This window comes from Cricetulus griseus, chromosome 3 (genome assembly GCF_003668045.3).
Source record: "Cricetulus griseus strain 17A/GY chromosome 3, alternate assembly CriGri-PICRH-1.0, whole genome shotgun sequence".
NCBI classification, from domain to species: domain Eukaryota; kingdom Metazoa; phylum Chordata; class Mammalia; order Rodentia; family Cricetidae; genus Cricetulus; species Cricetulus griseus.
This window is the reverse complement of record NC_048596.1, coordinates 1,340,140-1,484,318: the sequence shown is the minus strand read 5'-3', so window position 1 is coordinate 1,484,318 and position 144,179 is coordinate 1,340,140. Positions and strand designations below refer to the sequence as shown.

The following is a 144,179-nucleotide window of genomic DNA, read 5'->3' as shown; positions in this document are numbered from 1 at the left end:
CATCTCCTGAATACTTACAGTGATCCATCTCCATCTTTCTGTTAGCAACCAGTGGTCACAGAATCCAGAGTGCCTTTAGTACTATTCCTACTCCAGACAGTCCTCAATTTCATAAGTATTACCTGTGTTTCTGGCATACACAATCTGCTAGAAGATGCCCAGTGGGAAAAGATGAGCTTCTGGCTAAATACCCTGTGAGCTCCCTCTCGTTCTTCCTGGATGCGCAGCTCTGAGCATTGTAACTTTCTCTTTTTTCAACACTTATCCACTTGTACTGGGTTTAGTAGATTTTATTTCTCAGTCTTATGTCTTCTTCGTCTTCTTCACACTTTTATTATAGTTGGTCCCTCCAGTAAGCTATCCAGAGTTGCACAATTCTCCCTCACCTTCTGTCTCCAGAATTCTACATCATTTTTGTTTTGTTTTACGAGACAGAGTTTCTCTGTGTAGCTTTGGAGTCTATCCTGGTGTTAGACCCCCGGAACACTCAGGCCTCCGGGGTCTCAGCCCAGGACCTCGGTCACTCCAATCACCAGGTGGATTCGAAAGCTTGCTGCAAACTGCATGAGGCTTTATTATAGTTGTTTAATGAACTAACCCCATGTTAGCTTGGGTCTTTCACCCACCCGCCATGGCGGATGGCTAGCAAAGACAGCTCAAAGGGGCTGCATAGAGATCTTGTAGGGCAGCATAAGGGGAGTGTCTAGGGGTACGCACAGGCTCAGGATTGGTGTGCCTCCAGGCTTGGAGGGTTTGCCCTGTGTTGATTGGCCAACTGGTTGTTATGGCCCATAGGCCCTCCCAGGGTAGTTGCTATGCTCTGCGCGTCATTGCTGTGTGCTTGTCTGTAAAGCACACCCAGAGACGTAAAGCATACCACACCAGCTAACTTCTGATTGGTTCCTTGCCACGAGGCAGGCACCTAACCTCTAGTGACCAAGGCAAGGTCAGAAAAGCACGTGTTACTGTCATGGCTGCCGAAAGGGGCAGGCAATCTGACCTTAGTGACTAAGACAAGGTCAGACAAATACGTGTTCGCCTGTTATGGCTGCCGAAATGGGAGCTGGTCCCTTAACTGGCACTAGCTCTGGAGACCAGGCTGGCCTTGAACTCACAGAGATCCCCCTGCTTCTGCCTCCCGAGTGCTGGGATTAAAGGCATGCGCCACCAACGCCCAGCTCCTGTCTCCAGAATTCTACATCTTAACAAGAGCAACTATGATGGCCAAGCTTTCCAACTTGATATGATTTAGAACTACTGTGAAAACAAAGATCTAGACCTGTATATGAGGAATTGACTAGATTAGGTTAACTGAGGTGGGGAGATCCAACATAATGTGGGCAGTACTACCCCATAGGAAACTTTGAGCCAGGTACAAGCATTGGAGTATCTGGCCCCTCTTTCCTAACTGTGGATACAATGTGACTGTCCACTCCTGCCACCATACTTCCTCTGCCAGCTACGAGAACAACACCCTGAGCCCAAGCTCTTCAAACATGGACCTGTGGGGACGAACTATACCCAAACCACAATAGTCACCTCACAGGAGAAACCCACAATGCACACATCTTTCACTCTCTGTCCCACTACTCCACTCTATTTCACCTCTTGGCATGATCACATTTTCATGTGTTCACTTCTCTCTTTCCCACTAGGTTGCCAGGAGGAATAGTGTCTCCCTGGCTCACTACTGTTTGCAAGCCTAGATCCTACATGGGAGGCTTGAATACGTTTTAAGTTACTCATTATGTCTCACTTGACACTGTGTATCAAGTAGTATGTGACAAGCTGTAGTGATTTAATAAAGACTGCCTGAAGTATCAGAAAGCAAAGCTAGCCATACTAGTTAGCTGTAGAAGCTAGGCAGTGGTGGCACACACCTGCAATCCCAGGACTCAGGAGACAGGCAGTTGGATCTCTCTGAGTTCAAGGCCACGCTGGCCTATACAAGAGTAAAGAATAATAGAGCTCATGCCATTAATCCCCGCTCTAGGGAGGTGGAGACAAGAGCCATGTGGCTGGGCAGAGAAAGGAATGTGAGGAGGAGGAGGAGACGGGAATTCAGAGCTTTTGCCTCTGAGGAGTCCTGGAGACAGGATTGCCATTTCAGCTTGGTAAAGGTAAGATCTACTGGCTTGACTGCTTTGCTTCTCTGGTCTTCAGCTTGAAGTTTGAACCCCAATATCAGTCTCTGGGTCTTTTGTTATTTGTCCTACAACAAGCAATTACTGTAATATTAAAACTAATTTGAAGGCTGAAGAGACGCTTAGTCAGTAAAGAGCTTGCCTTGCAAGCATCAAGTTATACTCTGCTTAAAAAAATAAAAGACTGTATATGGTGCAGCCCTGTAACCCCAGCACTGTGGAGATGGAGACATGTCAGAGTCAGCCTTGCATAATGGGTGTGTTCCTGGTCAGTGAGAGACCTTGTCTCAAAAATAAGCTGGACAGTACTGAAGGATGTCCTCTGGCCTCTTCCATATACAAGAACATGTTTACTTGCACACATTAACACATACAAACACATGCCTGCAGGACATGTACCAAAAATAAAATAATTTGAAAATCATAGTAATATAAAAATATTGGGTATATACTGTACACACTAGACACTGCTCTTAGCTCAGCTTTTAGTCTGGGTTAGTGTTTATCTCAATCACTCTAGAGGATAGGTTCTATGTTCTTGTTGTTGTTGTTTTGTTATTGTTGTCTGCTTTAGTGTTGCTCTACCGCTGAACCTGTACCCACCCCTCCTCACTCTACTCTGGGTAGGTATATCTATTCACTTAAGAAAAGTGAGGCACAGAGAGATTAATATACAAAGGTTAACACTGTGGGTAAATAATTGGTGCAGGTGTCTATAAACAGTGTTTCCTTGTGACACAATTCTTAGTCTCACTGTTCAATGAGCTACCCAGATAGTAATTACCCCTATTAGTAGTTCTTAGCAATGCTAGATTACACAAAAACTCACTGGAAACATCAATAAATACCACACTGGGACTTGAGAAAATGTTTTAAACAGAATGATTATATATCCTGTGGGCTGGTGGGAAGGCTCAGTGTCAAGGCACTTGCTACCAAACCTGGTGACCTGAGTTCTATGCTGGGAGCCCACAGGGTGGAAAGAGAAGTGACTCTCACGAGTTGTCCTCTGACCTCCACACATACACCATGATGGGGGGTTAAATGTACACAAAAGTGTGCATGTGCACACAATAAATAAATAGGTAAGTAAATGTAGTAAAACCCTTTTTAAAAGATTATGTAACTTAGTTGCTTACTTAACCCTCAGAAGGGTTAAAAAGCCACTGGTTTTCAAAAAGGAAACTTCTGTTTCCTAATTTATGCCTATCTATCTCTTGACTGTCAGCAGGAATGCAGAAGGTCAGTCCAAGCTGCTCCAATAGGTGTTTCATAAGCTAAATGGTGATAAAGAATTAGATCCGCCCCAAAGCCAAGGCAGAAATAGAAGTGAATACATGCTTGCAGCAAGCCAGTCCTTGCAGGACATAAATTATAGCCCCTGGAAGACAGAGGAGGCCTTCACTCAAGTCTCTCTGTGGGTTTTCAGAGCCTTTGACTATTGTGTTTGAAGTAAAAGTTAATAAAAGTCCAGAACCAAGTTTGAAAAGGCATGGGCACCAAGAGATCAATTCAAGAGTTTTTTTTGACAAAGTGCCCTCCATCATGAGGGACTGTGGAATGAGGGGAACCTGGCCCCACATGTGGTCACAGGAATGCCCTAACCCGAGTCCCAGCCACAAGCCTTGAGGCCTGTCACTCCCAACCTCCACCCTGGACCTCAGAAGAGGAAAACCTGAGTGATTATTGGTTCCCAGGGGCAGATAAACCCAGCTTTGTGTCTCTTATACCACCACAAGGCGAAGCTCTGTGGCCGGCAACCCATCTGGAAAACCTATTTCTCAAACTCAATCAGGCCCACAGGGGAAAGAGGCAGAAAGCAACTGTTTTGACCTTCCAAGCCTTAAGAATATCAGCATGTTTCATCAACAGAGACCAATTGCCCTGAGGATTTGAAGTGATTGTCAAGACAGACCAAGCCAAAGGCAACACACACTTCTCTCAGCTCTGACCAGCACTCCCTCCCGCCCTCCCTGCTTGGGAAGAAATGTTGACCCAAATAACTCACACCACCTAAGTCAATTGACCACAGCAGCGACTCTAGAGGGAACCAGCCTCAGGGAGTCAGAGTTCAAGGCCCTGCAGATTGCAAGAGTTTTACACTGAGTGCTTGAGATGAGACTCGGTGGAGGTGTCTGAGACCCCACAGGGACCGTCGCTGCGCAGGAAGGTGACATTAAAATTGAATCAGCCTGGAAGAATCACATTAGGCCCCAGAGCTAGGCAGGTAACCCCTACTAACAAATGTGAGGCAGGACCTCAGCAATTTTCACCTCACTCTTTTCCAAGACAAAGCAAATAAGTCAGCATAAAATGACATTTAGACCTAATCCAATAGGAGCGCAGCACAAAGGCAGAATAGCAAGTGTTTTTCAAAGAGGGTGCCCAAAAGGTTAAGTTCAGAGCCTGCACACAGCTACTGAGCTGCAAACAGAAGCCACTGAGCTGCAGGCAGAAGCGCTGGGCAGTGGTCCCTGAGGCCCATCTTGCTAGACCCACAGCTGGTGATTATTCGCCTTCGAGGTCCTTAATTAAGGCCCAACAGGCAATCAGTGAAGTCCTGTGGATGTCAACCACAATACCGTGAAGCCAAAGACAGAACTTGGGATGGCTCTAAGTCCAACGTCTAGTATGGAATTCTGAAATGACTGCATTTGAATTCAGATGGTGTGTTGATGAGGGAGATTTGCTAGCTGGCTTTCCATCCATGCCTGTGATGATACTGAAGCCCTCTGCAGTTCCTGAGTTCAGAGGGGAGCTCAACATAACAGGTCTTCAGGAGAAACCTTGTCACTATTGTTATTTATTTATTTATTTATTTATTTATTTATTTATTTATTTATTTTGCAGTCTACATGTTACAATGGCAACTGGAGTGGACACTTACATCCTCAGGCAGGGCCTCATGCTAAGATCACCACATAGGCCACCCATGCACATCCCTGAAGCATGAAGGATTCGGTTACCCTGAGCAACCCTCAGGAGAGAGGGGATTGTGGATTTATATTCCAACTGTTTCCATCTGATTCCAAGAAAATCCTCTGGAGATCCTGAATGCTTCATGACCCTCAAGAGGGATTCCCAGAATCCAGCCTCAGTTGCTCACAGCAGTGTTCAGCAGTTCCTTTGGTGCATGGGGCGTGTTTCCCTTCTCTGCCCACCTCCCTCTGTCCCCTGTCTGCTTTCTGCTGTCTCCTAACAATTAATAAACAATTATATCCAGAGCCTTGCCAAGGTTCTGCATCAAGAAAATTTAAATAGCAAGGCAACCAAAAATGTAAAGGGGCAAGAAAATCACACACACACACACACACACACACACACACACACACACACACACACACACACACGCAGGCATACCTACATGCACACACAGGACACACCTGAAGCCATGGGCCCAGGAACATCCATATTTCAGCTTCCTGTCATTTGAGCTAAGAAATCTCTTCCCTGTTTTTAGTTTTACTTAAGGCACAAATCATAGAAATTTTATCACCTGCTGCTGGAGAAGCCCCCAATAAGACAAGCACTCAGACATTTCAACTGGTTACAGTGATGTTCAGGTCTCTTTAGTTGGTAGTAACTCCTGATCCTAGAGCTTAGTCCGAATGCCCCATAACACATGAGCAGAAAACAACACGCTGAAGTAAATGGAGTGCATGTTGTCTAAAGAGATTTATGTGTGTGTAGGGCAGGGAGTGTACAAGCACACGAGTGCAGGTGCCTGCACAAGCCACAAGACTCAGGTTTGGAGATGCATGTAGCTGTAGGCTACCTGATATGGATACTGGGAACTGAACTCACAAGTCTTGTGCAAGAGCAGCATGAGCTCTTAACCCGTGAGCCATTTCTCTAGCCCCTAATCTCATTATTGATCAGAGGATGAGGGCTCATATTTCCATGCTCATACTAGCTTTGCTGAACCCTATCCCAAGTGTTCCTAGCACCCTTAACTCCCAGCATGTGTGTACAAGAGTACACACACACACACACACATACACACACACACACGCGCGCGCGCAACTAATGTTTAAAAGAGAGAGAACGCAGAGAGCTCTCACCCTGTGCACACACAACCATGCACCCCACTTTATAGTTCAATGCCAGCTTATGCAGCACTTGACCCAGCAGGTGCCTGCAGAGCAGCATATGCCCTGATTGGTCAGTTCTGGCCTGAACCACTGTGTATTCAGAGCATCACCCCTGCATCAGGCCTGGTATTTTCCTTCATGGTGTTCTTTTAAAATTAATCCCCACAAATCCCCGAAGTAACGTAACATAAAATGCTTCTTCCTCCAGATCCACCATGCTGCTAAAAATGCAGAGGAAACAGCCTTCTGGACAGTCTCTGCATGAATATTAATACCAGTGCAATACATCTGCAGATGTAACTCAGGCTTCTCATCTGGCCACACGATGCACCAAGAAACCAACTGATCGGAAAAACTTTTCCCTCCTTCCTTCATGCAGCTCTGCCTGTGAATGGCAATGTGTGGTTCTTTCAAATTTTCTTTGCCCCCAGCTGGTGCTACTCAGTGGGTTTTTCTCTTCCTTCCTTCCATCCATCCTTCTTTCCTTCCTTCTGTCCTTCCTTCCTTCCTTCCTTTTTTCTTTCCTTCTTCCCCTCCCTCCCCCTCCTTCCTTCCTTCCTTTCTTTGCCATAAGATGGACTCCCATCTGTGTCCCAAGACCAAAATAATTAAGAGGTTTCTGATATTGCTTTTCCATGCTCTAGAGCAGTGGGTTCTCAACCTTCCTCATGCTGTGACCCTTTCATACAGTTCCTCATGTTGTGGTTGTTGTTATTTTGCTTAAATTAGAAGTCACGAGATGGAGATGGAACATGAACCATAGAGAGCACATTAACTAGTTTATTACAGGGAGGGGAGGGAGAGCGAGACGGGGAGAAAGAGAAATGGAAGAACAGAGCAGGGCAGAGAATAAGAGAGAAGAATTAGTGGTCGACCACCAGAAAGAGAGAAGAGGAGACAAAGAGGAGGGAGACAGGTACGAACTTTAATGGGAAAGCCGAGCATGCCCACTGAGGCTTCACGCATGCACAAAGTCCTCGTGCAGGTCCGTAGTGCATAATGAGTGACATGGTGATGATGGGGCATGTCACTCTGTGTGTGCCCCACCTGTTGTCAGGGGGCGGGGCCTGTCTCTTAAATAGGTAGAGCAGTATTAATGCCTGAACCTTTCAGTGGTGGCCCCAACTATAAAATTACCTTGTTTTCACTACATAACTAATTTTGCTACTGTTATGAATTATAATGTGAGGATCTGATATGCAGGATGTCTGAGGGGATGGGTTGAGAGCCACTCCTTCCTCTAGAGGGTATTATTCAGCCCACTACAGGCCCTATAAGAGAAACTGTGGGTTTCTCCACTTGTAGCCCCAGACTTTCCATTTCTATCATTCTCTCCGTGTCAACATGTTCTCTGCAAGGGTACTGTCTCTCAGCTGTTTCCAGATTGAGCCAGAGCATGAGGATTTTTGACATTTTACATGTGGCCTTCAGACAAAGCCAGCTAGGACTTGGAAGAAAATACCCCTTCTTGGGCTGGAGAGATGGCCCATTGGTTAAAAGCACTGGCTGCTCATCCAGAGGACATAGGTTCAACTCCCAGCACCCACACAGCAGTTCACACCTGTCTGTAACTCCAGTTCTAGGGAATCTTACACCTTCACACCAATGCACATAAAATAATAAAGTTAAAAACCAAAAGAGAGAGAACACTTCTCCCTTGTTCCTGGGTGGGATGACAATGGTGTCAGGAGTAGGAGCACCCCACGCCCCAAGGTTCACAGAGGAAGAGGGAAACCTGCCTCCACGAGCTGCCAGTTGCTGTGAGCCACAAGCCGTGACAGTGACCGCACAGCTCTCAGAGCTGATGGTAAACGTACCTTGGCCATCTAGGAAAGCCACCACTTTAATTTTGGCAGTGTTGTTTAACAGATAAAAGACTGCATGGCCATAAAAAGGTAAAGATTTACAGTAAAGACAGATTCAGATGAAGAAAAACCTCTAAAAGTTTACAGTGTGTTTAAAAATATATGTAGTCTTGTGAGAGAAAAAGAGGAAAATAAAAATAGAGTAGCTGGGTGGTGGTGGCCCATGCCTTTAATCCCAGCACTCCAAAAGCAGAGGCAGGATGTTTTCCACAGAAAAACCCTGTCTCAGGAAAAAAGAAACAAAAGGAAATAAAAATAGAATAATAGAAAAGCCACGTAAAGATGGAAAACGCACACAGAGTCTGGATACTATATGCCATATTGTTGTTTTTAAATTGTTTGATTGCTGAGGAAAGAGTTACAGCTGCTAAAATACATTTGATTATAAATGCTGCTAAATTAATCCAATTTATACATTTTTAAAATGCTTTGACTTCAGAATTTAAGTCTAAGGACAGACTGCTTGGGAAAAGATTTCTTGCTTGTGTTTCTACAGAAAATGAAAAGCTGTGGATTCCTTCCACACTAATATGGTTTGATCAAGCAAGACCCCCTGACGCAGTGGCCCAACTGATCCTATGTCCAAAGCAGCTGAGATGATGCTGCCATAGATGACTACAGCCACATTTCTGGGTTTTCTCAAGCTCCCCATGACATCGCCCTCAACCAGCAGGAAGCAGTTTGGAATGAATGATGCCCAAATTCCCAAATACTGTTTATAAATGTTTGTTTTCATTTAAATGGGGTTGGTTATAAATGGTAATGATCACAGTCAATCTCTTTTTAAAAGAAAAAAATGGGAATAGGATATAAGAATGAATATTTGACATTGGTATGGATTTTCATTTATTGATACAACTTTAAGGTCAATTTTGTGATATGTATATGTCTTCTCTTGTTTAGGTATTGTGTTTATAGAGATCTTTTAAAATGATATGCATAATTAAATACAGTCACCTATAAGAGTCAAAAATTATAATTAGGTTAGTTAAGTTTTCTAGATATACAGAGATGTATTTGAGATGGATAGATATTCTTCAAACCTTCCAAAGATCTACAGAATGTATGGCATTTAAATGGTTTAGGGTTTATCTTGACACTGAGACACAACTGCTCCTGGCACACCAATTATGTCAGAAAGGAGGATGGGCATCGAAGAAACTCATTATGGAGCTTGCTTTCAACATGGTAAGATTAGCCATTTGGGCAAGAAACTGCTCTTGCCTGGACTGTTTGTTGCTATATAAGCTGGACATGCAGCACCCACAAGAAAGTGACTGCTGAACTTATAAAACAAGATGAACAGTCCTAAAGGGTTCCTGCTTCATGAGAAGTGTTCCAGACACACTGTGGCCTATGGGCTGACGATGGATGCCCCAAGGTTACAGAGGAACTTTGGGTGATTGTCCAGGTAGCGAGATATCTCTGTCAATTCTAGAGTTTATATCTTATCCTTCTGTGGTCTTTGATGGAGTTGAAGACAGATGGTTATGGTTATAGTTTTCTTCAGTTATTATAAAAGATAAGTTACCCTTCCTTTTATTTAGACAGAAAAGAGGAGATGATGGGGGAAGTGCTTCTGTGTATGTGTTTGTCTTATTGGATGATATATAAAGTACTGTTTGGCCAATGAGGCAGCAAGTTAGGTAGGACTAGGAGTCAAGGAGGATTCTGGGAAATGTAGTAGAGATCTAGGCAGAAAGTGACATAGCAGTCAGACTCATATATAAGCAAGGACAAGAAGGAAGTCGTTCTCTCTCTCTTCCTTCTGCTCTCTGCTCTGGAGTCACCATGTGAGCCCAGGAAGACAGGATGCCTTCCTCCAGTGTCCTCCATAAGATAAGTCTTGTGATTATGGTTGATAGTTAAGACTGAGCTAGCAGATGAGAAATCCTAGTCTTTGGCCAAGAGCATTTGTACCTGATATAAGTCTCTGTGTGTTACTTGGGACCTTAACATGGTGGCAGGCAGAACTCGGGAGGCTTTGGCAGAAAGACTTACCATAACAGATGACCCTAAAGCATACCCCAATGTCTTGGGATTCTCTATTAAACCTGAGCTGTAACCACCTGCTTACTGACGTATTTCCAGGCTTTCTTTCCTTACCTGGCTCAGCCCCCTGGCCCTGGCCTGGCTTCCTCGAGTCCCCTCCTCCCACACTAACTGCTTGCAGCTACATTTTTGCCTTAGGGTGAAAGACCCCCGAAGAGGTACTTTCGTAGAAGGAGACCCGCACCCAGGAATCAGCGAGGCCACGAACTTGGATGCAAAAGCAAGAGGCTTTATTGGAGATGCGGGTACCCGGGACGACTTAGCTTCTGTATGGCTAAGCGCCCCGAGCCAAGGGAAAGGGGTCCTTATATAGGGAAAAAGGCGCAAGCTAGGAGCAGGGATTCTATTGGATAATTCTAATGAGGCATTGTACAGAGCTATTCCCATTGGTCAATGTATATGAGGCACTATACAGGGTTATTCAAATGAGGCGAAGTACAGAGTTATTCAAATGAGGTGAAACATAGAGTCTTTCAAATGAGGCGAAATACAGAATCATTTCTATTGGATGGTTCAAATGAGACACAGAGCCATTCCAGATCAGCATATTCTCAAGGTCTGGTGTCTGGTACAACAGACTCAATTCCCCCTCCCTCCACGTCCTGATGGCTGACCTTGGGGGCGGAGACCTTGGGACAGAGTGTTTCTCATCCAGCGGGGGCTCAGGGGCAGGGCTCCAGGCCGGCTCACTTGGTGTTTGTTCTCGTGCCGACCCACCTGGTGCTCGCCCTCGTGCCGGCCCACCCGGTGCTCGTTCTCGGGCCGGCCCACCTAGTGCTTGTTCTCGTGCCGAGCGTGCGGCGGGTGGCGGGGGAAGGCCGCCGGGGGTGGGGATCGGGGAAGCCGCCGACAGGAGGAAGAGGAGACAAACTTGAGAAAGAAAGGGCTAAGGGGCAGGGGTCTTTCATTGGTCCATTTATGGAGCAAACAAAGCTCCAGACAGAATTTACCTTCATTTTCAACACCATTTCCCCGAAGGGTAGGACCCCTTGAAAATGTAAGAATCACATCGATTTCCCGTTCTACAGCCAGGGCCCACTGAAGCTAAAGAAAGGGAGCCACCATTTTTAGAAAGTGTAACTCTGAGAACCACATGGTCTAGGGCCCTGAAGTCACATGACTTAGTTCCTGAAAGGCATATGGGGGCCCTAGGCAGGGACTGAGGATCAAGTTCTTTGCCAGCAAGATCTCAAAAAAAGGGAATTGTCATATTAATAATTGGGGCTCTTTTCCCAAATTTCTTTCATGTGGGAGGATTTTAGTGTTCTGTCTGAATGCAGACTATGATAGTGTTAATCTCATATAAATAGAAACCAGCCCCAAAATGTATAATAATTGCACGTACTAACTCCTTTTGTCGACTTTTTGATTTAGTGAGACTTGCTGTGGAGCTGGGCTTTATTGCATTACGATTCGACAGTAATCTTTTCTGGGGCTTTTACTTTATTTTGTTACATTTATCTTGCATGCCAGATTCACACTCCCACAGTAACCATATGTGGAAAAACCACAAAAGCTGTTAAGTACATTTAATTACTGTTTTGATGAGCTCATTTTTTAATTATGTTTATTGATTCTGTCTATATTGAAATAGTTTTAGCATTTCCAGAAAAAAAGCAGAATCAATATGCAGCAATTACTGAACATTTGATGATTGTGTGTGTAATTAAAACTTTCATAAACTATTTTTGAAGAATGTATCCCCGCTAATCCTAGAGCAATGATTAACTGAGTTTCTTACCATGCTTAGGTAAGCTTTGGTTTTTCTTCTGTGTAGAAGGAAAAGAGGGTTCAGTGGAAAATATGTTTACAGTCAAATATTTCTGACTTTAAATGTCTCTTTTCCAAAACAGAAGAAAAGCACATATTGTACCTTGCACGATTTGCTAAAACACCGCTAACAATGACTAAACACAAATTTAAACTTCCTAACAGCCCCACATTGCCAACTCTAAGATGATTCCAACTGTCAGCCATACATATGTTGCCACTAACTGACAGATTAGAAGGAAAGACACTCAACTTTTTAGAGCCTGCTTCCTCTGCTCATGTCCTTGACTTCTTTTCTTTCTTGTAATTCTTAAGGAATTTTTACTTAAAAAAACGAAACAACAAAACTGCACAAGATCTCACGGGGTACAGAGAATTAAATTAGAGCCATTTTCATCCTTGACAATTCATTATGCTCAGTCTGGCCATGGGGGAAGCAGGAAAAACAAACAAGGAGACAAAAGCAGGGAGTCATGTCTTTGACAGGTGATGCCAGTCCATCTGCTCTGGGATGATGTTTGTAGACCCTCCAATCCACCTGGCTATGTTTCTAGAAGCACCTTGCTTCCCCGCCTCCATAGGCAGCATCACATCACCTGGCACTTTTGGAAACCTGTATCATCTTGGCTACCCACCCCAGGCCTTTTGAGAGAGAGCCCTGGGAATCTGAATTGCAAATCCTACTTCCAGGCAACAATCAGGGTGGGACCAATTCTCTCACCATTTGCCAGCACCTTCTCATTCTGCAGTGAGCTCTGACTCTGCTCAGGAAGCTACCCGCAGGAAGACTGCTCTCTAAGGCCAGGGTGGGCATTTTCGTTGCCCCAAAAGGAGCCCAGTCCACATTTCCTCTCTTCTCCAGCAATGGATGCCCCTTTTGCAAATGCATAGAGCACTTGCTTTCTAGAGACTCACGAGATCCAACTTTGTTCAAAGAGGATCATGGTGAATGTATTTGTTTCCTGAGACTACTACAACAATAACCACAAGCTGGCTTTATCTGTCTGTCTGTCTGTCTGTCTGTCTGTCTGTCTGTCTGTCTGTCTGTAGCCATCACTCTTAACTCTTCCCTGCAGTTTAGCATCCTCAGATCAGCTTCTCTGAGTATGTGTTGGGGGTCAGTTAGCTCCCTCATAAGTTTGGGTCCATCCTAATCCAGTACGATCATGTATTGGTCAGGATCCCTTCGGAAAAATAAACCAATATGACACACACACACAAAACTTAAGCTGAAGTCCCTGGAGAGCAGAGTATAGGCTCTTGTCTGAGCCTGAAGGATCAGGTCCAAGGACCCTGATCTACAAGTCCTGATCCAAGAGGGGAGCAAGCCAGCTCAACTGCAACAGCCAGACCAAGAAGAAGAATTCAAACTCCCTCTGCCATGTTCTATATGGGCACCAGTGGGCTGGCTGCTGTCCTCAAATGTTGAGGTGGGCCACTGGCTTTACTTATTTTTCCAATTCAGATGCTAATCTCTTACAGAAATACTTCCACTTAGAAATAATTTTTAGTTACTTATCTTGGCATTCCACAGCCTGAACAACTAGACACATAAAATTAACTATCACAAGCCTCTTCTTGATTATACCAGCCAGGATCTTAGCTCCAAGCACCATCACAGTCACATTCTTAGGTTTTAGGAATTTGAGTTTCAACAACAGGCAGGCTGATGGAGGGTAGCTCTTCCTTCTGGAGTCTCCAATGATCTGTTTTGTGTTTTTAAATGACATCCAGACCATAAAAAAAGCTGCCTCATCTCACAGAACGCTTTCCTGAGATGCCTCTGGTCAGTTCTTAATAGCCCTCTCCAAGGACACTCAAGTACAGGGGTGTGACTAGAGGGTTAACTCACACATCGGCAGCTGTGCTTAAACTTCCCCAATGACAGGTGTGAGAGGACATTTCCCCCAAAACGCTGGTGGAGAAATCTGACCGCTAAGGGCCCTGTGCACCATACCATGGCCCCGGGGCACTCCTTGGGATAAATTCTATCAAACCCTTCCCGGTTGAGGAACTGATGTGCTTATTCTTCCTCAACACTGACCATATCTCCTCTTTCTATTTGACTCTGGAAATACTAATTAGTGTAACATGGTGAGCAGGTAATAAAATGCACAGTGGGTAGGGTGAAGAAGGAAGGACAGGTAGAAAGTAGATATATGTCACTAGAAAACACATTAATTCACTCACCCAATTCTTAAAAATATGCTCATTATGGGAATTTTAACATCCACTTAAACATAAAGAGGTATAATGAACCTTGTCTATAAAAACTATCAATATTTGCTAATCTTAATCATCTATCACACAATTGCTTTTTTCTCATCCATCTTAAAATAAACCTCTTGCAGCTTCCCCTGTATGTATGCCCTTGTGATTTTTAACAGTATCTTGATATCATTTAACACTTGACATCATTAATACAATCCATGTTTAATTTTTCCAAATGTAAGCTAAAGTTGGCTCTACAGTTGGACAAACAAAGCCCCTAAGCTGTATTGATAATTGTGGCTCTCAATGTGTTTTTGTTGTCTAAACCACTGATTCATGAGGCAACTTCAAACACTTCTTAAGATACCAAACTTTGTTGAATTTGTCTTGACAACTGACCCTCTGCAATTTTAGGTCTCAGCTATGAACCCTCAGTTTATGCTCTAGGTTTGAATTCCTGTTTTAAATTTCATTTCTCACTGACTTCAATTTAAAAACATTTTTAGTTACCACTCTTTTATATTTTAATTCCCCCCCTCCCTCTCCCCCCCCCCCGTGTGTGTGTGTGTGTGTGTGTGTGTGTGTGTGTGTGTGTGTGTGTGTGTGTGCTCATGGGCTTGTGTGCATGCATGTGCAGGAGGCCAGAGAATAACCTCAGGTGCCATCTTTAGGAATATCATCCACCTCCCTTGAGGCAGGTCTCCATTTGCCTAGAGCTGACCAATCAGGTCAGACTAAGTGGCCAGTGAGTCCCAGAGATCCTTGGGTTTTCATTTGCAACTCTGGAATTGCAAATGGGCACCACTACATCGGGTTTCTCATGTGGGTTCCGTGGATTAAACTCTGGTTCTATGCTTACAGAGCAGGCAGTACACCGACTGAGCTAAAGCACCAGCCCTTCGTAATTTACCATAAACTCCCTAAACTTTAGCAGCACAATTTGGAGTTCAGGTAATTTGAATTGCAGCAACAAACAGTCGTTTGGAATGACAATGATGTCCAGAAAGAACCCCATAGTCTAAACATTATCGGCAGTGTGGAATCCATAGGGTCACAAAGTGCTGCTCAGCTCTGGGTGACAGCTTGCTTAGAACAGCCTCTAGCACGTGTTAGGGCCATCAGAAATCTGGTATACTCCAAGTTGGGGAAGCTGAGGCACCAGAGTGTGTCTTTCGTTTTCTGTAATATGATTGGGAAAATCGAACCCATCAGGCATAGAGGTGTGATTCTAATGTTTAACATGTAGGCATTAATTCATCAGTGTTTGTTTTAAAGTTTCAGTAAAACCAACAAAATTGGAGAATGAGCCAAAAAATCTCGCTGAATTTCCATGGCATTTACTGAAGATCTTTGTGTAATACTAAGCAGAAAAATACAATAATTGAAAATGGCAAACATGATTTTTTCAGAAAATCTTGTTTCTTATTTGCAAGGACTGGGGGATTTCCAAGCCATCTTTAGGACAGATTGCCTAAAGGATTTACACTGATGAATGGAAAGGAGGAAATTGTATTTATAAAGAGATTTATAAGGGCATTTCCCCTCAAGAATTAGATGTAAGGCATATGTATGACAACAGTTTAGGTTTAGTTTAAAAGGAAAGAACAATGAACACATGTTGCTTTGACAAATGTCCATTGGCCCCCTGCTATGTGTGTGACCTTCGTCTAGGTCTTGTGGGGAGTGTGAACCTCAAGAGTCTGTCTATGCTATGACAGAACTGAGAATTCTGAGTGAGGCTGTGAACTGGCATAGGACCACCAGGTCCTGGAGGATGAGATAACAATTAATGCTAAAGAGACCCCCAAGAGACTCACTACACTAATCCACCCACTCTCAGTCCTCATTCCTCAGTTTACCCACAACAGGCTCATCATAAATGAAGGGCCTCTCCACCCTGTAAACCTGTGTACTCTTTCCTCCGGTTATCATAAATGAAGGGCCTCTCCGTCCTAGTAAACCTGTGTATTCTTTCCTCCGGTTAGTCACCTCCTTCAGATGGGAAATGAGACTCTCCCACGTGACTCTGACTCCCAAGTGCTTCATCAAATTGGACATCTTTCCAATGTCCCACCAACAGTGTTAAACTGGACATCTCTCCAGTGTTCCTCCAACAGTGTTTAATTTGACTTTTGCCCAGGTATGGACTGTATGATATTGAATAATTGATTTGGACCCCTCGGTTTACTTATCTAAATAATGAGGGTAACAACAGTCCACGCCCATAGGTGATGAGACATACCCAAAGTATCTACTATGTGGCTCCTTGGGCCCTCCATTCAGTAGCCCATTAACTGCTTCTGTCTGACTTTGTTGATCTTCCTCCCTGCCTGTACCAAGACTGAAAAGCAGAACCCCAGATAAGAACACCAGGAGCAATCCACCATTGAGGAAACGAAACAGATGACTAACCTGGGGACTCAGGGAACAAGATGGAGGCTGACACCTGGGCCGATGCCAAGGTCACAATGTGGGTGACTGAGCTAAGGCCCCAGAGTATGGTCCCTACTTCCATGGTCTGTTCCTAACCCCGTCTTCTTCCTTCTTTTCATTTTCTCCTTCTTCTCCCCCTTCTTCCTCTCTCTCCTCCTCTTCCAACACCATTACATATGGGGGTCATGTAAGGCTTCTAAAAACAGTAAACTCTGCTCATTCAGGTCTTGACTCAGGCTGTTGACAGCCACTGACGTGGCCACTTGACTCTAGCCCTTTTAGAGCTCATTCCATAACAGTTATGCGGTCCCAGCGGCATCTGAAAGGCACAGCTACATGAGTGTGATCAGGCCCAGACCAGCACAGTGTGCGCAGACGCACTCTGCTCCAGTGCTTCCACCCCTCCCTGGTACTAAGAGTCTGCAGGTTAAAGACATCAAGGCTGAAGGTTTTGCAGGCTGAACAAAGGTTAGCAATGGCAGCGATGCCACCAAGAAAGTGGATACCTGCTGAATGGCTTCTGTGCTCAGAGACTATGTATGTCCTCTTCCCTTTCTTCAAATCCAGCTCTGGTCCCAGACCATCACCACGTACCCCATGAAAAACAATCAGACACCAAAACGTTCTGGGCAGCTTTTCCCTGGGGTCTGACTTCTCACCCTCCTTCTATGGGAATGGCCAACACACACTCAGAGTCACAGACTCTTCTGCCGGTACAGCAAAGGCCACAAACAACTGAACCCCAGAGAGCAGTGGCACCGGCCTCTAGTTGGATAAAATGCCTGAATTTGGATTGTCAACGAGAGGAATTGATGTGAACCCCCTCCCCTTTCCCTTCCTCTCTCTCTGTCTGTCTGTCTGTCTCTCTCTACTTCTCTCTTTCTCTCTCTCCCTCCCTTTCCATCCCTCTCTTTTCCTCTCTCTCCCTCTCTCTCATCATCTTTCTTCCTCCCCCTCTCTGCTTCTCTCTCTCTCTCTCCTCTCTCTCTCTCTCTCTCTCTCTCTCTCTCTCTCTCTCTCTCTGTGTTAATGTTCTATGGGGGTGCGTGTAAGAGATCAGAGGTCAATCTCAGGTGTTCTTCAGGCACTTTCCATCTACCTTTTGTTTGAGACGGGCTCTGTCATTGGCCTGATGCCTCACTGAGTGAGCTAGACCAGCTGGGCAGCAAGATCTAGAGATCTACCTACCTCTGCCTTCCATCTCAGCATCTCTAGAAGTGCAAGTGTTCCCCACTGCACCCAGCTTTTTATGTGGGTTCCTGGGCTCAAGCTGAGGTCCTTATTCTTGCTCTCCAGCCCTAAGAGGATTTTTGTTTTAGAAAGGCCACAGACATCTGTGGACTCAGTCTTCCTGCTCCTTTTTGAAGTTATTTTCATCTCACAAGGAGTCTAGTCACTATGCTGACATTACACGAGCAGAGTAGATTTTATTCAGTGGCCAGCATCCTTTATTTTTATCTAGTCTGTTTTCAACAAGGTCCCTGGTGTCAGAGGCTACATTCCTCTCAATATTAAGTGTTTTCCTACAGTGAACACAATAGCTGCCATTTTCAAGCATCTAACATATGTCATGCCTTGAAATAAGAACTTTAAATCATGGCATTTAGGGTCAAGGGCAGGGTAATTAGTTATATTAATGTATTATATTAGGATGATATTAATAGTTACTATATTGATACTAATATAATATACCTAGTTAATGGGTATACAGAACACCCAGACAGGAGAAGGAGTGGAGAACACTAATCACACTTTTAGTTCCCTTGACGGATTTATTCTGAGAACACTTATTCTCTTGCAAAACACACAAAGCTTGTTTTCCCCAGCCCGGCACTTTCACAACTATTAAGTGCCCATTAATATGACATTGAAGATTTATAGCTCATCTGGCCATGGCCCTCCATTTCAACATTTTGTTATGTAAAATAATGTATCTACGGTTATGAGGATTCAAAGGTGGTGGTGTCTTTGGAACACAGCTGTAAGACTGCCCATGACAGTGAGATTAGACTTGCTCACATAACTTCTTAAGCCAGTTTTTTTTTTTTTTTTAAGAAACCTCCAAATTACAAATTCCTGAATGTGTCTCTTGAATTGGTGTCTATGCCTCAATGTTCCATAGGCCTGGCAGTCTCACTCCAATTTAGGGAATGAAGACACACACACACACACACACACACACACACACACACACACACACACACACACACGAGTCACTGGCATGTGACTTATGCATAGAGAGTATCAAGTCAGGGTGGGTCCCAGAATATGTGTCCTGGATAAATGAAAGCAGCTGTTGGAAAGGACCCCGGGATTGATTCCAGAACCAATTCTGGGTCCTCTCCTTGGAAGGACAGTGAGGCAGAATGTTTTCTTGATGCTCTAGGGCCTTCTACATACCTCCCTCTGGTGTCTGTCATGTGCCCATCTTCTATTCTCTCACTGCTTCTCCTTCTACTTGCCTGCTGCAGTGGAACAGAGCCTTGGGGTTCTGTCTCCATCCTCCTCCTCTTGTCTTTCATTCCCCAGTGCCTTTTGGGTCTCATTGATGGCCATAGATTTTGGTACCAGTCTCTGGATTTATTCCTTGCATTCTTTGTTTGCAGAACCCCTTCTGGGATTCAAACTACTCCTCAGTTCAGGTGCTTGAATCATTTGTGACATGATCCCTCTATAATTGTGATGTGCCTGGGCTTGCATTTTCTGTATGACCTCAGCAGCACAGACCTGTTCCAAATTTTATAAGATGCCTGGGAGTTCCATGCTATTCAAGGGGAAGACATAAATAGGAATTGTTCATTTAAAAGTCATCCCAGGTGTTGCAAAGCAATCACCCAATAACACCAAGGTACGGTATTAACATTTTTGCCAGAAAGGCTCTATTTCTACTTACAGAGTTTCAGAGCTCATGCTTTATAAGGCTGGATGGAAATCTTTATCCATCCATCAACACTTATCTTTCAAACAGCCTTCTGGATCTGGATCAGTGGAAAATTAATTTCATAATAGAACCACAGCTTTCTTCTTGGGAATCTGAGATGTTTGTCCATTGCCAAGAGCAAGTGACTATAAAAGCTACTCCTTCAGTATAGCAGATCCTAATTCATAAATGTGAGATTTGGGTAATCCTTTGGAATACCGGTAGACACTTCCAAAGTGATAAGGCTAAGAGCTACCATGTTCTTTTCTTAGGTGTTTGTATGGGCACCTTAGTAATGACCCACCCAATATCTATCGACATTTGACCCTATCTGCCATTAGATCAATTGGTAGGTTATTTCTTTCAATATATTAAAGACCTACCATGTGTACAAGGTGCTCAAGCAACTGGCCAACAGTGGCTTTTGCTCCAGAATGTGATGGTGTTCCCCTCACCAACCTCCTACCTTGTCTTCTTGACTGGAAGCTTCAGTTTCTCTTTTAAGTCCAACCTTCCAGCTGCCACTGAAGCGATCTTCTCAAGCCCTTGGAAGCTACAGTCATCTTAATTTCTGTTTTCCAAACAGTCTCTCTGATAACATCTAAACTCCTAACATTAGGATCTAGGCAGAGCATAGAGTATGTACTTTCTCTATTCACATAGCTTGTGTGTGACTGGGCTTGTGAGATTCAGATCAAGCAGGGATGTAACCACTGTGCTACACTACCTCACATATTGGAAAGGTACAAAAGGTATCTCAATGCTGGACTAATGAATGGTTTCCTCTTTGATACTTCCTATAGTTGAGGGCCTTGTATGACAGGGTCACTGCAGCCCCATCTATCAGGTTCCTCCTTTGAATCCCACCAAAAGAACAAGAATGTGAAAGGCCTCAAAGCATGGTGTTATTAGGCTTCTGAGAGCCTGTGTGCATATATAGCAAACGGGTTGATTTCTAATATGAACCTCATTGAAGCCATTACCAGCTATTAAGTTGCACTTTGAGAATGAAACCTAATGACTAGAGAAAACAATAAAGCATTTATATTGAGCGGAAGGCACTTCTTAAACACAACACTGTGTAATACACATCCCCAATCAGACCTGTTGAAAGCAGTCTTATAGTCATCGAGTGAACTGCCTCACCAAGCAGACTGTCAACTTCAAAATTTCTCTTACAAATCATAGTTAACATTAAAGCAGGCCTAAATTATCATAATTTATAGGGGTGAGTTAGTATGGAAGCCTGTGACAAGAATCAGTTTGAACCACCTTTCTATTAGCCACTGCATAAGGTACCTAGGGGAAACAGTGACTGGCGTGACTGGAGACACGGTGCTCTGACATTTCTGAGCCACACCAAGCTCAGAGGCAGGCAAGTCTGCAGGTCATTGGTCTGGGTCAGGATCCTAATCACGGCATGCTTCTCTGTGATGCCTCAGGACTAACCTGAGGAGTCAGCTAAATCCTTTTTCTCCAAGACCAAGAGATTACAACCATTCTTCCTGGCTCTCCTCAGATACTTTTGCACATTCCTCTCTTCTAACACCCTACTGCTATACTGTTATTGCCTATAACAACACTAAAACAATAGTTTTCATGAACTGAGCCAAGTAGAGTCCTTTGACGATGTTACCCAACTCCCACCCAAGTGACTTGTCAGAAAGGGAAGGAAGGAAGATGCAGGAATGTACTATAACCTGCTCAAAGGTGGCACAGTCCATCAGTGGCCACAGACACAACTACAAAGCCATGCTCTCCCCATGTCACCACTCAGAAGTGACTTTGAAATCTTCAGCAAAGTGCCATCACGCCAGCAGCCCATGATTCCGAAAGAGGGACTGAATGTGTTTGTTCCCTTCCTTCTGATTCTTTGTTTCATTTCAAACAAGAAGGAGAGTATAGGGAGAAAATGATTAGGTTACAAGGTTGGCACTCCCAGGGATGGGATTAATGCCCAGAAGGCAGGTGAGATGGGAAAGGCATTTGCTGTTAAGTCTGATGACCTAAGTTTGATTTCAGGGATCCACATGATGGAAAGAGAACTGACTCCTACAGGTTGTTCTCTGATGTCCACGTGTGCTGAGGCACATACAACCACACACACACACACACACACACACATACACACACACACACACACACACACACACACACACACGCACGCACGCACACACACGTAACTAACTTTTAAAAAAGAGAGACCACAGAGAGTTCTCTCACCCTCTTTCAGCCATGTCAGCCACCTGAAATCTGGAAGAGAGCCCTCACAAGAACCTATCCATTCCCAACCATGACGTTAGGCTCTTGAGGTAAAGATGTGTGAGACGTTTCTGTTGTAAGCCACCAAGACTCTTGAGCTTTGCTATAGTGACCTAAAATGACAAAGACAACAGGAGATGTTCCCAGGTAGGTAACAAGTCCATGGATAAACCTGCTGAGGAGTGGAAACTGAGAAACTTGGCACAAGTGTCTATTGAGGTTAGAAGGCAGAGAAGATGGGAGGGGGTCACAGAAGGGGTCCTCTCCTAACATATACAAAGCATCCCAGGGATAGGGGATAACATGACTGGGGCTCCTCCTTCATCCAACTATCTTTGAAATCAAAGACCAGGAACCCATGGGGTAACCGGGGAATAAACAAAGTCTGGGTTAATGAAAGCACTGGGGGATTGAGGGCAGCTTTATAGGAAACACGGAGGTTGTGAGCGAGTCTGTTGGTTCTCTGGTTACAGACTCAGCCTTCTCCACAATGCCTCATGTGCTGCAATGGTTCATTAAATGAGCAAAGGAAGGACAAGTCCAAGAAGTTCCCTGAACAGTGAGAGCAAGGAACTTCTTTCCCATCTTCCAGGGGAAGAGGCACCAGCACACTGTGGAGAACCCAGAGCTGTAAAGTGAGGTCCAGGGCATGGGGCAGAGGGTCCATGCTTTCTGGCTTCTGTGCTGTGAACCTCCCTCCAGTCTCTCAGCATGGAATGGTGGACATGCTTGCCTCAGAGTTCATGAGCTAGGGATCCCAGGAAAAGCTTCGAGCTTTCAGCTTCCTGCCCAACTCACCCAATGAACAAAACACAGAGTTACAGTGACCCTGTGCCCAGCTCTATTGGGCTAAGCTAAACAAGGCAGGGAACAGCTTCTACAGTTCGTTTTTTTAGGCTTGTGACTGTGGGCTGCCCTGGAAGGGACAACATGGTCTATCAGGAAACCATAACGTGACACCTCAGTTTCCAGGCAGAGGTAAGGAAAGCAAGAAAGCATCAGAGATTAAAACATGGAAGGCAAGTCACTTCAAAGGTAGGAGAGAAAGGGAAGGTGACAATGTCCTAAATTTTAGAGTTCCTAAGACTCCTATAATGATGAGAAGGAGGAAGGATACCCGGGTCCAATCCTAATTTGACTCTTACTCAAGCAGTGACCTTTAACCTAGGTCAGCGGGGGGGGGGGAGTGATGTGGTTAGATTAGACAGAGTGAAGGCCCTTTCAGGTTTGTTGACGTGTGGCACTGACATCTTCCAAGGTACACCACATTTGAAGCTGATAACCCCTTCTTTGCTTAGATACACTGGAGTATTTTCTTGAAACTAGAAGCTAGGATTTTTTGTTTTGTTTTGTTTTGTTTTAGAGACAGGGTTTTTCTGTGTAGCCCTGACTGTCCTGGAAATCACTTTGTAGTAGACCAGGCTGACCTTTTCTTTTTTTATGTTTTGAGATTATTATGTAATTACAACAATTCTTCCTTTCCTTTCCTCCCTCCAAACTCTGCCATATACCTTCCCCCACTCTCCTTCAAATTCTTAGCCTTTTTTTCACTAATTGTTATTGCCTGTGCATATAAACATATATACATATATATACATATATATACATATATATACATATATATATACATACATATATATATATATATATATATATATATATATATATACCTAAATATAACTTTGTCAGTCCACATAATGTTTCTTGTATGTATGACTCTTGGATCTGATACAGGACAACCAATTAGTTTGCTCTTCCTTGGAGAAGACAACCTCTCCTGCTCTCAGCTTTTCTCAGTTGCCAATAGCTCTTTGTGTTGGGGGATATTCAACCACACTGTGAACCTTGAGTTTGTATTTGCATTAATTACATAAAATTAACCTTGAGTCAGGAGGCCGAGTTAGCAACTAGTTGACAGAGGGTATCAACAAGAGATAGACAAACTGGAAATAGTAGGGAGGGGTTTTGAGTGGCACAGCTATTTTGTTTTTGCAAAGCAGGATGATGGGACTTTTGAGAGACACCAACAAGGAGAGAAGGAGAGCTAGGTACTAGTGAGCCTTTCTGAGCTAGCAGGTTTTCACTCCAGCCTTTGAGTCTTGAGTTAGTTAAAGCTACCTTTAGCAGCAGCAGCAGCAGAGCCAGTGCCTGCAGGAAAAGAATTCCCACCAGGCTGCAGCGTGAGTGGCCATTGGCAGAGAAGCAGGACAGTAACAGTGGAATCTCAAATGCTGGCTGAAATAGCAGTAGATTAAGGTGTGGCCACTGTGGTAAGAATAAAACAACATCCTTGTATAGGACTGAGACCCCATGGATTTCTTTGTCCACTTTGGTATATCCATTGGTGTCAACCTTGTTCAGCTCATGTTTGAGCAGTCATGTTATAAGACATTATGGGTGTAGCTTCTGCTCTTACTAGGAGACACAGTATCACATCAAACTCCCCAATTCTCTGGATTTTACAGTCTTTTTGCTTCATCTTAAACTCTTAAGCATTTTTTAAAACAAACCAATGACACAGAACTAACTTTACAATAGACTTCAAATTCTCTGCCCCTTTTTAAAAAGTTAAACATTTATTTCTGTGTATGTACTGGTATGGGTATGATGGGGGATGTCCTTCTGTATGTACGTTTCTTTTATTGGTTGACGAATAAGACACTGATTGGTCAGTAGCCAGGCAGGAAGTATAGGCGGGGCTAGGAGACCAGGAGAATACTGGGGAGAGGAAGCAGAGTGAAGCTGCCAGGGAGACGCCATGTAGCATCTGAAGGAGTAGCATGCTGGAGCATTCTCCAATAAGCCAAGACCCCATGGAAATACTTGGATTAATAGAAATGGGTTAATAATTAAGGGAGAGCTAGCCAATAAGAAGCCTGAGTCACTGGCCAATCAGTTTATAATTAATGTAAGTTTCTGTGTATTAATTTGGGGCTAAACGGCTGTGGGACCAGGTGGGACAGAAACTTCAGTTTACATGGGTATGTAGGGTTGTTTATGTCCATGTGCGTGTGGGTGCCCAAGGAGGCCAGGAGAGTGTGGCAAATCCCTTAGAGCTGAGATTGTGGGTGACTGTGAGCTGCCTGCCATGGGTACTGGGAACCAAGTTCTGGTCTGCTGCAAGAGCATCAAGTGCTTTGAACTGCCAAGCTATCCAACCCTTCTACCTTTTCCTTTTGTTTAGAATAAAACAAAGAATCAACAGAATAGGAACCAACAAACCTGGGTTGCTCCCGAAAATTATGTACTAGAGGTTAATGGATAATGAAGGCTTGTTGAGGTTTTCCAGGTCACTTTCAGATGACCACACTCACTAGGGTACATCGTCTCACCCATAGAAAAGAGTGAGCTGTGTCACTCTGAACAGGTCAATGAAAGTTGCCAACTCCCTTTCTTCCCTTGCTGACAAGTTGGGCTGTCATGAGATAAGGGTTAATACAGGCAAAATGTCCAGTACTGTGTTGGCTAATGGGAATTGCTTAATTCATAAATTATTTTATTTTAGTATTGATATGAACAAGAAAGCAACATCATATACTGTTTTTTTAAAGTATCACTTGGGTAAAACATAGATTTTGAGTCAAGTGTGGTGCTGCATATATTTAATTATAGCACTTGGGAGGCAGAGGCAGGCAGATGTCTGTGAGTTCAAGGACAGCCTGGTCTACAAAGCAAGTTTTACAGGACAGCCAGAGCTTCACAGGAGACTGTGTCCCAAAAACCCGTAATTTTTGTTGTTGTTGTTATAGATATTTTTATTTACCAAGAAAACAACTCTAAAGCTAAAATAAAATATGGTTACAAACCAGGTATCTGTGCAGGGTTTAAGCAAGCAGATAGATAGCATGTGTTGTCTAATGTCATCTCTCCTCAGTTTAGGTAGATGTTTCTCAAAGAACTGCTCGGTGCTTTTACTTATCAGGATGAGCAAAGAAGGCCACATGCATTTAGCTGTCTTGGACACGTGCACATGTGTATGTATGTTCAGACAGACGTGTCCCTGTGCCTGTGTGTGTATCTGTGTGTTTTTCTTGCCCTCCACTTACACATTATGAGCAGAGCTGAGTTCATTCTACCTGGCAGTCAATTTTTCCTCTCAAGAAACTTGGAGTGGTGACTGAAGGAAGGGCAGTAAGAACCTCCGGGATGGTGGAGAGGAACCAGGAGGATATACACGGTTTCACTTCACTTCAGATTAGTCTCAATTAAGGAGCTTGGCCTAGGGAGGGGTCTGGGCTTGTGTGTGTGGGGGAAACCTGATACCAGAGCTAGGATCTCAGTCTATCGATGTACTAAATTGCTGGCAATGAAAAGGATCCTCCATAGACACAAAAGTACACTTGTTTTCAGATTAATGGTACCCTGAATGTAAGCTTTTCAGGCCTGCTCTGAAGGAGTTAACGCGTGCCTGCTCCAGGGCAGCCCCAGAGCCTGGTGGTATTACTTTGTGAAGTATTCACTTGCAGGCGTGACCTGGCCACTTGCTCATGAATACACTGAAGGGTTGTTCTTGCCTAACATCTCATGATGCACGCTCACAGGGACACTAAAGGGTTTGTTTAAATCGCTGGCGACAGAGGGACAACCCAGAATGCGTGCTGGGTGGACCTTACATGCTTCCCCAGGCCAAGTCCAAGGCACATCCACAGAGACCCATTTCCTCCTTCACTGGCAGTGGGCATCTCAATTACCTGCTGTTAAGCATCTTGGCCTTATCTTCGTGTAACCAATGCCTGTTTCCCCTTTCAAAAATGACTTAACAGGAATTCAGGGTATTGTGTTGAATTTTAATGGCTTATTTTGTCTCTCATGTGCTGCTTTCTAAGGACCCCATAGTGGCTCACTCTCTCCTCCTGCTCCTTTAAAAATAAGGACAGGAATCCCCGGGTTTGATGATGGCATGAGTTGGGATCGTCTTAACAGCTAGAGAGGCTCAGTGGTTTAAGACTCTGGGCTAAAATCATATTGGAATCAGTACTTTAGACTCTTTGAAGTTTTGATCTGGAATTTACTTGTTAGGAGGTTGGCAAGGAACCATTGGGTACTTCTAATTAAAGCAGGCTCCAAGTCTGAGAATGCTAGTAGAAGACAGATATAGTTTATAGACATTCAGGAGCCGGGTACCTCCCTCCCCCTTCCTTTCCTCCCCTTTCTGTTTTCTTTCCTTCCTTCCCTCCTCTATCCCTCTCTTTCCTTTTCCCTTTTTTCTTTCTCCCTCTCTCCTTTGTCCCCTTCTGTCCCTTGTTTTTCTAACAAGATAAATCCACTCATTTGCCTTAACATTTCAGTAATCACTTGTATTTTGTGTCAAGATAAAAATTCTGTACTTGGCGCCCTTGGCTTAGATGGGACCTCCTTAGGGCATGCCAATGTGTTCGTGTTCTGATGGATAACTGTCTCCTTACTCCCAGAAGGGATTATGATCTTTACAGAACACACCACACACCTTCTCTCTCCACAGAAATTGGTCTTGTCTCTAAACAGGCTTCTCCAAGTTTTAGAGGCACACTTCTAAGCCAGGGGCAATAGAATTGACCCTTCTCTCGATGCTCTTAGAGGCTTTGCAGCAGTTGGCACATACCAACTTTGTGGTGGGTCCATTAGTTTTTATAAGAAAGAATTTGTTACTTTTTTCTGTTGCTGTGATAAAATACACTATGACCAAAGGCAACTTATGGGATAGAGAGTGCATTTGGGAGTATGGTTCCAGAGGCAAAGTCCATCAAGGCAGGGGAGCCATGCAGCAAGAGATGGCAGAAGGAAGCTGAGAAATCAGAACTTCAAGTGTAAAACAATAACAAACAGTGTAAAAAGAGGCTACGAATTCGAAGGAAAATGGGGTAGGGTTTGGGGTACATGGAGGGTTTGGGGGAGGAAGGGAAGGGAATCATGTTATAATTACATTATAAACGCAAAAAATATAAGAAGAAAGGATTCTTATCCCTAGATTCTAGTGTCTAATGGAGAGAGGCTATAAGGTTCCAAAGACCACCCCAGTGCCAAGCTTCTCCCAGGGAGGATGCACCTCCCCAAACAGCGCCACCAAATCAGGACAGAGTGTGCAAATCCCAAGCCTTGGGGAGAAACTCTCATTCCAGCTACTAAAAATGGTTGCATATAAGCTGCCTTTTCTCTTTCCCATTGTGTGTGCATGGGGGTGTCAAGTGGGCACATGTATGTGTGTATGTAGAGGTTAGAGGACAACCTCAAGTATTCTTCAGGAGTGTTCCATGTTTTGACACAACATCGTTCATTGGCCTGGAATTTATCCACACAGGCTATGCTAGCCTAGCTGGCTGGAAAGCCTTCAGGAATCTGCCTGTCCCTGCCTTCCATGTCATCATCACTAGGATTACAAGCGTGTGCCACCAGGACTGGCTTTTTACATGGGTTCTAGGGACCAGACTCACTTGGTAGCACCCTGCTGACTGAGCCTTCTCTCCATTTCTCAAAAGTGCTTGATCTTAAAAGCATTGCTTCTTCACTTGAGCCAAGAAGGTCACTGAGAGCAGGATGAAAGCCTAGCAGCTCTGCCTTCATTCTGTGGCTGCCTCCTTTACTTTGAGTGAGAGCACTGCTTGAGGCAGGTTGTCACGTAAGGAGTGCTGGTCTACCTGACTTATCCCTCATTGCGACCAAAGATAAGAATAACTTAGGCATCTTATGGACAACTTATTACAATGTCCTCTTTTGGACAACCCTACCATAGGCAACCATTGTTCTAAACCTGCAGAATTCCAGTAACAGTGAAGTCATGCAGGGAAGACCACCATCCAAGCAAGGGTAGTTATCTGTGACTTCAAGGCAGCATGGTGAAGCAGAAGTAACCATCTCCTGAGACCCAGATCACCTCTCAAGCAATAAGGACTTCTGACCAGCTTACGCAACCAACATGATAAGAACTACTTAAGATGTATATATATATATATATATATATATATATATATATATATATATACCTCCTCCCACTCATGTCCTGATTGTTTCTCTAGTTAAACTCGTGTCAGTACCTTGATGACAAACTTGAAGCTGCTGGACCCTTTCATCCTTCCTTTTAATTGAGGTATGAGTACATTTCCCTCTCGGCATATAGGGATGAGTGGCTAACCCTACCCTGTTGGGATTGAGATTCTTTCCCTAACCTATGGCTACATTATTGCATTACTTGTAAGATGTTTGAACTTTTGTGTTTGTCTATAAGTCTTCCAAACATGCGGCATTGCCACTTAACTTACACACGCTTCTTTTCCTATTGTTCCAAACCTTGTGTGGACAAGGACTTCGGAAAAATATTAGTATATTTTAAGAAACACTTTTTATTCATCAGCTTAGGATTGGGAGTATTATGTCTCCAAGCCCTGTCTATGATTCTTTGTCTTCTCCACAAAATTGTACCAAGTCTGTGTCCAACATGAGAAGAAGGTTGCTCACCTGGGCAATTCTAGATCCTCTTCTTGAGCCTTGTCAGCTCCACTTGCCAAGTAGAAAGCCTGACTGGATTCATTTTCTGGTCAAAAATAGTCACTTGATTTAATCTATCCCTAGAAAATTAACTACAGCCTTTACAATTTGGAAAAAAAAAAAAAACAACCCTTTTCACTACATACTTTCTGTCTTTGGGACTGGACTGTTATTCATGCTTTAGACAAGCCTTGTACTTCTTTGTATCTGGTTCTACTATACAATGTTTTTTTTTTCCATCAAAGGTTTTGTCTCTGAGTCTCTCTCTCTCTCTCTCTCTCTCTCTCTCTCTCTCTCTCTCTGTCTCTCTCTCTGATTTTGTTTTCTGGAATCCTCCTACCTATTCTTCACATTCCACTAGACCATCAGAACTTGCTAGTTCTTCAAATAGATGCCACCTTTCCCCCACTTTATCTCTTCAGTGATCCCACAATGGGTACAAATCCCACTGATCCCAGCCATTGTCACGGTTGTGGTACAAATGGATGAGAGAACTGATGGGGATCATCTAGCCTGGGGTATGGCACACAGTAGGAACTCTGAAGACTCATAGGTCTCCCTTCCTCCCTCCTGCTACTTCACACCAGCACCTGACCCCAGTACCATGCTGTAACGCCCAATTGGATAAAACGGACAGTCATTTATCAAGCATGTGGAGATTTTCTATGAATCAGGCACATTATTAAGCTGCAAAACTTCTCCTTAAATGCCAGCATTCTCAGACTAGATCAAACCTTTACATACTATGTCACTTTTGTAGACAAATATTGGGCTCCATACCTGTCACATGACCTACTCCACAAAGCAATAGAGAGCATGGGCTGTTTCTATCAGTTGTTCTTGCTCTTGCTAATCCATCATGATTCACCATAACATGAACAATGATGACTTTTAACATGGGAATAAAAGCATGTTATAAATTCTAATATCTAGGATACTAGGAATTTATTTCTTTCTATGAGTTATAATTCAGTGAACTTTTCACTCAAGTATCTCTCTTCTTTTCTTAGTCTGATGTTTAATAAAAGGTTTATGTTTCTGTTTTTCCTTAGTTGGGAGACCGGGATAAGACTAAAATTACCAACCTGGTCTACAAGAGATAGTTCCAGGACAGCCTCCAAAGCTGCAGAGAAACCCTGCCTCGAAAAACCAAAAAAAAAAAAAAAAAAAAAAAAAAGACTAAAATTACAATGTTTCCATAATCCACTGTGTCATATGTGAATAGCTTAAAAACATGATGATGTAACATGCTTAATAAGCAATATCTTCCCATTGCTCTGTGTTATGGTTTGAATCTAAAATGCCCCACATAGGCTGATGTTTTGAATACTTGTTCCTCAATGGGGCTATTTCAGTGGGGGTAACTATTGTGAGAGCCTGTAGGTTTAAGATATCTTTATTCAGATAAATACCAGCCAATCGCAAGCCAGAGTGTGCCCAGGGCAGCCAGGCAGCGAGGCCAGAGAGAAGGGGCTCGCTGTCCCTTAAGAGCCCATCACGCATCATCATGACCCTCACCTTGACCACGCCTTGATGGCATGGTCAGGCGCACCTGTAGCCAGCCTCTAACAGGTGTGGCTTACTGTCCCCTACATTCCCCTTTTAGTCTAAAAGAGGAGTAAAAAACAGTGTAAAGTATCCAAAATTAACAATCATAAAGGTGAAATATAAGAAATCTGCTATTGCACATTCTAACCATGTCTATTTCAGCTAAACCCTAAAGTCATCTGAAAGAGGTGTCCAAACCTGAACACCTCCTTCTAATCCCAACCCTAAACAATCGGAAAGTACCCTTACAGTACCCTAATAGACAATAATGGGGTACGGGGGCATAGCATCCTCCAACTTACTTCCTGTTGAAATAGGACGAAGGTAGCCTTGTGGGGTCCTGTGGGAAGAAAATGTTAGTATAGTGAAAGTCTCTAACGGATTATATTCAGTCCAGGTTAGATGGGATTTGCTTGATTGAAGACCTAGGCTGATCTTCAACTTGTTTGAAGTCAGTACTCAAAGCTCTGGTTGGAGTGTCAGTTGAAATGGAGTAAGTTGGATCCAGTGCAGTCGAGGAGGTATGGCCCAATTTCTTTCCAGAGCATCCAGGGATTGCTGTCAGGCAGGTCTTCATTGGCTGTGTGGGACTCAAACATAAGTGTTAGCAGAGAAATGTTTGCTTGTATATGTATGTATGCTAGAAAAGGCAATCGTGGAAAATAATGATTATGAGACAGTGTATACCTCGAAGGAAAGAGCCAAGAAAAGACAAAGACAGTCCCCAAATTCCTCTTTCGTCCTGTATTACATCAATTGTCTTCTTGATACAATACAGAAACTCTAAAGTTTAGTTAAACAACATGCTTAGATTTTAGGGGAGGAAAGCCAAATCCACCTCTAAATCCAGCATTGGTTTAATTGAATAGGGACTAGGAAATGAAGAGAAATAGAGTTATTTGAGAGACAGCTGTAAAGTTTACCGTATGGCATGTTCTTAAGCATCTACCCATGCAGTGTTCTTGGATTTCTGGAAATGAGTTTTCCTGTGAAGATAGAAGCAAAACACTTCCCTTTCCTTTAGGAGGTTTCTATTTAGTTTATGAGATATACCTCAGTAAATAAGGCACTTGCTGTCCATGCATCAGGACTCAGTTCAGATCCCTGGCAAGCACACAAAAACTGTGATCCCAGGACTTCAGAAACAGGCAAACAAAAAATTCCCTGTGGTAAATCAGGGAAGATGATGGAGGGAAAAACAGGAACGGGGAGGGGAGGGTGTGCTTGAACCTGATGTCCAGAGATCTACACGGTTGACCTCAACTAACAACCTAAGCAATAGTTGAGAGGCTACCTTATATGCCCTTCTCTGATAATGAGATTGATGACTACCTTATATGCCATCCTAGAACCTTCATCCAGTAGCTGATGAAAGTAGAAGCAGACACCCACAGCTAAACACTGAACTAAACTGGAGTCCAGTTGCAGAGAGGGAGGAGTGATGAGCAAAGGGGTCAATACCAGTCTGGAGAAACCCACAGAAACAGCTGCCTGAACAAGGGGGAGCTCATGGACCCCAGACTGATAGCTGGTAAACCAGCATAGAACTGTTTCAGACCCCCTGAAGGAGGATGTCAGTTTGGAAGTCTGGTTAATCTACAGGGCCTCTGGTAGTGAATCAGTATTTATCCCAAGTTCACGAATGGACTTTGGGAGCCCATTCCACATAGACGGATACACTCTCAGCCTAGACACATGGGGGAGGGTCTAGGCCCTACTCCAAATGATATGACAGACGTTGAAGATCCCCATGGAAGGCCTCACTCTCCCTGGGGAGCAGAAAGGGCTTGGGATGGGGGGGGGCCGGGGGGAAGGGGAGGGAGAAGGAACTGGGATTGACGTGTGAAAGGAGCTTGTTTCTAACTTAAATACAGAAATATAAAAAATAATAAAAGATGACTTTTTAAATGGCAAAATGAGGATTGGAATAAGAAATTTATGTATAGTTTATTTGATAGAAGACTCATAACAATCAGACTATCTCAAGAACATTCCAGATTCAATATCCAATAATCAGACAACCCAGGTAAAAACCTAGTAAGAAGTTTTTACTTATTTATTATGTATTTAGTGTGTGTGTAAGAGAAGAGGGTGGTGGGGACATGTGGGTGGAGAGACCGAGAACAGTTTGATGGAGCTGGTTCTCTCCTTCCACCTCTAAATGATTTCTAGGGATGTAACTAAGTTTTCCAGGCTTGTGGGACAAGTGCCTTGACCCACTGGTCCATCCTACTAGCCTCGGAAAGCTGGCAAGATTTGAGCATACATTTTACCAAAAAAAGAAGGGAGGGAGGAAGGAAGGAAGGAAGGAAGGAAGGAAGGAAGGAAGGAAGGAAGGAAGGAAGGAAGGAAGAAAGAGCATGGGAAATCATCCAGCATTGTCAGGCATTAAGGGAATGCAAATCAAATGTGTAGATATTACTGTGCTTTTTGAGAAACAATTCACAGGTTCAAGTTCTGAGTCTCCCCCATATGGATGATGAGAAGGGAGAGTGTTGCAGGCATGCCACAGAGCAGTTGGGGGTTCTTCTAAGTACACACAGCATAACCTAGCAATTACACTTAGTGTCTATCTAAGAAAAAATACACGTTCACTTAAAACCTGTATGTGGATACTTGAGACCTGCATTTGTAGTAGATCCAAACTGAGGGAAAAAAAAAAACAAAAAAACAACTGTTCGCCAATAGTGAATGATAAGTGCTAGGATCCATCCATCCAGAGAATACTGCTGAGACATAAAAGGAAACACATTATTGATTCCCACAAACAACTTGGGTGAATCCTATGGAAATGGTACTGAGCTTACAAGCCACAGGTGGGGTGACACTTTATGGTTTTGCATTCCCAAAGTCACCACTTTATAACCATGGAGAGCTGAACAGCAGTTTCCAGGGTAAGGGCTGAGGAGGGAGAAACTATGAAGGCCTAGCATAGGGGAAGCCCCTTTGAGGAAGGAATGGTTCTGTACCCCACTTGGGATGATAGTTACCAGACTCCAAAAAACAATATGCACATACATTTATGTAAACTGTTAGGATTTCAGTATTTTTTTTTACTTGAATAAATAGTAACATACCAATATTTGGGTGTAGGTACATGTGTCTCTGTGAGCATTGGTATTGGTACATATGTGCTCATGTACACATGGAGGCCAAAAGACCTTGGCTGTCATTCATCAGTACATATTCACCATGGAATGTTGCCGAGATAGTGTGTCTCACTGGCCTGGAACTCACCCAGCATGGCCAAAGATTCCCGTGGATACACCCATCCCCACCTCCCCGGCGCCAGTATTATAATCCCTCAAGGATTTTTTTTCCATAAGTTCTGGGGATCAAACTCAGATTCTCATACTTGTGTGTAAGCCAAGCACTTTATAGACTGGGGTATCTCCCTGATACCTGTGCCAGTGTTTTGACATCATACTGTGGTTGTGTCTGTTGGAGCACACTGAGTGAAGGCCACACATGCTTCTGAGTTCTAATGTTCTCGTGAGTCTTAACTCTTCCCGGAGGTTACAGTAGAAATAGTACAGGGATACACATAAAGTTACACTCCTGTTTGATTCCATGGGAGAGATATGTGAGCTGCCAAAGCTTTGACAGAGGGATTGACCTGGTCATAAAAGTCACAAAGGATAGAAAAGGACTTGCGGTCTGAGGAGAAGGGGATGGTTAATGAGGTGAAGGGAGCTGGAGGTCAACAGCAATCCTTGGACGCAGAAAAAGCTCAGTAAAGCAGTAAAATGAACCCTTAAGCATCCAGAACTGGACACTCATGGAGATTCAAACAAGCTAGGGTGGCCTTATTGAAGGTGAGCTTCAGCCAAGGGATGCCAGGGTCTGGGAAACCTTAAGCCGCTGAGTAAATGAGAAGGGCAGAGGAATGGGAAGAGAAAGGGTGAAGGACATCTCTGTAGGCCCAGCCAGGAGTCCTTGGAGCTAGAACAGGAATCACTGCGAGGCTACCAGGTTACATGACTCAAAGTCCCCAGCCACTTGGAAGGAAGCCTTCCCCATACACAAGTGTTTGTGTCGGCAGAACAGGGCCATGTGGGGCACCCTAAGACCTTGTCCTGACTCTGTAAGGTATTACTAGGGAAAGAAGTCAGACTCTTTCTCTTCATCATACATTTCTCTCTCCAGTATTCTTGCCTTCCTGTAGCCTAGCCATCCACCGAGGGGTCTCAGGAGCCAGATAAGACCCAGGCTCCTGATCTTTCTTTCAGAGAGTAACTTGACATCCTGGGATTTAGATCAAATGATCTTGCAGCTTCTTCAGCTGCTGGTGTGCAGATTCTGCCCTTTTAGAGACCATACTCAACACTTCCATTTTTGCATCCAAGCTCTCTAACCCACCCATCTGTTTCAGAGAACTTTCCTTTAATGCTGCCATTCTCAACCTGTGGGTCATGACCCTTTGGGGGGGTCAAATGACCCTTTTATAGGGGTTGCCTAAAACTATCAGAAAACACAGATATTTATATTACAATTCATAACAGTAGCAAAACTACAGTTATGAAGCAGCAACAAAAATAATTTTGTGACTGGGGTTGCCACACCGGAACTGTATTAAAGGGTCACAGCATTAGGAAGGTGCTTTTATGGCACCTTGGGCTCCAGTGATGATCTTAGAAGTGACATTCTTAGGTCATGTACGAAAAAGTGGTTTAGCTCACTAACTCACTAACTTGAAATTGAAAAGAAGAATTGTGTGGCCTTCCAACTGAAGAACTTAAATTTTCTCTTAATCATGGCTTGACTGAGCTAATGTTTGTACATTTAATGCAAATTTCAGCATTTTAGTTAAAGTGTTCTTTTTACAATAGTAGAACGATTGAAATCATAGTCATTAGTCATGTGTGCACACTAGAGTACATACAAATGAGAGGCCAAAACATACGTGCTTAAGAAAAAAACATAGAAACAAAAAGCAGACAAGAATAAAAAGGGTTCCTTCTCCTCCCCCTCCTCTCCTCCTGACCCCCTCCTCTCTCCTTCCCTCCCTCTTCCATTTCCTTTTATCTTTTTCTCTTCCTTTTTCTCACATTCTTTCTTTCTGAAGCCTCTCATTTTTCCACTGACCTTCCTTCCAAGGGCAACACTATTCCTTACCTTTCCATCTAGTCTATTAAAACAAATCACAAATATTCTGAATTCCTCCACTGAAAGACGGACTTAGAGCATCCCTTGCTCACAATGTCCAGGTCTAGGAGTGCAGGGCTGTGTTGTATGCTTCCATTTTTAACTCTCAACCAACCAAATCATGAGTGTTTATCTTTAGGCCTTGGCTGGAGCATCTGACTGATCCCACTTGGAAGACAGACTGCAAATAATGGGACCATTCTATTTTGACTGAGACACAATTGCCTTGAACTTGTCAGGAGTTCAGGTGTGGGGATCCAGCTACCTGGGGGCAGTTGCTGGAATGTGATGGTCTGTGCCCTCCTGATCATGCATCTGCCAGGCTACAGCCCTTGTTGGGCCCGGCTCTATTTCACGGGAATAACTCACCTATTCATGAACAATGAGGGTCAGATTGTACTTTTCCTTAACACAACATTAACTCTCAAAGAGCTGGAAACCCAGCCCCTGGTCCTGTGAGCTTAGACTCCAAATCAGTCACTGAGAACATTATATGAGCAGTAATCCCATTAAATATATCATCTTGCAAATATCTAAATCCAGTTAATTAACTTGTATTGCAAAAAAGCTCAGAGATAGAGTTTTCAGAGCACAACCACACATTTTAGGTCCCTAATTATACTTAAAAACAAATATGGAGCTCTACTTTTTTACACAAAAGTAGGAGGTAAACTGCCCTTCTTGGGGAATAAATGATTGTGGGGGCTGAGTTTATGAGACTTGAACAGAAGATAAGATATTCAAACATCTTGAAAATGAACTGATTTCTTACGTAAACTTTTTTACTTGCATCCTAGGGAGATTTTTTTAATAAAAGGGATTAAACAAAGTCTTCTATTTTAATTAAAATTCATAGCAATACAATGTCATCTTTAACAATGGTCACAGGAAGTAACCAGCTCCTGGATTTAGCTACCTTCCAAGTTGAGACTCAAGTGACTTTAGCATGATCCACCTGCATCTCCCCATATGTGGATTGTAAATTAATCATAGGAAGGGTTTAAAAATAAAATAATGATTCTACTCAATAAAAATTCCCCATTGCTAGATTAGAAATGTTGCATAATGGTTTTATTGGGGGCTGTATAACCTTATCTTTGTCTAGGATGTAGGCATGTGAGTATTTTAGAGAGAGGGAGACAGAAAGAGAGAGACAGACAGACAGAGGGACAGGCAGGCAGGCAAACAGACAGACAGACAGAGACACACTGAGCAGACAACGCTCCAGCTGTGCTTCCTCAGTCTGGCTGCACCCCACAGCCACAATGGATCTTCATCCCTGTTTGTCAGCAGTATCAACCCCCGAAATACAATCTTTTCATTATGCTTCATGAAAAATCCACATCCTTGAAGTGTGAAATTCGAGACTGATTTATTTTACAATAGTTGAAATCGTGGCTTCTCTGGGCTATTGTTCAACACAGACAGAGAAGAATCGCCATAAAGTATAAGAATAGTTTAAATATAAATAGTGCTATTCTTCCAAATAGTTCACATTCTTCTCCTACATGTAAATCCATTTATGTGTATAAAGAATATGTGAAATAAAATCTTTTTTTGAAATCTCAGTGCCAACTGAAATCTGGGGCAGATACAGTTTTTAAAAGATGTCAACAGGATTGGATTTATTCTCACTGAAATCCATGACCCCATTTGGGGCATCATAGTGCATTGTCCTGAAGAAAATATTCAGGGATTCTCTCTAGCATTATCATCCTCACTCTCCAAATGTCACCAACACAAAGCATACCACTCTTATTAAAAAAATCTGTCTTATTGGGTATTTATACCAACACAGTTTTGAGGAGTTTGTACTCGAGGCTGTCAGGACGGCTGGGAGAATAAAGAATTCCACTGATTTCCCAACCTTCTTTAGATACATGTTATCTAGAGTCCACAGAAACAATAAATATCTAACCCCAGACATGCAGCTTTGGTCAGGAGGTTCTGAATAACATAGGCTGTGCGTCTAGTAATTTCAGAAATTGCTATGCGTCTAGTAATTTCAGGAATGTGTACACTCACCTTAAGGAGTCTTCAGCCTGGCGTTGAGGGGATGGCTCAGTGAGTAAAGTGCTTACTATGCAGGCTTGAGGACTTGAGTTTGGAATCCCCAACTCCTATGTAAAGGCCAGGCAGACATAGCAGTCTGCTGATACAGGGGCTCTGGAAATGAAGATGAGATCCCTAGGACAATCTGGCTAGCTGGACTAGCTCCATCAGCCAGCTCTGAGTTCAAATGAAACCCTGCTTCAATATATAAGGTGGACTGAGATGAGGGAAATTCCCAATGCCAAACCTAAAGGCCTCCATACACAAATGCCCACCCACATATGTGTAATATGCATGTTCATGCAGAAGACCCAGTAACTGCATCCTCAGCCGTTTTCCAGAAGTTTGCTGTGTACTTTGTGATATTTAGCACTAAGAATGAATCAGAAAACATCCCCTTTGCCTACTAACAACTCTGTGAACTCAGAAATAACTATATTTTTTGCTTTATTGGGAGCAGGGGAGCAATTGTTTGTTTGAGACAGTCTTCTTTGTAGCCTTGGGTGTCCTGGAACTCACTATGGAGACCGCCCTGGCCTCAAACTCAGAGAGAACCACTTACTTTTGCCTCCCAAGCGCTGTGATTAAAAGCCTGCACCACTATGCCCAGGCAAAAAGGCCTGCACCACCATACCTGGCCAATAGTTTCTTCCACTTAACAGATGAGGACTGCCAAGCTTCTGGTTCCTCCTTTTTGAGAAACCCTCGTGGATTCCTTAAACTGTCCGCTCAGAGCCACAGATCTAATGAGTTACAAGGCTGGGATTCAGACCCAGGCCATCAGCCTCCCAAAGCCAGTCTTTTGGTCAAGCAGCTACACTGTTTTGTGTACACATCACCCTATAGCCTATGCCTTAGCAGTTCCCAATATTGCTCATATATGCTCACACTGGAATCAGGAATACTGAAGTCCTGCTGGTTGGTCACAGGTCTCCTACCTGACACACCCCAAGAAAACAGCATGCCCATTAGTGCTGAACCTATAACTATAAACGTGAAAGCTACAAATGACTCTTCCAGGTGATGCACCGACTTCTAGCAGATGACTGAGGGTGCACCAACAGTTTGCCAGTAGTAAATGACTGAGTTAAGCTTGGGGCACTTGGGTTGGGCTGAGTCTGGTGAAAGGGTTAACCATCTCCCAGGCCTCCCCTCTTCCCTCTCCTGGGTCATGTTGTCTAAAAGCTAGGCTCCCTGCACCACTGCTAACCCAGGACGTATCCTAATGACAGTATAATTAGAAGTATCATTGTGGTAATGATTCTTTTCATCTGGAACACAGGCTCACAAAAGGGGGCTCTCATTCAGCTAATCCCCCCCTTCCTCTCTCCATCCTCAGCTCTTCCTCTACTGAAGGTCAGCAGCACAGGGTTAATACCAGGTGTTTGACAAGTCCTCAGACTCAGGGCTAATCAAACTAATTAAAGAGAAACACATCCAAATTCTAGCGAATTATTTTACTTTTAAAATGCTTCCCATTCATCAGGCCTGGTGGGTTTGCTTAATGAGATGACAATGAGCCTCTTGTTCCTGCAACCTGTAGCCACTTGGTTCGGGTTCAGTGGGCCCAGAGAGAGGCATCCAGGCCTTAATCTGGTCTTTCTTTCCTACTTAAAAATCCAAAGGGTAGTGAAGTTTCTGATTTTTATCAGCCCCAGCAAGGCAGGAAAGGAAAGACAAAAACCATCTCCATGCACTGACTTGATACAGCTAGGATCTGTTTGTTTGACTTAAATGCCTCTTGGAAGATTTCCATTGTTCATTTGCCACATGTGGAATAATACAAGACATTAGGGAAGCATTAGAGCCACCAATACACTTTCCAATCCCTACAACCAAGAAACCCTGTCCTTTAGAAAAACCTCTGCAGTACCCAGCAGCTCAAGACTCTCCCAGGGTGTCCCTATTTCAGCTCCTCTCCCAATAGCGCCCTAGGAAATGAAGGAGGATATTGAAAATATCAGGGACAGATGTGAAAGAGAAAATGGATTTTGGCTTCTTAACAGGAGCAAGTATTCTTTTAAATCAAAGGACTTTTCATTCTCATAGTCACCAAGGATTTCTCAGACAGAGCCACTCTCCACATGAACAAAATAATACCTCTGTATAAATAACTAGGTAAAGGGTTTAGAGGTAAATTTGAGCATTTAGAATAAATTTAGATTAAAATGCATGTGCTCCACCATGTTAAAAAGGAAATTTATCAGACAACTGTACTAATAAATTTAGTGTATTTAACAAGGCACAGATATTTAAGGTGTGGCTTTTAATAATGTTAACCAAATTCGTCGTGAGATTGTTTTTAAAACTCATAAGCCACAAATAAACATCACCACCAAGATTCAAAACCTTAAAATCCAAATTATCCAATGAAATATCTTCTCATTTGGTACAAAGATATTGACATCTTAATCCTAACTAAATAATTATCTAGCATTTGAATACCACATTGAAAAACTGCCACTGATCATTAGAAACTAAAATTTAAATGAGCTACTTTCTTTCAGCAGGTTTTTTCTTAAACCTTTAAAATTATGTTTATGAGATTAAAGTGTTATTGCTTTTAACTTTCACGGGAAACACCTTTTCCCTCCTCTTTGCAGGCTGAATGCAGTTCAGATCTGGTCAGCACCACCTCACTAGTTCCGACTAATCATAAAGTTTATTTTATGTCTGAGAAATGAATTTGCACCTGTGACAGTTCATTGTTTCCAGGCTGAAAGTCATTAGATTTCATAAGACAGTCCATATTCAAATGGTTCCCTTGTTTCTCTGAACAGAAAAGAAGCTGAACAGATAGCTAACTGGGGTCACTCTGGGCACTGCTTCCTTTGGCGTTTTGAGACATCCCAGTTCCATAATGTGTTAGCAGGAATTACGACAAAAAGTATGAGATTATTGGCTTTAACCCATTGTTACAAACATTTAAGAAACACATTATAACTGAAAGAGGAAACAGCTGTCAAACAAGCTGGCTAACCTCTAGGTAAATAAAGCTGGGCAGTTTTCTACACTACAGACCTCTTTTAGATGTCTAGCTGCTGCCTTTGTCTAAGAGAATAGACAAATGCACCCTGTTTCAAACTGATTTGCAGCATCTTTCATTTTTTCAGGGTCCTAATGTTTGTGAAAAACAGGTTTATGACAAACTTAGTGCATTTCATTTCTATGTGGGTTCTGCCCACCCCCTCATCTGTGCCAAACAAGAAAGATGTTTTGGAAAAAAAAAATCACGATTTCCAAATTCATCAAAATGCTCATGGCTCTAAGTATAAAACCGAGAGCAGTGTCTGGAGGCAGAGTCTCTTGCAGTTTAGCTTCCTTGACCAATGTGCAAAAGCTGTTTTGAAACCCAGGTAGATTTGAAACTGAAAAGAAAATAACCCAAATGATTAAAGGTCTTTTTTTTTTTTTTAAATCCTGCTACAACCTTAAAGAAGGTGAAATGCAGCAGTTAGACCTTTCTAGTGTAATGTGACCACCAAAGGGGACCTGACCTGAGTGGCTGCAGCTTCACCCAGAGTTACTCTGAAATCTTTGCTTATTTCATGATCAACAGAATGGACCCAAGTCATGAGAAATGTCAAGTCCTGGAGGGCTGCATTTTCCTCCTTATTTTTAAGGTTAAGAACTGGCCTTAACGCATAGGCTTTCAGATGGTAATATTGAAATCAAATTCATTTGTCAGCTGTGTTTAAGACACAATAGGAAAACCATTATGAAAATGCAGCCATAAGCCTTAAAAAAAAGGTTTCTTTGTTTCCTCTTATACCTACAGTTCCAAGCACGCACAAATTCCCTGCCTCCAATAGCTCTTACAGAAACTACTAATAAATTAAATTATAATCTCTTATCTTTCTCTCTCATTTCCATCCCAAAATAAGTCCCCCCAACACACTCTTTCAGAGTCTTTTTTTTTTAATCACCTAGGGAATTAAATCCCAGCTATGGATTCAAAATGACAGATTTTGTGGGTTTTACTTCTCAGCGATGATGTCATTTGCGGGGAATTGTTGGGTAAACCATACACTCTTTTCAGAAACCTGCAATTACCTCTCTGAATAAAGAGATCAATGTCATGTTTCTAGAAATAATGGCTAATGATACGTCTCCCAAAAGGAAGTGGCGTTATTAATTACCTCATTGTGCACACACAGTTTATAGACAGCTCAGAGGGCCACTCGCCCAATTAAGTATAATGACCATAGCTTCAGTTAGCCCAACTGCATCTGGATTAACAAGCCCACAGCTTTACAGGCAAGGGAGGCAGACATGCGCAGTTAAGCGTGCTCCCAGGCCATACACTGGAAGACATAGCAACAAGAAGGGAAAATTCCCAACTATTTTGCAATCATCCCCTTTGTTTCTATGTCAGCTGCCTCAGTATTGACCTCACCCCCCAAAGCCATTTTAACTGTATAATTTACATTATATGTTTAACTATATACTTATATATGAAAATATTTTAAATGAGTTTAAAGATATAAATTTTTAATATTGTATTTAAAATTATATTTGAAGTGTATTCATTTCTGTACATACTCATAAAATGCATAAGATTTATATAATAATATATGTAAGTTGTATGGGTAATTACAGAACTATATATTTATATATAAAATGCAGTAGAGATATATTAATAATAATATAAAAAATGACAAAGAACAATGAACCATGATCCAAGGGACAGCAGATACCAACTAGAATTTAACCTCTGTCAAGAATAAAGCCCTAATGTTGGATGTGATGCCACTGTAATACCAGTACTCTGGAGATGAGTCACAGTGTCAAAAACTAAAACAAAAAGAATGAAGAAAAAGTATCTGTGTGTTGTTTCTCTGTGCCTCTGTTTCTCTCCTTATGCACACACATGCACATACACACAAATGCACAACACTCCAACACACAATGCGCCCGCACACACACGTGTGCACATACACACATGCACACACACGCACACATATGCATGCACACACATGAACACACACACATACACACATGTGCGCACACACACACACACACACATGAACACACACATGCACACACACTTTTATGGTGGTTAAACGTTCAAATTCTTTTACGTCACAGAAGAGGCTGGCTGGAGAGCTTTGCACACAGACCCAAGTGTTAAGATCAGTTATCTTTTAGATGACGTCCTCCTGCTTTCTCTCAGTGGGTTACCCCAGCAGTCCTGGGCTGTTTGTTTCATTGAATTTTCTAATTGTCAAGGAGGCTACATGTTGAGCTCTGGGTAGTGACATGAGACATTTAACTGTGTTCTGTTGGTCTCATTAACAAAGATTAGTCAAAGGATTGTATCACTGACATGTCCCACTCCCCAACTCTGGCCACGCTGGGCTCTCCTTGGCTCCAACACAAACCAGAGGGGATGCCCCTCCTGTGAGGATGTCACTGGTATCACAGAGGAGGAACTAGTGATGCTGAGTGTCCACATGCCAACCATGTTGTCCATCTGAACAAAGACATCAGGGAGTTCATGAAAGTCTCCACTGGCCACTTAAAATTACTCCCATATTGCCTGCAACAGACCATGCAGAATTAGAGAAGCTGGAGCAGGTCTAATTTCACTGGCATGTGGGTGCCAGGAGCACAAACAAGATGTTCACAACAGTGGCATTTGAGACTAAAAACTATAAACAATGGGAATCTAAACAGAACACTGTGCATGGAGGAAGAGCAATAATGTGTATATATGTAAGTGGTTAAAGCATGAGTGGAGAGACGCCGGGCACAAAGTCCAGGAGAGCAGCTCGTCTGAAGAGTGAGGCCAAGATCAAGAGTCAGGGAGGCCACAGGAGGCAGAAGTCCTCTGCAAGAATAGAGGGCCAGTGGGTTCACAAGTTCCATCTTCACACCCACCCTTTATCCAAACAGATGTCTTCATTTAAGAGCATGAGTAGTCTATACCTCATATAAAATATTTTAATGCTCTCCATTATATCTGCCCTCTGGAAGCCACGTTTCCCAGGAGAACAACACGTATGAGAATGTTCCCAGCAACGCCATTCATAGGAAAGGAAAAATACAAGCAGTAGCCAGATATTGTATGTGGCTACTCTGCCAATGATTAAGTCCATGATGTTAGGATCATTATCCAGAAAATGCCCCTGGCTACTGGCTTATAAGAAGAGAAAGTTAGAGGCCTGCAGGGCTGAATAGTGTGAACTCAGAAGGTGGGATTCCTTTAGCTTTCTGCACTATTTGATCAGATAATCACTGGGACTTGAGTTTCACCTTGCCCTCTAGCTACACGCGCACAAGGCAAGTAGCAGTAGTTTCACATTTTCTATAAATATGACTTGAAATTAAAAAATGGTGTGTGTGGGGAGGGCTGTATGTGGTGTGTATGCACTTATGAGCGTTGGTGTCCATGTGTGGATGTGTGTGTAGGGCCAGAGGCAAATGCTGGGTGTCTCCCTCAATAACTCTTCCACCTTATTAGATATAGTTTTGATAAAAGTCTGTCAATGAAGCCGGAGCCCCTGAAGTCAGCTCGGTTGGTTGGCCAGAGCTCCAAGGAACTGCCTGTGCCCCGTCTCTCTCAGCACTGGGATTGCAGGGCTCTCTGCTTCAAGCCCTCCATGCTTGCACCCTAAGCACTTTCCCAACTGGGCTGTATCGCCAGGAAATAAAAGAGAGTTTTTAAAAGGATTTCTTGAAAAATGTAGGAAAGAACTACTAGGGTTTGAATCAAATGTCTTGAGCAAAGAAGATGGCAGCTAATTTTCCAACCAAGACAAGGTGGCCAGGAACCCCAGAGGCACTAGGGCAGAGTCACATCTGTGAAGAGCACACCCTTGTCCTCTACCCCAGAACCGCCTTGGGGACTCGGCCATGCGGTGTGGACCCAGGGCCTGGTCCTGTCACAGCCAGGCATTCAGGTGACTATTGAGGCTGAGACAGAAGCTCTTCCATGAAGGCCCTCTCCATTCTGACACTCTCTGGTTCGGCCAAGGTCATCAATGCCTTTCTGCCAGCTGCTCAGCTCAGTTTTCGAATTCCTTCTCTCTCTCATCGCATCTGGAAGGTACACTGGAATAAATTGGACAATAGTCACTCATAGCCAGCAGGCCTGAATGAGCAAGCCTCCTGTCTCCACATGTCCTTCTATCTAGCATACATAGCAACCCCCGAAAGGCTCTCTGTACTGTTTTAGCTGGGAGAACATCTAATAAAGGTAGACATTACCTGAGCAGGAATCACGCCCAGGGTTGTCCTCTATCCTTCACACATTTGTGTGCACACCTGCACACACCTGTGTGTGTGACCCTCACATGCAGGCACACACAGGCAACCCAGTAGGAGCCAGATTGTGAATCTTGCTATTCATCTGAGGATTAGATAACTCTAGGAAAGCTGAGCTGTGAAGGGATCAGTCTGCCCCTCCCGGAAGATGGAAAAAGTAACAGCTGTGCAGCCATACTAGACAGTTCTGGTCTGTGGTCTGTGTACAAACTGCAGCAGGCATCTGTAATGACGTGAACACAGGCTGGCAGTTCTGATGAGGAAACAATGAAGATAAACACGAGAAGTTCCATTTTCTGAGATGCCATTCTCTTCCCTATGCACACATAGAAGACGATGCTGTGAGATAAAGTGTAGGAGAAACTTTTAAACCACCTGTAATTCAATGCCCCAGCACAAATATTTCTTGTGTATATAGTTTCTTCTAGTTTTGCCTGTGATTTTACATAGTTCTTGTCATATATGTGTATATTTACTGGTTTTTAAATTTTATATCATCAACACCTTTCCCTATTCTTCCTAGCCTTTGTGGCCAATACTTTAATCTAGATATTATTAAGCCACCAATCTAATAATATACTGTAATTTATCTAGGCAATTCCTTTCTTTGGGGCATTTAGATGATTATATTATTCTACTATTATGGAGAAATCTATAATTGATACTTTTATGCATAACCTTTTTCCCTCACAGTTTTCTCATGAGCTTGATACTAGTCATTGGATTTGTTACTAATCTCACTGATATGGCCAAAATACAATTAACAATATTGCCTAACAAGCAACTTAAGGAAGAAAATGTTTCTTTTGACTTACGGTGGAAGGGTTAGGGTCCACCATGAAGGAGAAGGAAGCAGATGTCACCCTGTACCCCCTATCAGGAAGCAGAGAGAGGAATGTTGCTGCTCTGCTCAGTTTCTTTTTTCTTTTTTCTTTCCTTCCTTTTTTCTTTTTGCCTCAGTCTAAGGCCCCAGCTGGTGGGATTGTATCACCCACATTCAAGGTGTGTCTTACCAAATGGTTTGAAGCATTCTGGATAATCTTCAAACACATGCCAGACACGTGTCTCCTAGGTGATTCTAAAGCCAGTCAATCAACAATGAAAACTGACCACCACAGTCATTTAAACACATTTCCTCATGGCTATATTTTCGTCTGTTCTTTCCCTCTATCCAGTACTTTTCTTTCTGTCACTTCTGAACATCTGAGATGCCCCGTGCCTAACCCCAGGGAAGACACCCTAGGCAAAGGTTCTATCCAGATCCAATTCTTGCAACAATCTCTCTCTCTCTCTCTCTCTCTCTCTCTCTCTCTCTCTCTCTCTCTCTCTCTCTCTCTCTCTCTCTCTTCGTGTGTGTGTGTGTGTGTTGTGTGTGTGTGTGTGTGTGTTGTGTGTGTGTGTGTGTCTGTCTGTCTGTCTGTCTGTCTGTCTGTCTGTCTCTCTCCTGCCTCTTCTCCATATGCAGTTGTATAGAAGGGAAACATGAAACAGCACTCTTGAGGGGGCGGTGGAGAGGAGTTTCCTTAAACAATATATCTAGAAAGGGCATAGTGAGGAGTGGTTTAACATACAGGCCAGAAGTCCCTTCAGCAAGCCTTGTGTAGTAAGTAGTCTTGTGTCTCAGTCCTGTTTGGGTGGGTATAACAAAATACCATAAACTGGATAGTTTATAAACAAAAGAAATTTGATTCTTATAGTTATGGAGGCTGAAATTTAAGATCAAGGTCAAGGCACAGTGACTGGCAGGGGTACACTTTCTGGCTTATGAGCAGCACCCTCTTGCTGTGTCTTCACATAGTGGAGTAACTAGGAATCTCACTTGACCTCTTTTAGAGACACTAATGCCATCTATGTAGGTTCTCCCGTCATCACTTCCCCAGAGCCCTTGCTCCCATGTCACTCCTGGAGGAGACCTAACATTAAGACTTCATATTTTCTCCTTCTTGCTATGTTAGATGGGTCCCCATGTGGAGTCAGACAGTGGGGTAAAATCTTTAGATCTGCATCTGACTATTCTTAGTTCGAGTCAACAAGGACAACAAAGAGTCTCTTCTTTGTGGGATCCAAAAGAGACAATTTTCCCTCTTTGTTTCTTTAGGAATAAAGTTTTAAAAGGGGGTGCAGAGGTGGTTCAAGGGCAGAAAGCACTGTCCTGAAAACTCTCACTTTGACAATTTCATTTAGATAGCCTATCCCAGGTTCTAGCTCTCCTAGGCACAATCCCTAAGACTTTCCAGCTGTGGTTACTGATCAATCTGAAGAACGACGTTTCTGAGAAGGACTTTTATCAATCCAGCCATCACCATCAATGGAGAATTCATGTGACTATGAAATAAGAAATGCCAAGGAATTTACCTCGTTGCTGTTGGATTGAGATTTGATGGAAGAAACAGCCAGGCAATTAATTCTATTTAGGAACCATGCATCTCAGCTTTGAAGTGAAATGGATTTCCCTGTGGCTTTATATTGGTTACAGCTTTTATTAAATTCAATTACTTTTCCCTCTGGTCTGCTCCATAAAGGTACGTTCAGAGAGTAGGATGGCTCTTAACAGAACTATTTCCACTGGAAAAGATGGTGACTGGGTTGGTTTGGCCACTAAAAAGGCTGTTTCTTCATAAGCAAAATAACAGATGAGAGGGTGTGTTTGTGTGGTGGTCTTCAAGTCTTGCCACATTCTCATCAGCTAGCAAAGAAGCAAGAATGAATCTCATTATCCATTTGCTTCGTTCTTGTCCCTATTCCCATTCAATGCCTTTGTCCCATCACTACACAAACCAGTGAAACCATGGGTCTAGGGGACTCTTCTCTGGAGACTTTTGGAGGTTGAGATTGTTGGCATGGGTAAATCCCAGAATAAATTATCTATATAGAGCATTGGGAAGCAGGCTCACCAGCTCTAGACCTCGTTCTATCTCTAGCCATAGATTGATCATATCTGCTCATTAACCTTGTCTTCATAAGGCAAGCCTGATGATGCTGAGTCTCCTTGACCTGTCTGACTGTCATAAGACTCAAACAGGAGAGTGAGACAATGAGCAAGTTATCATAGCAAGACCTGAGGGGTGGGAGATGTTCATTTGTAATTTATGAACTAGTAGATTGCTGTTTAAATGTAATTTCATGTAAACCATGGTTTGAATAATTTTCATTTTCCAAATGTGCTAGGATGTATCTTACCATGTGGAAAGAATGACCTTCCCTCCCTGAAATGCCTACTCAGAGATATTTTTAAAATCTAATATTATTTGGCTAGAAAGCGACTAACCCTGCATCACCATCCAATCAGATGGCAGCTCCCAATGAGGGCATTTTCTGACTTCAAGTCTAATGTATTTCTCTAATAAAATGAACAATTTTACAAGTCCCGGGCATTGCTTTAAAATGGTTGCATTAGGATCAAAAGCTCTGGTGCCACCTGGGACCAATAAGTGGTCTGTTTCTTCCAGAAACATCACCTACTTCAGCCCCAATCCTGGTTTCATGAAATTAAGAAGCATGCAAAGCATCAGGCAGGGCTCAAAGAGCTCGTTGAAGAATTATGTAGGTAAAATTCAATATTATGAGCTGGTAATTTTCCTCCAGGTTTGTCATTGAAAGGAGCCAAGTCTACATGGCAATCAACATGCCTTCCGCCAGTAAAACACTTCCCAAACAAGATTCAAACTCAGCGACTAAGTCTGCAACAAGTGGCCTAAGTGCAGCTGAACTTGATTGTTTAATATCTACATTGCCCTCCCTCACTTTTCTTTGTGGAGCTGTAACAGTCGTGAGCTCCAGGCAGAGTCCATTTCAGCTGACATGAGAGAGCATTGACACAAAAGGTCTTCATTAGCCACATCAGGCTTCACAGTGGAAGGATCCTGTTCTGACACTTGGGGTATACTCTGTTTGGCAATCCAGTTGCCTAATCCTTATGTGTTGATATTAAATCACTGACGTGTGTATACTGATTTAGACAATGGCGTTGATGTGGGGGCGTAGGATGTGGTTCTGAGCTCAATGGGCTCTGAATGTAGTTTGACTAACATGAAGAGACAGTGGTGTAGAGTCAATATTATTTATCAAATGACCATATTGATTGTCTATTATGTGAGAGGGGTTTGTCTAGGATCTCAGAGAAGGGCACAATACATCTTCTCAGAGCAATGAACGTCTCTCTTACACAAGCTGCTGGAACAACTAGATACCCACACGGTTTAATATATATATATTAATATATTAATATATTTATTAATATATTAATTAATATATTAATATATCAATATATTAATATATGTATACATATATATATTTAATGGAGACCTAGATTTTTCATTAAAACTTAACTCTAAATGTACCCTAAACTAAAATTTGTAACAAAACCTTTTAAATTCTTAAAGATAAAGGAGGAAAAATTAGATAATTATGGCTATAGGGATGGCTTACAAATCATTGCAAAGGTGATGTCTATGAGAGAAATAACTGATATGCTGAATTTCACTAAAAATAAAAAAAACATGCTTTGCAAAAGACAATATAAATAGGATAATGAATGTTATCAGGACAACAAGAAAAATACAAAAAAAGACATGAAGTTGGGTGGATCTGGGGAGGATTAGAGAGGACAATGTGGGGTGGAAATAGCCGTATTTCACTGTATACATGCATTGAATTCTCGAAGAATCAATAAAAAGAATAAGATTAGGAGAAATGTTTACAAAAGATACATCTTGCAAATAAATATATATTTGCCCCAATTATACAAAACACTCTTAAAACTCATCAATAAGAAAGTTAATGCCTTAATTAAAAGTAGCTGTTAAAACATGGCAAAAGAGGGTTGGGAGATGGCTCAGTCAGTGAAGCAACCACTGAAAACATAGGGATCTAAGTCTATAGATCCCCAACATCCAAGTAAAGAGTCAAGGGTTAGTGGTGAGCGCTTGTAATTGCAGCACTGGGGAGGTGGGACTGCCTGATCCCTGCAACTCATTAGCCAGCTATACCAGATTCAGTGGGAGACCCTGTCTCAAAAAATAGAGAACGATTGAGACAGAAACATCAACCTCAGTAAATATACCTGGGAAGAAGCCACTGGGTGTGTGATTGCCCCACCTGCTGCTTAGGCTCAGTATCTACTTCTCGGGGTGTCCTGCCTGAACGGAGACCCAGCCTTTACCTTGGCAAACACATGTGTAGAAAACAATGGAACCCTCCCTGTGAGCCATTCTGATGGGAAGTTGGTGTCATCTCTGCCTTTCTTACTACGGCATTGCTTGCTTTCTATGTTGGGTCAATGCCATTCTTTAAAGTCCTTCTGAATTTCATATCAAATTCAGGTCACATAACATCAGTGACTGTTTATCATACTCAGTCACCAGTAATTTTATGTGAGAATGTGTAATCTTGCACAATTCCTCATTTTGGAATGTGTGGGAAATCATTCAAAGACAGTTGGTCAAGCTAACACAATTGCACTTGAGAGAAATAATTTTCCAGATATTTAGAAGAAAGAGGGGTGATTATTAAAAAAAAAAAAAAACTATGATAGCAGAGTTTCAGACGGGCAAAGGACCAGATGATGTAATCAATCATATTCTCATGCTTCAAGAATTTGGAAGATTATATTATTGTATTGTAATGATGAGTCAGAACAGAGATATGCATGCCATCTAACAAGGCCCTCCTACGTCTCTATTATTGGGCTGCAACCTTACTGAATCTATTGATGTTCATGAATTATGAGCCAATCAAAACAAAGTTGGGGAGCCCAAACATCAGGGTCAAAGCCCAAGGCAAAAGTCTTCAGGTCTTCCTCCGATGTCTCTAGCTCTCTCCTTTAGACACACGGTAAAGTTGCGTTTTCTGATCCTCTTTCTTTTATATGGAGCTGTTTCACTAGTACTAGTCAGTAACTTGCAATCAGAGATAATTTCCACTTCTCAGTGGATGACTTAACTTGGTTCTCCTCAGAGATATCTTTCTCAATACCAACAAGATTCTGAAGAATATCAGCTCTATTCCTTCAGGCACTAGGGACATCTCAGAGAAGAACCTCACCCTTCCCCTAGCCCCAGGCAAGCTGCAGTAAACATGCAGCATGAGAAGTAAGTCTTTGCTATTCCAAGCTACTGAGATTTAGGGGATAGTTATTGTTGAAGCATAACCTTGCTGAACCCTGATGGATACAGCCCCCATCTCCCTGGGACAGAGAGTTTTCCAGCCTGAAAACTTAAAGATATCTAAATGAGGGGGCTGGAGAAAAAATGGCTCCTTGCTTAAGAATCCTTTCAGATCTTGTAGAGGACCAGAGTTCTGGCACTCACATTGGGTGGTTTACAACTGCCTGTAACTCCAGCTTCAAGGGATATACATCCCTGTTTAGGCCTCCACAAGCAACCACACAGAAAGAATAAAATAATTTAGAAAATATACCTGTGGTGGTTTGAATAGGAGTGGCCCCCATAGACTCATGTGTTTGAATACTTGGTCCATAGGGAGTGGCACTATTAGGAGGTGTGGTCTTGTTCGAGGGTGTGTGTCACTAGGGTGTGGGTCTCAGAAGTTGAAGCTAGTTCTCTTCCTACTGCCTGCTGAAAATTCTCTGTTTAGATTTGTGCCCCACTTTTTAATTGGATTATTTGGGTTTTTATGTCTAGTTTCTAGAGTTCTTTATATATTTTGGATATTAGCCTTCTGTCAAATGTAGAAGTAAAAATCTTTTCCCATTCTTTAGGCTGCCATTTTTATCCTATTGATGGTGTCCTTTGCCTTACAGAAGCTTTTCAGTTTCATGAGGTCCCATTTATTAATTGTTGAGCTTAGTGCCTGTGCTATTGGTGTTCAGTTCAGGAAGTTGTCTCCTGTGCCAATACATTCAAGGCTATTCCACACTTTCTCTTCTATCAGATTCAGTTTATCTTGTTTTATGTTAAGGTATTCCATCCACCTGGACTTGAGTTTTGTGCATGGTGATAGAAATGGATCTATTTGCATTCTTCTACATGAAGACATCAGATTATGCCAACATCAGTTTTGAAGATGCTTCCTTTTATCCATTGTATATTTCTGTCTTCTTTATCAAAACTCAGATGTCCATAGGGGTGTTGATTTATGTCTGGGTCTTTGATTCAGTTGATTCCATTTTGCATAAATGTGTCTGGTATTTTTTATGCCAATATCATGTGGTTTTTATTACTATAGCTTAGTAGTATAGTTTGAAATCAAGGATGGTAATACCTCCAAATTTTTTATTGTATAAGATTGTTTCAGCTATTCTGGGTTTTTTGTTTTTCTATATGAAGCTGTTTTTCTGTTTTGTTTTCCTATATGTTTTTCTAATTTTGTTGGTCTTTCAAAATTTGTAAAGATGTGTTGGAATTTTGAAGGGGGTTGAGCTGAATCTGTAGATTGCTTTTGGTAGGATGGTCATTTTTACTATGTTAATCCTACTGATCCATGAGCATGGGAGATCTTTCCATCTTCTGATATATTTTTCAATTTCCTTCTTCAAAGACTTGAAGTTTTTATCATACAGGTCTTTCACTTTCTTGGTTAGAGTCACTCTAAGATGCTTTATATTATTTTTGGTTATTGTAAATGGTGCTGTTTCCCTGATTTCTTTCTCAATCCATTTGTTATTTGTATATAGGAGAGCTACTGTTTTTTTGTTTTGTTGTTGTTGTTTACTTAACCTTGTATTCAGTCACTTCATGAAGATATTTATGAGCTATAAGAGTTCCCTGGTAGAATTTTGGTTGCTTATATATACTATCAGATCATCAGCAAATAGTGATACTTTTATTTCTTACTAGCCAGTTTGTATACCCTTGATCTCCTTCAGATGTCTTATTGTTCTAGCTATAACTTCAAGTACTATATTGAATACATATGGAGAGAATGGACAGCCTTGAGGAATATCAAATGGCTGAGAATCCTAAGCCATTAAGGAAATCCAAAGCAAAATGACCCTGAGATTCCATGTTACACCTGTCAGAATGGCTAAGATAAAAATCACAAGTGACAGCTCATGCTGGTAAGAATGTGGAGCAAGGAGAACATTTCTCCACTGTTGTTGGGAGTGCAAACATGTACAGCTGTTTGGAAATCAATATGGCAGTTTCTCAGAAAATTGGGAATTTGTCTATCTCAAGACCAGTTATACCACTCCTAGGCATATAGGCAAAGGAGGCTCCATCCTACCACAAGGACACTTCCTCAACTATGTTCATAGCAGGTTAATTCATAATAGCCAGAAATTTGAAACAACCTATGTCCTTAAACTGAAGAATGGATAAATAAAATGTGGTACATTTATACCATGGAGTATTACTTAGATATTAAAAAAATGACATCATGAAATTTTCAGGTAAACTGATGAAACTAGAAAATAAAATAATCCTGAATGAGGTAACCAAGACACAGAAAGACAAAAATGCTATGTACTCACTTGCAAGTAGATATTAGCTGCAAAGTAAAAGATGATCATGCTACAATCCACAGACCCAGAGAGACTAAGTAACAAGGAGGGCTTAAGCGAGTATGCCAGGATTTCCCTGAGAAGGGGAAACAGAATAGATTTCATGGGTGATCTGGGAGTGGGTGGGGTGGGAACAGCAGGGATCAGGCTAGAGGGGGAGAGAAAACACTGTGAGAAATGACTGGATTGGGGAGGTGAGGTGGACACCTAGTATAATGGAAACTCCATGGATCAATGACTCCTAGTAATGGGGCCACAGAGCCTGAAGCAGCCATCTTCTGTAACCAGGTAAGGTCCCAAGTGGAGGGTCTGGGACATCTACCATCCCCCAAACCTTCCACCAGAGCCCAGCAGAACTGTCATCAAAGAGAACAGAGAGACTATCCAGCAGCTGATGGGAGCAGATGCAGTCACACAGTCCGACAGGTGGAGCTCAGTGAGTCCATTGGAGGAGGTGGAGGAAGGATCAGAGAAACCAGAGGGGTCAGGGACACCACAAGAACAGGGCTCACAGAATAAACTGACCAGGACTCATGGGGCTCACAGAGATCAAGGATCCTGTAGGGCTCTGACCTAGGTCCTCTGCATAAATGTTATGGCTGAGGAGCTCGGTGCTCTTGTTGGAGTCCTAACAGTGGGAGCATGGGCTGTCTCTGATTCTTTTGCCTACTTATGGGACCCTTTTCCTCCTACTGTGTTGCATCCATGCAGCCTTAGATATTAAAAGGCTTTAATATCTGATGTGATGGTTTGCACCCAGTCTTACTGTAATTTGTTATCCCATGTTTGCTTGATGTCCCCGGGAGGCCTGCTCTTTTCTGAAGGGAGGTGAATCTGGGGTGGGGGGAGGGGAGGTGGGGGAGACTGGGGGAAGGAGAAGGGGGGACTGTGGTCAGGATGTAACATATAAGAGAATATTTTTTAAAAAAGGATGTAGAACTCTCAGCTCTTTCTCCAATACCATGTCTGCCAGCACACCACCATGCTTCCTGCCATGATGATAATGAACTGAAGCTCTCAACTGTCAGCCAGCCCCAATTAAATGTTTTTCTTTATAAGAGATGCTGTGGTCATGGTGTCTCTTCATAGTAACAGAAACCCTAACTAAGACAATATCTAAATGCTACTGAACATCCAACTCATACAAGTAATTCCCATAGCTCTGATCTTAGATACATCAAATTCACTAACATTCTATTGTTCCAACTTAACTTCCATTTTCTCTGCCTATTACTACATCCATCCTGCAGCCAGTGAACACTGATGAAGCTTACTGCATGTCACCCACTCTTGAACATTATGTAAGAATTTGCCCTGGAAAAAGATGCCAGAGTTTATGAGGCTTTCTAGGGCGAGATGGATTTGCTCTCAGGAAATATTAGCTCTCTAAATCTAGAAGAAGCAAAATAAAGGAAGAAAAAATAAAACAACTGACTAAAAGTGGCTTAAACAATAAAGGGATTTATTGTTCCCATAACTGAAATAGTTCAGTATATATATATATATATATATATATATATATATATATGTATATATGTTATAGATATCTACAGTTTCATCAGTTTAAGAATAATGTTTTGAAAGACTTCCAGGACTGGTGAGATGGTTCAGCTGCTAAAGATGCTTGTTGCCAGAGCAAGTCTGACAAGCCTACTTCTATCCCTAGTACCCTGTAAAGGTAGAAAGAGAGAACTGATTCCAGAAAGTTGTCTTCTGACAACCACATGTGTGTAATGGTACACACACACACACACAGACACACACACACACACACACATACATATGGTTATGTTTGCTTCTCTACTGTCTGTGTTATTACCTAGACTTCAAACTTCTCAAAGCAAGGTCTAGATATATTTTAGTAATCAACATGTATTCAATAATCAGCATGCAATGAGAAGTATATACCAGGATATTATATACTTACATACTTAGTATACTTATATGCATATATATATACACTCATATACTTAGTATATACTAGGAGTTCAATAAACATTCAATGAATGAATAAATAGTATGATTTTGGCTGAAGAGATAGCATCCCTTTTCCTTGTCCCAATTTGTTCCTAGGTAATGTGGGATGTTTTACCTTACTGGAAAGACATTTCACAAGACCAAAGCAGTTACACATATAGTCATAATCCATTTAGCTCTGTAATTAGACCTTAATGTGGCTGAATTCAGTAGATGGTACATGGAGGAGACTAGGTGTTGAGCGGTATTAATGATACTTTGACACCTTTCCCAAAGAGAGAACCACTGGGAAAGAAAATAGGAGGAAGATGAGATACGTGGATGCCACATATAGGAAAGTTCAGGTCAGCAGTTCAGAGCACAGAGAATACTCATGTCAGTAAAGGAGAGACAGAGGAATCTAGTGGAGGCAATGTTACAAAAGAAGCTTCAAACACCAGATCAGAACAGATTACAGAGATGCCTTGGAAAATCCCAGGTCAGTAAGAAAACAAAAAGGGAGAATGTAAGTTACCTGATGTCCTCACAAATGCATTTGTCAAGATGTCAGTGAGGACTTCAACGAGTGATGATACCAGAGGACCTTTCGTTTTCAGGACCTGGTTTGCTTAGCACATTACAGCACAGATAACCAATGCCACCAATTTCTCATGGTACCAGTTTGTGTAACTCACCAGTAAAGAAAGGGCCAGTGAGATGGCTCAGCAGGTAAACAGTACTGCCTAGCCTGAGGACCCAAGTTTGGTCCATGGGACCCAGAGTGTCAAAGGAGACAACTGCTTCCCACATTCTCTCTGTATGTGTCTGTCTCTCTGTCTCTGTCTCTCTTTCTCTCTTTCTCTCTCTCTCACACACACACAGAGGGGAAAGAGGTGTGGAGGGATAGATGGAGAGAGAAAGAGAGAGACTGAAATTTATGGTGGCTTTCAAGGCAGGACAAACATTACCTCATGGAAGCAAGGAGGCTACGGCTTCTTACCAAATCTTGTGAAATTCACTTTGGAAATACTATTCTTAACACTTGCTGGTAGGTGGGAGTTGTTTTGGAGATACTGAGACCATTTGCTGAAAGCTGTGAGGAATACAGCCATTGTCTGTCCATGCTACTCATCTCTAGGACAGAGTTCTCAGAAGTCTTCTGGATTGGTTCTTGTAAGGACAATGCTGTCTCAGTTTTCTGCCATCTCTAGGTATTTGTCACCTTTAACTCTCCTTTCCTCATTAGTTCTTTGCTTTCCTAAAACAGTACTGTGGTGTTGCCTGATGAGCATCTAGAAGTTTGAACATGAGTGTGTTCCATAAGAAGCTGTGGGGCCAAATTAGTGTAATCCATACCTGTCCTGCCTGTCTTGAGGGGCTGTCCACCTGCCATCCAATTAGGATGAAGATCAGACAGGACTCTGACAAAGGCAAAACCAGGGGATGATGGGGTAAGTGGAGGAAATCCATCTCATCTATTCCATTTATTTGGAAGGTGCCTGAGTATTCACCTGACCTGCTGAACAAAAACTCTGGGTCGTCATCTCATCTTAAATGTGTTTATTATGAGTTTTCATCAGATAGTATCAATCTCTCTGATCCCCTCTTAAGTATCAAGGGGAAAAGATTTGCAAACTCGTGTGTGTGTGTGTGTGTGTGTGTGTGTGTGTGTGTGTGTGTGTGTGTGTGTGTGCGCGCGCGCGCGCGTGCATGAGAAAGAGGAGGGAGGGGCAGAGAAACAGAGACAGAGAAACTTAGGGAAGGGTTATATTTGAATACAGAAATTTGAATTTTCTGTCTGGTTTCTGACACACTATTATTGTTCCATGCAAGGCTTCTTTTCATGTTCTCAAACTGCATGTTCATCTACCCTCTGGTATTCTCACTTTTGCCTACACTTGTTCACTCTGATCCTATGTAACCACTGTGGCTGGTCTGGCTAATCTTTAAATGTGTGTGTGTTCTAGGAAAATACCAAGTTTTGTTCAATATTATTGTTCACGTACACACACATTGCTGTTACGTAGATGCTATTCTGTTCCATGCTGGGAAAGAGTCATACTCATGTCTCCTCACCAGTCCATCTTACTATATGTCTATCTATACTGTGACTCTCCAGTAGGGCAACCATTTACGATGCATGCACTTTGAATTTCATCCACCCTTGTGAAAACCTCTGTTGAAGTGAACTCTGCTGTAGCAGCCTTCTTGGAAACTGAGAGAATCCCCATGGATATATCTTGGAAGGCACAGTTGTCAAGCCCTAAGGTATTTCACTATACTGATCACTGTGCATTCAAATGCCCAGGTTCCCAGTGCTCAAGAATGTGCCTAGGCTCCTACCCAACCAACATTGGGCATCACCTAGTTTTTACTCTACAAACCAAACCTAGTACCTCCTGGATTATCACAATCATTTTTCTTGGGAACCTCAGATTTTAAGAATGTTCTGTGTTCATCCTCAGATCTTTGAAGCGTCAAGTGTCTCCTCCCTGCATAAATGACTTGTTACATCAAAAGGCAGAGTCAAATCTGCTCCTTCCCAGTGGTGCTTGGAGAGATCACACCACTAAATCTTCTGGCTTCCACCTACAGACTGGTGAGGAGAGAAGGAGGGGCCTGCCTCTCTTTTCACTCTAGTCCTTTATTTATTCAACTGACCATTCTTAAGCATTAGAATACAGCACCTGGTGGGGATAGAAGACATGGTTTTAGCAGGGTATTTTGTCAAGTGCAGAAATGAAAGCCACATAAAGAGAAGTGTAAAGCATAGTTCACAGAGTCAAGTTTTCCAAGTTTTCTTTTCCTCTCCCTCCCTCTCCCCTCTGTGTGTGTGTGTGTGTGTGTGTGTGTGTGTGTGTGTGTGTATGTGTGTCTCTCTGTGTGTGTGTGTGTGTGTGTGTCTCGTCTCTGTGTGTGTGTGTGTGGTTTAAGCATGTGTATATAACATATGCATGTCTCTCTGTGTGTGTGTATATGTGTCTCTGTCTCTGTCTCTGTTTCTGTCTCTCTGTCTCTCTGTCTCTGTCTCTCTCTCTCTTTCTCCTCTGTGTGTGTGTGTGTATGTGTGGTTTAAGAATGTGTATATATATGATCATATGCATGTCTCTCTCGTGTGTGTGGTTTAAGCATGTGCATATGATCATATGCGTGTCTGTGTGTGTGTGTGTGTGTGTGTGTGTGTGTGTGTGGTTTAAGCATGTGCATATGATCATATGCATGTCTCTCTCGTGTGTGTGGTTTAAGCATGTGCATATGATCATATGCATCTCTCTCTCTCTCGTGTGTGTGTGTGTGTGTGTGTGTGTGTGTGTGTGTGTGTGTGTGTGTGGTTTAAGCATATGCATATATGATCGTCTGCATGTAGGACTGTGGAAGCCACAAGCTGCCTTCTCTATGTCTCCCTCAATCCGTCTGCCCATTATTTTTTTGAAATAGCGTGTAGGGAGAGACTCTGGATACCTGTATTGCTGGCCATGCCCATTTGGGTAGGATAAAGAGTGAGGAGGAGAGGTGCTTGCCCTCTCTGGGGATTCAGGCTGGGTCTCAAAGGCATCTGGGACTGGGCTTTTTGGAGTGCCAATCTGGTTATTGGCTCTCGTGTGAGTTTTCCTTCTTAATAAATATACCAGTTAATAACCTATTCCACGTTCAATCTTGTTCCTTTTCAATAGTATCTCTTCACTGGGCCTGCAACTTGCCACTTTGGCTAGGCTGACAAAGGCATCAAGTTCAAGAGATGACCCTGCCTCTGTCTCCTCAAAGCTGGGGTTAGAGATACCCGCAGCCATGCTTATCTTTCTGCATGGGTGTTAGAGACCTGAACTCAAGCATTCTACCTACGGAGACATCTCTCTAACCAATGTTGTTGTTGTTTTGTTTCTGTTGTTTTTTAAGAAAACACCACCACTCCAGTTTGAGACAAAGAACATCAAGGACACAGGCAAGTTACTCTAATTTATTAAGAGTATAAATAGGATTATCTGGACCAGAGTCTTGACAAACATTGCCCCGTCACCCCAAAAGTTCTTTCTTCCTTTCAGCACACCATAATTAATCCTCCAATACTTAGGTACTTAAAAAATTTTCTCCCTGAAGCAGCAGGAGTGATTATCGTGAATGATAAGTAAATTTGTCAGCATTAGTGCACTAAAGTAACTCCCATCAATCTACACAGAGACATGCCTGGGGCTGGGAGGGCATAACTGCCACTCTGAAGAATGGCCTGGGTGGGTGTCATCCTTTTTTCCCTGCTGACATTACAAGTGTATTATGTGTAATCTAATATTTGCCAAAGCATGGAGAACTGCTTTTGATTGAATGAATTTACTGAGAAGCTTCATAGATGTAAATGGTCTTCCGACTCATTGGTGAGAAAAGACGGAGCTCCATAATAGGATCCAGCTGGAACTTGCCTTGAGCGTGGTCCAAATTCTTTAGGGGAACCTTTGGCTTTTTTTTCTCAGTGTAGTTGAAAATGATATGCTATAGGTCTATGTTTTGGTGGGGGAAAACTTGTTTAAACACATCCAAAATGCTGCTCCTGTTTTTATTGAAGCTAATCCTCCTGTTTCCCTTGTTAAGAAAGCTTAAATATAAACACAATCAAATTTGTTCTGTTTGAGCTGGTAAAGCCCACTGCCTGACAGTAATACAAAGTGGACTAAAATAGCTTCCCCCAAACATATACCAGAGAGGTAGTGCTATTTATTTGTAAGGCATAATAATGCTGAAGACGTCAAAGAATCCTGTGCACAATTAAAATTAATAACATTAATTGCAGTTGACTGCATTGCATGTTTCCAGGACAGAGACCTAATGGTACCTTTTTCCACAGATGGTATCCTTTTGAAGGAATTGAATGAACAGGGCTTCCTAATGATTATTATGAAACGTTTGTAGCCACATTTGATAGCATCCCATTTCATCCTACCCTGGGAGGGATGCAGGATCCACTGGGTTGAAGCAAGATGTCTGTTTTATTAAAGACAAAACTAAATGAGTGGGTATTGACAATTTGTGCATTGGAAGTAGGCTTCTGCATTCTTCACCCTAAGTTAGATGCAACTGGACTGGCCCCCCAGTCATCTACAGGTCTATCCAACTAGCAAAGCCCTTACACAAGTAGAGCTTACCCACTGCACTAACACTGCCACCAAAACATGCCAGAATGCAGAGATACTCCCACTAGAGAGGACCAAGTGCGTCAGAGATAAGGTTCCCATCCTATCAATCCAGAGAGCCACAACCCCTGAGGCTGGGCAGAGCTGGACTGTCCCCAGGGCTTTCTCTCCTGGAAAATGGAGAGCAAACTAATGCCCTCCTATGGAAATAAACAGCCATGGAATTAAAAATGTCAGAGAATGATGTGTTTTCCGTGTCTTACTATTGTATTTGTGTCTCATAGGGGTTATAATTCTCAAATTTATTCTTGGTGTGGTAACCAGAGGGAAAAAAAAAAAAACTAAGGGTAAATACACTTCTAACTAATGTTGGTATTCATCACACGGAGTAGCACCAGGTCTCAAGTGTGCCTTCTATGTAAACTGTTATTGTTCAAGTAATTGCTGGCTTGTACTTTTTATGTGTGTGTTTCGTTCTATTCACAATGATCTGATGTGCCTTCTTGGCAAACTGTTGCTGGGGAGACTCCTTCATTCTCTGCTGGGGCAGCTATTTAAATTGGGAAACTTCTTGAATGACCTTAATTGGCCTGAGAGAGAAATCCCTCTCGTAATGTGCCTCCTCTTCTGTGTTGGCTTCAGGATCACCGGGCGGATGTGTGACAAACATTAAACAAACCTTCACTTAGATTTGGTGATCCAGACTCACATCAAAGGTATCATCATCAAACACCTCTGTTGAAGAGGTGACCGAAGCCCAATGTGACTGTGTAGTGCAGAGGGCAGGCAGCAGGCAGGGGTCCTGGGGTGTTGGCACAAGGCTCCTCAGAAGGCAGGCAGCAGGCAGGGGTCCTGGGGTGTTGGCACAAGGCTCCTCAGAGAGGTGATGGGAGGGGTGGGAATTCTGGATCCTGCTGCTCTGCAGGTGTCCTGCCAGCTACTGCTCTTTGATTTTCACCAAGCTCTTTTGACACTTAGTGGAGTTTTGGGTTCAGCTCAGCTTTCACAGCTCAAAACCAAGCTGCTAGAATTGTGAAACATGGAAACACCTGTTTTTAAAATTGATGATTTTGATTTATTTTGAGGCAGCAGGGTATCATGATCCTGATGGTTTCTATCTAGTTATATAGTTGAGAATGACCTCGAACTTCTGAACTTCTTGCCTCACCACCACACTGGGTAACATGGAGGGAGAGATTTTACTAGGTACCTGTGGTGCTGACCACGCCCATTTGGGCATGACCACAGATGTGGGATATAGGCCTGGGGGGAGGAAGTGCGGGTCTCTCTTGGGGTTCCAGTTGGGTCGGTCAGACTGAATGCTCAGAGTGCTGATCCTGGGTTATCGGTTTCTCATGTAAGTGATTTCTCCCAAATAAAAGAACCCACGGCATCCCTACCCCGTGTATGGTAGTCTTCACCCTACATCTACAGGCACATGCAATGCTGGGGACTAAACAGGACTTCATGCATCCTAGGCAAATACTCTGCCAAGTAAGCTACATCTCCAGCACCCAAAAGGCATTTTTTTCAATGCAGGTGAACAGTATAAAACCATAGGCCAATGCACTTTGTAATTGTGGTGTTTTAGGGCTGTGGGAGACTTTAGATCATCAACTCTTACAGCCCCAACACTTCCTCTTCCTATCCAATGAGGAAATAGGTGCAAAAAAAAAGTTTAGTAACTGAATAAACTTACATATGTAGTCCTCTATCTTTATTCGTCTCTGCTTCCCAAACTCTGTAAAAGTACAGAGAACTCCCAAGATTAAAGAGAGGAGGGTAGCGGGAATGTCACCTAGCGGCCTGACTGGGGAGGGGCCGTGTTCTGTAACCAGCTGTAGACACGCAGTCCCTCACCTTCCCCGCTTCTGCTTCATGAAGTCAACCAACTTTGGACTGAAAATTTCCTTTATCTGTACTGAGCATGTCTAGGTGTCTTTTTCTCATCTTTATTCCTTAGATATGGTGGACAGCAACCATATATACAACAGTTGCAGCTGGCCTGACAAGTGCTCTGAGGTGATTTCAATGAGCAATGTCTGGAGATTGTGCATGCAAACTGCTACAGTGTTGGATGCCAGGGACATAAGTGTCTGCGCATTTTGATACACTGGGGGATTTCTGGCATTGGTTTCCTAGAGACATCAAGGGACAACTGTACCATGCAGCAGAAGAAAATTAGAGTGTTAGGGTACTTTTCCTTTGCCAGATAGCTCTCTTCTTAATATATTTGAGATCAGAGTCACTAGTCTCCAATTCAGTTTCACTGGGCAGGTCAAAGTTTCTATCTGGGAAAGCTAGGCAAGAACCAATTCCCAGTCTTTTCTTTCCTACTTGATTGAACAGAGAACAAAAATCGCATGCTCCATAGTAACAAACTGTGTGGGTTGTTTGGCAGGTCCTGAGGTTCAAGAGGAATGACAGGTGTTGGCTTTGACATCAACTCTCAAGTGAGACTATAAAGAGTCAAAGAAAGGTTGGGAATGGGTGGGGTGGGAAGAGCTCAACCCCCCACTTCTGGCATTCAGGCCGTGCAAGAGAGTAGCCTAAGCAGAGAGGGTCAGAGAGGATCCAACTATCTGTCAGGGCATTTGTGAAGAGCCAGCGCCTGGAGGAGCAGGGGCCTTCTCAGAGAGGTCTTACTCCTTGCTTCAAGGGCCATCAGCCACTGCAGTGACAGCTGAATCCTGGACACCTGGGAACCCACAGGCACCTTCAGAGAAAGGAGGGCAGGCGAGGGCAGAGTTACTGACAAGAAACCCATGAAAGGAGACCAAGAGAACCAAGAAGGAAGGAAAAGGCCAGGTGGCACCACTTAGGTTTAATTAGGTGGGGGAGGAAGCCTTGAAGCCTGAGAGCAGAGACACCTGTGGAGTGAAAGTTTGAGGCTAGGGTCAAAGGTTGAGCAAAACAAGTCATCTGGGACCCCTGATGGCAGCAGTCCCTGGGGGAACTTGTGAAAGAGCAAGATGGGGAGGCAGAGAGGGTTACGGCAGATGAAGAGTAAAAATGGAAGTTGGGAGGGAGGGAAGGATCTGTGGGTGCTGACAGAATCTCAAGGCCTAGGGAACACTGAAAGGATGAGCCTGTTGCCTGGATATAATATGGGGGTATATGCCAAGCCAGTTGCGATAGTAAAAAGGACTGGTGCCCAGCCTAATAAGTCTTTCTCTTCTTTGATACTAGTGTTTCTTTACTAATGGTGAGACCCTTTAATACAGTTCCTCATGTTGGGGTGACCTCCCATCCATAAAATTATTATCATTGCTACTCTATAACTGTAATTTTGCTAGTTATAAATCATAAATATCTGATATGTAGGGTGTCTGGTAATGTAACCGCTGTAAAAGTGTTGTTTGACCTCAAGGGGTCACAACTAACAGATTGAGAACCAGTGTTTTATATTTTGTTTGCCTTAAGCATCCGTTGAATAACCTTATGACTCTTGAAGACCAAATTATATTTTCTCGTCTCTCCTTTCTTCATTTTGCAAATGTTAAACTTACAGAAGAATTAGAACAAAAATACCCTCTGACCTCATGAATTCTCTTCACCATGATTGCAAAGGGAGGCCATTTTGCTTTTTTTTGAGCTTCATGTTTATTTTTAGATCCATTTGAATATCAATTGCACACATCATAACAGTTTTCACTGATGAATACTGTGATACACCCTGTTTCTAAGAACTGCATTACATAAATATGAGCATACCTGGGTAAATTTTCATTCATTTCACTTACTAAGTAGTTTGTATTCAACTCTCAGCTATCCACCAAAACTCTCTATTACCTCTTCAAATCCCAAATCCAGAGATACCTGCACAATGAATTTATGTGTACCTCTGTGGCCTATTTTAATTTGAAACACTTTATTAATAATTTATTGTTTGCCTCCCTTCACACTTTCTTGAAGATGGGATCCACCTTACTCTGGTTTTGTTTGTAATTTGAAAATTTTCTCTTGACATGTCAAAATTAAGTATTTCTGGTAAAACTAAATTACCTGGGAGATACTGACATTTCAGATGAAAGCTACACTTCAGGCCTCCACAGCTGTCTCTGAATGCATGAATTTTATTTATTTGCTTTTAAAATTTATACTCATGTCTTGGTTTCAACTTACAAATTATTTGGTTCTAAGCAGATAGGTAAAATAGTTAACAGCCATCCAGTCACACTTGTCATTAAATTTGATGCTAAGATTCAAGGCAAGAAAAACAATCTGGTAAAGAAAGTAAATTCTAGAATGTTGCTGCCTAATACATAGAGAAAATTGAAGAAGAAATTCCTGTCCTGAATTCCATTCATCTGAGAACCCTGGGGGACAGGACTCTTCCCTGTGGTCCTCCCAAAGAGATGGTATCGACATAAGTCTCTATAAAGCACAGAGCATTTCATGCCTTGGCCAGAGGTTCCAAGTTTTGGATGCTACGTGACAGCAAAGAAACCCCCCTCCTGCTTCCGTTGTCCTTTTCCTTGTTTGCTCATTCTGAGTTGGGGGTCTTATGTAGCCCAGGCTGTCCTCTACCTCCAAAGTACTGGAAAGGCAACCCAGTGCTACTACACCATTCTGGACTCAAGATTCTTGGCCACATGTGGTTTTTTTTCTTTTATGGCATGGTGGTCTTTCATATAGATTCTGCACTGCATACAGAGCACACATATATACTTCTGAGGCTGGGTACTACAGACCCCACATTATACAGAATGGGGATATGAGGGTTAAAAGCAGTTCAGGGATAAGGCTCTGGGGTTAAGATCACTTGTTCTTGTAGAGGACCTAGATTCTGTTCACAGAACCCATATGGTTTCTCACAGTCATCCATAACTCCAATTCTAGATCCTATGCCCTCTGCTAGCCTCCATGGCATTGCATACATGTGGTTGACATACATGAATGTGGGCAAAACACTCATACATAAAATAACTTAGAAAGGAATGCAGGAAGGCAGTGCTAAGGGAGATTCTGTAATAGAAAACTGCATCCTCTAGTTCTTGTGGTTTAGTGGAGTCCAAACTGGACTCATGCATGTACCATTCTGTCTCTATTCTGGAAGAAGTTGTCCTGATAGGTTACAGCTCATCAAGTTGCACTAAGGAGCCCATGTGGGTGGGGCAGGGCTTCTTGGAACTATTCCTACTGGAAAGGGTGAATCCAGGTGTCTCTCATGGCTAGAAAATTTCAATTTCCAGGGTTGGGCAGATAGCTCAGTTGGTAGCATGCTTGTCACACAAGCCTGAGCTCAATTCCCAGTCACCATATCAAAAAGCTTAGTGCGGGGTTTGTGTCTACAATCCCAACTGTTGTGGAATATTATTTTAAGACGTGTTACATTTGTTTATGCTGTGGAACATTTGTTTAATGATGCAAAGATGTGTTGCATTCTTTTATGTTGCATTTGTTTAACTCTGTGAAGCTGTGTTACTGTGGCTGCCTAAAACACCTGGTTGATCTAATAAAGAGCTGAACGGTCAATATCAAGGCAGGAGAAAGGATAGGTGGAGCTGGCAGGCAGAGAAGAAATTTGAGAGAAGATCAAAGTGCAAGAAAAGGAGAAAGAGAGGAGGACATCAGGGGACAACCCCAGCAATGGAATAAGAAGAAAGAAGCTCAGAGGCAAAAGATAGATGGGATAATTTTAAGTTAAGAAAATCTGGCTAGAAATAAGCCAACCTATGGCTGGGCATTTTTAAGTACAAAAAAAAAAAATCTCCTGGGAGCAAGTGGAGGGCCACAAAGAATAGAAAGCCAAAAGAGTTTGTTAAAAAAAAAAAAAAAAGTTACTTCACCTAACACTGAGGCAGTGGAGACAGGAAGATCTCTGAGACAAGCCAGTCAAGTGGTATAGCTGAACTGGTGAGCTCCGGGATCACCGAGAGACCATGTCTCAAAATATAAAGGGAACTGGGGAAGACTCCTAATGTCAACCTCTAGCCTTGACCCACTCACCTATGGACATGGATACACATGTGGACATTCAGAGAGAAAGAGCAGTATTAGTTTTTCACGATATTATTCTGTGAACTCAACCACAGTGTTAATTTTGCTTGATTTTCTCTTAGTTTAAAGGAAAGACATAAACTCATAGTGACTGTTTGCAACAGGACTAAAGTACCATTGAGGCCCATGATCCCACAGTGAGTCATAGTACTCAGATCAGCATTTTCAAGACCACAAAGGACACATGGTGCTTTGTCCCCAAGGATGACTCCAGGGCATTCACAGTGAACCCTCATCATAGCCTCCCTCTTGGCTTCATAGCACAGTGACTTCTTGTGGTCACCATGGGAATGAAGACCATTCTGAAACCTATCACCGAAGCACAAACTCTTAGAAGCACAATTCTAGTTCATATTAATGCCAATATTTTTACTTCAATTCAGATAAGTTAAGTGGCATTTTCATACTTGTGTGCACAGTTATACTCTCCCATGTACGTGCAAGAGTCCAGAGGACACTGTGTCCTTCTTTATCACATTTACACCTCTTTCCAGAGAGGCAGGGCTTCTCGTAGAGTGAGACTAGTTGCCAGCAAGCTCCAGCAATCCTTCTGTCTCCTCCCATAGCACAGGCCTGTGCATGGCCATACATCAGCACTGGGGATTTGAACTCATGTTCTCATGCTTGTACATCAAACACATTTTCCTACTGAGCCATCTCCCCAGCTCCTAAAATGTCATTTGATACCTGCCTGATGTTAGAAAAGGGCTTTGTTTTGGAAAGCCTCCTTGTCAAGTTTCAAATCACACTGTTTTCAAAATTAAAATACATGGTTGTCTCCATCACAAACATGGCCTGCACATTGTATGTTTTGTGCCTCATTTGCTGTGCACCATGGTCTTCAAATGTTCCTAACAGATGGTCTCAAGTGCTACATATTATATAGCATTAAGTGGATGGCTTTGTAAACAAATGCATCACAGATTAAAATATTTTACAGCTTTTAAATCATGAAAGATGTTAAATAGCAGTACATTAATAAAAATGTTTAATGCAAACATAAAAGCTTTAATGACACAACTACTCATGAAGTGAATTATCTCTTTAAAGATCTGCCTTCTGGTAGGGTTCCCCAGAATATAACCTTAATTAATACAAAGCAGACAATCAATTTTACCTTGAGTTGGGGCCACTGTTTCTCCATCCAACTCCCAGGACTTTATCTGCCATCTTCACAAGGCCTCCTTCATAACTAGCAAGTTTTTGTAATAAACTGGACACAAGCCCACTGTGTTCTCTTAATATTATCTTGACAGAGCCACAGGTCCTAAGGGAACTTTCTGAATTACTTACACTCTCTAGTCTAGCCCCTTAAAATTAGGTTTCCATGAGAGATGAACCTAAAGAGGACACCAAAGTCATCATGTAAGGTTTAGCCTAACTGATGTAAACACAGGAGGTCTCTCAGTATATTCACACTGTAGACACAGACATTATTATGACAAAAGATGAAGACACTCTCCTATCAGATGTGGCTTTAATTACTTGAATGACCATCTTTTCTTCTGCTGAGAACGACACACTTCATTCTATATTTCTACTAAATTTAACTGAGTTTTAACTTTTTATTTATTGATTTGTATGGGTATGGGCATGCATACCACAGCACAAGTGTGCAGGCCAGGGGACAGCCTCAGGAGCCACGCTCTCTCCTCCTCCTTGTACATTCTGGAGACTGAACTTCAGTCATCAGACCTGGCGGCAAGTACTTTTACCTGCTGAGTCATCTCTCTGGCCCATAACTCAGTTTTGATTATGAAAAGGATAGATGTTTTTTTATGAACAGGTTGGGATAGATGTTTTTCATGGACAGATTGCTTAACAAAATTTTATATATATATATATATATATATATATATATATATATATATATATATTGAGTGTGTGTGTGTGGTATATATGCAACACATTCTCTTACTGCACAGAACATGGACTGTGTACCCTTTTCTTGTTCTATGCTTAGTATCTTTGACTTCACTTATGACCTTTTTGAGGCTAGAGAAGGGCCTGAGAATTGAAATCATTAAGTTTCTAGATGCTGCCGTAGGACAAGGTTGGGAACAACAACGGCTCAATCCAGACGTATTTGCTCACCTGGGTAGACCCAAAAGTAGGGTAGAATTTTAAATAGCTAATGTATAAAATATAAAAATTCTTCAAAAAGTATTAAATGGAGAAATGGCTCAACTCTTAAGTGGAGGATCTGAGTTCTCCCACCTGTGTCAGGAGGCTCACAACCACCTGTTAATTCCATCCCCAAAGGATCTGATACCTCTGGCTTCTAATACCTCCAGACCTGTGTCCAGGAACTGAACAGTTTCAAAACAGGGCTTCTAGTTTCACTGTTCCCATGATAGCTATTTTCTCACGCTTGCCTTGTCATGTATCATAACGTTACAGCCCTAATATGTGTGGGTGTGGTCACTGTACCAGTCATAGTACCAGTGAGGATGTTTGCTGAGTGAGCCTGAAGTCTCCTGCTCGTCTGCTTTTAAAAAGGATACGGCAGAATTCGAGTGACATGGCAGCTTTAATCTTTAACTATGTTCATTTCCTTTTATAAAAAAATCACCAACTTTGGTATTAATAGTATTAATCAGACATTATCTTGAATTTTACCCCTACACAGCAGAGTTGTGTTGAAAACCCCTAAGAAATTTACAATCTTGTTTTCTGCCATGGATCCTGGCATATGGTGGGACTACCAAGTGATAAAAATGACTGAACATTTAAGCATGAGACTTTAGTGTATAGGAAATATGAGACTATGAAGCGCTTTGGGTTCAAACAGTTAATTGTCAGCAACTGTATATCCACAGAAAGATAAAAGTGTGAAAAATTTGTTATGCAAGCTTATTTGAGGAAAGCATAAAATGTGAGGCATTTGGATCATAAGCCCATCTGAAAGTATCATGTCTGACAGGAACTGGGACAAAAAACTACCCTGAAAAATGACTTCATGCGGCTGGCTTTCAGCTTCTACACTGCCCTCAAATGCCTTTGTCTCTGCAGACCGAGAGACTAGGCTAGGGCTAGCTAGTAGAGAAACAGACAAGGGAAAACACACCATGGAAAAGGAGCGGCAGGTTAAAGACCCTGCGAATGTCAGGGACTACCAGAGAGTAAGAAGATAGCCAGTTTGCAAAGAAAGCTCTTGCTCTCTAGAGAGACCCGACTGACATCTAGGAATATACACGATCCACATCTCACAATCTAGACTCTAGATTACAGCCACACAAGTGCTGGCTGCACTGCAATCTACATGTTCAGACACGTGTGTGCATTTGCAGATGTAAGAGCCAGTTTCTCTCGGATGGAACCTCAGATGAACAGGTATGCATTTATGACGGCCATTGTGATGGCTGTGTGGTCTCAGCCATAAGTGGAAGATAAGTAGTTAGAAAAACCATGTGTTTGCCAATCCAATTTACTCTTCCTTGACTACAACTTCCTCCAGAACCCTGTGTCTTCTTTCCCTGGGTTGTGAAGAATAAATCAAGTGACAAAAGAAGAGAGCTGTTGCCATGGGCCTCAGCCTAAACGCCAGCACACATGGGGCAATCCCCAGACAGCAGAGCGTGTGTCTCTCCACGTGCGCTGAAGAAAGCTCACTCCTTAAGTTCTTAGAAACTTTTCTGGGGCTAGTAGATGGCTCAGGGATAAGGGGATTGCTACAAGAGCCTGGCGGCCTAAGGTCGATCCCCAGATTCCATATAAAAGCTGGTTACAGTAGTACAAGTGTTTGTATTCTCAATGCGCCCCTAAGGAGACACAGGAAGGACCTACACAATATTCTCCCTGCCCCTCTTTCTCTCTCTCTCTAGACACACACACACACACACACGTACATAAACACACAGACACACGTACATAAACACACAGACACACGTACATAAACACACAGACACACGTACATACACACACAGACACACATACATACACACTCAGACACACATACATATACACACACGTACACACACGCTCGCACACACACAGACACACACACACACACACACACACACACACACACACACACACACTAAGTTAAAAGGTACTTGACTTCCACATGACCATTCAGAGCCAGATTCCCTACAAGACAGGTCTGGAGGCTGTATTGATCATTTGCCCCAACACAACCTGTCTCATTATCCAGAGACAATGAAGAAGCCTATAGAAATGCGTAATAGGAACAGCTTTACAATAGAAATTCTGATAACTGGATTAAGTTTAAACACTTTAATCAACTATAACAAATCAATTATCATATATAAAAATTCTGACTCATGCATCAGATTACATAAATTATACAACTGTCACATTATACAATGTTTATATACTTTTGTACCTGCAAAAATGTATATGAGTTGCTAAGCATTTACTTAAGAAGGAAGGGTAATACTTTTCAATTATAAACAATGCTTACATCATTCCAACACTTGCTAAGAACATACATTTCTAGATCTGCAGCATTTTTTTTAAATTCATCACAGTACATACAATCTAGAAGTTCCATAAATTAAAAAAGGTCCAAATGTACCATTAGGGGACAGATTTCAATTCCATTGTAAGGGTTGATTTTTTTTTTTTGACAGAGAAAAGTAAATGAAATAAAACGTCAACTTTAGTTTAATGCTTGAAGAGCTTCTACACATCTTATTAAATATATCAGGAAGCCCTTCATATGCAGATTAATTAGTGAAGGTGCTACCTATTGCATATTAAATACTTCCAAGGACAGCATCTGGATTATTAAAGTTATAAATCTGTGAAAACGGGGGCTTTCGGTGCATGCTGACAGACCCTCTGTATACCACCACCAGCTTGCAGCACAGTCCTTCCCTCTGCTGAAAAGAGATCAAATGACTGGGCATGCTCACATCACACACACACACACACACACACAGGAGTGACATCCACTGCACCTTTAGGAAAGATGAGTACACAGAAGGCAAAGAGTTTTCGCCTGCTTTCCCAATCCAAGGTAAGCTGCTTTTATTGGGGTGGTGGGTGGGGGATAAAGCTATCCAGGAAAACAAAGCTTTAGTTTATCAGTTACAAAAGATACTTAGCAATAGCAAGTCTTCCTTTTTACATTTTGTTTAAGATTCTCCTTGTTCAGGAATAAGCACTCACATGGGGGTGGGGAGATGGTAACGGGGACATGGAAGAGCAGGTCTGTCACTAATGAGCTTATTTACTTAGGTTTCCACTCGTGAAACCCTTTTAAATACAAGGTGACATTTTCACAGCTGGAAAATTACAACTAGATCTTGATTTACTGCCAAAAGCAATACACGCACTTATGTATAATCTATGAATAATACTACATTCATGGGAGGAGGGCAAAACTAGGGTGGATGCAGAACACAGCAGCAAAAGGCAATGCTTCCAACACTTACCATTAATGGGCTACACTGCATCTTATATACAAGTCTAAGCAATGACCTTGGTGCTCGAGGAATGACACAAGTCCCAGTAGCTGGGTGACGTGGCAATACTGTCAAGCTGAGTTTAGAACTGGGAAGAGACAGGTTGTAAAATACTGTTGTTGTTTTAAGAAGTAGTTTAATTATGTAACAGAAGTGTGTTAGCTTAAATCAGGCTTGAGAGAAGTGTTGATTCTGTGATTTAAAAAAAAAAATCTTGTCAGTAGAAGTGGTTTTAAGCATGTATTTTTAGGCTAAAAGTAGAAATAAAACATCCTTTAAAAATCTATTATGCATGCACTGTTTACTGAAACATACATTTTACTTCCTCTTCTAAGTTAATACAAAAAATAAACCACTAGAATATTCCATGTGACATTTGGAAAATGAACCAATCATGTTGGCCTTCTTTCTATAGTGCCTGGTGGGTACAGTCACATGCTATATTCACTTGTTTTATATCTAAGTTTGTTATGTTTACTATGATAAAAACATTAAGCTCACGAGTGAACACAACATTTTACAGAGTGTAAATGGATACTTTTTATTTGTCTTAGACTTTTGTTTATAATCTGGGTATAATAACTGTGCCTCAGATAAACCTCACTGCCTACAAGACTGCCACTGGACAAAGCTTCATTTTAGATTCTGAAGAGGCAAATACTTGTCAGCCTAGCCAGTCACCAAGGGCAGATGAGTCCATAGATATGGATTCTTGTGGAGGTAACAACTGTGGCTTATAACTTGCTTCTCATAAAAGGGGGCGGCAGCATTTGAACCACGCTTTTCAGATGAGATTTATGGAAAACTTATTCCCAGGATAAAACAGACAGCTTGAGTTCACTCTAGAAAGGACATATTTGGCTGATGCATGTCACTGCACCTGCAGGTATCTGTCACAACACTGAAAACACAGATCTGGGTGCTTTAGAAAGTTTAAGAGTCTCAGCAATGCTATGGTGAAAATATGCTAAGAATTTTAAGAATTTGGTAACATCTAACAAATGTTAATTTTAAATGGCACCATTTAAAAGTAATATTTACCAAGATCTCACATGGGAAAATCAAATCTATAACTAGTCTTTGAAGTTTATTATAGAATCACTTCAATTACAAGTGGAAGAAAATTTGATTTTAAAAAGCCATTTTTCCTTCTCTATTTGAATTTTAGAAAAGTATCTAAGTTTGCATTTGGGAAAAACTCACTTCAAAACCCATGTTTTCTAGAAAAACCACAGAAACTTAGAAAATATAGATAACAAGCGGTTTTGTGACCAAAAATATGAAAATCAGCAAAACTATCATCTTTGCTTTCATTTAACTTTCAGTGAAAATGCAATTCACTACAGGGCTGGGGATGCACTCGAGTTGGTCTCTGTAGGCAGTCTTTTCATTTCCAATCCAGAAAGACAGTCTGCTTCAGAGCATTTAGATCTCAAAGGCTGAAATACCAGGAGAAGATCAGCAATATTCTTACCTCATAACTTTTCACTTTAAATTTTAGGATAATTTTTTTACAAATACATAAGGCAGATCCACACAGGAACTACCATTCTAGGGAGGCGGGCTCAAACAAAGACCCCATATTTTGGTGACATATCAACCCCTCAAGGGTGGACGTGGGGTGCCCCACGCTGTGACTGTGAGGCTGGTGAAGGGACGGGCTGCTCTCAGCACTCACTGCTGCAGTCAATCTCTGGATCGGGGCTCACAGGCAACCATCTGTTCTACTGCTGATGAAACTGAAGCCAAGCCCTTCATTCCTACAACTTGCTGTTGCCTTGGGTTATCCGGCAACAGCCAGCCAGCCCCTCAGACGCCAGCTCATTTTCAGATGTATCTTTGCTGTTGTCTTTGCTCATAATCCAAAGTACAACCAACTGTACTAGCCTATCTCCTGCCTACACTCCCCATAAACTCAAATAGCAGGAGAAAACCAGCTGAAGAAATCCATGCTTCAATGGGAAAAATAAAGAGCCCTAATTTTGTCATTCCTTGAAAAGAGATCATCACGTTTTGGGGCACAGGGCTTTCGGGGTGGGGGTGGGAGGTGGGGGGCTGAGTTGGATGTAGTGAATCCCTTCAAATTCAGGGTTCAGAGAATCAGAAGAGGATTGAAGCAGCTTCTCCATTGAGATGGGGTGGTCCTAGTGACAAGCAGTCATGGTGGATACTGCAAAAGCGAATTTTAGACTATGAGATTCGAATCCTAACCTTAGAGGCAACCACTTGTTTTTAAATGTCTTAAAAGCTCACGTGTATATGAGGTATATGCATGTATATATACACAGAGACACTTGAACATACATAGTCATAGATATATGAGGAACTTGCTATTTTTTAGTAGTGTTTATAACGAGCAGTGTTCCTGACGTTAAGTGCGTCTAGACTGACTTCTAATAATCCAACAACAGTATCAGCTCTGCTTCACAGAATCTATTCCTGAGGAATAACTCATGGGCTGTTAAAGATATTTCCAGGCCTATGGCAGACAGGGGTCCAGAACTAGCATCCAAGTGATGCCACAGAACTGCTCATTCATCAAGGCATGGCCTGTTTTCAAGTGTCAGAGTGTAGAGTGCTTTACTCACTCCAAAGTCACTCTAGACAATACCTGCGAATATGTACAAGACCAACGTATTTCCCAGTGATGGAGGGGAGGAGGTGAAACCTGACAGTGTGGGCTCTTCCAGTAACACACTCCCTTCCTCCCTTCCTTCTTTCTTATTCCCTCTAGCCCTCTCTTCTCAACTATAAACACAGTCCTGTTGGCTCCACTAGCTGTTGGTGAACTTGCCAGCTTTCCTGGATGGCTCATAGGGCACTCGCAGGATGCTGGGCGTCTCCTCCATCACCCTGACAAGGAGGTTGTCAATGTAGTCCTCTAGCTCTCGGATGTGGGTGTCTTTCCTCCGAAGAAGTTCTTTGTGCTTCACCAGCTCCTGTAGCACCTCTTCATAGGTCAGACTCCGGTACCCAGCCGTGGCATCAAAAGGATTGTTGTCCTGGAATGAAATACAGACCTGCTTTAGCAAGCAGGACACAGTGACAGACATTAAGAGTCAGAATTTCATCTTCTGGTTTTTCTGAGGCTGATGAAGTTTCTCTCCAGCCATAGTTAGAAACAGGGTTCCAGTTCCCAGGTGCAGCTAGTGCCAAGCAGGAAGGAAGGAAGACAGGTTAAAAGCCTCACCTGAAATTCATTCTTATACTGGGAACAACTTCTTAGTCCCAGAGACTGCCCATACTAGTGTGGCCTTAACTACAACATGAGTGTTGAGGGTGTGGCTCTGTGGCAGAGCACTTGCTTGGCATGCAGAGGTCCCTAGGTTCCATCTCCAGCATGCTAGAGGGAGTGGATAGGATATGCTCTATAATTTCAAACTATAGTTAGCCAATGTAATGAAAACAGGTTAAAAGTAGACATCTAGCCAAAGTACTGTCAAGAAGCTAGAGAAACTTCACAAATAGACACCACACATATAGACACTGTACACATAGACATTGTACATATAGACACCATACATACAGACATCACATATACAAAGTACACAGACACCACACACATATACACACTGTGCATATAGACACTGTACATATAGACACCACACATAGACACTGCACATATAAACATAGACAACATAGAAACTGTACATATAGACACTGTACACATAGACATTGTACATATAGACACCATACATATAGACATCACACATACAATGTACACAGACACCACACATATACACACTGTGTGTATAGACACCAAACACATAGACATTGTACATATAGACACCATACATATAGACATCACACATACAATGTACACAGACACCACACATATACACACTGTGCATTAGACACTGTACATATAGACACCACACATATAGACATCACATATACAATGTACATAGATACCACACATATAGACACTGTGCATATAGACACCAAACATATGGACACCACACATAGACACTGCACATATAAACATAGACAACATAGAAACTGTACATATAGACACTGTACACATAGACATTGTACATATAGACACCATACACATAGACATCACACATACAATGTACACAGACACCAAACATATAGACACTGTGCATATAGACACCAAACATATAGACACTGTACATACAGACACCACATAAAGACACTGTATATATAAACATAGACACCAAACATATAGACACTGTACATACAAATACCACACATATAGACACCACACATATGGATCCCCCAAATGCAGACACTATACATATCAACATACACACCACACATATAGACACTCTACAGGCACCACACATATAGGCACCGTACATATAGACACCAAACATACAGACACTGTAACACAGACACTGTGCTCACAGAATCACTCCACTAAATTCAGATTCACACTTCTGCCTGGGGTTTTTATTGATGACAGCTATGAGAAACAGAAATACCAGTCTGCTTCTCTAATTTATTGAAAAATGACAGAGGCACCTGGAACTAAACCAATGACCATGATCCACGGTTATAACTTCTGTCTTAGCTGACCAGCACGGTGAGATTCTCTCCCTAAGTAACAGATGCTTCCAGTTCCCATAAACAACAGTTGGATACTGTTTCTATTTTCCGCCCTGTTGTCAGGAAGCTTGGAGCTCAGCTACAGCCATATGAATACAGTCAAGACAGCTATGTGCCCTCTCATCTCACTCATTTACTTAGCTAATGATATCCTAGTGTCCAAAAGTAAAATCTAGCAAAAGCATAGATACAACCATAAGAGTGTCTTGCCTTAACTTTTTTTATTCTAACAGTGTTGTGACACCAAAATCTAAAGAAAACAACTTGTGAGGGTGAAGATGGGCCCTGTAACACTCCCTTGATAGCAATGCCCTGGAATTTAGATCTCCACCATGTAATGTCGAGATACAAACAGCAGATTCGATGCCTTGAAAACACAGTTCTGCTCATAAACTCAACAATTTGGGATGATCTGTATCACTGTTAGTCAAAACACTTCCATTTGCTTTAAGAAAATAACTAAAATACTAAGGAAACTAGTTTTCTGTTCCGAAGGCAGGACTCAAGAGTCTGTCCAGTGGAGGATGGGTGAGGCCTGGGGAATATGGAAAGACTTTTGTTCCCACAGAAATTACATGTCTCTCCCACCTTCAGTACCCTCCCTCTTTCACTGTGATGCGTCTGGGACTTTTCCATTAACGCCAAGGCCAGTTCTTCACCATATGCTCCCCCTTCTAACCCCTAGGCAGAAGCTGGAGTAACATCCAGTCACTCCATTGTGCCCCTTCTTCCTGGACATACACACATTAGGCTGAGACTCAGGACTGGGGTGGTGACAGCTTTCAACAGGCTTCACACTCTCCATGCAGAATTGGACGGTGAGACGAGCATGGACAATGAGTAAACAGGGATCAAGGTCCAGTGGCCTGCCACAGACCAGAGAGACGCAACCAGAAAACAGGTGAGACAGAGGATCTGGTGACACCCACCGCCCCATCGAGCATGGACAATGTCATCCTTGATGGTCTGCAGCATTTTCCTAAGGGAAATAAAAACTATTGAAGGCTTCTAAGCAGAAATGGCTCACTTCTCAGCTCTTCTGCTATGATCAACGATAAACAGAAATATCTTGGAAACAAAGTTCTAGGAAACTAACATGGCAACTATGGTTAGACTGGGGGAGCAGAGGCTGCTTCCAGAGCTATTAAAATACTGAAAGCATGAATTTGGATGCTATAAAAACCTTAACAGTCTCTATAATGCCATGATAAAATATGCAAAGATTTTTTTAACATTTAATAAATGTTAACTTAAAAAATTCTTACCAAGACCTCAGTCATGAAAGTCAAATCCTTTACAAGATACTGAAGTTTATTATAAACTTACTTTACTCATAATAAATGTAATATTTAAGAAAAGTGAGTATGAATTCTGAAATATATACTTTAAACAACTCATTTTCTTTATTGAAACTTTCTGAATTAAATTACTTGTGCCCCAACATTTCTAATGTTGCTCTTAAGCCCTATAAGGATAATTTGGGGCTAAGTGCTGGCTGCCACCTTCCCTCTTGGGTCAATTAAATCTATAACAATGTATTGGTCACTGGTTGTTCAGAGGTATACTATAAATTTATTAATTATATTCTCATAAAATATATATAGTATTTTGCATTTTTCTATAATAAAGACAAGATAAATTATAGTGACTTTTTTGATTTGTCAGAAATAAGCTAACCTTTGTATTTGAGCACAAGTAATAATGTATAAAAATGAGATGGGAATCAGGCTGGGTCTCATACCCCTTATCTGATGAGGCATCTCCAACCCCTTTCCGATCCAGAATTCTGTAATCTATTGACTATTTTTTTTCTGAACTGCATTTTAAAATAATAAAGTCCAACTACTATGATTTTTACTTTCCTAACAAAATATTTACTGGAAAATCTGAGAACCATGGGGGGTCATGAAATTAAACTGTAACAGGCTATGTTACTTATACGTTGCCAGCTTTATGTCATTGCTACTTAATGCATTTAACATAATGGCATCTGTTAAGGCTCTCTAATTTTAATCAAATTATATATAAATACAATGATTTTTCAAATTACAAGTGATGGCATACATATAAAAATCATTCACATAGTTATACTTAACAACACTACACCAATAATACTGGTTAATGGAGTTAATATTGTAACATTTATCTTAAAATAAGGAAGATAAATGAGATGGCAAAATTTTCCATTATGACGAAAGTGGTTTAAATGCCATGACAGGAATCATCTTAGCCTCACAAGATTACCTAGTATTTCAGAGTCCTATTCAATATGTTATAGCCAGAATGAACATTATAAGCACATATTCTTTATCTCCTTCACTCCAGCCTACTTCCTAGAAATGAATTTCTGTCCTTAGTAAAGTTCTCCTGTCTTCTTTTCAGATGGACATTTTTTACCCAAAATTCAGCATTAGGTTTCTGAACAGGAAAACATCTTAGAGACACATGTACCATAAACTACACTCTGGGAAAGAATAGAAATAACTGATATAGCTCAGCCTTGGCTCCAGATTTTACTCAGTGTTTGAGAACCACGCAAATTTTCTAGTTTTAGGCATACAATTCTTAAACTGACATATTACTACACACACAACAGACACACACACACACAAAACACACACATTTATAACTTCAAAGGAAATAATAAAGATTATTATTAACTAATATAAACAATGTTGAAATGTTTCCTGGTTATAAAAAATAGTTTGCTTAAAGAGGAATACTCTCAAGCAAATACAAACATTGTTTTTCAAAGGTATGTTTATTAACATCTAGGAAAAACTGAAAACTCCATCCAGCCGTAGAACTGGGAGAGAGCAAATGCAGCCTGCAACAGGACGGCCATGAATTCAGTATTGTGCCCCACACTTTATAAGCAGCACACATTTTTAAGACATTTTCCTATTTTGAAATTTAATATAAAATTTTCCTTGTCTCTTTTCTTTCACAACTAGTCCTTTCTCTTCTCTACTTCACATCTGCTAAAAGTCCCTTATACAGACACAAAGACAGAGGACTGGGCAAGGAAGGAACAGTCCTCTATGAAGTTTTTAATCAGAATTTTAAATTATAAGACTCAAGTGGAAGATTCTCAGGATTATTAGCTATTTTTACCTTACACACAATCTAGTCTTCCAAACTAGGAAATATATATATGTAAATTTTACAATATTTAAATCTAGACAAAAGCAAATTATCATGACTCAAAATAACTGAAGATTTAAAGAAAGGTTGTCCTGGTAACCAAATATTGGTGGGGTACTAACTGACATCCATGGGGACTGGAGGAGAGCGAGGAGATGCAGGCCTGGCGTTCTCGGATCATCTCATTATTGTATAATGAGGAGCTCTGCTCTGGGAACATCAGCTCAGCTACGTTCACATCTCTTGTCCTCCTCTCTTCATCTCCCTTTCAGTTCTTAATTAGGCCTTAAAGAGCTCACACTGCCCTTTCAACTGGCTACTGCTCCTGCCTAAACACCGAGCCTCCACAGACAGGTGTTGGCATCAGCATAGCCGACATACAAACCTAATTACACAATACTCCGTCCAGAAGGAGAAAAAATAACTTGGTGGACGGCTATTACCGGAGAACTTCATGTAAATTACTTCAAACATCTTATAATCTTCAACATAAAAATTGTTCAAATACTTCTCCTGAAAACTAGTCTGTAAGGGCACTTTCTCCTCTTAATTGTATCTTGCAGTACATTAGCAACACCTAGTAATCCTTTAACTGTCATTTAGAATAGTTAGATTCCAGAGAAAAATAATCACACATCAAGGATTCTTTTATCACCTTTAAATCCTTGAACTAAAACAATTTTCACATTTTATTTCTTTAAAGATTTCTGAGGATGTTTTAACAGCAATAAATTATAAGATTTAGAAAAGTACATCTACAAGCACACAGAAATTGTAATTAAGGTTACCTAATAAACAATAGCTACATATTAAATCGATTTTTGATGTTGCATTTTGTTTGAGATTAAATAACAGCCCAGTAGAATTCTTTTCACTATCTGATCAAAGGCTGACTTCATATAATCTGACAATGCTTCAAGACTGCCATATTATAAAAGACCTAAGTATTTATGAAACATCAAAACTTAAAAATCATTTACATAAAACAGCAAAAGCATAATCTAAAGTCCTGTGCATCCACAGTGTCTTCTTTACACACACATCTTCACTTAAAATGGTTTATAAAATAAACTTTACCCTACCTTGACTTATTTTAGGAAAACCATATACTAGAAATTTTGATGTGCAATTACTAGAAAAAATTTTAATACATCTGGATCACACACATTAAGGGCAGATGGTTTGAAACAGCGGCCATGGGTATCTTTCTGTTACTTGGTAGGAATGTAGTTTTATCCAAAGAACATCTGCCTATATTTTTATAAAGTGATTTTTCTCCAGGTCAACATCTTAGGAGACTAAGAAGTAACTGATCTCTCCTATACAATCCTGAACTTCAGATAACAATAAAACAAAGTTAAGTTATCTCAACAGTCCCTGCAAACGACACACATTCATTTAACTAACTGCCACCAATTCTGGGATAGCTCTGCTTTGGGTCTGATTTGGAAGGTAAGTATCCTGAGGTATCTGTCTTTCCTAAGCCTTGCCTGGTAAACCCCAGTCTCTTACCATGCTGCTTTCCTATTGTGTGTTAGCAAGCAGCTTTGCTTTGTATTCAATCCCTGCACAAACCACAAATGTCAGTCTACTTTCACAACTATAATGTGGACTCTGATATACAGCTTTCACGTCAAGGTCACAGGTTACAAACAAGCATGTATACATTAGATAGATGCCGACTGTAACTGCAGCAGCTTCAACTGTCTCTGAGCACATTCAGACGCCACAATCACTTGTATAATAAAGGCAAAGTCTCAATTTCACTGTCTTCTTTCTCCCTAAACCACCACACTGATCAACAATACTACTGCCACCAAGGCAGAAAACAGAGGGGCTTGGGGAATGCGTGCTATAGTGAAGCTAGGCTTGTTCTCTGTTCATCTTGCAACCCCTTGTCAACTTACCGGGATTTTCCTGAGGTCTTCACTGCTTGTTGGATTCATATGAAAACTAAGTAATAAAGCATAAAATAAAGGTTAATTATGGCACAGTCTATATGGTAAGAAACAGAAAAACAGAAAAATTTTAATCCACACTGTAACATGTCTGTCTAAAGTCCTAACTTAGGTAAGTGAAATTCAATTCAAAATGTAGAAAGCAAAACAGTCTTTACTCAACATCCTTAAAACATTTTCAGGTTTAAACCCTGAAACAAAGTCCTCCAGTTACCATAATCAAAGAACCATCAATTTCAAATACATAGTTTCTAAATATTCTTAAGCATAGTGGCTTTGCCAGAAAGATACTTCATAAAAGGAGTTCTTATAATATATTCCTCATCTCATATAGACATAGCTCAACCTTTTTGATATATTACTGTGGAAAGCTGAGTAAATTTAGCTTTAGAAAGCTTATAAAATAAAAGGGCTCAAGCACCCTTTGTCTAAAATGTCAACTATATTGGAAAAAATAACTTTCAAATCTTACCTTGTCAATGAGAATGAGTCCACAGTGGCAAACTATTTCTGTCATTAATGTGATTCCTAAGAAGCTAGCTTCCAAAATTTTGTCAGAAAGAGACCAAAACAAAACAGATCTTGTTCATTTGGAGACATCACAGCAGAATGCCACAGCTACTTTTTCCTTTGATACGAGCCCATTAGGAAAGAGGCTACAACCACCCCAGAGAAGCTCAACTTCAAAGCCATCTGATGAGAAACTATTTCATCGGTGCTCTTCCACTTTAAATTGTACCCAGTATTTAAACACTTATCCCCAGAACATCTACAAAGCGTATTAATGTCCTAGGAGTCTTTTTTATTACACATACACACATTAAAAAGAAGACTTAACTATAAGACATATTTTTCCCCATTATCTGCATGCTACATTTAAAAAATAGTCTCCACTGAAGACTTAGGGAATTCACTTTTAAAATCTTGACTGTGTGACAGAAAGTGTGAACACTGAAAGTCTTGTCTGGAACACATCCCTAATTACAGGTGTATGTCATGTTCCATACTGCAAACCCTAAAAGGCATGACGCTTGTAGGACCATAGCAAGAGAATTCCCTATGTAGCCAGGGTACACTTGTTATGAGTCAGGTGTGCACAGCCTGATTACAAGAACTGGGTGTGGACCTTTCCCAGGAAGAGAGCCCACAGAAGCACTTCAGCACTGCAGTGGGGCCGGGTGACTGGGCAGACAACCATGAGACACGTGCTGGGACCGGCACTGCACACTGACAGGCTTATGTGGCCACCACACTTCCCCATCCCTGTATGTCCCCGTCTGCACTGTGTTCTGCAAGGGTCATAGAATCACCCATGCCTCAAAACCCTCACAAATGAAAGGATGAGAACAAAGTCCCTGTGCCTACAGTTCTGTACTGTGGCAGCAACTGCTGATGGGTAGTTTCTGCTTTCTCTCGTTCTCAGTCTAAGCTAGGGGAATGAAGGGGCCTGTGAGACGCGTGTCCCCTTGCTCCATGACCTCACACATGCTTCCTGATAAGCCCATGGCACTAAACCCATATCCACTGGTGGACAGTCCCATGGGTATCATGGTTACATGCAGGGATGCCACAACACCAAAGTGCTCATGAGCGGAGAAGGGGCCAAGGGCCCTGGAGCTGAGGCTCTATCCATCAGCCTGCTGCTTTTGACCTTAAACAAGTTACTATATCTTGGCTCCTTCACCTGTAAAACCATGATGGCAAAAATGTCTCTCAAACAAGACTGCTGCTCTGGCTAAAGAACACGAATGGACTAGCGTGGAAAACAAATAGCAGAAAGAGCATGCTCCTTGTATGATTTCATCAACATCTGAGGTGCTTTATATGGACTCTTAAACTCTTTATCAAAATTAACTGCTACTTTCATGCCAGTTAAGAGGGCCATAGGTAGAAAATGTTCTACCTTCCATAACTTCATTTTTAAAAAACAAGGGATATTAGACAACTAGTGTGAGACCTTCCACTGCTGACTGGTAGAATTTGACGCCAATATCTGTCCTAACGGGGACACCAGCCCCACGCCTGTTTCCCGTTGACAGGTTGTTGTGAGTGCTGACTGTAAAGCTGAAATCCCAACACAGGCATTTTGGATTAAAAGGCCAGCCTCACTTCATTCACAGGATGAAGGGGGTAGGGTACCCTAAAATTCCCAGGGCAAGCCTGGGAGAGTCCTGTTCTCTCACAGCACTCATTGAAGAAGACCTATTTCATGGGAAAAGCAGCATTTGAGACTCCATGAAAGACAGAGAGGCTTGGCTGTCTACAAGAGGGCTCGGGACACATGGGGAAAGAGCAATGAGTGCTAGGCAGTGCCATCACCACAGGACTCTGGCGCACAAACTGCAGGGGCAGGGTGCTCCTGACGGGTTCTTAAGGCCAAACTCAAGGACCTCAGACCTTCTCCATGAAGCAGCCAGCATGTTTCCCAACAATATTAGTCTCCTCTCAATAAGATATCAACGTACCACATCTGAGGTACTGAGCTACTCTGTTCTACCCCAAGAATAAAAGCCGTGACTGCATCTGCTCAATGTCTGTCTCCAGGAGGAATTATTGACCTGAGAAATAACAAGGATTATCAGGGAACACATTTAGATCAGATTCTTATCAAAATCACAAAACAACATGAAGTGTTGAGTAATTTTTGCTCAGGAAGCTAAAATGAAACTCAGGAATCCGAGAAAGAGCTGAAGATTCACTTGTGGTGTTGGCATGGTAAGGGAGGGAGGGGGGGTATTCAGGGCAGCAGCCCAGGCCCTGCCCTCTGTACCTGCGCATGCATGCACATGGGTCTGAGCTTGCCTGTGAGCTGAGGTTCGCCACTCTGCACCATGTGCTGAGTGAGGCTCCCACACTGGTATTGTCTGAAATCCAAAGGCTGAGCCCTCCATTGTGGTCTGCTTTGTATACATACACTGACGTGTCAAACACATGACTAACTCAGTCATTCATGGCTGCCTTTTTTTTAATCTGTCCTTACATGGGGGAAAAAAGAGTTAACTGAACTGGATTGAATTAGTGTGGTGCAAAATAAAATGTCTCTATTATTGAAGTGTGGCACCAATTTGTGTTATCTCTTTCTTTGGGCTGGTGTCCTCATGTCAGACAAGATATTGAATAATACCATTTGACTGCTCAACTGAGCAGCTGACAAGTTAGGGGGCTGCGTTTTCACTCAGGTAGAAAATAACCCCAGATATACTCATGGTGAAGGGGTAGTCTGTATGACCTAAACCCCAGAACTTAGGTTTAAGTTTAGAAAAAGACCTGAGGAAGTTTGAAGGAGCCACAGAATTTCTAAACCGATAAAAAGTATTTAACTCAGATGCATAAACATATTTTAAATGGATAAAATGTCTTAGCCTTAACATACTCAACTTTTTAAATAAAAGCATCTGATATTTTTTATCTGCAAATTCATTTTAAAATTCTGAAAAATGTTTACAAGTAAACTATACAATTTGAAATATAAACTATTGTGCTTCTTAAATATTATTTTATAGAAATTATCAGCTTTCCTATAATATTTAATTTATCTTAGAGTAAGGAGCAGATAAAAACTGAGTAGAAATTGAAGTCTGTGTTATACCAGTCCTCCAGCCATAGGCACTAAAAATAGACCAGGGTCTATGAAATGATGGACTTGCTTGCTACACTAGTGACCCTGGCTTCTGGTGGCATTCAAAATGTTTGCTTCCTAAAAGCAGACACATTCTTTAAAGCAGGAAGCTCTAAGAAATTGAAGAACTATTCAGAACTATTTAACAAGCATGAAACACTTGCAAAGACAACAACACCTGAGAACAAAGGCCTAGTACAAGCAGATACAACTATGTAACCCCAGGCTTCAGAAGGCTATCAAGTATGAGGCTACCGTGGCATGGACTGCTCTTTCCAAAGCTTAGGAAACATCTCATTCTTCCTATTTCTCTTTCTAAACACCATCACTGCTCAAATGACAAAGTCTATTTTGGCCTGCAGCTTTCTGCATTTTCCATTTAATTTGTGAATACAAATTACTGACAACCCCAGAGATGTGCCACCTGGCAGGGAGAGGGGGCAGTTTCTTCAGACACTGGTCAGTACCTTACTGTGTGAAGGAAGCAAGTGTAACTCTAAACCACCAAAGGAGAGCTCCTGACAGTAATTGCTTTCCAAGGTCAGCATCCCATTGATCCTTTGTAAGGGAGAAGAGTCTAGGGACAGGTTAACATGTACGAGAATATGAGAGAAACACGCTCTGCAGCACTGGGCTGGTATATACTGGAGAGCAGAACACAGACCCAGTCCTCACAGCAAAAGGAATTGCTCTTCTACACTGCAATCCCCACACCCCCAACACTGATTCTTTGATGACGAAGTTCTTTTACCAGGGCAATTGGCTCACTTTCCAGCCTCGCCTTCCATTTCACCAAAGGCTAGTCTTTCTTTTTGAGACCTTTTTTCTGTTCAGAATGCCAACCTAAGTTTCTTGCCGCCTTCCCAATGTCCCCTTCATTGCCACCTTCCTCCTTTTATCCTTATGTGGGGAATACCAGCTATTTCCTAGGAAAGTGGCCAGACCTCTCTCTACCCCACCTTGATGGCTTCACTTCTCCTGCTGCTTTAGTGGCTACCACATTATGGGTGAACGACTGAGATCTTCTCTCTACAAATGAAACTTCTTTACCCTCTAGAATACTGAGCTCACTGCAGATTCAGAGGAATAATCCTACCTGCACCTCAAGGTGGATGCGCCCACACTGACTACCCCTTTGCCTTTTCCATCAACTGTCTCCTGGGCACCCAAAGTGAAGCCATCAGTCTTTCCCTGCAAAGTCCCAAAGATCCAGTCTCCCTGGGACCCAGCCTAGATCCGTCCTCCTTGCTGCTCACGTGTGTGCTGCCTTTCTGATCATAGGAACACGATCACACCTCTATTCACCCCATCTTAGCCAATCTATTCAAGGCTCTGTTGGCAATGGTGTTATCTCAGACGCAAGCATAACCTCATGATTTAGCTGTCAAAAACTGGATGTTCTGCTTGATAATAGAAGTTCTTTAGCCAAGTTTTCAATCCTTCCACATTTTAATCAGGTATCTTTCCAGCATTCAGTGCCCAAGTACAAGTCATCTAACTGTTCAAAATTTCATATTTTTAACTTTCAAAGAATTAACATTAGAAGACCATTAAAAGAAATTAGCACAACAATCTTTTATACAGCAAATTGTTGCTCAACAGCTGCCTTTTCTAAATCTAGTCTCACCCCAGGGCTTCTCATGCCTCTTTGCTGGAAGCCACTTGAAGGAATCCTATCTCATTAACCTCTCCAGCCTTACCTCTGCCATGGTGTCGAGAGCATGGCAGGAACATGAAACATGGATTCTGAATGACTTTTTCTTAACCATTTGCAAGAGCCAGGATAGTAGGCTGAGTAAGTCAATAAAGTGTCTGCCAACAAGACAGCAAGTCGCCAGGGAACAGAGAAAATACTTTTCCTAAATAACCAAAGTTACTGATATTCATATCTAAGAGTATAAGAGAAGATTGTTTTCAGTTCTTTTTAAGGGAAGAAATATTCTGGTATTTACAGCTATGCCCTGGTTGGCTTTTGCCAACTTCATACTAGCTAGAGTTATCTAAGAACAGGGAACCTCTACTGAGAAAATGCCCCATAAGACTGCCCTGTAGGCAAGCCTTTGGGGCATCTTCTTGATTAATGATCCACCGTGTTGGGAGGGACCTGCTCACATAGGTGGTGCTGCCTTCTGGGCAGGTGATCCTGGGATATATAAAACAGCAGGCTGAGTAAGCTACAGGGAGCAAGTCAGTAAGCAGCATCCCTCCATGGCTTCTGCATCATTTCCTACCTTCAGGTTCCTGCTTTGTGTTCCTGCCCAGCCTTCCCTTCATGAGGGACTATGAGCTGTAAGCTAATAAACCCTTTCTTCCCCAAAATGCTTTTGGTTATGGTCTCTGTCACAGCAACAGAAAAAGCAAACCAAGACAAACTGCCAATAAGAAACTGAGTAAGTTTCAAATTAATGGACTTTCAATAAAATTAACTCAACTGGTTGGCTTTTGACCACACAACCTGCCAGCACTTTAGCTATTTGAACATAATACAAATTAACTGAAGAACACCCTGGAAAATTCTAAAAAGTTACACCTGTGCTTATTTCATGTTCCAGAGTGGTTTCACACTAAAGGAGTTCTAAAAAAAATGTTGATAATCCTCTTTCCAAAGCTCAAGCAACTTTTAATTGAAGTAGCCAAAGAGATTCTTTAGTAAATGAACTTTAATTATAATTATGTCTGTTACACAGGCAAATAAAGCTAAGGAGACAAGATGAAACAGTATTTTTCTTTCTTTTTAGGAAAAAAAACACAAGAAATGTAGGACTAAGTCAAGTTAATGACAGAACAGCACTAGGAACTTCATACTCTCTCCTGAGACTGGGCACACCAAACACTCCAGTAACAAAGCAGAATGAATGCAGAACTGTCTGTGGGGATTAACAGCAATTTGCTTATTAATATTCTCGAGAGAGATCTTTTAGGAGATCTCAGAGGCAAGACAATTAAAAACCATGGTCAGTAACACCAAAGGTCACAGACAGCAAATCTAGACCGGCAGCTTTTCTACAATGAATACTAGCTGCTGCTGGAGACAGGCCTAGAACATGAGGACTTGCAGATAGCAAAAGAAAGGCAGGCTTCGAGAACTTAATAGTCAATAATGTTTATTGCCTAATTATTTCCTCCTGCTGAAGAAAAGGAATAGGAATTATTTTAAAGACAGTCAGTACAGCAATTCCTGACTGCCACATATGAGCCCTGAGGAAGACAAACCCATCCCTTTAAGCCCCTCAATCTTTTTTTTTTTTCTCTTAAGTACCCTTAATAGATGAGAAGAATAAATCCAGCAGCATGTACACAGCTTCCCTGACATGTCAAGACGAACCTCAAAATTTCAGGCACTTTAGTCCACAATTCCATCATGTCTCTCTTGGTGTACAAAGACTCTTCTGTCACTGAGGACACTGCATTGCTTATCTGTGCTCTGAGGAGACCTTGGCCTGCCACCGCCTGTGCCACACACCCATGACTAGTAGTGGCTGTGGGAGGGAAAGTAGCCCCTTTTATTTTAGAAGAAAAACAGAGAATTAGGATGGAGTAATAAAAGCAAGCTCCTCACTGGACTGGTACACTGTCTCCATCTGCCTATGACATCAAGGGCAACCCAGCCTCCCGAAGCTGCCTGATCCTCTGGAGAGGTCTGAAGACAATTTGAACTCCTGAGGAGAAGGAAGCATCCTGCCATCCTTTAAACCCGCTTAAAAAGGCTAGAGGATTCCACACCACTCCTGGCCAAGACACAAACTTGCTGTCTGTGACTGAGACAAGTCGTATCTGAAGAGAAGCTATGGTACCCCTGGTTTCCAGAAAGGCTTCAGGTGTTCAAGATCAGCATGCAGGGATGGTGTTGGCCCATAGCACTCAAGGCTCCATTCATCTCTGCAAAGCTTTCAAGAAGCAGTGAATTCTCAGAGCCCCTTCCTTGGTGACAAAATCATGGGCTCCTCTGCTACCTTTGCAGAAACATAGCTGTGGGAGCAACAGAGTTCCACATGCTCAGGCCCCAGGCTGAGAAGCCCAGCCCAAAGGAATGCACAGTGACCAAATCTGCCTCAGCACCATTGTAGACTCCATATCTGCCTGAAAATACAGAGTTTCTTGTATGGAAAAACTCTTTGCCCCTACAGACATACGAATAATCTCACTAGAAATTATAGATTATTCTGCCCTACTCAGATTTTTCTAAATGTCTTTTCATTTAGAAAGCAGTTAAAACACTGGTTCCCACCAGTTTAAAGACTGCAGCTATAACCAGTGTTGACATTCAAAGTCTCTTATGCTACAACTTTCCCACTGCTAGGCTGCTCTATGTTATATAATGAAAATTACACCACACAATGTGGAGGGCTGTCTGCTTTTTTTCAGAATCTAGCACTGCACTTGAAATGTGGCCTCGCTGACACTGTTTAGTTCCTGTGTCTCTTCCTACTCAGGTCCAGGTGGCAATTTCCTGAGTTTTCCTAAACAGGATATGGTCACCTCACGCTCATGCTGAAGAATCCTTGCTCTCTAGAAAACAAGGTGTTAAAGTCAAACCATGACATGTCTGTAAGCCAGGCTCATTCCACCACTACCTCCAACCACTGGCGGTTTAGATACACTGGGTCCCTGAGAGCCTTTAAAGCCTTCTCCCTTCATCAGAGCCCTGTCCCCAGATCTTCTCATGCACCTGTCCTATGAGACTTTCCATTATCCCCAGACTGACGAACTCTGCTCACTTACACTTCTGCTCTCTTTGTTGTTGGTTTGATACAAGGTCTTGCTATGCAGCCCACACTACCTTGAACTAAGGAGTCCCCCCTCTTCTGTCTCCTGAATGTTGGGATGAGACATGCATAGCACCTGTAGTTTTTATTCCCAATAGCATTTCCCAACTGTACCATTCATTAGGACAACTACACACTCTGAATCTACCTGCCTATAGCCTTGCAGACAGACTTTGCCTTATGCAGCCTTTGCCTCTCAGTAGCAATGGAATTCCTGTATGAGGAGAGAAAACCACCATAATCAAGTAAAGGCACTGACCTTCCTTCACCAAGTGTGAAAACAAGAATCTTTATTTTGGAATTGTGGCAGTCTAATGGTACAGGCCCAAGGGGATAACATTTTAAGGTCGTACTGATTCTTGTAAAATGTCTACAATATAAGATAGCTAACATTCAAATTCTCATTTTATGTTTTCTTTCCATTAAGAAATGCTTATCATTTCTAAAAGGACCACAATAACAGAGCATACAGAATACAATCACCACTACACTAGCCAGATGAAGGAATTTTGAATCCTGGAACTCTGTGAGTAGATTTCCTAAGGCAGGGCTCTTCCCAAAAGGGATCCGAAATGATGCAAATTCTCAATAAATGTCCCTTATCCTTCTTATTATTAAAGAAAGCTGGAGCCGCTTTCTTTAATAAATTCTAATATTTCTTTCAAGTGGAGCATACACTCTACTTGAGTGTCTCCATCTAATCTAGTTAGCCCAACCGTTAAGTGTTCTGTAGATGCTGTGCAGTGAGGTCACAGCCAGAGTGTACCATGTTAATCTCTTCTCCATCAAGGTACCCTATTTCACAGTGAAAGGCTAATGTACAAGACACTACAGCTTTTCACCAAAGATGCAAACCCTAACCTGACTTACAATTCTGAACTTGTACCTATCCCATACTCCCTTCAAAGTATTCCATTTTCATAGTACATTGTGAAATCCTTTGCTGAAGAATCAAATATAACCCTGAATCAAAATGTAAATCACATTCAGTGTAGTTTTCATTTTTCATAGCTTTAGACAATTCATTTCTTTGAAGATTAAAAAAATGATATGAAGAACCATGTTTGTGAGTCTCTGATAAACAAAATACCTGACTGGCTGGACACCTCTTCCTCTACCAAGCTCCCTAACCAAGTGTCCCTGGAGCTTAAAGCTGGGCTGCTGCACCTGTTAAGAGGGGCACTAGGAGCCTGCAATAGCAATGGCACTTCCTGGGGAACCAACCACCAGGCAGAGAATGACAGACATGGGATACAGCTCCCTAACTCTAGCTAGAGAAGAAATGGTGAGATTGCTCAGCTTTTAATGGAGAACTCATCGTTTAATGGTATGAAACCACTATTTAGAAACTATTCCCTTGAAGCCTACCAAATAGCCTTCTTCCCATTTGCTTTACTCAGAGGTTTTTGATACAGGGCCTCACTATGTGGCAAAGGACGGCCTTAAACTCATGATCTTTGTGCCTCAGCATCCTGAGTGCTGGAATAACAGTTGTGCTCCACCACGTCTGGCTCTCTAACTACTTTCCATATGATCGTCATTACGGTTTACTAAAATGGATGTGTCTATCCACTCATTTCTCAATTTATAAATCCATGCTTGGTGGTCAAGATCAAGGCCAGAGACATCTGCCTGAGGAAAGCTTCCCCCAATTTTCAGTACACTGAAGTGCTCCTTTCTCTCATTTCCATGGCATATGCCTGTACTTCTTTAGGGCATACTCTATTCTGTGTTGGGGACAGGTCATTTCTTTCATAACCCTCCTGATTATTGGAGCACTTGGAACTTGGCCATGTAGATCATACCCTCAGACTGCCACTTCTCAGTGAATCTTTACTCCTGCTTGTGAAACATACAGTACATCTGGGGACATGAACTCTAAGAAAACCAAGCAGGTTCAAACATCAGCTATTTAAATGGTATTAGTTTCTTCATGAAAAGTATTTCCAAATGTAAAATAAGTACATAAAACACATTAAAATATCATTCAGTACCTAATAAAAACTTAGCTATTTATTCATAATTATATAATAACATTATTCTCGATATAATTCAAAGAGGAATATTTCATCTTTAAACAGTAGTTCAAAGACACCTATGTCATATGCTCAGATCCTAATGTTTCTAGAAATGGAGTAAATGAATACAGTAACAATTTTTGGTCTATTAGATATTCAGACAATCTGGCTACTGCAGTTACTACCATAAACACACTATACATAAATACATTGCCTGCATTTCAAAAGGTGAAGCTTTATCATTGACAAAATGAAAGCAGCATCAGGCGATGGGGTCACAGAGCCCAGCTGGAAATGTCCCAGCCACAGAAGCCAGAAACCTGGAGAGGAAGTGTGTACAAAAATAAATGAGGGCTATATGTTTAAGAAGCAAGGTTATTCCCACAGTGACAGTCTCTCAGGAGATTAAGAAGGGCAAGGTTTGGAAAAGCCAGAACCACTGGAGAGAAATGTGTATAGTCATTATAACGATAAGATGAAAACACTTTAAATGCACAAATCTTTAAAGTTACTGAAATTTGCATTCTTGTGTTCAAAGAAGCCAAAGATTATTCATGTGTTGGAAAACAAACTTGCAAGAGCTGTTAATGTTTTCATACTAGCTTGCTAGTTTTAATTCAAAACACACAGTCCCTATACTTGAAAAAAAGACAAAGAAATACCACCTCATGATAAAAAAAAACAAAAACTAAAGTCTCAAACCTCTCCATCACGACTAACACCCCAACTCTGATTCAGAAACCATATACATAACACTGTTCCATGAAACAAAATAGCTTCAAGAAATGCTGTATCTTGTCAAATGGAAGACACATCACGGCCTGGGGAGTCAGTTCAGGTGATAAAGTCCTTGTCATGCAAGTATAATGACCTGAGTTCTGATCCCCAGCACACTCATAACAGATGGGCACAGTCGCAGAGTGTGAGCCTGAGCTCCAGCATTAGGAAGGCAGACATGAAAGTCTAGCCAAATTGGTGAGCTCTAGGTTCAGTGAGAGACCCTAATGAAAAAAGTAAGGTGGAGAGAGATTAAGGAATATACCCAGTGTTGACCTTCAGCAAACCCACACGCACACGTGCGCGCACACGCGCGCACACACACGCACACACGCATGCACACACACACGGGATGCATCCTTACACTGGTCCCTTTTCTCCTGTTACCAATCCTTTGCTGCTGTCTCACTCAAAGGCAGGAGAATGTGCAGGCATGTTTCTCAAAAGGTGCTCCCTTCCTCTCCACCCAAAGTAAGTCAGTGTTCACAGCTTCCTAACCAACCAGTTAGCGCCAGCCTCAACCAACCCCTTCCCATTATTTCCCCAGAGGCACTCCATGTTAGTGCTGGACGAAGACACTGATTCCACCTTAAAATGCTCTGGAAGCCTAAGCACCTTCATCTGATGCAGGGCGACATCGCGCCGCTGTAAGCCTCCTACAGCAGGAGGAGGAAGCTAAGAGTTCACATTTCAACCACACGCACACAAAGCAAAGAAAGTGAAGAGGGAGTGAGGCAAGCCAGGCCGTAAGCTTTCAAATCCCACCCCCAGTCACACACTTCCTCCTAACTTCTCCAAACAATGCCACCAACTGAAGACCAAGCACTTAAGTGTCCAAGCTGATGGAATACAGTATCATTTAAACTACCACATTCTCGGAATACAGTATCATTTAAACTACCACATTCTCTCATATGGAAAATATGGAAAAGAAAGTACCATCTGATTACCAGAATTGAAATTCAGAAACATATTCATCTTGATAGCCTGCAAGAGCTATACTAAGACAGGTCGTGCAACATTAGAAACTCCTTATATTAAACCTTTTCAGGCACATCAAAACTTTTAACACTGGGACATGTTAAAGGCCATGTTCAAGAACCACATAGTCAGTAAAAACTGCTCAAGAGCTTTTACCTTTATGGTTTTATGTCAGGCCACAGTCACTGCTGTCCTCAGCCTATATGGCCTGTGGCCACTAGTTGGACACACCTACCAGAATACAACATGTTTGTAATAAAATGCTTGCCTGGGAGTTTTCTGAGTCAAAACTACAGACCAATATCAAAGTTACATGGAAATAACCAACCCAAGTATTTGCAACTGGTAACAATAACTCTAAAACACTAGGGCAGAAGAAAGCTGAGTGAAGGAACCCAGACTAAGATGTTAAAACCAACTGCCCCGAGTGTGGTCTCCTCTCTGGGCAAAAGTCTGACCATTTTAAAGTCACCAGAGGAGCAACATAATCTAGAATAGGCAATTTCAGACCAGAGGTCACAAGTAAAAAACACACTCAACCAATGATGTTTAAAACAATTGAGAAACATACAATACATGCCCTTCTGAAGGATTTTCCTCTAACTACACAGTTCATTGCCACCATTAGCAAAGATCAGCCACTTCCATCTAGCAAGCTCTTCTGTTTCTTGGTTTTACAAAGAAATAATTCTCTCAAATATTACCTTTAACCAAAAAACTTATGTATTGATTTATAAAAATTAGCATACTAGGGTCACTGGAATGTAATCTTAGTACTGTCCTGTTGGAAAGCTCCAGAGGAGGTACAGGCTCTTCCTTTCATTTGGTCATATCATAACGACCTGCTCTCTTTAACTATCAGACTCAGCACGTGTTATCCTGTGTCCAGTGCCTAAGAGCTCGTTAATTACCTAAACTATATCTCCATAGGTCTTGTTAATTACCCGTCTCCTGTCTCGGAGGACCTTGTTAATAACTTGTACAGTCTCTCTAAAGAGGTCCTAACAACACATTAAAATTAAAGATGCTTTTCTTTTAGCACCTGTCAAGTGCTGTAAATTGAGAAATTTTCACATCAGTTTATTAGCCTACAGTAGTTTTTGTGGGGGTTTGCTTCCTTTTCTCTCACACATAATCTCTCTGTATCTTAATCTCCCATCTTAAAAAAAATAAAGAGGGAAAACTTAGCAAAGTTTGTCTTTTTTGTTACAGACCTTTTTTTTGTTTTCAATTTTAAAGACCATAAATATCAATTTGCATTAGAGTTAGCAAAAGGATGGCATGGATGGTATCTGCAAATTAACCCAATGGGAGATGCGCCAATTAATGGGACCCATTATAATGAGTATTAGGATGACAAAGGGTAGGAAAGTTTCAAGTTGTCTCTGGGGAATCACACATGAGTTCCAGTCAGTGCTGTGGGAACTAATCACACCCATGCCTCTCACTCCCAGTCACCATTACATGGGAAACCCTGCAAATCCCTGGCCACTAATGGATTAAGGGCTCTAAAAAAAAATCATCCAAAGTTGGCATTCTCAGTCTCAAGGAGACTGCAGACTTTCAGACACAGAAACGATATAGAGACTAATAGGCAAGCCATCTTCAGAAAAATGTGAGCAAACAGTAAAGGTTTATACACAATAAGGCTCACAGTGCTAAGGACTGCTTTAAATTCACACACACACACACACACACACACACACACACACACACACACACACACACACAGTCCATAGAAGACCTCAGAAAGGAAGGTGTAACAACTATGAATAAGACCTTTTCTTTAGGATTACTTGTTTACTTTTTCAAATGAACAAATGCAACCTTGCAATACTATTTTTATAGGCATGTTACAGTTTCCTGATAATAGCTACATGTAACAGTTCATGGTGATCCTTTGTCTGTGGAAGTTAGACACTTAAACATACATTCTGGATAAACAATTTTTTTTGTAGTTCCTAGGAATGATGTGACACAAACAGGAAATGACCAGTTAAGGGGTTGGGAAAGAAGGGAGAAAGGAATAGAAAGCTAACCTGATCTCGAAAAGGTACACTGTCAAGTAAAATTGCAAAATATTGACAAATGTCTTTATCTTATATACTATTTCTATACTGTCCTAAAAACAAATATCTGGCCTGAGATCATTGGCTAGGAAGGACATAGGAAGGCTGGGAAGGCTCTTTGATGACTAAATACAACTGAAATACAGGACCTAACAAAATGAAAAATCTGAGAAAGAAAATATAAAGCTCACTACACCAAGTTATCATACAGCAACTGAGAAAAGGCTACCCAGTGCGTAGAGCTGTAAGAAAGCAGAAAGGAAGGAAGGAAAACATGTTTTCTGGGCCTGTCAGACAGACCTACATTTCTGAGACAAACAAAATGCTTGCATTATTTCTTGCTCTCTGACTTCATTAGCTCTTCACACGAAGCAAGTTTTTATTACTTTGGTTTTTAAAAGCTCTAGGTACCATCCTGGTGGCACAGGTCCATAATCCCAGCTGCTCTGGAAGCTGAGGCAGACTGTCACAGCTTCAGGGTCAGCCTGGCCTGTGGTAACCCTAAGCAATGTAATGAGACCCTGTCTCAAAGTTAAAAGTAAAAAGAAGGCTGAGGATATAGCTCAGAAGTGGAGTACCCATCCAGGATGTGAGAGACAAGGTTGATTTTGTTGTTATATGCTTGCATGTCTGCTACAGTAAGACAGGAAGCAACTTTCTCCATGGACTTAAAGAATTCCCATAATTAGGTGGAAGTCTGACATTTTCCAGACCTCCTCAGGAACATACACACCATGGGGTATATGCACATCATCTCCTCAGTTACAGCTGATGCCAGGGTTCATCTGTATCCTGACAAACAGTTCACCCCATGTGGCCCACCCATAAACACCAGTCACCAGTCAGCCTTGTCCTCGACGTCCACTACAGCTCAGGTTCCTCTTACCTATTCCAACACATGGAATCTCCCATTTGTGGATCTGTTTTAGCCAGGCTGCCTTCCCTGCTGTGTTCTCTATATTACGTAAGGCCCCTTCAAATATGAGTTTATCAGCTCAACTCTTAACTCCCAGCTGTCAAAACTGAATATGTATGATGGGAAAGACACAATTTAGATCAGCAAGTTTCAAACCTTGGCTGGTCATTGATGGGAAGTTTTTTAAACACTGATTTTCCTTCAAGGTACACTGATGAAAAGATTCATTCTTCATGTGAAATGAGGCCCAAAGAACCATAGTTTAAAAACAAAATGAAACAGGAGCCAATGCTGATTAGCACTGGCCCAGGGGAGAGGAGGCAAGGGTTGTGGGTAGTCGGCAAAACTGGCATGATGCTCGAGAGACCATCCTAAGACCCAGACATCAGCATCTAATGGCAATTCCAACTTCTCTATCAGAACAAGTCCAAAGGAGGAAAACACCAGGATTGTACTGGGGGAGCACAGTTGTTAGCACTGTAGACAGAAGGGTTTGTGACACCCCTTCCTGCTGCATTTTTTTTCGGTAGAGGTAGAGAAGCTCACTAAGGAAATGAACACCCCAAGATTAGTGTGGAGGCTGAGCAAGAAGAAAAGTTGGGTAGTAAGAGAAGGCGAAAATATGACAAACCTTAATGTTCACAAAGTGTTTGGGGTTGCTGTTTAGACCCACACTTCTTACGCATTTCTAACCTGAGTTTTCTTAAACAGAACAGAAGGCATTTTGACCCACTGCTCACTTAGAAAGATAATAATGGTAAATGTGACTGCATGGGAATATCTTAGCCACTTAATTCTGGAAGCATCTGTCTTGCAAAGTCCAACTGGTTGTTTCAGGTCTGGTACCCTTCTGGGGTTCAGGCTGATCTCTACTTAGCTAGTATAGATGTCAACATACTATTTCTGAAAAAGGTCAAAGAATATAAAGCCCAGTGTGGTAGTGCATACCTGTAATTCCAACAATGAAGAGGCGTTTGAGGCCAACATGGACTGCATAGTGAAAGCATGGAAGTTAAAAAAAAAAAAAAAGGCCAAAGAATAAATATTGGTTCTGGAGGTCATAAGTTTCTGACATAAATTATTCAATTCATTCATTCTAGCAACAAACACCCACACAAAGATGAGGATGGTTGTAACTCAACAAAATGTCATTTACAGAGACAGTCAACAAAGCAGAGGTGGCAAGGCCTAGTCGGCCAATCCCTACTTTCAGCAAGGAAGAGACAATGAGGGCAAGCAGAAAACTACAGAGAATGAAGCTGATGTACTGTGAAGCTCTCACACTGCCTCTGTACAGAGACAGAACAGTCACATGCTCAAAACACAAGTGCAGAAAACACAACCAAGTGGTGGCTACGGAGGTGTTTAGGTGAAACCTCAATGCCTGGAAGGCTGAAGAAAGAGGTGCTCAAGTGCAGCCCATCCTGTAACACACAGTGAGACTTATCTGAAAAACAACATTGATTGGGTGAACATATTTGCCCATTTCCACTCTTCAGATCATTTATAATCCTTTTTTAAAAAAAATGATTATTGTAAACAACCTTTTAAAAAATCCTAACTCTAAAGACATATCTGCTCTTTAAAAATGATGTTTTGCTAGTACAGAAAAGCACTGCTTTACAATTAAAAAGACATAACACAAATTATGTATTTGGATATGTTGATAAATAATAAAATTTATCAACACTTTCCTCAGACTTTTGCTAACAAAAGGCAAGAGGAACTATTGTGAAGCACAAACAATACCCTCTGACATTTTTCCAGAAATGACACGAACTCTAACTATACTTTCATGCTCATGAGCAGGGGAAGATTGACAGACGCTATGTTCTGGATGGCGTCTAGAATCTCAGTAGAAACTGAACTAGTGTCTTTCACCTACACAATGCTATATACTAAACCAATTCCATTCCCCTCTGGTCACACAGCTAAACCCAACTTTTTAACCGTTTGCAGTAAGGATGGGACCTGACTGAACTCTGGCCAAAGGGATATATGCAGACTCCAGTCCTACCATGGGACAACATACTATAATGGATGGCCTCCACCTCTCCCTGTGTGCCTCACTGACCCTTGAAGGGAAATAACAATGGGGGCATTACCAGAAGGAAGAAGCCTAGCTCCAGAGAAACCTGAGGCTGAGAAACCCCCTTGGAGCACCTATTTACCCCATTTTCTCTCTCTAAGAATGTCCTGCATAAAGCCACTGAGATTGCAGTTGATAACCTAGCCTACCTACCAGATAGACCCTAGAAATGTTGGCTCATGTCATAAATCTTACATGTAGTATAAAACTCAGCTTTTTAAGTTAGTACTGGGGACTTAACCCAGGACCTTCACACACTAGGCAAGCACCCTTGCCAATGAGCTGCATGTTTTCCTTTATTTAAACTTCTGGATTATGAAATAAGATCTCATTAAGTTGCCCAGGTGGCCTCAACCTCCTGAGTGCTAGGCTAACAGGTGTTATGTTGACACGCCTGCTTACTCTCTTAGAGTTTAAATAGTGTTTATGTAAAAATGTATACATCAACCTTCTTGGGTCCATTTCCAGCCTATTAGGAAGACCTCCAAGCTCACCCTGGGCTGGAAGCGGGAGGCAGACAGAGTGAAAAGAACATTCTAGGACCTGTTTGGCTCTCATGTGCATGCTCACAATTCCTACTGCACACTGCCTACCAAGCAGTACACTGGAGATTAAGGTCAAAAGATGAATAAAATGCAGGCCCTGCCCTTAAATTACTCGTGATGGTGGAAGGAAAATGTGACTAAGCTATTCCTTCAGAAGATTGGACTGTTATCAGAAAACTCGGAGCTCTGGAAGCCAATATTTTTCTCTAGCAGAGTGGGAAAGGCTTCGGGAAGCAGAGCAAGTCACCAAGAAGAACCCTCAAAGAGTGGACATCAGGGAGGAGCCTTGCACTCTGCTCAGTCAGCTCACCATGCAGCCTGACTAACTTCCTCATCACATTTCCACAAGGCTGTAGGAACAATTTCAAGATGCAAAATGAAGTGTGTTTTGTGGTTTCCAGTGTGGATTTTCTTCAGGTAGATGTTACACACACAAAACGAAAACCTTTAACTTCTAAAAGTTATGTTCTTAGTTACTGAAGAAGGAAGGGCATAAGGAAAATTCTCCAGTTCTAGTCACATGCTTAATCACTTAGAGGACATTGACATAGTTCCCGTGCTCCTGAAATCCTAGGCGTGCCAGTTCACACACCAGTTTGATCACAATGTGTTGTGCTTTAAATTGACTCAGTTGTCTCAAAACCATGGGTCACAAAAGTCCAGGAGGTCTCTAAGTAAGTTTTACTTAGCATACTGGAAAAATAATTCACAATACATGATCTGTGTAGCCTCAAAAGCCCTGGTCTGGATGCTGCTTGAGAGATGATACTGGAGGAGAGGAATTCTAGACACTCTGCTGGCAACAGCCTCTCAAATTCCACCCACGCTAAAACTGCTGGCTGGAAACTTGGAACTGCAGCCTTTTTATTCAGTCCATTTCTATGCAACTGTTTTGCACTTTAACTAGATCCACCCATTAACTACAAATGTTTTAATTTACCGGAAGGATGACTGTGACACAGAAAGAGAAACTTCCAGGAATATGTGTTCTGTCCTCATATCTATAGCCTCAGAAACACAAAGAAAAATGTCTTAACTTTTTAATCTACTCTTTATATACTTGTAATCATAGAATTTATAACACAGGCCTAATTTTGATAAAAGTAGTGCTAATATTAAAGTAAAACATAATGAATCTGAAACCTACGAAGACCATGTTCTCTATTAAAGCCCATGGAAGCCCAAGGCATTGACAACTTGAGGACACTTATTTTTTCATATGATAACATAATTTTAAAACATTTTTCCAACTAGTTCCCTTTTTCTTGCTTTTCACTGTAAAATTACCTAGATTAGCCAATTTCTAAGTTATCTTGAATAATTGTATTCAACAATCTCCTGCAAAAAAGAAAAAAATGTTCAGAAAGGGGGTGGGGCATACTATTTATGCCTATGTTTAGGATTTGTTGAAATATTAATACATCAACTATCAGCATGTTAGAACTTCACATCAACACTGTGAACTCTTCAATGGACCACTGATAGCACAAAATAAAAATTTGTTTCTCTGAAATATAGTCTATACACATACAGAATGAATTTTTTTCTAAAACCACAGCAAATCCCCATCTAATAATTAAAGAAAACAAACTAACAAAAAATGAGCATGCCCCTCTGGCAATTTTAAGTGCAAGATTTTTTTTCTAACCTAGCATAGAAGATACACACACACACACACACACACACACACACACACACACACACACACACGAAGAGAGAGAGAGAGAGAGAGAGAGAGAGAGAGAGACAGAGACAGAGACAGAGACAGAGACAGAGACAGAGAGGAGGGAGTGAGTGGAGGGAGGGAGAGAGAGGCCCAAGTGCAAGGCCTACCCAAGTGGCTGCTGATGCTCCATCTTCTGTTTGTAGTGGGACAGAACAAAAAGCACTAATCTTAAAGAAAACAATACAGGATAATACATCAATCAAGACAGAGGTTATCTTTTCCTTACTGAAAACTCCTGGGACCCAACATGCTTTAGAGTTTGATTTGGGGAAGATTTCAGAATATATGCATAACTTTATATATAAAAAGCCAAAATTCAAAATGTTTCAAATCTGAAACTCCAGTGAGTTCCATCCATGATGAAAGCATTAACGCTGGTGCCATATTTCTATATAAAAGTGGGTCAGGTTTCAAATCAAGGATGCTCACCCTGAAGCAGTGACCATCTATCGGTCCCCTATTTGGTGCCTGGCTTTGTACTATGTACTCTATGCATTATTTACCCTCACTAAATCCTACAAAGTATTTTCTTTACCTCAAAAGATGTAGATGCTAAGATCTACAGAGGTCATAGCACTACAAAGCAAGGACTCCCGCTCAGGTCTATGTTCTGGACACTACAGCTGGAGGAAAAGCAGCCTTTGTGTGGCAAACACTGCCTCCACTGTGTTCTTCCACAATTACTTAAAAGTTTCAAGGTCATCTTCATCTTTGTTTTCGGTCCCTTCATCAGGCCCTCCGTCACTCACATCTGCAGAACCCCTGACTTTCAGATGCCATGGAGTAAGAAGCAGTACACGTGGAAGGACCCAGAGCTTTAAATCTCCCATCTTCTTCAGCTGATTACACCTATGGACACTTGTCATCCCAGGGCTCTGGTTAGTGTGTTCACAGTGCCCGCAAGGGTCACCAGACTCCAGAAAACACTCATGAATAAAAGAAATTTCTGAGCAGCCATTTCATAAGGAGAGTTAACATCGGTTATGACAACGTCAACACTCCAGCCGGCATTTGTAAAGAACAGTGTGTGACTGCTATTGGTTCACTAAAGCCCTCCAGCCACCCCATGACTTAATCTTGGGGAAGTACCTAGAAACACACTTCTGGATTGAATTTGTAACCATGGTTTATTCACTCTCACTGGGTCTCATCAGAAGCCATGTGGTTTTCTACAAGACCTATCTATAGTGGCTTCTAGGCTTCCCTAGGTAGGTACAGACTAGGGTTAAAAGGAAGACGACTTTGTTCTTCCAAGGCAAAACATTCAATTCCAAGGATATATGCAAGCAACAATGTTTAGGTCTGTAATGAATTCTTAGAAAAGAATTATGTAAAAAATGAATATAAAATATTCATGCATCTAAAAGAAATATTTGTTACTTTCAAGTACAAGGTTCCCCAAGTGGCGCACACACTCCTCCTTGTGAGCTTACCTTGAAGATGGCATTATAGTTGAAGCCCTGAATTTTGCTGTAAACGGATTGGTTGACTCGTAATCAAAATAGTCCTGCCGATTTTCATTAAACGCACTAGGTGATTTCAAGTCACAGGGGCTATCAGATCCCCCATTGTTAAGCTTCTCCGATCTTCTGCTGTCTTTCTTCCCGGTCACTCGTTCAAAAAGGCTCACTTTCTCTTTTTTCTCTCTCTTATTTTCTTTCCTTACTTCAATTGGTTTTGAAAATAAATGCATGCTGTTGTCCCACGACTCACTGCTTTCTTCAAATGGATTTCTCTTCCTTGGCAGTGTTGCAGATTTTTGGGGTAATGAAGCAGTCACATTCATAAACGGGTCACTCTGTCTTCCAAAAGAGCGTTCGCCTTCATCCACAATGCTGCCAGGCGGGTTCAGTTTGGAAGTGTCAAAGCTTAGTGTTCTTCTGTGTGGAGACTTGAGACTTCCTACAAACATTTTCCCCCATTAGTAGGTGATGGGTGACATAACGCTATTATACTATTTTTGTTGCTTCAGAATGAGAACAATTAGCTAAAGATATTAACCCTCAAAACAATCTTAAAATTAGGTAAGGGATATTGTGAAGCACATAGTGCACTGTGAGACAACTGGGTGTCTTAGTGGCTTAGAAACCATCACATGAGGAAAGTATAAGGTAAACCCAAAAGACCTGCTGTCAACTATCATGTTGGCAAGTCTTAGACTTTCCTCTGGATATAGATGTTCTCCCTAGGAACAGTTAGATGGGATGGAATATATGCTGCAGATTTTCTTGTTTTATTTTTTTGTGTGTGTGTGTACAACTGTGCCACCACCTGCCTTGCTTTTTGAATGTGGGTTTTGGGGATTGAACTCAGGTCCTCCAGCTTTCAAGGCAAGTAGTTTACCGACCTAGCCTGGCCGCAAGCTTTTGAAAAGCAGAAATGGCAGCAAAACAACAAAAAAAGGCCAGGCCATGAGTGAAGACTAAGATTGACTTCAATATTGCCTATAATATAAATACAAATATATAAAATACAAGAGAGGGATAAACAGAGCTGAGTGCCACTTACCACTTTCTGGAACAACTCCAAAGGAATCTATCTGGCGACTGAGAAGATATGTTGGACCTATAGCACTGGACTTCAGTTTTTCAGAAGACAAGTGGGACCCAGTCAAATCAGACATCGAATGGGCAGAAGAGAGCCGCTGAGGACCCAATAGAAAAGGCGTTTTTGGTTTGGATTTCATCTGTGTTTCGCTGCTTGAAAGCACAGCCTTGGCATCGGGCGTGTGTGTGCTTGGAATGACTGCAGATGATGTATCAGACATTGTCCCGTCATTTTTCCTCCCTTTCATCTTATCTTTTAATTTTGCAAAAGGCGATCTTGTCTTATCCTTCATTGACAAGTCAAACATACTTGCTGTCATATTGTTTCTCATAAACTGAATATTGACCTTTATCTCACCCCTGTTTTTGATTCTCTTTCCTTGTTTGGATTCTAATCTAAACCACCTTCAAGAGAAGAGAAAAAATTGGTTTTAACATATAATGGCAACAGCAAGCTGTGTTATATCCAGGCAGCTATTTAAGTAAAGTGGCCACCCATCATCTACACACTGAATAAGAACCAGTCAGCCACAAATTTCTAGGTTAACTCATTGTTTAAAAAGAAAACAAATCAAACAAACAAACTGGTCCAGTTTCTGTAGAATGATACAGACCAAAGGAGAGTATGTAAAGGGCTTAGATAAAATTTCCCCTCATAATTCAATCATCATCAAACATTCTTATCAACAATAGATAATTATGTTTCCATATGGGACAAGTGTTACTAATGGCCTAAGGATATGTTTAACATTCAAAGACACTGAGCCAGGAACTGTAATTCATCACTTCCAATCATTTCTGAGTACCATAAAATGACAAATAATGATGACATTTAAATAAAATATTTAACCCCTATCCCAAAATATGATTTATAGGAAAAGAATTTTATTAACAATGGGAATAGTACATAATATGATAACCATTAAACTCCAAGTACCAATGTTTACATTCACATAGAATGGATCTAAGCCTTTGCCTAAGTAAAATATGAAAAAATGAGTCAAATGTAAGAAATGATAAACAATAAATCTTGTGAAGTTTTCAAAGAATAAAAAGATCAAATAATTCCTTCCAGAAAGCTACTGGTTCTGCAAAATTAAAAGGACTTTTAAAAGAAAATCCAGACCCCAGCTCTCAGGAATCTCTTGCATCATGCTGCCAATGTGTAAGTGAACTATATATGAAGCAGGACTTCTTTTGGTTTTGTTTACAGTATTTTTATCCACAAGAAATCCTCCAGTTGTTGGGGTCACTAGTGGTCACTCTACAGGGCAAACAGCCAGAACCTGCAGCATGTTGCCCCAATGTTTTCACATCATTTAGCAAGGGAGTCTGACCCCCATTCTGAAGACATGCTGTTATTTAAACACAGCACCACGGATTTTACTACAAAGCAACTCTGACCAAATTTTATATTACTTTTTCTTCTTGCTGCTTGCCAACAGGATAGCTAAAATATGACTGGATTTACTATACATCAACCAAAGACTGGCACACAGGAAGGACAGATTGCCAACACCCAACTTCTATCAGCTCCATTATGCTGCCATGCTTCCTTGATGAACTGGAATGATTCAATCAATCGATTCCAAAACAAGCAGTTTCTTAAAATAGAATAGTCTATGGTAGATGAATTACTCTAAGACCCTGAACTAAGAAAAAGTTATACAATGATAACATCTCAACAGGACTGGGAGTAAGAAATGGCAACAATGAACTGTAGGATGGAAGGCACCAAACAATACAAACATGAGCTCTCAGAACACCTCCAAATGAGGCAAAGCTACACACCCCTGAGTAAACTTAGGGTTTTAGAAAAGACAGCCATTTTCAGTGGTTTGAGAAATGCTCCTGATGGGTGATCCTGAGAAATACTCTAAAATCTCAGGCTATGTGAAAAATGATCGAACGTTCTTTATAAGAATGTATCCCTCCCCCAATGCCGGGCAGTGGTGGCGCACACCTTTAATCCCAGCACTCAGGAGGCAGAGGCAGGCGGATCTCTGTGAGTTCCAGACCAGCCTGCTCTACAAGAGCTAGTTCCAGAAAACCCTGCTTAAAAAAAAAAAAAAAAAAAAAAGTACCTCCCCCTCAAAACAAGCAACAAAAACACATATGTGGAGTTTATAACAAGTTGATAAAACCCAAGTTCAGGACAATATATCAGTGGTCCCCAAAATGGAAGCGGGTAAAAGGTGGTCAAAATTCAGAGTTTTTGAAGTAAGAGCAAATGAATTATCTACTTTAACACCCTTACTCTGGTGATAAAGAACCTGAGGCAAGGAGAATGACAAGCCATTTCCCCAAGTCCGATGGAAGCCAATAAGGAAAACATCTAAAGCTGACGAAAAACATCTGCAGAAAATACAAGCTAGTCCTTACTTGATGAAGCCCTGTGTTAATAGGGTTAACCACATGGCTGCCACACGTTACAGAACACTGTTTTTAACCAGAAAGCATGGGGGTGGAGGGGTGTCTCTCCTCCAAGAGAGCTAGCTCCTTGTGGACTGCTGGACTTGATTTTTTATTTCTAGAACCATCTTTGTAAAATCAACAAGACTCAACTCCAAACACGCATGCCTTGTACCATTTTGGTTTTAGTAGGACACTCTAAACACCTATGCAAGCTTTAAAGAATAAAGCAACAATGCATTTAAATACATGTGTAAATACAATGGATTTTTTCCTTTCTGTCTATATAAAAACAAAACAACAACAAACAAAACAAAACCCTGAAAAGAACTCTGATAAACACACTGATGTAAAGGGCAGGCCTGACAAGTAACTTTAGCTATTCTGTTTTGAAACTGATCTTAATGAGAAGAACTTCAAGAATCCTGAAATAATGTTTGTTTTCCCAGGCTTCAAAGAGACAAATGAAGACACTGTACTTGGGAGTAACTGGATTAATGCCTGTTCTTTCCCACCTCCAGAGTGCTGGGTTGAAATGGTATATGGCTTCTGTTCAATTTTCAGTGGGCACAGGTCCATTTCCAAAACTACCACACATGTGGGAATGATTCCCAAGCAACTGGTGCTGTGTGGTCAGAAATGGGACAAGACTGGCAGTAAGGAGGCCAGAGGCCAGGAGGCAGGTGCAATGCCAAGACACACACACACACACACACACACACACACACACACACACACATACACACCCTAAAGCCTACACATGCCCAAGTCACACCTAACCCCTAACCCCAGGTACTTTGATTATTATTAATTTTTGAGAGCAATTACCTACTTGGGTTACTTTAAAAAAATCAATTGATATTTCATAATAGCATAAACTATTTTCCCATTCTATTATTAAACATTGTTTTATTTCCTTAAATCCCATGACAGAACCAACCCAGACATCTATTAAAAGAAGGCAAACGTGAAAGTTCTCTGTCTGCTCAAAGGATCTGGCTCAGGCCCTTCCCCCTTCTCCATAAAGTGTGTGTGTGTGTGTGTGTGTGTGTGTGTGTGTGTGTGTGTGTGTGTGTGTACATATGTACATTCAAAGTGTAAAATTAAGTTGGAATAATAATTTTAAGCACCATACTCTTTGCCTCTCGTGACACAACTGGAAGACAAGATGTAAACACGTGTCTATTCACTGTGAAAAGTACAGAGTGTCACACCCCAAAGTTCCATGGGACATCTCAATCAGATGGTAGCCTTCATCACTCATTCCACTTTCCCAAAAAGCCCTTGGGAATATGCTGACAAGGTTTAGCAATGTGCAGAATATTAAAGACCTTTCTTTTAACACACTGGTGGCTCAAGTCTGTCCCTTACTGTGCCAACATGTGCAGCTGGGCTGGAAAAGGAAGCTATTAAATATATTAAAAATCTAGAGATATTACCAATAAAGATACCTCATCAAATACACAGTTCCCATTTAGTCACCCACACAAAACACTAAGGTTTAATACCAGATGAAAATCCCTTTGTATGAAGAAACATCACAAGCTCTGCTGAGAGCATTTCAAAGCATCTCCCCTCCAAAAGCTCTGCTTGGTTTTATAGACAGAATACGATATTAGAGATTGTTCATGGTCTAGTTTATTGTAACTGCGAAGCTGCCAAAGATGGAAATAAAACAAGAAATTTTAAAAGGCTATTTCATTCTCAGGATCTTTGTATCCACACTTGGGCCTACTTAAATTGGGGGAATTTACATTTGAGAGGTCTGTAGTATATTATCATTAATATTAAAAGTACTGTTTAAAGCATGGTAAGAAATCTGAAGCGGTAGATACTTAAAAGCTCACAGTCAAAACACTTTACAGGGTATATACTAAATCACTCCAAACTGACAATTTGGAACAAATTATTTGGTTATTATTCATTTTTCATTTTAAATTTGATGAAGAACCCTTCAGAAGAAAGCAAATGCTACTTGTTAGATACCAAGAAGTTTAAAACCATTAAATATGCAACTTAAACTTTTTCTCCTGTCCTCATTGCATATTTACCTTTTGTTTTCTTGTATTTCTAGTGTTTTATCTTGCATACACTAAATCTTAGATGAAGACTTGATTCAAACAAAACAAAAACAATTACTACGTGAATTCCACTGGTAGGTAAAAAAAAATCACTATTTTTGAAATGTAATTAACATGAACTTAAAATTATCATTGTAAAAAAAGTGCTCTGAAAGGAAGATAAACTTGCATCAGGACTAGTGGGTGGGGATGGGAAGAATGATGAGTTCCATCTACCCTCCTCTCAAGAAACTCCAGCCATCTCAATGACTTCGGACCAGAAAAGCAAGTATGTTAAAGGTTGGAGCAGGAGACCCACCTTTCCAAATATGCTACTTATTTCAACTTGGGACATAACATCCTAGGGTTGATTTGTATTTTGGTTTCTTAAATTAAGTATATCTAACTCAGGCTTGAAAGTTCTCTTTCAAAAGCCATGTTTTCATTGAAGAGGTTATTAAGTCACTGCATCACAAGACTTTAATCACTGTCTCCAATCATACAGCAGTTAATTCGGCCTAAACACAGCAGCTTTACTGATTCTTCAGTAAACAATGGCTCCACTATACTGCAAACTCAAAGGGAAAATATCAGTGGGCTCAAGACTGGATATGTTTGTGCAGACTTCCAAAACTTTTTTTTTTCTTTCAACAACTTTCTACTCTATCAAGAAGTACTGACACCGAAAAATGGTGGAGCAAAAATAAAGGCCAACTGTTTACAATGCTGAAATAGAGTTCTAAAATCAGCAATTTATCTTTTGACAGCCCTTACTAGTAATTTACCTTTTAACAGTGTTCAGCAAACAGACCATTACATGCACAGATTTAATTTTCTGATTTTCTAGTTCATGCTCTAGGCCTCTTATACAAAGTATTCATTTTCTTATACAAAGTATTCATTTTCTTAAAATCCACTGCAATATATTACATTGTTTAAGACGTGTCTACCTCACACAGAAATGAGAAAAATAATGGATCATTAATAACTCCACTTTAAAAAAAATCATTTCACAGAAAAGGCTATTTTTCTTCAAAGTCATGCAAACCGAAATGGTTAAAACTGGATTCTATTTCAATTCCAAAGACCCATGCTTCAAATATGCCATGTTCAAGAACAGTAAATCCATATTATATTTAAGCGCCCAAAATTCAAGATAAATTACATAACTTACTCGGTTTTCCTCCTTTGTTTGTCCTCAAAGATGTCATTGAGATTGATTGCCACCTGCCCTAAAAACTTATCCAGTCCCACTAGGGACCTGTGCATCACTATAAGGAAAAGAATGTATTTCTCTGGATTGCCCTGCATGAGCAACCCGGGCAACTCAAAGGAGGCCTCCTCCTTCCAGACAGGCTCCAGCGTTTTCTCTGCTACAGAAGTAGAGTACTTTTCTTTGCCCAACTGAATTATGGTGTATGTGTCATTGGTGCCACTTTTGCCTTTGGGCTTCAGATCTTTAGCCTGGAGCACTGTGACCTGCACGTGGGTTGGAAACCACTTTTGGGCTTGCTCGGACAGCATCATTTCTGGGATTTTATTTTGCTATGTTTTTCGGGTTTGTCTTTTGGGGTTTTTTTTTTTTTGTTTGGTTTGGTTTGGTTGGGGGGTTGCTGTTGTTGTTGTTGTTTTTCTGCACAGAGTTCAGAAGCCAGGCAGTGCCCCTCCCGCAGGGAGAGCCCGAGTCCCCGGTCACCACATCCTAGAGGGCACTTCAGCGAGCTGCAGGGGGAGTGGGGGCTGCCCGCCCCAAGGTCCCTGAGGGCTGCTGTCAAATCGACCGGCTCGCACGGCCGGGGGCCGCCGCCGCCGCCGCCGCCGCGGGGGTCCCTTTCTTCCGCAGAAGCACAGGGGTCCACATCACCTGGCCGCCCGCTCCAGGCCTCCGCGCGCAGCCGGACGCCTCGCGTCGCCGCCGTCCCGGGGCCCGCGCCCCTGCGGCCCGGCCCGGCCTCCTCCTCCGACCCGGCTGAGACGAACCGTCGGCGGCCCGGCCCGGGCCTGGCTCCCTCCGCCCGCCGCGCAGCCTCGCCTCGGCTCCTCCCCGAGAGTGGCGTAGGCCTGGGCGAGCGGGGCGGACGCCGCCCCGTCCGGATGGCGCCGGCGGACGCGGCCGCGCGCGGCGGCAGCGCGGGCGGGCGAGGCCTGAGCCGGGGGTACCGCGGCTCCTAGCGCCGCGCCGCGCGCGGCGGCGCGCCACTTCCGGGTGGCCGTCTCCATGTTGAGCGAGGGGCGGGGCCGGGCGGGGTTGGGGGTTAGCGCCTCCCTGGTTGCCGTGACGACGCGGCGGCGGTGGCGGGGTGCGGGACGCTGGAGGCTGGGATGCTGGCACGACATCAGACCGTGGTCGTGCTGTGGTTCAGGCCTGGCAGTTGCCGGGCTGGGGACGTGTGCGCCCGCAGAGGCCTGCAGGCGGTTTCTGGGCCTTGCACAACGCCTGCGCTTGGGAGAGAACCAGTTTCCATCCTGGAAGGCAGGAATCTGTCCCAGCTGTGTGCTCTGTGCCTGGCCAGGGCCCGGTGTCCTTGAATGGTGGTGGGAAGCACATAGCTCTTCTTCTGGGACAGATACACACTTCGTCCAGCCATTCTCCATCCGTCTTGAAGAGGAAGCTTTCAGCCGACCAAAGGGTCCTTCTGAGCACACACCGAAAGAGAAGGAAGCAGACATTCCAAAGCTAGCTCTGCTTCATAAAGATCATAGACTCTGTGGGGGTGGCGTCAGAGGATCTGGTTCTGGCGCGCACGCCTGCTGTGAACTCTTGAGTCAAGTCATTTTCCTTCCCTCAGTCCCACTTCTTTACATTGATGAAACAGGTCGTTACTAGTCTCCGACCTGTCCTGAGTATGGTGTCAAAAGCATTTCTTGAGTGCGCTTGAGGGCTCCTGGAGACCAAGCTCCACTTCAAGGGTAGAGGCGATTATGGAGTCATAAGAGGTGCTTTCCCGCCGGCACTGTGAAATGGGCTCTATGTCTCTCTTTCCTGCTCTGTTTTTCAATTGCAGGAGACCTACCTCTGTTGACTGTTTCCATCCATTTCTTAAGTTCTTTGGACTACCTGGTGACATGGCCAGCCTGCGGCCAACAATAGCTGTGGATGAGGCCAAACACATTATAACTCACTTAGTGTTGCATGGCTATTTAACCACACCGCGCTGTTCTATGGGAGAACTTTGTAGACAGATGACAGCATCTTGTAGCAATGTCAAAGGATGAACAAGAGAACTACTCATGAAGTAGGCATGCTAACCAATCTGTTGACTGACTAGATGCCTTCTCTCCATTTGCAGGACTAATTTTGAGAATAAAACAATTAGATACATAGATAGATAGATAGATAGATAGATAGATAGATAGATAGATAGATGTGCTTTTTTCAAATTAAAATAGCCGCAAACTACAAGGTATTGTGTTTATTATTTTCAGGCGAGGTTTAAAGCTTGTTATAGAGTCAGAGTTTTCAACCCTGGGAGATGGTGTTTGAGAAGGCCAGGTGTGCAAAGCAGAACAAAATCATCACACTGCGTGCAGAACATATGCATCCCAGAGTGGGCAGTTGTCAAGTTTAAAGAAAAATATTCTCAGGGACTTGTAAAGAGTACATTGGAACAGTCAGTGGTGGAATTTCACCAGCATCTCCAGAGAGAGAAAATTCGACACCTGGAACTTGAAGAAAACAAAAGACGCATCATGAAACCAAATTTAATTAGAAGTTTTATAAACCGGATTTTAAAGGCTTCACATTTCTATCTTAGGTTGTAATTAAACAATAGGCAATTAATTATAATAATGAATGTGAGTTTTTAAAGAGCTTAAAATGTTCAGAAAGCTTTATTGATTATAAACTTGTTTACAAGTATCATTTCACTTATTGTTGAAATACAGCCATCTCTAGGGTAGAAGTTGGCTGTGTTAGTTCACAGCAACACAATAACAGACTCCAACACAATGCAGAGAATGCTCTAAAGGCAAGAGCTGGACAACTGAAATGGTCATCCGCTCTTCTGTCACACCTAAAGTTGAGTGAAGCAGACACACAAACAGTAGAAGCCAAAGAAAGTCCAGAACTGCTTTATAAAAGGGAAGTAATTCCCTAGAGTGACTCCTCTGTATTACATCACTACATTCAGAATATAAAACACATCAGCTGAGCCAAGTATATGGTTGGCTCATATGGAAAAATAGCTATATAAGAATTGAGATCAAAGTGATCTACTGAAGTGTTCTATATTTTAAAATTTATTTTTTACAGCTTTTAAGATGAACGGATGGAGAGTTATTTTTAAAGATAGAAATCCCATGTTAGTGAATAAGGACAACCCCTAAATTGAAGACAGCTACTTTTTATTTTTTTTGTTCTTACTAATGACTTTAGTAAAATTCCAAAACAAGGGCCTGAGGTAAAGGACATATTTTAGAGGAGGAAAACATTGAGAATTCTAATTTTATACTGTTCACCACTATCCAACACACACACACACACACACACACACACACACACACACACACACACCACGAGAAGAGTTCACAGATGAAAACAGTGCCTTTCAGGACATTCTCACAAGGGAGTTCATTACAAGCATTATGAAAGATTTTCCCGTTGAACATCAGCATCTCTAAACTCATATCTTGTGGATCTCCTGTAGTACAATTAGGAACCCTTGGTGTTTAAATAGCCCACTGGGTCCAGCGTGTTAATGCTTCAGCTTGCATTATGCAATGGGTGTGTTAATTGTTTTTCAGATGGAGATGCAGAAGCCAAGGGGAAGCAAGAATGTTGTGGGAATTCGTTCAGCCAATAGACCCACCCCTTTCTGGGTGTGGTCTAAAGTGCTCCCTGCTTGCAGACTGATAAGCTGGGAGAAGACCTTTTCTCACTCTCTTGTGTGGTGGTCAAAGATCTGATCTCAGCTTCCTGCATCCCCAAGACAGAAGACCTCAGTGGCTTCTCTACCTTTATTGCTATTTGTGTCTCCCAATAAATAATTGATATCCTTTTATTCGGGCTCTCATGGACTCCCTTGCTTCTGCCTACACAAGAAGGTATTATTAAAACCTTCCAGTTTCTCTCTCACACACACACACACACACACACACACACACCTCTGATGTGCATGTGAAACCCATCTGTGTACAGCAAACCATGAATTATATCATCAATATGTAAATCAGTGTTCACACAGTTAAAAAGAAAGAGCTAGGAAATGGCTCCATGCATAGAGTACCTGTGGTCCAAGCATGAAGACCTGAGTTTGATCCCCAGAACCCATGTCAAAAAAACCGCTGCAGGAAGCAGAGGCAGCAAAGAAAGACAAATCCTTAAGACTCACAGGCTAGCCAGCACAGCCCAATTAGCAAGTTCCAGGGGAAAAAGAGACACTTTTTCCTTAAAAAGCAAGTTGGTTTTATTTGTCAGTTAATAAATGTGTGTGGGGGGAGGAAGCAAGACAAATAGCTCCTAGGCAGTTGACCATGAGCCTCCGTATGCACCCATACACCCATGGACAAAAACATACATGTACATGCTTGGGCAACTGTGTGCACTTTTGCGCATGCTCGCACATACACACACACACACACACACACACACACACACACACACACACACACACTGCACATTTTTAAGTAAGAAAATATTTGGCAAATTGAAGTCTAATAGCAAGGAAGTAGTATTGCCAGTTAGGTCATTTTGTTTCATTTTCATCACTGGGCTGATTAATCCGGTCTTGCGGAGTTGTGAGATCTCAGTCTGGGCTACATGAGAAGCAATGTGCTGAGCAGTGTGCAAAGCCCGAGCCAGTAGCCTGGGTCTGAATCCCACACTTGCTTGCCTATTGCTGGCTATGCCTCTTCAAGAAGAAAATCTCCTTTGAGCATCTGCAAAATCAGTCTGTCCTAGGAGACACAGCGCATCCCTTATAGTCACAATCCCAAATCGTCTGTAAAATCACTCTGTCTTTTTTTTTCTTTTACCTTCTTTTATTTTTTTAATTATTTTAATTCCTCATATTTACATATCCATCCCCCCATTCCCTCGACGTCCCATCCTCCCATGTTCCCCCCAACCCCCCCCATTCCTCCCCAGGGATAGTGAGGCCCTCCACCTAGGACCTTAAAGTCTGTCTTATTGTTTGGGAGAGGGTCTAGGCCCTCCTTCCTGTATCTGGGCTGCAATAGTATCCTTCCACAGGGAATGGACTCCCAAAGTCCATTTGTGCTCTAGGGGTAAAGACGGCTCCACTGTTAGAGGTCCCATAGACTGTCTTGGCCTCCTAGCTGGCACCATATTCAGAGGGCCTGGTTTGGTCCAATGCTGTTTCCCCAGCTTTATGACTAGAGTCTCCATGCTCTCACTAGGTCAGGTCAACCGTTTCTGCAGGTCTCTCCATCCCATCTTGTCTCCTTTGCTCTCAATCCTCCTCCCTCTCCACAACTGAATTCCAGAAGTATGGTTCAGTGCTTAGCTATGGGTGTCTGTTTCTGCTTCAAACAGCAACTGGATGAAGACTCTCCTTGCTCTCCCTGCTTCCGGGCTCCAATTTGGTCAGGGGTTCTTGTCCCCATCCCCTTCTTCGAGGGACTATGCAATCTTCTCTTGGGGTCCTCCTCGTTTCCTGGCTCCTCTGGCAATGTGGAATGTAGGCTAGTGATCCTTTGCTCTATTTCTAAAATCAAAAATGAGTGAGTACATACCATGTTTATCTTTTTGTGATTGGGTTACCTCACTGAGGATGGTTTCTTCTAGTTCCATTCATTTGCCTGCAAATTTCAAGATTCCATTGTTGTTTCCACTGAGTAGTTCTCCATTGTGTAAATGTAGCACATTTTCTCTATCCATTCTTCAGTTGAGGGGCATCTGGGTTGTTTCCAGGTTCTGCCTATTACAAATAATGCTACTATGAACATAGTTGAACATATATTCTTATTGTATGAGTGTGCATTCTTCGGGAAAGGGATTGATGGATCTTGAGGTAGACTGATTCCCATTTTCCTGAGAAACCACCATACTGATTTCCAAAGTGGTTGTACAAGTTTGCACTCCCACCAGCAATGGAGGAGAATTCTTCTTTCTCCATATCCTCTCCAGCATAGATTGTCATTGGTGTTATTGATTTTAGCCATTCTGACAGGAGTAAGATGATATCTCAGAGTGGTTTTGAGTTGCATTTCCCTGATGGCTAAAGATTTTGAGCACTTTCTCAAGTGTCTTTCAGCCATTTTGGATTCCTCTGTTGAGAATTCTCTATTTAGTTCTACACTCCATCTTTTAATTGCATTGTTTGGTGTTTTGGAGGCTAGATTCTTGAGTTTATTGTATATTTTGGTGATCAGCCCTCTGTCAGATGTGGGGTTGGTGAATATCTTTTCCCAGTCTGTGGGCTGGTGTTTTGTCTTGCTGACTGTGTCCTTTGCTTTACAGAAGCTTCTCAGTTTCAGGAGGTCCCATTTATTAATTGTCGATCTCAATGTTTGAGCTACTGGTGTTATGTTCAGAAAGCGGTCTCCTGTACCAATTTGTTCAAAGGTGCCACCTTGTACACCAGGGCATCCCTCACAGTCACAATTCCAATTCGTCCAACTGAAGCTCAGAGAAGCAAATTGCATTTTAATTACCTAATTGGGTGCAGAATATATACTACAGCAGATTTCCTTTTTATGTAGTTTATTAATCATGGATCCTCTAATTTGAAGGAATATTTGTATATATGTATGTCTGTATATATTCAAGATGCCCTGTGTGTTCTCTCCCTCAAATGAAAGCAACTGATGATCAGAGAAAGGAAGCAAATGTATAACACCAACAGCTCAGGGTTTGGAGGAAATTACATACAGGGCAAGTGGTCTTGAAAAATCTTGAACTTTTCTCGTAGGCATCAATATAACTTGTATTGTCGGCAGCTTCTTTGAACTGTGGAGACATGCTGGGGAGGCTAAGAATTTGTAGAGCAGAGCACACATTTGCACATGAGGACATTTCATGTAAAAGATTTTCCATTTCTTGTTTATGATCTCAAAATATTATGTTAGACAACCTTTATTCCCTTAACCAAATAGATGCATAAGAATTCATAGAACAAGAACATATTTACATCAACTGCTACATGGTATTGGATAAGATGAGTAAACCCCATTTGATCTTTTGTCCTTCCAAAGAACATTTAAATTGTTTACAATTTTTCAGCTATCATAAACAATGTTGTAGATGTTCAACTCGTCTCCTTGTGAACAACTGCACAGAGATAGGGTTTTATTGTTATAATACCTCTTTTTAAAAATTATATTTAGTTATTTAGTTAGCTAGCTATTTTGTGGGGACCACACCACAGCACACAGTAGGTCAAAGGACAACTTCCAGGAGTTGATTCTCTCCTTCCACCATGTGGCTTCCAAGGAATGAATTATTGTGTCTGTCTTGCTGACAAACACCTTTTCCATTGTAGCCTTCATGTTTGCCCCTAATAGCTCTTTTCTAACAAGGATGAAGTTAGTGGATGATAACAAGAAAAGCCTATAGACCCTCACATCAGAAGGCCTGAGTTGTACTCCTGGTTCTACATAGCCACCAGCTACAAACCTGGCAAACGGTCACCAATACCAACAGCTCCTTCCAACTGTGGAATTCTCAAAAGTTCTACTTGCTGAAAGTAAGAATTATTGTTCTTGAAAAAGAGTGACTGCATATTTCCCAATTCCAGTTGTCTCATCATGGGTCTTCTTGAATTCTTCAGAATGTAACTCCTTACATTGGTTTAGGTATAGCTTAGCCGTGATTGGAATCTTGATTATTACTGAAAGATTATTATCAGAGTGACTTAAACTCATCACCTTTGCTGGCAAGATGGCTCATGAGTAAAGCAGTTGCTGTACAATCCTAATGATTTGAGTTCAATCCCTGGAACCTACTAAAGGTGGAAGGAGAGAGCAGACTCCATCAAGTTGTCTCTGGCCTCCCCATGTACCCTGCATAAGTACACACACACACACACACACACACACACACACACACACACACACACACACACGTCACACTCACATCATATCACATACACACACACCACACACACAAACACATACCACACACACCCACACATACATATATATACCACATACAGGAACACATAAACACACACACACACACACACACACACACACACACACACACACACACACACATACACACATACCACGCACAAACACATACTACATACCCCAACACCCACACCACACACACACACACACACACACACACACACACACCACACACCACCTGTGGTGATATATTATTTACAATTTATTAAAGCTTGCCTGTGCTGGGCGTTGGTGGCACACATCTTTAATCCCAGCACTTGAGAGGCAGAGGCAGGCGGCTCTCCTTGAGTTCAAGGCCAGCCTGGTCTATAGAGCGAGTGCTAGGATAGACTCCAAAGCTACACAGAAAAACCCTGTCTCGAAAAACCAAAATAAATAAATAAATAAATAAAGCAAGCTTGCCTGAGGGTACAGAAAGCAACGCTAGCCACAAGCCACAAAGCCAGGCAGTGGTGGCACACACCTTTAATCCCAGGACTCAGCAGTCAGAGGCAGACAGATCTGTTAGTTCAAGGCCACAGTGAGCTATACAAAATTGAACTAGTCCTAAAGAGAAACTGCTCACACAAAGGTGATCTCAGTACTTGACATCACAGGCCTTTTATCCCAGGATTTGAGAGGTATCAAAGGAAGAAGCAAAGTCAGTCTTAGAGATTTAGTCTCCAGCCACACTGAGGACAGGATAACCCTTTCAGTTATAGAGATAAGAGCTAGTGGCCAGTTGCTTTGCTTTTCTGACCATCAGCTTAAACCCCAATATCTGTCCCTGGGGTTTTTATTATTCATGCTACACAAACATACACACACCACACACTAAAAATAAATAAAATTTGAAAAGATTGGTTCATTGTTCTTGTACTTTGTTTAAAAAAATGGAATTTCTTAAACAGGAGATTTTATGATGTGCATGAAATATATAATATTTCTAGAATATGGATTACTTTGGAGAGCATTTAACTGGCAAGCTATTCTCAAGAATGTGATAGATTTGTTTCTCACCCTACAGGTCCTTCCTGAATTTCTATTTACTGAATCTTTAAAGGTACTTGTTATATTTGGTCTTATTTCTTACATTTTATGATTTTCTATTAAAGCCTGGGGGAGATGCTATTCTTGTCTCAGGGTCAGATTTCAAACCATCTCTCCTGAGGCAATTTTCAACTGAACAGAACAAGGACTTAGCCTATCTGAGTATTTGATGACAAACATATTTTAGCAGCATGTGCTTATCTTTTTACACATTCTGGGTCAGGTCACTTTCAGAGAACCTACCATCAAAAAACTTCAACTACAATCATTTCATAGCAATCAGAAGGATCATGGATCATCTAGATAGCCAAGATTAAACTTAAGATTGTCTTTAGTGTTGTTCATTTCAAGACAAGACAGGACACTTGAAAAACAGGTCCTCCATATCTTTTCAAAAACTCTTGTACCTCAATTGGCTGTAAACATTACCTGAGCACCCTTGACATGATTCCAGGGCCTAACTCTGCTTTAGTAAGGGCACAGAGACAAACACAGATGAGTGACTGATTTGCAACCCATGGTATTCTCCAGAAAGCAGAAATCGGTATTATGATATTTGGCATCCAAAAATGGCAGAGACTGAAGGGTATTAATGGACATTATCCATGGAAAAAGAACCATCCAGGCCTTCACTATTCACTTCTGCTTCCATGACAGAAAGATGAAATGCTACCTGACTGACTTCTGTGGGAAAATGTTGAGTTTCATTCAGGACCTCAAAGCAGACCTACCACCTCAATCAACATTAAACATTTGTTACAGAACAGAGAACAGTGGCGGATGGAAAAGTCTTTTATAAACAGAAAGAATTTATTAACTATGAAATTTTATCATGGTTTCAGGTTTGCATCTATTAAATATTAGCATTAGTATTCACACATTTTACTCAAGCATCAATGTTTGCTTAAAATGATACGAGTTGAACAGATTTAAAAAGCAAGAAAATTCTAGTTTGCCATCATCCAAACTATATCAAAGCCCACTCAATTTTATAAGGAAAGGCACTTACAGAAGAAAAAATAACTCAGTGGCTATGTAGATAAATCCTTCTGATGGGCTGAAACTGATGTCTGTTGTAAAACCAAAGATAATACTATAAAATGAGGCTGTTTAAATTTATTCTGGGAGGGCAAACCAAGTGGCTTCTTGGAAACACATGCCTTAACAAGCTCATGCAGTTATAAGGTTGATAATGACTTGATAACAGCTTATGCCATTTATGCCTCTCTCGTTCCTAGTAATTGGCAGTATCTTGTGACCTTCTGGTTTCATGCAAGTGCAGGTGAGCTATGCTTAGAGTCTCAGATAAGAAAACCAATGCAGACAAAAGAGTCAGTTCCCACTTTTCTATTTCAAAGTAGACAGTAAGAAAAAAAAGGTAATGGCCAAAGTTTATGCAATAAATAATGTGAAGGCCAAGGCAAAAGGACTGCCTCAAATTTAGCTCTGCTTGGGCTACACAGTAAGTGAGTTCAAGGCCAGCCTGGACTTCTCTGTAAGAGCCAGTCTGGAGGGTTGGGGAGAGAATGCAATCAATAAAAGAGGCAGGTTAGATGAAAACTCCTCTCCAGGGTAAAAAAAAAAATAGACTGATAAAGAATATGGAGATAACTAGATAGATGAAATGAGCCTGCAAAGTGGGAAAACTGATGGTGAGAGTCCAGATGGACGCAGGCATCAAAATGAAGAAGTTCACTGTATCTTGCTTCTCAGAAGGGACTTTGAAAGCCAATCAAGTCTCGAGCAACACGTTTGTATGAAGCAGCTGCGGCATTAGTGGAATAAAAAGTTAAAGGCAAGGGGGGCTCTGAGCAGAGGTCTGAGGCCTCTTGCTGAACCTCCTACCAAAAAAAAAAAAAAAAGGCACCAGAAACTCTCTGAATAATTAATCTACCCAAATACCCAAAGCTATGAAAGTGATGGAGAAGTGATGGGTGTTGGGAGCATGAAGACCCGTATGCCCACAGATCACTAGGGAAACCAGGGATGTTAAGCATGCAGGCTTGTCCTTTCTTAAGAAAGAACAGATAAGCTGTTTTCCCACCCAAAAGGCTGGGGATTGGAGGTGATCTGCATTATCTGTAGGACCAGGCCATATCAGGCTCCCACAATCAGGACCAGAGGTGGCTAGTAGTAGTCTAAATGGCATTTACATTATCCGTATAACCAGGAGCTCCCCCAAGTTCCCACACCAAGGCCAGAGATGGCTAGCTGCCCAAATGACCCCTATGCTGTCTGGACGACTGAAGCCAGGCTAGATCCTTCCCTAGGCCCTTAAGCTAACACAGCCTATCTCCAGCCCCATTTTCTTAGGAGAAATGACATGTACTTTGAGTTAAGTTTCCATATAAATATGCCTCTTTGTGTACCAGAGATTGTATTACACTAGGTAACTTTTCAAATTACACTGTTTATATATACCAGCAATAAACCAATAGACTCCCAAAGTTTGGTCCAACACTGAACATATCAGGCTGAACTGAACTTTCCTTGTCACCTCTTTGTAGATTAGTTCACTGCTGGTCATGACACTTGCAGGAACCCCCACAGATGGGACTGCATGGTCCTGCAGGCTGACATCAGGAAGTTTCACAGGATATAAACCAAGGATCAGAGACTGGCTATGATGAGGTTCCTTTCAGCATGCTGCTTTTAACAGGACAACAGCAGGACCAGGTGCTGTCAGACACCGCTTAGGCTTTCACCTGGGCCCTTAGCCCTGACAGAAACCTTAAGGTTTGTTCCAGAGTGGATAGGGAGGAGGAAACTCTACCGGAAAGTACATTTGGATTATTATTTATAGTTTAAATCCTGAATAATTGGATGTATCCAATATGGCATTTTCTGGATTGATCTGGGCAGGAGGAGAAACAGAGGGATCAAGATAGAAATTAGGTTGGCACATAAGTAGGACAACAGCCACACGTTTCTTATCTAGCACCTGATAGTTTGACCCAAGTTCGTATTTCTGGCACAAGAGATGATCACATTAATAAGAAAATTCCAGTGATAGCCAGAGCCCAGGGACTTGAAGGACTTTGTGTGTTATCATGAGTTGGTTATGGGTCTTCTGTCTGTTCCTGGTCATAGGTTAGGACTAAATGTTACAAATGTTCAAAACTTGAAGAGATAACTCTAGTGGCCTTGTCCTGAGAACTAATGTGAATTGAGTGGAATTCCACCAGCCTAACAAAAATATCTAGGCTCTTGTTGGATTTCAACTGTGGTGAGAACTCATGTTTTGGTGAGGCCACTTACAAAATTAATGCCACTTGTGGGTTCCAGCGATAGCAATGTATTTCATGAAAGAACTCTAGCACCCACCTTGTTGTTCTCTCTTGTTCCCATAGGTCACCTGTCTGCCTTCCAGCCTGAGGACAGTTTATGCATGCAGGCCATGGGGCTCACCCCTTCCCTCTTCAGCTGTTGGCAACTGACCACATCTTCAAGGGTTCTCTACTAGACCAATCTCATCAAAACAAACACAGTCTCTAATACTTAGATTTTCTTTTTAAGAAAGAGGATGAAGAGAGAGCTCTGTCACTAGCATATTTGCCTTGCAAACATGAAGCTCTGAGTTCAATCCCCAGACCCACGCTAAACAAGCAGAAGAAGCCAGACACGGTGGCAGTCACCTGTGGTTCCAGTACTAGAGAGAGACAGGTCCATGTGGATCTCCAGGGCTTCTTGGCCAGCCTGTCTTTCCAGGCTAGTTACAAGCCAGTGTGAAAGTGTTTCAAAAAGAAAACAAAAACAAGGAAAGCATTGGAAAACCATACCTAGCATTGTTCTTGGATCTACACAGACACACACAGACACACACACACACACAGACACACACACACAGACACACACACACAGACACACACACACACACACAGACACACACACACACATACACACACACACACACACACACACACACACACACACACACACACACACACACACACAGACACACACACACACACACACACACACACACACACACACACACACACACACACAGACACACACACACACACACACACACACACACACACACACACACACACACACACACACACACACACACACACAGACACACACACACACACACAGACACACACACACACACACACACACACAGACACACACACACACACAGACACACACACACACACAGAGACACACACACACACAGAGACACACACACACCTCCCTTCATCCTCTGTAGCATCATCTTTTAAGAGCAAACATTCTTGACAGACTTGCCCACGCTTTTGCTGTCTGCCCTGTTCTCCGTTGAACTTGCCCCAATCAGATTTTCGTCGTCATCCTGCATCTACACATCACCAACCCCGGTGTCAGGTCCTCGTCTTCTCTGAGCCTGTCAGCCTCACTGGATACTTTTCATCAATTGGCAAAATTGATGTTTACATTTGCAAAACGAAGATGCCACAGAATAAGTCCAAGGTTCAGAGTGTCAGCCGTCTCTGGTGTATATCTGGTTTGTTGCTGTGTAGTGTTACTGTGACAGATGGTGCAAAGTAATGAAGACAGAAACAAAAAGCAGCTTCATTGCATTCATTTATGTACTTTTTCAATTATGCTTTAAATATGTTCCATATTCACCCAGTGTACCCACCGTTAAACTCATTGGGTATCTTGGATTTATTGAATCTCTAAGAAAGCGTGAGGGGAAAAGAAAATGCTAACATGGCAGCTTCTACAAGACACTCTCAATTCTGCCTTTCAGTCATAAAAGTTGGTGTCCTGGGACCTTCCTCTGATCTAGTGACATATATAAGAACCTCTAATTCTATAAACATAGGGTATAATATAAAACATACATACTATATGTAATTTCTACATGTTTCCTATATCATTACAATTTTATAAATATCCCACACTAAGCTACTATATTATGATTCATGAATGTATTATGTATAATTACATAATAATCTATTGTTATGTTTCGTATAGGCTATGTATAATTAACACATGTGTATATAATTAGAGGTTCTTTAACTGCAGGAACCAGAGAACTATAGCAACTAATTTGTTTAGAATGGTTTTATTATATTGATATAAGTGAAGCAAAATCAGACACAAGAAATTTCATGGTTGCTTAAGTCAAATTGCAGACCTGAGCTGGAGCGTGGGGTCTTAGCAGCAGGAGCTGGAGGCTGACATGGATGACCCACCATTGATGTGGCTCAGGCTCATCTCGCCCGTCTCCTGGCAGCTCCTCTTTGCCTCAGAGCTCTCCGCTGTTCCTGACCTGTGCCTCATTTCAGTAGTTACTCCTCTGTCAGGACTCCTGCAGCATTGACTTTTGGCTTTCAGCTGTCACCCATGCCTAAGAGGGCGAACCCAGCTCTTTTTCTTGGGGCAGACCATCGTAGTAGCTCTGATTCCGCAACCTATGTCCATGTCTGTGTGGAGGGAGAGAACTGGGGCTCTGAGTTAGTGAGGGCATTGGTTTCCCAGCTGAGTCAGGATGTAAGGGGTCCAGTTCTCTTGAGCTGCACTGTTGGCAGGCAGATGCTTTGATTGATAAATATATAAAACACATTAAAACACAGACATCTAAGGGTTTTTGGTGTGGTTCAAATTTCAGGGTCAAGCTTCATTTAGGAACAAAAATGCATTTTACTTCCCTGCTTAAGTGAAATGGAGTTCAGACTAACGCTATGTTCTTAACCTCATCAGCGTTTACAACAGGAGCACACTTTACGCCAAGCATTTCGATTCGTGCCCGTAGTTTTCCACTTTTCAACTGTTGGGCAAATTATAACTTTGCAAATCCTAAATGTGAATGCTCTCTAGTGAAGTAGGCATTTTAGATTGCCTTCCAGCCTTAGAATCTATTTAACTTATTTTTTTTAAAGCCAAGTTGCATTTGGAATTTCTGGATTCTTCCATTGGTCATGCAAATATTCAATTCTGTTCTTTTTATGATAATACAAAACAAAGTAGTTTTTCATAGTAACCTTGTAAATCATTTACTTTCTATGGCATGCAGCTGGTTTTGTTACTGTAATGATTTTCTGTGAGTGAATACTACTGAACATATAAGGGCAGCATGATCATACTCTGCTTGGAGTTTCTGTGCAATTATTGTTTGCCCAGAAATAATAAGATAATTCTGGAATATAGAAATTCATTGTAATACATTTCTTTTTTTAATAAGTAGCTATATTGAGTAGGGAATCTAAATTTCTAAAGACTACTTGCCTTCTCTTTTTGTTATATAGACTGGAGTTTTCATCTTGCTGAAAACTCTGGGATCAAAATCAAAACCAGCTGAGGTAGTTACTCGGGTGCCTTCCCTCAGCTTATTCAAAAGAATATAAGATGAACGGTAAGAATTAAGTAAACCACAAATTATTTTGGAGTATCTGGTTTGTATTATAAATAAATTTTTTACTGCTGGTTGTTTTTTTTTTTTCAAAAACATCGCCTGTATTTTTGATATTCATTCTTATGATCTAATGTAAACTGTGTCCTACCAGTTTAGTGTATTGTTGGTTCATGATTACATTTTTTTCATTACACTCATATGCTACAAATATTTTTTCACTCAGCCCTTTGGATCCCTCTCAATATGGCAATAGTCTTTAGAAGTGTCATAGAAAGTGTTAAGAGAAATAACCCCCATTTGTGCTGGCATATATAAACTTCACACCTTAAATAGCGCCTAACCAGATCAATGGCTAAGCATTTACTTTTAAGTCACTGAATTAAAACCAATAAAGAGTCAACAACAACAAATATGTCAACACAGAATGATCTCTAGTTGAAACATTTGATTCCTTACTGGTCTTGACTAGAACTTTGAAAGATGTGACGATAAGTTATATTAGTTTGTCATTTAATGAATTTGAAATTGTTTAGGTTTTTGTTTTAATATATAAATGTACTCTTGGGTATGGTTCTGAGGTAAAGCACTTGCTTACCCAAAGAAGACCCTGGACTTAATCCCTAACACTGCAAAAATAAAAGAATAAAGTACATATCTTTGTTGGACTTTCTTACATATTTAAAAAATAGTACACTGTACAACAGCTGGTTAGTGTACAAATGTAATAAATGATCAGTTAACATATACTTTGAACTTTAGTATTGCTATCATTCCCGCTGCAAGGTTGTGGTACTCTCTTCAGTGGTTCCTGTGATTCCATAAGGAAGTGACGATAGTTTATAAGAGGAAACAGAACATGACAACATTACACCAAGGAAGGGTTCTGAATGCAAAGACTGATGGGGAAGCTGAGCCTCTAGGAGTCAGACTTCACTGATGTCAATGATGCCTGCTGAATTATACCCACCAGCAACAGGAGAACAACACATTGTTGGACATAAGAACGTAGACAACCAGAGTAGCAACGTAATGGAAAACCCCCTCACACTGTTACCAAAGAGTCTTGGGCATAGCTTCTTTCTCTTGAATGCTGGTAGGTCTTCCAGATAGTTAGGGGTGTCTCAAACAACAGGCGTCTCTTGTCTCACCCCTGTGTAAGAAAATTCAGTTGCCTCTCCCATTCCAAGTCACTTGAGCCACGTGTCCATGTGGGTCCATGTCCATGAAGACATACATGCTGTAATATCAGTGTCTAGAATACAGCACATGCTGAAGATGTGGTTAAGGGTTTCGTTGAGTGTTAATTCTCTTTATACTCCAAGATACCGACTGGTCAAGCCAAGAGTTGTTTCCTAGATCTACTGAGAGAGAACTGCCATAACAGAGTTTCAGTAGGGTCTCAAAGTGTGGAAATTTGGAAAGGGCGTGGAGCAGAGGCTCGTGACTTCAGAGTGGACATTGCAAGACAGGAGGTGGAGTCAGTCAGTGACGTTAGGCTATGTCATGACAGCATGGGATAAGTACAGGTGAAGGCTGAGGTCTTCAAGCAGATCCTTTAAGCAAGTTACCAATTTGGTGGATCAGATAGATTATCTTCTACAACAAATCTTTACTAGTTAGTTATTTCTAAAGCCAACTTTATTTCTGTACGAAGCAGCCCAGTTATTTTGCTTGCTCTAGCCTCACTGTATCTGAACATAAAGGGAGAAAAGTATTCCTAGTCCTTCAGTTGTTTAAACACAGAGACAAAATATTACGAAGGCTTTAGCTCTTGAATGAGAAAAGTTTGTTTTCCCTCCAAATATTTCTGGAAGTAACAGCCAGACAAAAACAAAAGTCATTCCTTGTTGATGTTCCCAACTTACTAACTTACTGAGGCTTTGAAGTAAGTCAGTTGCATCATGCAATTGTCCTCATTTGGAATGGGATACTCACCAGGGTGAAGAAGAAGAAGAAAGAAGGGGGAGGAGGAGGAGGGGGAGGAGGAGGAGGAGAACCACATTCCAAGGTCACAAAATTAACGAGTAGGAGAATTGGAGCTTACACAGAGGTCTGAGTAAAGATGAGATACTTTGCAGTCCTCTGGCTGCCAGATTGGTGTTGGGCCATGTTATTATCCCACTACAGCATAAAGCCTTCTAAACAAGGTAAAGAAAAGTTACTTTTCTTAGAAGAGCTTTGGGGCAGAGAAATACTTCCTTCCGGGCTTAAAACAATAGAGTCTTTGGCGTGATGCATGTTCACATTTAATTACATACTGTCTTGATGATTCTATATTTCTATCTCTTCTCTTGGAAACACTGGGGGGATGGCAGTGTCTTTTATACTTCCCAGTATAAATTCCATGCTCGATGCTCCATTGAATTAAAGTGTGTTATTTACAGCTTGCCTCTTCAATACCTCCATGCTGGTTTAAGCTACTATTTTAGACTTAGTGGCTGTGCCAAATATTTGTTGTGAGGAATAAGCAAATATTTCCCAAAATGTTCACGCAAGCACATTACCACTGCAAACAGACTTTTCACTGGCAGGCTTTTCTGCGTAAGTCTTCGCCAAAGAGGAGAGGGGATTATGGCTTTTCATATGCATCGGAAATACAGAGGCATCTCAGAGCCATCTAAAACAAAGACCAACTAGCATTTTAATCCTCAAACCTAGGATGCATGTTGTTCACTAAATGTTAGCCAAAGAACCTTAACAGTTTCAGCTGCTTACCCTACAGCAGTACAACAGTCTCATGGTATGGTAAGTGGGGTTCACCTACACATTTAAAAGACAAAATCTCATATCACAGGAAGGAGAGTTGGCTAAAGACAAGGCAAGGCAGTGAGTTGTCTGAGAACACTTTCCACTAATTCCAGTCTGTCACCATTCCCTTACCTGTCCTCCCTCCCCTCCACAGATCACCTTGAGCCAGATTTCTTTAAGTCTTTAGGTTGCCCAGAGAGAGCCACAATCCTTGTTTCCCCCCCCCCAGGATTAAAATATTGGTAATGGGGATCCTTATGCAGTGTTGTCTCTGAGGGATGAATATTCACTTTGAGACAGCACTACCATCATTATTTTGATTAGAGTGGCTTGTTCGCCATAAGATGCTGAGTTGTTGGAAAATGGAAGGAATGAACACAAGGCCACTGGGAGTTGCTGATTGTTTTCATGGTTTAAGTTGAAGATGGGTAAAACAAAGATAGGCTGATGCTGAAGCTGTGTTCTGAAGACAGAGGCTGTTGTCCTTAGACCCTTATCACTCATAATTACATTTTATCATCAGCACAGAAGCAAGTTGCTCAGCAAACAAATTTCATTGTTTTATTCTTTAAAATAAATTCTCTTCTTACTAAATTGATGCCACATCCAGATAATTTAGAAAATACTCAACCTTATGTGAGGATACTCTGCAAACACGCCCCTGTTTCTGAAAGGAAAGCATCCTACCCTCCCTCCCTCCACCACCCCACCCCCCCTCCCCATGCATCTGCAAGCCTTTGCTCTTCATTGTCATCTCCCGGCCGTTTTGAGACTGTGCCTCATTCATCTGTGAACTCTGTGTGCTTTAAAGGATGACCTTGAACCTTCCAAGTGCTGGAATTACAGATTTGCACCAAGATTCTTGTCTAAGGAGTCAACCCAGAGTCTCATCCATGCTAGTAGACGAGCATTCTGCCAACTAGGTACATACTTAGCTCTCTTTGGTTTCTCTTTGTCTTTATTCATTTATGATTATTGTATTTTCTTGTGAATATGGTGTCTAAGTGTGGACATGTACCATGGCATACATGTGACCAACTTTTGTGGAATCGTTCTTCCCTTCTACCTTACCTGGGTTCTGGGACTTGAACTCTGGTCTTTGTGCAGCAAACACCCTTATCCACAGAGTCATCTTGATGACTGTTTCCTGGTTTTTTCTTCTCTCCGTTTACCCTGTACATCCTGCACAGAGCTTTCTCTATTGCTGTTTTCAGTTTCAGAATGCTCTAAATTGTGCAGCCCAAAACATATTATTGTTTGACCTAAAATTTCCATTGTTATCCAAGGTCACTTCCAAGTTACATATAAGATTAAGGTGTTTCTTTACATGTTTAACCCTTGGGAGTTTGTTTCCAAGCTACACTTGAAAAACAATGAACTAAAACCATTAGTCCTAGGTGGGTTAGAGGAGAAAGATCTTGTCAAACTTTTTACTGCAATGTGTACTGAGGCTGTGTGAAATGTCACAACCCCTTTCCAGGTAATATGGATCCAACGCAAAAAAAAAAAAAAAAAAAAAAAAAAAAAAAAAAAAAACTCTCTGGAGAAAATGTCCCCTAGCCGTGTGATGACTCAGCAACAACAAACATCCCACAAGGAACAATGTTACCTATCCCCATATCCATCAGCTGTGATCTGTTTGGCTTCCAGGCAGTGCTGGTCCCCAGCTTGATAACAGCCTTTGCCCTTGCCTCCTGACCCAACCTTCTGGTATCAGGTTCCTGCTGCACCCTCTCCCTGAGTCTTCTTACTGTGACCTTGAAGTATTAACCTCATTAGCTCCAGCTACACAGACCTTCAGTAGAGACCAGGCACACCCTTCAGGCATGAGGCTGCCTCCCTTGACTCTTGGCTACTGCTGCCCTGGTCTAGCTAACTGGGAACAGACACCTTCACTTGCTAGCATCTTCCCTCAGGGAACCAGTGTGGAGTTCAAGTAGGTTAAAGTATTACATTTGTAAATTTGTGAAGGATCAAGTTGTGAAAAGAAGGGCAACTCTTGTTCTCTAGACTTTATTAGGCAGTAAATGCAACGTGATACATTTATAGGAGGGAAGACACGGATCTTCTGAACTTCATTGAGCATGAAAGATGGGTTTTATTTCATAGAGTCGGTGCAATGAGTGGCCACTGCATGGCTATGCTTTTACAAGGCTCTATGCTGATTGGAAGTAATCTTAAACTAAAAATGAGCAAGCAATACCTCTGGGCTGAAGTATAATTTAGAAACACATTTACCTGATCAAATGTGAGGCCCAGACAGAGCCACATGTTTTTAATTTTTAGTTTAATTTTTAAGTTTTTCCATTGTTTCTTTTTAACGTAAAAGAAGTACAATGAAATTTTTTTTAGAAAATGTTGCTTGGTGTTGTCCACAAAGCTGGTATCATCATAACATACGCCAGCCACACCAGCAAACACCCCTGACCACACAAAGTAACAAGAGGTAACACTAAATAAATCAGAACTGGAGAGCAAACTCCTTACAGCTTATCATTTTGCTAAGAAAACAAGGCCACTGGAATCTTTCCTAGAAGGAAACTGAACAGGGCACAAACAGCTTTCCATGTGCTTAAGTCCTGAGCACAATTCTGCCTGCATCTCCAGTCTCTCCTTACATTACATTGTGGATTTTCTTAAAAAAAAAAAAAAAAAAAAAAAAGAAAGAAAGAAAGAAAGAAAGAAAGAAAGAAAGAAAGAAAGAAAGAAAGAGAGAGAGGGGAGGGAGGGAAGGAGGGAAGGAAGGAAGGAAGGAAGGAAGGAAGGAAGGAAGGAAGGAAGGAAGGAAGGAAGAAAAATGCTTTGAGAGGGAGAAGGTAGAAAGGTCCAGAATGAAAAGTAATATAAATGGTTGAGGACAAATAGAAAGTATAGCTAGCAAGGATGGAGAAATGCTACAGAAAAAAAAAAAAGAATACAGAGTTTTGACTCTCTTACTTATTTACATTTATCACCATCCAGATAACTGACTCAGAGAGCAATTTGCAAGAAAAGACATTAAATTTAGTCATTTGTTTTTTTTAAAGTGTGTGTGTGTGTGTGTGTGTGTGTGTGTGTGTACTCATGCAGGCACTAGTGTCAGAGCACTCCTGTAAAGGTCATAGGAGACCACTAGGAAGTCCTTATTTCTGGCTTTTTTTAAGGCAGGGTCTGCTGTGGGATGATCCTCTTGTACACTATATAGATTTGTCATGAGAAGCAGTTTAATAAAACATTGTTTGGTCAGTAGCCAGGCAGGAAGTATAGGCAGAGCAACCAAACAAAGGATGATGGGAATGAGAAGGTCGGAGAAGAGACACCAGCCAGACACAGAGGGAAGAGAAGATGGATGTGCCATGCTAATAAAGGTACCACCATGTGGAAGAGCATAAATAAGGAATATGGATTAACTTAAAATGTAAGAGCTAGTTAGTAATAAGCCTGAGCTATTGGCTGAGCATTTATAAGTAATATTAGCTCTTAATGTGTTTACTTGGGAGTTGCTGGCAGGACAGAAACTTCTGCCTCCCAGGGTCTTCCTGTGGCTCACTGATGCCTACACCAGACTAGCTAGCCACCCAGCCTTCTGGGATGCCTCTGTCAACTGCCCACCTCAAACTAGGTGTGCCAGGATTGCACACAGGCTACCACATTCAGCTTCATGTGTGTTCTGGGGATTTGAACTTGGGTCCTTCATGCACTGAGCTGCAGTGGCATCTTGCCTTGCCAATGAACTTGTAGTGTTGGCCACGCCTTTTCAGCGTGGTTTCAGGTGCAGATGTGACTCATTATAAGGTAGAGGAGGGGCTGGCTTGCACTCTCTTGGGTTGCTGAGAGCACAGGAAGAGCAGAGAACGGCATCTTTTGGAGCAGGAAGACTGAGGCAGTTATTTTGTCTTCTCTGTGTAAGTCCTTCCCTAATAAACATCTATTTATCATTTATCTTGGGTCTGGTGAACTCATTCAAGCCCTGCCTTCACTGAGTCATCTCTCCAGTCCCTGATTTTTATTGTTGCTGTTTAAAAGACAAAGAAAAAGTGGCACTACTCCATGTCTATGTCTACTGTGCATCTTCCATGTACAAGAGTCAAAGACTGTCACACAATACATGCCAGTGTGAATCTTCCATGTACAGAAGCCTAAGAATGTCACACATTACATGGCAGGATTAACTCTTACCTCCTCCTTTTCCTACTCCTCTTCCTTCTGACAAAGCTGAGTAGTTGGTGGTCTCAGGTCTTAGTCTTTTTCATATATATGTATATTTCTGTACAGGTCTTGTTTATATAAAGACCAAAATTTATTGTTCAGCTCCTCAGTGTACCACCAGGTATACAAAAGACAACTCAGAGTGTTTGATTGGTTAGCTGGATTTCAAGGCACTTCTATGTCATATTTAAATTCTCCATTCTAATTCACTAAAGTTCCTTACAGTGTTGCACTATTTGTAAAAATGTTACTCTCTGCTTGTAAAGTATTTTGAAAGGTAAATATTTTTCTTCCAGTTCCCTAGAAATGGGATCGATGGGCCAAATAGCAAGTATTTAAAAGGCATTTTGAGGCCATTGTGAAGTTGAGTTCCTTGAAGCTTGTTTATCTTTTCTTTTTTTTGCTATAATTTTTTATTAACATATAAATCATGGAAGAAAAAGAGAAACAGCTGTGTTTTTCAAAAAAGAAGTGCTTGTTCCCCCTCACAGGGCCTTGGGTCCTTTTACCACTGTCATAGAGATTGTTTGGTCTTGGCTTCTGGGCCATTTGTGTAGGTTCATCTTTACCTGTGCTCCAGTTACAACAGCTATCACCATAGTTGCAGCTATAAGATTCTACCAGCAGAAATTCAATAAGCATATTACCTTCATATTGATAGAAATGTCCAGCTCTTCAAACTGAAATGGACTTGTGAAATGCTAGAGCAGGTAAGAAGTGGACAGTAAATGGAGAGAAGACTCTATGATGCAGCTTCCAGGAAGATGTGATTTGTGATGGCGGGAGAAGCTGGTGAGTGTAACTGTTGAGGAGACATTAACACACACTCACATTAGTAGCTACTCATGATCCATTTTCATTTATGTTCTTTTCACGATTGCTTTGAGATGCAAACAGCAGAGATGTTCATCAGCTAAAGATTGCAAACTGATAAAATACCAAAGGAACCAAGGTATATATCTTAGGTACCTAAATTCATCCAGTGCTGAAACTCAAAAGACATCAACTGTCCCCCCTCAATTTAAGCGAATCTCCAAGTCATTTTCATATCCTGTGAATTACTTGACTCTGCTGATTGCTTGTCATTATGGCTTCAGGGAAATTAATGATAGTGACAGTCATTTTACCTCCTCTTCCACAGGGCTCCTTGACCCCGCCCCCCCAGGGGAGATTTGATGGAGACATTCCACTTAGGGTTGAGTGTTCTAGGTCTCTCACCCTCTGCAAATTATCTGACTGTGAGTCTCTGTATTTGTTCCATCTGCACAGGAGAAAGTTTTTGTAAGATGGCTAAGCAAGGCATTGATCTATAAGTACAGCAGAATACCATTAGGAGTCATTTTATTGTTATGGGGTTTTTGTTGGTTTGTTGAGAACAGTTTTGGTTTTGTCCTAGGTCACTGGGCTATCTAGTCTCAGGCTTTTGGTCACCCAAGCAGTGCTGGGTATGGGTAGAGTGGGCCTTAAGTCAGATCAGGTATTGGTTGGTTACTCCAACAAGCTTTGTGCCACCACTGCCTTAGCATATCTAGCCAGAAGGACACCATTGTAGGTCAAAGGGTTTGTGGCTTTTTTTTTTTTTTTTTTTTTTACATTACCCCTTTGGTAGCATACAGAGTACCTTCTTATACCAAAGACATGAGAATATAGAGGTGAAGGCTCTGTGTAAGCATCAGCTTGACTTCTCTAACTTCTCAAGGTTCAATGAGTTGTGTAGATGTTGTCTTCAGAAATGGGGACTTGCAATAGTCTTGGCAACAGTCTGGGTTGTTTGAGAGTTCCCAAGGAACCCCTTTAGCCAACAATTAAGTGTAATCCAATCACATACGGGAAGCTTCATTTGGTGACAAGAGATGTCCAGTTGGGGCTCTGTCCCCATTGTTTCACAATTTCATTTGGGTCACCTTTGTATGTGTATATATTTCAGGAAACTTCTACAGTATTAGGTTTCCATACAACCCTTGAAATGACCCTTAGTGCTAGCTGTCTTCCCCTGTATTCCCACCCTCATCTCCCTCTTCCCTTACCTCCTCACTTGCTCCTCCTTTCCCACACATTTCCCTTTCTAGAGAGATCTATCTGTGCCCCTCACCCCCCCATCCCCACACTCGACACCTAACCTCTGTGCTTTAACAGATTGTAGCTTGACTATCATTGACTTAACATCTACTACCCACCCCAATGCAGGCAAATACAAATCACATTTGTCTTTCTGGGTCTGTTACCTTACCTCACCTGGAATGGTTTTGTTTTTGTTTTTTTTTTGTTTGTTTGTTTGTTTGTTTGTTTTGTAGTTCTGTCCATTTACTTGCAGATTTCATGATGTCTTTTTTTTTTTTTGACAGCAGAGTAATACTCTATTGTGTAAATGTATTGCATTTTGCTTATCCATGCATTTAATGAGGGGCATCTAAGTTGTTTCCAATTTCTGAGTATTATGAATAGAGCAGCAATGAGCATTGTTGAGCAAGTGTTCTGTGGTAGGATGAAACAACCTTTGGGTATTTGCCTAAGAATAGTAGAGCTGAATCTTGGGGTAGATTAATTCCATCTTCCTGGGGAACTGGCTCACTGTTTTCCATAGTGGCTGTACAAGTTTGTGCTCCTACCTGTAATGGATGAGTGTCCTCCTTACTCCACATTCTCACTAGCATTCAGCTGCCATTTGTTTTATCCATCCTTACCATTCTGACTGGTATAAGATGAAATCTCAAAATAGTTTTAATTTTCATTTCCCTGATGACAAACAGTGTGGGAAAGTCTGGGGTGTTATTCCCTGAATTATGTCACATTATATACGACCATCACTGGCCATCACTCAGGATGAAATAGCAGGCTGCCATTTTCTGACCTGCCAAGGGAGAAGTCCAAGCAACTATGAGTGGTGGAGAGCCTCAGGGAATGGGAGACAATCCCACCACACAGGGGTAGATTTTGCCAACAACCTTTGCAGTTTGGAAGTAGTTTTCCTCAATCAAGCCTCCAGATAAGAATGCAGTCCAGCCAATACTTTGGCCCTTAAAAGAGGACCCAAGGCAGCTATGTCCAGCCTTCTGGGACCACATACATATGAAGGTAATTGAGCTGCCTTTGAAGTATGCAAAAATAACAAAATGAAAAATATGGCATCTGCATTTGGAATATTCCAAACATCTTTAGGGAAGCAGAATAGTAAATGAATACTGAATAACTGAATCATGAGTTCTTGGGCTCAATAAATATTCTTGTTTGAAAAAATGTGTCATAAATGGGTAAGGGCACTTTCCAATGGCCAGAGTTCAATTCCTGAGACCCATATGGTTGAAAGAGATGACTGGCTTTGGCTCATTGTCTGTTGACCTCCACATGTAGTACCTGTGCACACACAAGAAAGAAAGGAAGAAGGGGTGAAAGGAATGGAGGGGAGGAAGGGCAGGAAAGGAGAGGGAAGGGGAAGGAGGGAAGAAAAAGGAAAGGAAAAAGGAAGAAAGGGGAAGCTATGAAGGCTGTCACCCAATACAGAAGTCTTAAGGGTTTCTGGCCCCTAAAAAGCAGCCTTGAGATTTCCCTATTATGTTATTAATATAACAAAGGAAGCTGTTAGAGACTAGGAGGAAACTAATAGATCAAGGTTTAAAACTCCTGGAAATATACCTGATGCAACGATAAGCATAACTATGGCTCTGGTTACTGATATTTTGCCAGTGTAGGAAACCTCCAGACGCATAATTACACATTTCATGAACAAAGATTTGTCAATAAGGAGCAAAGAAGCACAGCCGCCCCTCCCCCAGCCTTTGTCTGCTTTTCTCTCCTAGTCTTTGCGATGACCGGTGAGCTTGTCTCTTCTTTCATCTTTACCTTCTCTTCCTTTGAGATCATTTATGCATCATTTGTATCCATATACTGATGTATTTATGTACTTGTGAGTATGTGCATGTGTGTGTGTGTGTGTGTGTGAATGTGTGTATATCTTTGTATGTGTATATATGTGCATGTGTGTATATGTGTGTCTGTGTGTATGTGCATGTGTGTGTATGTGTGTGTGTCTTTGTAAGTGTTGTGTGCATGTGTCTTTGTGTGTGTGTGCGCATGTGTGTGTGTGTGTCTGTGAGTGTGTGTGTGTGTGTGTGTGAGTGTGTGAGTGTGTGTGTATGTGTGTGTGTGTGTGTGTGTGTGTGTGTGTGTTTGTATATGCACATGAGTGCAAGTACCCATGGAGGTCAGACCCCTGAAGCTACTAACCCAGTGTGGGAACTGGAAACCAAACAAGTCCTCTGGAAGAGCAACAAGCCCTCTTAACCACTCAGCCATTTCTTCATCCCTTGAATTTAAGAATAAAACTCCTAATCTATTGTCATCAGATTCTATATTCAACTCAATAAGTTTTGTTTGCAGATTCATTGTGGAAAGAATCTTTCATTGTTAACCTCAAAAATAAACAAATGCCCATTTTCTGATGCTGTCAAGAGTCCCTTAGATGGGTGTTCTGCTTCATAGCATGTTCCTTTACACCCATTCAAAGGTTGAGCAGGTTTATTTCAAACAGAGCAGACTTTGTCTTTCTCCAACTTTCATTCTTGTCAGTCTTGGCACACAGCTTCTTTTTGATGGAAAGACCCAGTCATAACTTTCCAGCCACTTGACATCTCGATTCTCACCTTTTCCAGCCTTACCCGTGTTTATAGGTGTCAGAATAAATTCCCAGTTCATCTTCCCAGCTTCACAGAGCACTTTTCACCTTCCACATTACATTATTATTTCTGTACTTGTCCTTCACCTCTGGAGCAGGGCCCTCAGAATACCTAGGATGGTGCTTTGCAAGCAGGAGGTTTTGAATAAATGACTAAGCTGATGAACAGTTGTTAGAATGTAAATGGCTTAAAGACATGCAATCTGGCACTTTGTGAATTGGTGAAATCAGAAGGAAAAATGAGGACAGTAGTTTCAAATTGCTTGTTTTTCATCTACCTAAGAGGCTTAGACAGTTATCACCATTATGACATGGATACATATATGTATATGAATATATGCATATAATAAAACAATATCAAGAATAATGTTAAGAGAGGGTTTATAAAGTGTAGCATGTATAGACAGAATCCAAAAATATATTATATCAGAAGAAAAGATCTGTCCTTTCCCTAAAGGGATAGATGGATATTAAAATGGCTCATGACCTTTACTATCCTTGCTTGTCTTCCCAGCAACCGTCATCGTACTGGGACAGCATAACTTGTGTGTTTTAGAATCACAGAGTTACTCTGATATTCCACTCAGGACAGTGTACTTCTAAAACTGCCTTGAACAAGGTCTGCTTGCTGCCCATCCAGCCTTGGGAAAAAACAGTATTATAGAGGGTATTGCCCTTGAAAGTCTGTCTGATAACTTTCTTGTGCTTAGAAAAAAAAAAAAAGCAGATGTGTAAAAAATTTTAAAGGAATTTTTGTTCTGGTGTATAAATTAGTGGGGATATATTTTAGATATTATATATTAAAATGAGTTGTCATTGGAAGCTGGGACTACCCCACACTTTGTCTCAGTTTCTGTTTTAGGAAGAAGATGACAGCTTTAGTGGAGTGAGAGTCTGTGTGTGCGCACGCATGTGTATGTGTGTGCCTGTGTGCGCGTGTGTGTGCCTGTGTGCATGCGTGTGCAGTGCACATACCTATGCTCACAAGTGAAGTCAGAGAAGAATGTCAAGTGTCCTGCTCCATCATTCTTACATTATTCCTTTGAGAAAGGATCTCTCAGATCCTCGAGCTAAGCTGGCAGCCATTAGGCCCAACACACACACACACACACACACACACACACAATATTTTTGGAAACAATATGGGTCCAAAGAATTTGCAAATATTCTAAACAGTTTTAGTTGTCATTCCCTTGCCCCGTAGTTTCTGTCATTGGAAAAAAATTCTAAATGATGGTGTCTAATGAAAGTGACATTGGTAAAACAGTATAAACTATATCCAATAGACTCCTTCAGATTTAACCTACATTCAATGTAGTTATGTGATTACCTTCGATATCCTGTATAGAACCATTCCACCAATAAGTTCCTGAGCCACCTGTGGTGATATATCATTTATGATTTATTAAAGCCTGCCTGAGGATTCAGAAAGCAAAGCTAGCCACAAGCCATAGAGGTCAGGAATTGTTAACACACACCTTTAACCCCAGCAGTTACACTAGTTAGCCAGGCAATAGTGGCACACACCTTGAATTCCAGGACTCAGGATTAAGAGGTAGATGGATCTCTGCTAGTTCAAGACCATACTGACTACACGAAATTGACCCAGTCTTAAAAGAAACAGGTCACACAAAAGAGACCTCAGCCTCCATGATCACACGCCTTTCACCCCAGCACTAGGAAGGTGGAGACAGGAGTGATATGGCTGAGCAGAGAAAGGAATAAAAAGAAGAGAAGACAGGAACTGAGAGCTTATGACCCTGAGGGTTTGTGGAGACAGGATTGCCATTTCAGCTGGGTAGAGGTGAGGACCCCTGGCTTGTCTGCTTCGCTTCTCTGACCTTCAGCTTGAAGCTTGAACCCAATGTCTGTCTCTGGGTCTTCCATTTTATGTGTGTCACAGCTCCCACTTCACATCATACATTTAAAATAATCCCTTATAAGACTAGTTGATTATGCCAGAAACCATCTAACAAAGATCCCAGTAATGGATATGAGCAAATACCTTCTGGGTAGTTGATCAAGAAGTCCAAGAGACGTCCCCGACCTCCGCAACCAAAAAAAAAAAAAAAAAAAATCCTATAACCTATTGCTGTTGCTGAAGACACAGTGTGCTTTTGAGGGATTTGAGTTGGATCTAACCTGAGAGCATCAATCCTGAGGACTAGCTTTCAGAGTATCAAAAGGTGCTGTGCAGGCCGACAAGGAAAGGAAGCAATTAATAGTCCTACCCAGATGTGATACCTATTAACCAAAGCAATGACCGGCATGGCAAGATATCCCTAAGGGTGCAATAGTGACACTCATATCTTGGCAGTAATCAATAGCTATCTAATTGGGCTTAAGGCGCAATCAACACAATGGAAATCATGCCTGGTATTGAAAACCTAGCCAACCCCCCAGGGCCAATGAGATCACTGATCCCAGAGGATAACCTAGCACCATCACTTTATTAAACCAGCATAACTTCCAACTGCATACTAAAGATTCACCCATAGATAAGGGCATTCCTCAGTCTTCATCAAAAATGCTTATCTTGGCAGCAGACAGGCCATTACAGAAAACCACAACTGGTCAAAATACAGGGAACAACTCATTATGGGATGTCCGGCCCCAATGGATACATCTACAACACAACTGGTATACATAAGACACAGAACATGGTAGAAGAGGGAGCAGAAAGATTGTAAAAGCCAGAGGACAAGAGAGTCTCTTTGAGATTGTATCTTCTAGAAATGACAGGGAAATGACACTCATGATACTTCAGCAATATAGCTGCCTGGACAATGACAATACCAACAGACATACTAACACGGAAGGGGACTAAGGACAGCCAAAACAGGGAGAATTAGTCTTTCCTAGGAAAAGCCCCCTAACTGTGTATCCAGCACCAAGTGGTCAGGCTTGAAATCATGTACAAGTAACACTAAACTCAACAGGTTGTATTTAGATACGTATGCATATATATCTCAACAATAATTAAAGAAAAAGATTTTAAAAATATATCATGAGTTTGAGGAGGAATAGGGGGGTTGAAGGGAGCAGAGAGAAGAAGGAAATGATGTAATTATATGTTGATTTTTAAAAAATGATATTAAGGATTTATCGTAAAAATCAAAACAAAAGAAAAATTTTGCAATATATGAACAGGCCATTAGCTATGTGTATCAAAAGCTGTGAATATCATCAGTTAATATCTAAAAACAATAGCTTAATATTCCCCACAGAGCCATAATCCATTTACTTAGTGGTCTCACCAATACAATCGGCTCTTTATTGGACCAATTGGGTGTTTTAGGCAGGCAAAGTAATACAGCTGTAGAGAGTTAAACAAATGCAATGTAAAAGAATGCAACACATCTTTGCATCACTAAACAAATATTCCACTGCAGAAAGAATGTAACACAGCACATCTTAAACTAATATTCATATTCATTCCTAGAGTTTGTACTTTGACTCTGGATTAAACTTCCTCTAATTCCTTACTTTGTGCTTTCTCTGAATTCTTTCCTGGATGGTGATAGGAACCTGGAAATATTGACAAATGTAGTAAGTGGGACCGAGGTCCCTCCAGCTCTCATCACTGGCAACACCTTGATTCCTTAAGACTTCTCTTTAGCCTTAGCTTTAGAGTCAAGAAAGACATACCAACCAGTCTCCCAGTCAACTCTTCTCGTTTAATATCCTTTCTCTAGATTTTTATTCAATAAGCCACTAGTTGACACTATTTTCCCACTATATACTTAGATGGTGGGAATAAAACCATAGGATAATAGCTCCCTGCCTCCAGTTTCCAACCGAATAGTGAGAATGACCTTTGCACAGACAGCTAAATTTAAGAGAAGGGATCCAATGTCATGGACGCATGCAGAAAGCAATTGATTGTGACAGTAGTTTGTACACTTGACGTGGCACTAAAGGTTATCCTTAAAAGAAGGGGAGCAAGGGTGAAGGGCAGGAGGCCGCAGAGCATGTCCCCTAGCATGGCCACTTTCCAGTGCAGGAGCAACTGTGCTAAAAAGCCAGGAGGGAGCAGCCTTGCTACAGACCCAGGACTAGGCAGTCACAGTCCATCAAAGGGTGGTGACTGTCACCACTTTCCCCCTAAAAATACAACCATTCTGGTGTGGAGTGTGGAGAACGGATTTTACCGGGGTGAGAGGCAGGAAACTGGAAGGTCACTTGAGAGGCAGACTCTTACAATAGCATCTCCCCTCCAGGAAATAAACCCATCTACCTCCTGGTGAGGTTCAAATTAGGAATAAAGGGTGAGTTCTTTTTTCTTATGACAAACTAAAGATGAAAGTGGAGATGGCTTCCTACAACCAGGGCTTTGATTGGAATTTCTTGCAAAAAAAAAAAAAAGAAAAAAAAATTCGGAAAAACTCCATGTTGCCTAAATTTGATTTTTTTTTTTTTTATTTTTAAACTCAGATAACTTTTTTTTTCCTGGGACCTCTTGTACACAGACATTTGGGCGGAAAGTATTCAACAAATGCTATTGAGAATCAAATGAAATTAATATTTTTGGTAACGTAAATAGCAATTCACCAACATGCTGAAGGAATGATGATTTTAAGTAGAAGGGGGAAAAAGTCTTATAATTTAAGTTTAAAGTCGTTGGTTTCCACTGGGAAGCCTGACCATTGCTTGTCTTCTAGTTGGAGCACTGAATTTTTTTCCCATTTATTTGTTTCTGTCTTTCTGGCTGGGTCATTTTTTTAAAAAAGACACAACTACCTCAAATACCTAGGACTAATGGCTTAATTTGACAATTTGTAGATGGTATTTTTATATTACCCTTTAGGACCTTAATAATTAGTTTTTCTTTAGTGCGGTATTAAAGCATTAAAGTTCATAAATTCCACAGTCACCTGTATCCATTTATTGCTAATTTATTATAGAATGTATCATAAAACTTTTCTTGACATAGAGGCCTCTTCATAACTATAAATCTCTTTTCAACTGTTTAGATAGCTTACACTTGAGTTCAAGAAGAGACCTCTAGGATGAAGTATTTAAAGCATCTATTTATTCCATTTCAGTGGTGCAGGGTAGATAACCACGTGAAGTCACCGTGAGGTGTTCATTTACATTCGCCTTATTTATCACTGCAAAACCCAATAAAGATAAATCTGTTTCCAAGAGGGAGAAATGTTAAATGTCAAGTGGCTGTTTTACTAAGTGCTTTAGAATGTCCAGCTGAATATAGCTGTCTCCCTAGTTAGTATATTATGCCCCCCCCAAAAGGGGAAAAAGTTTCTGTTGAGATGCAGAGATTAAATTAAGTTTAACCTCAGTGAAACTTAATTCAAACTTGAAAGTCATCTCTTTAGATGGTGAATGCATCCTCTGATGAGCCGGGGCAGAGGCTGCAATCCTCTGCTCCGAAGATGGAGACAACGTGCCGTGAAAGACTCAAGTGCCTTTGTCTCCTTTAAACTTCTGCGTTGGCGCATGTCTGGTACATACACACTCACAAAAGGAGGGAAGAAAAGTAAACAAGCAGGAACACCAATTTGTTCAATGAACAAGTTGGTGAAATTCAAATTGTTTCCATTCACTTTGCCTCATCCTCTGGGTAACTGCCACGCAGGAGACGAGAGATGGCTGCACTGTTGTCAGGGAGGTGTTTTCAAATCCTCCCTTTGACTTCCATATTTCTGCAGCCCCAGTGAACACTTAAACAGGCGTGCTCAGGTCCTAGCATCCACTGTACTGTGGCTTGAAGGTGAAAAGCTTTGCGACAAACTCATGTGTTTGAATGCTTGGCACTGTTTTGGGAGGCTGTGGAACTTTGGGGTTGGAAGAAACGGCTGGAAGAGGTAGGTCACTGAAGGCTATGGGTGGGCATTTGAGAGTTTGAGCCCGGATGCTTCTGGCCTCTGATTCTTGGTTTGACAGGATGTGAAGAATAGTGCAGAATCCTGCCAACACTGTGAGTCACCCCCACCTTCCATCCGCTATGCCTTCTCCGTCATGATGGGTTGATATCTCCGTGAACAGCGGTCCTAAATAAACCTTCCATCCTTTAAGCTGTTTCCATCACATATCTGGTAACAGCCGTGCAAATGCAACTAATACAGTATGGCTTTGGGGAGTAGAAACATGCTTGTATTTCAAGGAACAAACATAATGGTCTCGAGTGTCTTATGATGTGTAAACAATGGGACAAACTTTTCAGCAGATTTTTCAGTCAGCCAGTCCAGTGCAACATGAGTGAGTATTCCTCATTCCCTCCTAGCAAATATTAAATGCACGTAAACTTAGTATCTACTTTTAGATACAAAAAACATGCGCCTCAATGGCTGGAGTAAAAGAAACACAGTGAATCAAAACAGAATTAAAACAGACATGAAACTACTGGAATAACCGAGCTGGGGTGGGGATATACATTATTGATAGTGACTTCTTAGCTACAACAAAATAAAATGCAGAAAAGAGAATACTGTACTTGCAATGAGTAGAACCTCAGATATGAAATACATGTACCCTCAAAAATTATACCAGAAAAGCAGAACAATGACAAGTTCCCAAGGACTGTAAGAAGAAGCATAACACAAGAGGGAGGCATAGGTGTCTACAGCATGGCAAATAAAACTGGGAGCTCCAATGCATAAAAATGACAACTTGGAGTTGTTTTTGACTTGAAAATCATTCAAAATTTTTGGTTAAATCATTCAAAAATATTAGAAATCCTGCCAAAAAATTAAGAATTTGAAATTTACTAATCAACAGTAAGAGCAAACCTACACCCTGGTCAATCCTGATGTACTTTTTGTCACCTCTGAAAGAAATGCTGTACCTTATAGCTATCAGTCTTCTTCCTCCCAGTGTTGTGAACCCCACCCCTGGCCTACATAAGCACAAGTCAGTTCTCCTGCTTTGCAACGTTCCTGTCCTGGCATTTCAAGTGGATAGAATTATAGCATGGTCTTTTGTCGCTCATTCTTTTCACCACACTTTAAGGGTTCGTCCATGTTGGCATGTGAATCAGTATTTCATGTTGCTGGCTTCATTCAAGATTTGTCTTTTAATCTTTGTTTGCCTGCAGTTTGAATATGTTGTGCCTCAGTGTAGTCAGGTTTTTGTTTGTTTTGCTGTGATAGTGTCTTTAAAATATTTTAATGAATTAATTAATTTTAAATTAATTTCTTGCAGTTGTCTGAGTTCCAAATTCCGTGGTTAGTTTGTGGCAGATAGACAGCCATCGTTGTCCCATGTTTCTTTCGCTTTCCTCTTCCTCTTCCTTGTCTCATTGACACCTCCTGTCACTGTCCCATCAGCTGGATAGTCCATTCTGGTTTTGTTTCTGCCATCTTTCTCGTTGATTTTCACTTTTGGAAGTTTCTAACAGTGCATTTCAAACTCGGAGATTATTTCCCCAGCTGTGTACAGTCTGCTTTTGAGCCCGCCAGGGGCACTCCTCATTTCTGTAGTATTTTAATGTCTATAATTTCTTTGAGTTCTTGTTCAGAATCAGGGTTCTTGCTCAGGGTATCTGTTCACTGACACACAGCACCTGCTCTTTCCATTAGAATCCTTAATATCCAAATCACAGTGGTGTGAAATTCCTATCTGGAAGGCTGGATAGATGACTGGTTTCACATGCCAGTACCCATATTATCAATGAGGCAGAGACAGGGTCCTTGAGGCTTGTTGGTTTCCAGCCACGCTGGGAAGGCCACACACACACACACACACAAACACGCACACGCA

General features: G+C 41.7%; 1 protein-coding gene across 4 annotated transcripts; it reads right to left on the bottom strand.

Moving 5' to 3' along the window:
- Positions 1-71,337: 71,337 nt before the first annotated feature.
- On the bottom strand, positions 71,338-110,199 carry Rab11fip2 (RAB11 family interacting protein 2). Of its 4 annotated transcripts, none has more exons than XM_027406859.2 (5): positions 109,562-110,199; positions 103,878-104,320; positions 102,803-103,271; positions 81,813-81,858; positions 71,338-75,215 (listed from the first exon to the last, which is right to left on the bottom strand). In XM_027406859.2, exons 1-5 carry the CDS (start codon positions 109,912-109,914, stop codon positions 74,967-74,969), a joined length of 1,560 nt encoding a protein of 519 aa, XP_027262660.1. In that variant the 5' UTR covers positions 109,915-110,199; the 3' UTR covers positions 71,338-74,966. The 4 variants fall into 4 exon arrangements, with proteins under 4 accessions (XP_027262660.1, XP_027262661.1, XP_027262662.1 ...); XM_027406860.2 differs by having other exon boundaries at positions 71,338-75,212; positions 109,562-110,198; XM_027406861.2 differs by having other exon boundaries at positions 71,338-75,194; positions 109,562-110,188.
- Between the last annotated feature and the right edge of the window lie 33,980 nt (positions 110,200-144,179).

Coding starts and splice junctions, on each gene's coding strand:
- Rab11fip2 (XM_027406859.2), bottom strand. CDS start 109,914: ATGATGCTGTCCGAGCAAGCCCAAAAGTGGTTTCCAACCCACGTGCAG. Junction 104,321..109,561: donor AAACAAAGGAGGAAAACCGA/GTAAGTTATGTA, acceptor CTTCTCTTGAAG/GTGGTTTAGATTAGAATCCA. Junction 103,272..103,877: donor TGGAGTTGTTCCAGAAAGTG/GTAAGTGGCACT, acceptor AAATGTTTGTAG/GAAGTCTCAAGTCTCCACAC.